This window comes from Salvia splendens, chromosome 3 (assembly GCF_004379255.2).
Source record: "Salvia splendens isolate huo1 chromosome 3, SspV2, whole genome shotgun sequence".
In the NCBI taxonomy this organism is placed as follows: Eukaryota; Viridiplantae; Streptophyta; class Magnoliopsida; order Lamiales; family Lamiaceae; genus Salvia; species Salvia splendens.
Window position 1 is genome coordinate 44,141,860 of NC_056034.1, and position 120,320 is coordinate 44,262,179.

The following is a 120,320-nucleotide window of genomic DNA, read 5'->3' on the forward strand; positions in this document are numbered from 1 at the left end:
AATTGTAGAGATAACCATATGCTCGGAATATAAATTTAGTGGTTCGGACACACTTATCGCGTGAAGTGTCTACTATCTAGTAGTATATCACAACCGTAGAAACTAGAAATCTCTCTTTCTCCTCTTTTTTTTCTCGTTCAATGCGTAATCAACCAACAAGAATTAGGTATTTATAAAAAATAATACTAACAATAAATTGGCCTAAAAATTATATAAAATGAGTATAGATTTAGTAATGGGTAACGACTACACTTTATGGGTTAGGAATCGCATGAATATTCGGGAAAAGGATGAGGAAGCATCTTCTTCATCACCCCAAAGAATTTCTTTTTCACTCTAAAATCAACTTTATAGGTTTTCAAGGTAACAACCAATCCCGAAAATTGATAATGGAATGCTACTTAATTGTATAAACAAATCCAAAATCAAATTTTGAGTTGCAAATCTTGTTCCAACAAAATCAATTCTAGGCCTCTACTTTCCTCTAGGGACTATATTGTTTAAGAGATAATTAGTATATTTCCTATCAATTAATCATGTTCTAGAAGCTTTATATATATTCGAGTTAATTATATACTACAATAAGAGTCACAATACGTTTATCACTACTCTTAGCAGATTACCACCTTTTATAACTTTTTCAATCTGTTAAAATGTGGTGTTATGATTTAAAAATAACATGCTACAATTTTCATACAATTAACCGAAAATATATTTATGTGCAATAAATTTACTTATAAATAAATGTGGCTGCCCATGAAAGGGTATTTTTGTACTTTGTAGTATTAATTCTACTTAGTGTAGAGAGATTATTTTACTCCAGCTTAGGGTATAAATGTAGTGCTAATATTTTTTCGGACACTAAATATTGATAGAAAAAATATTTATGGGGAAATTGAGTATATATCATAAAAAAGAAACGCATGCCATGGGAAAGAATCTAGTTATTTACAGATATGAAATCTTGCATATTGCTAGTGGCGCTGCAGCTAAGATTTTGCACTAAATCTTTGATATGCATATGCCTATATATTTAGCCAAAAATAAACAAGGCACTGATATATTCCCTTGTCCCAAGCAAAGATTTTGGCTGAAAATAGAAAAGAAGGGAAATATAGAAAAGAAGAAAGGTGCAATGGCATTCAATTCAAATCTTGGGGGATTTGACCCATAGATCACAAGACCATGGAAAAATATATATATGGTCTCACCTTTTTCATTGTACTCAATTCTTAAATGTATAGTATAGATATAAGTATATAGCCAATGTACATTTATTTTTGAGCTATTTTGAGTTGGTTCAATATTCAAGTGGGAGATGTGATGATTCAAACATGAAAGTAAAAGTTATCTCACTTTAAATGTTGAAATTAATATATGAATTACTTTCTTGGGCATCACCTTTCACATGCATCGTGATCACTAGTGGTATATAGATCCAGGATATAATTTTGAGGAGAAATGGTTTGAAGGTTGAAGTGAAAGAAAGATGAAGGGGAATAAGATTTGGTGGTTCTACCACAGTCATTAGTAATAATAGCAAGGTTCCAACCAAACATGAAGGTGAAATGTATGGCAATAAAGTTTGAATGGTCATTGATTCCATATCTCTAAATTTGTACCAAGAAAATCGTAGTCATTGCCATGTTAATTTACATCTACCCTAACGTTTTGTCATCTTTGATAGTGCCATGTAGAGTTCAAAATTACCAAGAATCTTCGACTCGAGTACTATCAAATCCTTGCAATGTGACAACACACTTGGTAAGAATTTTGAAGCCAATAAAAAAGACATTAATGGGCTGTCTATGTCGTGCATATCAAACACGAATAAAGTTAGACGACATTGTGATTTAGTAAATATGTTTGGTTGAATGGAGTTTTCAAGTTGTCATTTACTATTAAATTTTGTTTGGTATACGAATATTGTTGTTTAATGTTTATGTATGTAATATAATAAACTTTAATTGGTGAAGAGGTCACTATGCATACAGACAATTTAATTATGTGGTCAGATATTTTTAATTTTGTAGCATTGATTGTAATTGTGCATATGCATGGTTTTTGTAATTGCGACAAATTTCGAAATATCATCATGGCTACATTATATGAAAATATTCCTAGGTCATGGGTCTACGTGTTTGTGTGATCACTGTTAAATAATTTCAGGATAAATAGAAAAAAAAATTGGATGAAGACAATAATAGTACTGTATAAATAAATAAATGTGAAGACTATATAGAACATAATCACGTGACAACATATTTACTTACATGTAGAAAACGATGGCATTTTAATGGCCACCACACAAGATTAAATTAGTAAATTTGGGTATTTAGAGATTCTGTTGAAGGTGGCGGAAATCTCCACTAATTACACAATGTGATAAGATGGAATAAAAATGAAAAAAACTTATAAATGTAGTTAATGTATTGCAATTGTCAATCGTCCAAGGTGAGATAGAGAATTGTTGAAAAGGAAAAAAGGAATAGTGAAAAGATTATTGTATTGATTTAATTAAGTTAGGTATGCTCAAAATAGTAAATGCAGTTAACTTAACAAAAAAATTATAGTATGAATCTATGTATATATGTTTGTATTAAACCATTTTATGATGGGTCATACTGTGATTCCATAGATTTATTGTATTGAATTAATTAAGTTTGTACTAGTAGTATGTTTTCTAGAAAATGTATATATTATAGCCAACAACTGATTTTTTTTATTATCTAAACATTATTTGAGAACTATATATATACATTAAAAATATTTAAAACATATCAAATATTTCAATCAATCATTTTGAGCAAACGTAGCTTGTAGCAATGACCAAACCTAGGTAGTAGCAAAGTCGGAGGGTGGGCATCTTTTATGATATTCAAAAGTGGACATGAATGGAGATTATTTGTGTCAAGCTTTTGTACCTGGATAAGGTTTTGATTCTAAAACAAACGTACGAGGTAGAACTAGTAATTTCAAATTCACTATTATTACATGACTTCAACGAAACTTTATCGAGCATCGTCGGTGCTTGCTAATTACCAAGCACTCAAGAGCAGTAGTGCTAGGTAATTTTGCGAATTGGTCCTAGAGTTGTCAAGTGGGTCGGGACGGGCTGTGCCAACCTAACTCATACTAGGATAGAGTTAGTAGTTGTTGGTTTTATCCGGGCCGGACCTAGGCTATATTGGGCTTGGTTTCTAGTGGACACATGTTGACATGCCTAGTTTGTGTTTAGGTTTAAAAATGACACAATTGGAATATGCTTCAACCAATAAGCCCAATCCCGCTTGATTTTACTGATGGTCGGCCCACCCCAATTGTCGAGTCTATTCGGTACTTGGTAAGAGCTCGGTAATTAGCAATGACCGTAATACTGAGCATTTTTTTGTGCTCGATTGATAGGTCTATTTTACTGAGCACTTCTGGATGTTTAGCAACTACTTCAGTAATTGAATAAATCAAATCGAGGTCGGCCCACCCCAATTGTCAAGTCTATTCGGTACTTGGTAAGAGCTCGGTAATTAGCAATGACCGTAATACCGAGCATTTTTTGTGCTTGATCGATAGGTCTATTTTACTGAGTACTTCCGGATGTTTAGCAAATACTTTGGTAATTGAATAAATCAAATCGAAAAACTTGAGAAAAATCCCTTCAGTCATTTTTTATTACTAGTCCCTATCCTATCAAACGTCCATTAATTAATTTTGTATCTACTATTTTCATATGATTTTATTGATACTCAATCTAAAAGTAAGAATCATCGTAAAACTACGAAAGTTGGAGTTTTCAATTCACATCTCATTGCCGAATTTTTTTTGTCAATTCTACATTATTTTGATTTTATTTGAATATAATTACCATGCTAGTTAGATTAGGACCATGCGATGCGTTGTCCTCTTTCTTCTGTTTTTTTTTTGATCGAAACATCAATTTATAAGGTACATAAATATTTGTCACATTGCATAGATTTCTATGAGAACCATAAATATGTTGTTAAACTAAATCAAACCTGAGAGAAAAGTAAACAATGGTAATGAATGGTATATAATTAGTTGTATCTAATTAACTACTCTACCTCAAGGTAATTAAGGTAGTAATAGGCCTAATAATTCAAACTTCAAATTATTATTTAGATTTTAGGTTTACATTATGTAGATCACACAAAAAATACAATGAACCTTTAAATTATAATGTGAATAATTAGTTAAAAGCCGGTTTTTGTGTGTAGTGTGGTTGGCATGTTTCCACAACACATGCTTTACATGATCAATTTTTGCTTCATGCATTCTATTTACTTCATACTAAATATAGAAGTAAGCATAAATATTATTGTTATATTTGTCGACATCAAAACAAAACGAAGACAATAGACAGTGTATATCAATAATGCTTTATTAATTTCAATCTCTTCAATGACAACATATTAATGTGTATATCAATTTTGATCTCTTATGGAAATGGACGCGCCCATGAAAGATTCGAACCTGAGATCTTTTGGCCTAAGTATTAACCTCACTATCATTTGACCAACTAAAAAAAATCATTGTTCTTGTGGGACATATGGATATATAAAAGGTAACCTAATCAATATCACTATATGGCTAGCTAGTTAACATTATTACTACTAAATATAATGTTGAGTTTGAAATAATAGTGTTAAAACATCCCTTTTCTTCTTTGTCGCGCGTGCACAACATAAAAGTAGGATTTAATTATCTCAAGTTAACAATATTGGTCCCATTTCCACGAATATCTCAATCATGCAAATTAATTTGTTCCCTTTAGAATCAACCAAAACCAAATCAATCATGTTTTCAACATTAAATATTATAAACATGCATGCAAGTGTATAAACTGTGTTTCTATGTATAAGCTCAAAACTCATTTGATAATAGAACGTCCACAAAAAAGCCTACCAATTACTTAAAGTTAAATTGGATGCATTTGTACTATATATAACGAAAATTGAGATCTTTAAAATAGAGTAAATTGTCAAATAATTCATGAAAGATGGTCAAATTCTGCTACGTCCGGCACCAAATTTGCCGAAAAAGGGAAGGATAGAATAAATGTGAAATTTTTAAACTTTGTGGTTTCTTTTTAGGTTTTAAAAAGTGTGAGGCAAATCCAAATTTGACCATTTTTTATTATTTATCTTCAGCAAACCTAAGTAACGAACCAAGATGGAGTAAATACTAACATAGAAAATTGAAATCATTTTTTGAATTCAACAATATACTTTATTTTGCACTTATAAGTGTCATGAGACTTTAGGAGTACAAGAGGCTGTAATATGGGAATGGATCCCCTGCTGTGGAGAAAACAGAACAGGGATAGCTGTGCTAATAATACGACGGCATTTTGTGGGAAGTTTCACAAATTTTATTATTCAAACTAGATTCAGCACTAAGTAATCCATAAATAAGTGATTTATATTGAGTAGTCCAATATTCCACCGTCCACACCCGCCGCTTTCTCCTCATGAAATAAAACAATTCTTTGCTAAATATGTTTTTCTAACGTTTATTTTACTAATTAGAATTTCAATTTTTTTAATTCAGTTGCATCATGATCATTTAAATTTTACTATTTAACTATTAATATTATGACAAATTAATATAATATTATTTAAAATTATAGTTATAGCTAATCTGTTGCAGAGTTATCAATTTCTAGTTATAATTCATTTTAACTAAAAAATCATCAAATTTGGAAAGTTATTTTAAATTTAAATGTATTAACTTTCAATTATCATATAATCATATGATTGGCTATAACTATTATAGCTAAGTGTAGCTAATCGTATGATTAAATTTATTTAATTTTCAATTATAGCTAATCATGATACAACTAAATTAAAAAAATTGAAATTCTTATTATTAATTCCATATAGAAAAACAATATTTAGTAAATTATTAAAGAATTGTTTTATTTCATGAGGAGAAAGCGGCGGGTGTGGACGGTGGAATATTTGAATACTCAATATAAATCACATATTTATGGATTACTTAGTGCTGAATCTGGTTTGAATAATAAAATTTGTGAAACTTCCCACAAAACACCGTCGTATTAGTGTTTTCTCCACAGCAGGGGATCCACTCCCGCTGTAATATAGATTCCTTTTTCGATTATTGAAAATTGCATCATAGCTGCCAATTACGTACAACTAATCCTAAATAAAAATTTATTTACTTGGGCTTAAAAACATTCATTTCTAAACTATGATGTGACGAAGCCCAGTAACAGATCAATTTTGGTTCCCCTAAATAAAAAAAAAAGCAGACCAATTAGTATTTTCATGTGAAAGAACTGGGCTTTTAGTTATAACTATTAAGCTCACACACGTACATATAATTGGAGTCAACATTTTAAATGCATGTCCAACTTTATAAAACAAATTCACCATGAAACGCTTAACTTGTGGAAAACACATAATAATATCCTAAATGATAGTACATTTTTCAATTATTTCCACCATTTAATTGATGGTTATGGAAGATTTGAAGTCAAGTTCATTTATCTATTGAAAATTACAATTTATTTCATATCTACAATAAAAAATTATCCTGAAATTTAATTAAAACAAAATACATGAATTTTTTCAAAAATTGACAAAAATAGCCATATGGAGTAGTAAATGCCACACATATAACTACATACTACTCCCTCTGTTTCCTCATAGTTGAAGCGAAACTTTTCGGCACAGAGTTTAAGAAATGAATGTCGAGTGTGTTAAATAAATAGATAAAAAAGTAAGAAATAATAAAGTAAAAAGTGAATAAAGTAGAGAGAACAAAGTAAGAGAGAGTAAAGTAAAAAAAAAGAAAAAAAGTTACTACTATATATGGAAATGACTCTACTATGAGGGAACTTTCCGAAATGGAAAAATGACTCAACTATGAGGGAATGGGGGGAGTACGAAAAAAAAACCACTACTTGAATTGCGACAAACTATTTTAAGCTAACCAAAAACTCGATACACTATTTATTTGTTACTCCACATTCATGCCATTTGAAATTTTTTGCTATTTTGCGTGAATAATTATGCAGAAATGAGAAACCTCAACATACTACCATCTAAAAAACACTATGAAATTATTGTCTCAAAATGCGTAGCTTCTAGCTAGCTACTAAATCAATATTTTGCATCTGCACACTAGTAATATGTAGCTAGTATGAAATCAAACAACAAACAAATTAATTTGTTGATTTTTAGATCAATTGTGTATTATTTTACCATAATTATTAACATTACATGATATTTTGTAAATTTTCAAGTAATAATATATTTTCTTTAAAAAGTAATTGATGATATTTTCGTTGAATGAACGAAACAGTTTGAGAATATATCCATCGTGAATATCTAATTTGTGAATTAGATATCCTATATAGATATCATATGTTTGAGTTTCTGCAACAAATTAATGTTACTCTTGTTAGGGAGTTTTAACAAAAACGTGAACAATTTGGATATCCTAAAAGGTGTGAAACACTTTCAGATCAAATCAATTTGGCGGTTCTACCAATATTTGATCGGATACAATTCAGGTTTCGAAGATTTTCGTACGTTGATTCTGTATTTCTCTTTGAACCGAAAATTGATCAATAAGAAGAGGTTAAAACGAAACTTTGCGCCTCTTCGTTTTGGGTAACCGAATTTAACCGATTTTCAAAGGGTTTCTAAAATTGCAAATTAGTCCTTCGACTATCAGAAAATATTTTTTCAGGTGAATTTTCTGTATAACAACTTTAATGGAAATAAAAAATTTCCAAGCTGACCAGGTCAGCTCGACCCCAGCCAGGGGCTCTGCCCCTTGGACCCCGCTACTCGGGTGCGCTGCCCCCGAACCCCGTCTAGTTATAACGAATTCAAATAACTGTACACTCCACACTTCCAACTTATTTGATGTCTCATTATGATCACATTGATCAATCAAGTCAATCCAATTACGCTAAAATATCCGATGAAAAAAATAATAATCTATCAAGTTCTTCGTTTATAAGAGTATGCATTTCGAAGATGAGATATCAATTTGGCAGCGAAGTTTACTTATAATTGATAATAGGAGTATTAAATACCCCCTCCGTCCCGGGCTACTCGCTCATTTCCTTTTCGGCTCGGAGATTAAGGAATGAGTGTATAGGAAAGTCAAAAATGACGGCTGTAGGTGAAATTTTTTACTAAAAATGGAAAGAGTGCAAGTAACTTGGGACGCCCAAAAAGGAAATAAGTGCGAGTAGTGCGGGACGGAGGGAGTATGTAAATACTTTTATTCGTAATTATAGTTTCTCCAATTTTATTTTTATCAAATGGATATTATCCAACTAGCTTGTAAAAAAATGAAAGCTTTGGAATATTATAAAATTCAATGTGCACACTTATATTATTGTTGTCTGTGAATTAATCGTCTATATTATTTTTATATACTATCTATTTTAATTTCAATATTAAACATGATCCCTTATTTTTCAGTCAGATTAGTTAATGACCAATTAGAGAAGTCACAATTATATTCCTGAAATACACCAAAAAATAATGAAACTACTCCAACAGAATATTAAAAGCCTAAACAAGAAGAAATGTCGAAAATACCCTTTCACATTTCTCCAAATGCTTACAAATTGAAGGGCATACTTGTAAATTCCAGTAGTATATTGGAATCACACATAATATGTGTTCATAGGTTCACAAATTGTTACCAGTTTAATGGTAATTCAAATTCATGATAAATTAATAAACGTTTTATCAGCTAAGTTGCGTTTTATCGTCGAGATCGAAATTACCTTCCGCCCCCTGCCCTCAGAATGGAGTCCATCCTCTGCAGCTTGAGCTGTTGCCGGAAATTATTTATAAACTCATCGGCCTTCTCGTCCACCTCCTCGTCCCCTCCCCTCCTCTCCCTCACCGTCGCCGGCCTCCGCCGCTCCTCCTCCTCCTCCTCCCCCCTCAAAATCGAGATCCTCTCGCTCGCCGACTTCTGCAGCGGCCTCGCCGCCAGCGCCGCCCTCACCACCGCCTCGGACTTGGTCCTCACCACATGGCTCGGCGCGTCCGTCCCACGCGCCGCCGCATCAGGCGCATGGTGGATTTCACGCGCCGCCGCGTCGGGATGGGGAGGTTGTTCTACCTCACGCGCCGGCGGTTCGGGCTGCGGGGAGAGGTAGCTGGATCGGTTGAACGACTTGACTCGTTCGAGAAACGAGGGGACTCTGACGAGCGAGTGGCGGTCGTTTCTCGGCAGCGGCGGAGGATAGAGCTTATATCGGAGGAAAATGGCGCCGATAATTACGTTGAGGACGCAGAAGAGGACCGGAGGAGTCAGCCAGCTCGCCACCGTTTCGACTCCGTTCATTGCTGCCGAGGCGACGTCGTTTCTCGGAGATATGATGATGATGACGATGATGATGATGATGATGATGATGATGATGATTGGTGTGTTTGTGTGGACGATAGTTGTGTGTATGTATACTGAAGTCTCATATTCCTTATATAGTATGGATACGTAGGAAAATGATTTAATTATAAATATTTAGTAGTTGAACTATTATGAGATCATTAATTAAAGTTAGTTACTCCCTACATTTTTATTTTTGAAAGATTTTCTTTGTAAATTATAATTATTCTCTCTTCCTTATACTAAAATATTTTGTGTTTATTTTTATCTGTCTTATAAAAATAATTTATTTATATTTTTGATAAAAAAAAAAAAGTTTTGTCCAGTGTGATTGACTATATATTTCTACTACTAATACCCATATTAATTTTTTATTTTATATATCTCTTACTTTACTAATTATATACTTACTATAAAAATACTATTATGGGATTAAAGAAGTATATTATGCTTATAATAAAATAATATTTCATCTACTTTTTATTACTCGCTTATCCTTTATCAATTTTATACAAGATTCGTGATATCCCCTTCATCAGCATCATTAATATGACACAATATTCATCTCAATTTCGAATTACGGATGAGATAAATCATAATTTTTTTATAATTTTTATGATGAAAACAATTCCTTTTGGGTATGTTTCAAATTTAGACTTGTCCATCTAATATTAAAACATCGTCGTTTTGGTATACTGAGATAATCTTATGATCCATGCCGATTCAATTTGGGCAGAAAGAATCGAATCCATTGAAGTTGAAAATTTTGCACAAGCACCAAAATTAATTTAAAAGATCGTGAAAAAAATATTTAAATGCCTGTCTAAAATTTTGGCTATTTTGACCACCTTTCCCCCTTTTAAGTGTCTTAATTTAAGCTAGAAATCACACTCCTTAATTATGCCCTGTTATCGAATACACGTATCTCACACTATCATTTGATATATATTCAATATTAAGTCCTATCTTATTTTCATTTTTATTAAATTTTAGGAATAAGTTTCACATGATAGTTATTGATACTCTCTCTGTCCCATAAAAGTTGAGTCACTTCATTTTTTCCACTCGTTTTGAAAAAATTGTAATAAATAGTTAGAATTGATAAATAGTAAAGTAAAATCAAGAATAGCGTAGATAAGAGTCTTCTCTACATTATTTTCAAATTTAATTTACTATTTATCCACTTTAACTATTTATTACAATTTTTTCAAAACAAATACACAGAATGAAGTGACTCAACTTTTATGGGACAAAGCGAGTAGTATTATATATAGTTCTGGTATTGAGAAGAGTTATTTTATACTTACTCAACATCTCAATTTGTGCCATTGTATTCAGGTCAAAAAAGAAATGTCATCTCAAACTTTATGAATTTTTTTGTCTATCACATGTATAAGTCACACACAGTTGATTTCTCATTTCTCCACTCACAAACAAATAAAGTTTTACATAATTTTCCCATCCACATATCCTCGATTCAAAACAAATTATATTTGTCTGTCTGTCTTTGGAGAAATTAACTTGATACTTATCATATTACTTTGAACTTGATTATATAAGTATAAAATATACATATGAAAATGACAAGTTGATGGAAATAATTTATGTGCGGTTTATATCATTCATCTTGTCAACGATGCAAATTACCAACTAATGCCTATTAAATCAAACAAAGACTTCCCCACCACTGCTTGAAAATAATCTAATCTGACATTATTTGTTCATCGAGTTTATAATAATTAACTTATGAATAAAACTGTTAAAAGTATGGAGAATAAGCTTAGTTTTTTTTTCGACTAAATAAAAATTGTTCGAGCAAAAAAAATGAATGCCATAGTGAAAAACATAGTTGAGAACAGAAACAACATAAACAAACTACTAAATCAAAGTATAAAACTATCGAATACTCTATTCATAACCACTACATAAAAATGTAGTAGGTGAATAGAAATAAACTGAAGTAAATAGACATCACATATGACTTTTTTTCAATCGTCATCCATCACAAAGAAAAGGTCTCACAACAAATTCAAATTGAGAGGGAAAAAATCCAAATAATAATCACAAAATACAATAAATTAAATAACAAGGTTGGCAAAAGAATTAAACATGAAGTTAAAATTAAGGAAGCTTGTAATTAATAAAAAATTATGAAATAAAGAGAGAATGTTGTAATTGCAACATTTATAAAAATTACTCGCAAATTTGGATAAATATATACATACAATGATAGCCATAAATATAATGAGATATATGTATTTTCAATATTTTTTTCTTTTCACATGAATGCATTTGGGGCAGAAAGCTGCCATACAGCCAATAAAACAAACTATGAAAAGCAATGGCAAAGATAAAAAGTAGATTGGAGAATAAGACTACTCTTGCTTATTATGTTTAGTAATTAATATATGTAGATGATTGGAGAATAAAAGAAGATTATTGCAAAAATCAGAATCTCCCCTGATTCATTTATTTTATACATATAAAAATATAGTAATAAAATAATACTTAGTAAATTAATTAATGACTAGAAAATAAAATAAATTGTTGAATAAAGAATAAATTAATTAATTAGTAACAAAGATTAAAATGATTAATTTTTATTGAATGATGATATGACTTATATACCCCGAGATATTCTAAAAAAAGTACTATGACTCAGTTACCTTCGACAATGTTATAATCGTAAAATCATGTTTTTCTTTGAGAAGATTGAACTATCCTTTTTCTTTTATCAATTTGAACTATTAAAAACATGATTGTGCGATTACAATAATTTATAAAGGTTATCTAGAATTTGTAATTACGATAAAGAAACGTTGTTCTTTTTCGGGTGAGAAATTTTTTTTGGGTGTGCTTTTTTATTGGAAAATAGTGGGATATATACATATATTTTCTCTCATTTTCCATTATGTTTTGTGGGATATTTAATTTGTTTGGATGGGGAAAAGATAAGAACTACTACTAAATGTGGCATTTTCACTTACATCTTTCCTTTTCTTATGAAATATTTGCAATAAAGAAAGCACATCATTACAATGAAATGTGTTCCAAAAAGCAATGAACTTTAGCAATTTCAACTTTTTCAATTGAAACATCCATTTCTTTTTTCTTTTTTTTTTGCTTTATCATCTTGATAGTAGAAATCCATCGATCCATATAGTTAATTGGATAATGTTTCCCAACTGATAGGTTAAATGTGATTCAAAAAATTACCAAATTAAAAGTTTGGGACCTTTAATGTAAAGACAACAAAAAAACATGACGAAAATAATATTGAACTTTGAACCTACCAAAAAAAGTATATATGGGTTGGATTTTTTTCTACCAAAGTCGTTAAGCGTCGGAAACAATTACTAGGAAACGGAGAGAGTATATAACAAAATGTCATGGCATATTTTAATATCTATATACAATAAAATGGATAATATATTTCTTGACTCAGAGAAATTGACTAGAGAGACAAATTAAATGCATATTGTACCTAATTTTCAACAACCATTTGATATGAGTGCGACTGTCAATTTATCGTGTGAATACAGAATTCTGTCACGTTGCATTATTATAATATGGATTAATGTACCCTTGTATAATCGTTCAATTATATACTCCTTCCTTCCCAACTAAATTTAGTTAAAATTTTTAGGCACGGAGATTAAGAAATTGTATTAAAAAGTAGAAGAGAAGAATACAATAGAAAAGATAAGATGAGAGTAAAGTATAAGATAAATGAAAAAAGTAAGAGTAATTGATTTTTTCTTTAAAAAAAAAATACAACTCAATGTAGCTGAGACCTTCTAAAGAGAAATACGACTCAATTTAGTTGGAACGACTTAGAAATAGGGGGCTAGAGTAATTAAAACTCTAGGAAACAGAAGACTATATTTTCAGATCTAAAATTCAGTCAAGCTTCATGTGGACCCTTACGATAATTGATAGGAATATGTCTATTATAGTTGGACTCCATTAAGAAAATCAGTTTGATAAAGAAAATTTATAGACTACTAAGGCCTCATTAAATTGGAGCATTTTCTGTGGAGTGTTATCTATTGTGTAGGAATAAATTTTTTATATAAATTTATTTTAATTTTATCAGTCCAAGATTTGATATGTTTGTCTCGCGGATAAGAAGTTTTATACTTCGTACGGTATTTGTGTTTCAAAAATAAAAGTGTGTCATTTTAGTTGGGACAGATAAATTATCAGGATTATTAGAGGCATGGTGATTAGATCATCACTATGATGTGAAGCTAAGTCATATTGTTTCATTAAAGCCACATGTGCTCTGTTGTGACAAAAATAAAATTGGATGATAAAGACAAAGGTTGTTTAGTGTGAAACCTTGTTTATATAAGTAAATAAATTAATGTGATAGGTGTGTGTGTGTGTGTGTGTGTACATACACATATTTTAATGTTGATTGGACCACATTAAGTCCATGTTCACACTGGTGTGACAGTGTCAGTCTAGGTCAGCACTATGGTTAACACTTTTATTGGATACAAAGCACGTAGGCCCAAACTACTTTTGGGCCTTCTCCTCTAATATTATGGGCACAAAAATTTAATACTACGTGTAAATTTCACATTTACTCTTTGGAGATTCATTTATGTCTTTCAATTTTTAAATCTGAAAAAAAAATATTGTCTCATATATTTTAAAAAATACAAATAATTAAATAAATTCTTATATTTCAATTTTGCCTATATCCCGGTGAAAATGGAAACTATGGACACCATCTTCTCATTTAGATTTCAAAAGACAAAAAATCCCAAAAAAATTATTTCTTGTCGAACTCCCAATAAATTTGATATGTGCAAAATATTTAAATTACGAATATTGAAACGGAAAAGATTTACATGAAGAGAGAATCATTGTGTGTATATAAGTAATACTACTATGAACTAAGTGAAACAGATGATATTATATGAAACCAAAATGATAATTTAGAGCATCCCCATCCGTGCTCTTGCCAACGAGCACGGATGTGGGCTCGGACCCACTTTTACTTCGTCCTTAGGTAATAGCACAACACCCACATCCGTGCTCTTCCGCAAGAACAAGCTCAAAGGTCTCACCATTCTATTATTCAATTTAAATAAAAACATTTCAACAATATTAAAATTACCCGGAATACTATTACAAATTATAAAAAAATAAAAATTACATAATTAAAATTCTAAAAATTAAAAATTACATAATTAAAATCCTAAAAATAAAAAATTACATAATTAAACTCCTAAAAAATAAAAAATACATAATTAAACTCCTAAAAAATAAAAATTATATAATTAAAGGCTAAAAATACCCTCGTGGAAGACTATTCATGCGGCTCTACCCCCAATGTTCTTTGGAGACCCCGTATCATTGCCACATGCGATCGAAGTTGCTCGGGGGTCATAGTTGACCTATCGGCCAAATTGAGTTGGGCCAAAACTCCCCACAACGAGTTGGTGGGGGGTTGAGGTGGCACAAAGGTAGCGGGATCGGGATTCGGGATCGGGGGCGGATGAGTCGCTGTGCGACGACGGTTGGTCGTCGACTTCTTCCTTCCTTGCGGCCGGCGTTGGGAACTACTCAGGCCGGCATCAGGGTTACCCAAGTTAGCTCCGGCGAGCTGGGTGGACACCTCATCGGAGCCGGCGTCGGATAGGGATACCGACCTCGACCGTTTCCTGGAGGAGCTAGAGGAGGATGATACGCTACGCCTCCTCTATACTTCGGATGCACACGCACCTCCTGCCAAGCATTGATGTACTTGAACAGTTTGTAGTTTTGGGATTAATAGGTAGCCAACGCGGCACTAATGATGTCGACCTCGCTTCTGCCGCTCCCCGCCGACAGCTCTTCTTGGAGGTTATACCCCTGGAACTTTTAGATTTCTTCGTTGGCTCTGTATATGGCATTGCGCACCATACTCTTGTTGCGCTCGATTGTTCCAGCCGGCCGATTTTGATTGTACCGGCGACAGACGTGCCACCAAAAATGGTCTCCGGATTGGTTCGTGCCAATCTCCGGATCTTCGGAGATAGACAAAAACGCTTTGAATAATTGATACATCTCCTCCGCAGTGTACGAGGTGCGGACACAACGAGTAGGAAGATGAGGAGTTTGAGAGCTGCCGCTCTAGGTACGAGTGGTTCGGGTGCCCACCCGTATTGCCTATCGGGGGCATCTTGGTCGTCCACCGGGTAAGGCAGATAGCCACCCGGAGCTTGCGAACTTTGGGTTTGAGGAGGGGTCGAAAATTCCATTTCCGGACTAGGAAATGGTTGCGAGCCGAATCATTCGTGGTTCCAACCGCGGGAGTCGGAGGGGTGATCGCCAGAGCTGGACATTTTTTTGTTTTAAGAGTGAAAGAAAGATTGAGAATTGTAAGAATGAAAATGAGAGAATTTAGATGAGAAATGTGTAGTGTGGTGTGAAATTTTTTGTGTGGAAGTGGGGGTATTTATATATGAAAATGTGAATTTTTGGGGAAAAAATTGAAAAATAAATTAAAAGTGGGGAGAAAACGGATATAATTTTTTAGAAAGTGGGAAAATATTTTTTATTGTTAATCGGAATTTTAAATTAAAATCCATTTTTTTAAAAAAAGGAAATTCCAACGGCATTGCCGTTGGCCAATCAGGCGTTGACACGTGTGCTGCTCGCTGGCACGGACGTGCTTGATGCATCGAGCAGCGCCGCGCTGCTGGCACGGAAGGGACGGACGGCGTGGTGTCACCGCTGCGGATGCTCTTAGAATTCACTTAATGCAAAATGCCAAATCCATGAGAAAAATATCTAAGATTTTGCGAGAACTCATCCCATAAGATATTTTTTAGGAAAGAGAAGAAGAAACACGTTCGTTTTTTAAAATTCAGAAATATATTCATAAAACTAGTACAAGAGCAGCTCAAAACTCATACGGAAATTCATGTATATATATGCAGTAGCAGATTTAGGAAACGACCGATCCCAACTGTGTGAAATAGGAGTACCTAATTTTCTCTTAGGGTTACCAATTGATTGATTCAACTTAAACTGTATTATAGGTTACTGTATATCTTCTAAAAAGAATCGAATTCGAATTAATTAAGGAGTAACTTAGACTTCACACTAGGGGCTTCAATTTCCAAACTGAATTAATGTAGATCAATGAATTATATTTGAATTTTGTAAATAGTAATAAAAAGTAACAATGCATGAAGGATTTAATACTTGTGGATCATATTGCATTATTGAAGTACTTTGCGTAGGAATGAGGGTAAGATTAAGAAGGATGCTAAAAAATTACTACTACTAATTTATTACACATATTGGTATCATCGTATTAACGTGACAAGTTGACCTAAGTGTTGAGATTTGTGCTGAAATTAGTGTCACTACTCTGGCTTAGTTTGCAATCTTATTTCTCACCAATTCCAATAATAACATAAAATGGTATTTCAACGATGTGTTTTTTAAAAATTGTGTTTAATTCGTTCGATTTTGTTTTTTTTGGCTAGTGTGCATATTATCGCCGTTTCTATTTTTTTTTCCTTTCTAGGAAGAAAATGTCATAATAATTCCGACCAAGAAAATAATAAATAATTCCCGATCATTTTTGGTAATTTTTTTGAGAGGCAAGCAGTAGCTCGAAACTTTGGCCCAACATGTTGCTAGACCATGTTTTTTTTTCTTCTTCGAGCAATGTGTTGTACCAATTTTTTTTGTCTTAGATGGATTGAAGACCACATTATTCATGATGCCGTTTCTCGATCTTTTATTACATAGTACTCCCTCCATCCCAAATAATTTGGTTCAGTTTGACTCGACACGAGTTTTAAAAAATGTTATTTGACTTTATATTAAACGAATGTACGTAGTGTAAAGGGGTCCCACATTGTGTGGTGGGGTTGGTGGGGTGGGTGAATGTAGTGGTTCTTTTATGTCCATTTTTGATAATTTTGAAGTGGGACAAATTACTGGGATGGGCCGAAATGAAAAACTGGGACAAATTATCTGGGACGGAGGGAGTAACATTATATGAAAAAAAATTAAAAGACACATGTTTTACGTGACTCTCATACAATATCATACGCCTTTTCCTCCTAAAATGATGGCCTTTTAATTGTCTAGCCTCATTATTTCCATTCAACAAGGTCCAGGCTCGTGAAACTCCAATTTGTGAGCTTATAATTAATTCTATTTTTCCGATTTATAGTATAGTTATCCTTGTTATGTTTTTGAGTGTCCACAACCTATTGCCACATTTTACTTTTAGTAAATGTATTGTACATAACCCATTTAATCATAGCCTTCAATATTACTACCTTTTATATATCAATATTACATAATTGGACCAATCACAATAATTATTACTCAATGAAAGTAAGCTTAATTATATTTGGATATACAACATTCAATAATTATTTTGAGTTTCTAAAAACGCGATTACCCAAACTTCACGCACAAAGAGGAAAGAAAACTCCGTTTAATCCACGAAGTCAACCCCACAGCTTAACGTTAATGCATTTATATTTTGTTTTTCATTTTATTTTTTATTTTTTATTTTTTATTTTTTATTTTTTATTTTTTTAGCAAACGGTCTTCAAAAAGAAAATTTTCACGTATGGTAGTATGCTTTTCTTCTCATCACTACTTCCACTCTTCTCACATTATTTCTCCCATTTTCTCACCCTTTTCTTCCATCAATGGCAGAAATCTCGTGGAAGATGATCACCTCTTTCTGTGTGGCGCTGCTCCTCCTCACCACAGCGTCGCCGGCCACCGGATTTTATCTCCCCGGCGTCGCGCCACAGGATTTTCAAAAGGTGATCCCTTACACGTCGAGTTTAATCTATAAATATCTCTGTTTTTTTTTTGTGTTCTTGAAATTTGAGTGATTTGGCTTTGAATTATGTGATTTGAGTTATGACAAGATTGTGTATGTTATGGAAAGGAATGGGAGCTATTCATTTGTTGATTAGAAACGTAAAAAGGGTTTGATTTCTTAGCTAGAATGGAAGATCCAACGATATGTTACAGATCAAACACGAGAACTCAATCGAAAGACTAGTAAATCCCTTTAACAATGTTCTGAAACATTGGAGTCTGTAACAATCGACCCCAATGTTACAGAACAGACAAGAGAACAAACTAATCTTTTGGGATGAGTTATCGTGGAGTAATATATATTTATGTGTTGATTTTGTGTAGGGTGAAATTCTTGAGGTGAAAGTGAACAAACTAACGTCAACAAGGACTCAGCTACCATATGACTATTACTCCTTAAGTTATTGCAAGCCTCCTCAGATCAAGAACAGGGCAGAAAATTTGGGGGAAGTTCTTCGTGGCGACCGCATTGAGAATTCTGTCTATAGTGTGAGTTGAGGCCATCTTTTACAATAGCTTATGTTTGATTTGTTATCTAACTTGATCTGAATTTAATCAGTTTATGATGAGAGAGCCGCAATCGTGTAAAGTAGCTTGTCGTGTGGAACTCACGGAAGAGCATGCAAAGAGCTTCAAGAAGAGGATCAATGATGATTATCTCGTCAATATGTAAGTTCTTGACCGTGTTATCGATTTATTGAAGTTGTTGAGTGTTGAAGCGGTTTGGTGTTTTGTGTATAGGATATTGGACAATCTTCCTGTTGCAGTGCTTTGGCAAGTTAAGAGTGGGAATTACAAGAAGATTTATGAGAGAGGTGTTAGAGTTGGTTTCAAAGGGAAATTTGCTGGTGTAAGAATGAATAGTGTTTGTAAGCTTCGCTTGTGTGACGATCGTTGTACTTATGTTGTTTGAACGATCGGTTGTTGTAATGTTTTTTTTTTCAGAGCAATGAGCACAGGTATTTCATCTACAACCATCTCAGCTTCAAAGTTAAGTATCATCCTGATCCGGATGCTCAAACGTATCGCGTTGTTGGCTTTGAGGTCACTCCTCTAAGGTGCGTTTCGCTATCTTCCTCGTCTTATCTATTTTGTTCTAGCTCAGTTTGCAATAAAGATTTGTGCCTATTTGGTGATTTCTCAATAGTAGAAGTGTGTTTTAACTTGAGTTGTAAAAAACAGTATCAATCACCGTTACAAGGAATGGAAGGAGAACGACACGAAGCTAGAAACGTGCAAGCAAAGTGGCCAAGCATTACTCGAACAAGGCCTGCTTCCTCAAGAGATTGATGGAGGGAAGGAAGTTGTGTTCACTTATGATGTTTCTTTTGAGGTTGGTTTCTTTTTTTGTCTGAGTTTGTTAGTTAGTTTGTTTTCTACTTCTGTCTAGTTGTGTTACGACTTAAGGAGTTGTTCGGTTTTCGTTATTTGGCAGGCTAGTGACATCAGATGGGCATCGAGATGGGACACGTATCTCCTCTCGAACAACGATCAGATCCATTGGTTCTCCATCATCAACTCGTTGATGATCGTCCTGTTCCTCTCGGGGATGGTTGCCATGATCATGATCCGGACGCTCTACAGAGACATTGCGAAGTACAACCAGCTCGATCAAGAAGAGGTCCAGGAGGAGACGGGATGGAAGCTGGTCCACGGAGACGTATTTAGGCCACCTAGCAATCAAGCCTTGCTGTGTGTCTACGTTGGCACGGGGGTTCAGATATTTGGGATGACATTTGTGACCATGATATTCGCGTTGCTTGGCTTCCTCTCGCCTTCCAACCGTGGAGGGCTGATGACAGCCATGGTCTTCCTGTGGGTGTTCATGGGGCTATTCGCGGGCTACTCCTCTGCCTACTTGTACAAATCATTCAATGGCGCGGATTGGAAGAGGATGTCGTTGAAGACAGCTGTCATGTTCCCCTGTTTCGTGTTCATCGTATTCTTGGTGCTAAACGGCCTAATCTGGGGGGAGAGGTCGTCCGGTGCTGTGCCCTTTGGGACGATGTTTGCCCTTGTCGTGCTGTGGTTTGGCATATCAGTGCCTCTAGTGTTCTTGGGTAGTTTCCTCGGGTTCAGGACAAGTGCGCCTGAGGATCCTGTGAAGACGAACAAGATCCCAAGGCCGATCCCCCCACAGCCGTGGTACATCCAACCGCTCTTCGCCATGCTGTTTGGTGGGATCCTTCCCTATGGCGCGGTCTTCGTTGAGCTATTCTTCATCTTGACGTCCGTGTGGCTCAACCAGTTCTACTACATCTTCGGCTTCCTATTTCTCGTGTTTGTGATTCTGATGGTGACGTGTGCTCAGATCACCGTCGTGTTATGCTACTTTCAGCTGTGTAACGAGGACTACCGGTGGTGGTGGAGGTCCTACATGACCTCCGGATCCTCGGCTATTTATCTCTTCTCGTATGCCATCTTCTACTTCTGCACGAAGCTCGAGATCACGAAGGTGGTCTCGGCCATTCTCTACTTTGGGTACATGTTCGTGATTGCTTGCGCTTTCTTCATCCTCACCGGGACCATTGGCTTTTGCGCGTGCTTCTGGTTCGTTCGCAAGATTTACTCGTCTGTTAAGATCGACTAGGGCGGGTCGTTTGGCTTGCTTGCCAGTTACCTCAATGCTCTCACTTTGTGTTCTTAGGGATACTGATTCAAGGGCTTTGATTCATGATCTGTTTGTCTCCTTAATTAACATAATGACTTCAAACATTCATAATATTTTATTTTGTACTTGGACAACCAACCATCCTAAATTCTATTCTGCTAATAAGTGAACTGTCAAAAATATCAATTTGTGGTTCAAGAATCTGAATAATGCTAAAAGCCAACAAGTCAATAAATCAAACAAATAAATTTATATATTCCATAAAAGATGTTACACATTTTTTTTATTCTACAAATAATGACACCTTTCTATTTTTTAGAAAGACAAATCATCATTAATACGTTTAAGAATCTTTTCCGTCTCTATATTATTACTTTAATTATTTTGTTTTTATTATATTAATATTTTTATGTTTTCACTATTATGTCATCTGCCAATCTGCCATCTTCTCAGGATAAAGAAAGGAATGAACAAATTTATTGTATCGAAATATATCTTAAGCATATCAACAAAAATTGTAAGTTATAAACTCAAAGCCTAATATCCAATGATGGTCTTTTCACTCTCAAATCACCAAAGTTTACGTTGATATTATAAGATTCATTTTAAAAAGCTACTATCTAAATTTAAAAAAATGGTTTAATCACCAGCCAGCCACGATCGTAACAATTGATATTTCCGACATTGAACTATCCATGTAGCGAGTATGCGTACATGCCCAAACCGGATCGGAAAACAAGCCGCTTTGCAGCCGAACCATTAAAATAGTTCAGATACATTGTGATTGACTTATTTGATTCGAAATTTTGTAAATATATTACAATTTTTTTCGCAAAAAGTTTTTTAAACGAAAATTGAAACGATGAGCACCTCCTCTCCCGAGGTACTCTAAAAACGACGCAACAAAATCGAATACTCAACCACTTGATTTTCACTATCACGTCTAATAATTCCAAAAAAATGTCCTTTTTGCACAGCGTCCGGATTTATTAGCACTAGTGCGATACACTCTGCTCAAAACCTTTCTTAATTTGGTATTTCCAACCACCAAATTAAATCAGTTTATTCAAGTAATCAATAACAAACCCTCTTAATTAATCCACTAATCCTTCCCGCCACTTCTGCCGCGTGTACTTATTATCCACTCTCTCTCTCTACTGAAACGGAGTAGGATCCTCTGCAGTGGAGGAAATGCACAGCATGGTGCTGTGGCATAAAACGACGCCGCATTGGCTTTTGTTTACTTGGCTGATTACTAAAACTTACTTTAGTTAATAGATGCTGCTTCATTATCATACGGAGGAATTAATTATTAATTTTACAACTTTGGTTTCTTTGGCTAATTATTAACACTGGATTTTTTTATTTCCTTGTTTTATTTTCTCACTCTTAATAAATTATGAGAATCAAACAGTAACTATTTTTGTTAAACATTTAATTTATTTTTTCCATTATACTTTAGCCAACAATCAAGTTTGTCAAATAATAAATGTTTAATAGGTTCCTGACTCAACTTATTTTAACACAAGAAAATTCCCGCAAGTGTACGGGGCTAGTGTAGCATAAAGTAAGCAAGAGTATCGTATACCACAGAGACAAATTGTATAAACTCAAGTACCACGGACTGACGTTAACTACTATCTAGACAAATCAAAAGGTTTGGTTTTGGTACGTAACTATTAAACATAAACAAAGTAAAATAAGAGAGAAAAGATCAAGTTTCAATAAGAGAACGAGGTAGAGCTTTGGATCCGACTACAATACCCACAATGTAAACCAACTCAACAACTTTGATTACCCGTTGAAGTCTCTAGGATTAGTAGGAAATCGCTATTCTAGGCTAAGCCCCCTCTCGAGTGCACTCAACCCGTTGATTAACTATTAATATTGAAGTCTCCTTCTACTACTTCACAATTAACTCCTATACCCAAAAGATTCAAGTCCTCACTCTAGAATTCCTTCTCTCGAATGCAAATTATCTAGGTGTTGTTCATTCTTTTATCAATCCTAATTAGGTATCTCTCGATTACTCAAAACTAGGTCAATATATCCAATTGGTAGCTAGGCAATTGAATTGAAAGGCACAAGAATGAAACAAAATAATCACAAGAGCATAGGTAATCAAAAGCTATTGAATCAATCACAAGTATTCATTGTAGTCTTCACCAAAACTCTACAAAGGATTTAGCTACTCATATCCAACTCAAAAACATAAGAATAATCCATAGTCATTGAATTAAACATGAAAACCAATGAAAATACTCCCAAGGATGTATTGAATGGCAATTAGTCTTCGTCTTCAATCTTGTTGAAGATTGGGACTCCTTGTCTCACAAATCCGCTCTCAAAACCTTCAAGAACTGTTGTTGGGCGTGTATGATGTGTTGAGGTCGAAAACCTAGGTCTCTTTTTATACCCGGGGCGGAAATAATAGCAATTCAATCTTCGCAGAACACATCGCCCGACCGGGCGATTTTAAGTCGTCAAAACGCCCGGTCGGGCGAACTTTCTGGAGTCGCGACCAAAACGCCCGGTCGGGCGTTTTCCCCTTTAAAATCGCCCGGTCGGGCGTTTTCTCTGGAATCCTCCAAAAGCAATGTCTTCGTCTTCGAAAGGGCTTCGCGTGAGTATCTTGCACGCCCCCATCGGAGTCCGGATGAGAGAGTTATGGCTATTATACGAAAGTTGCGCATTGAAGCGCGCCCGATCAGGCGATTCTTCCTTCAAGCTCGTTTTCAAGTCATTTTCACCTGTTTTAGCTCCAAACACTCGACAAACTCGTCAAAACACTTATGTAGTGAATAATGGGTGTAAACTCAAGTAGTATGCTACAAAAACACTGAAATGTTCACGTTAAACATCCAAAATACTTGCTAAACAACGAGTTTATCAGTTCCTAAGAGTAAATTAAAAACATTCTAATATTGTTCTTTTAATTTATTAATTTTTTAATTCAATATCTACTTTGTGAAATCTTTTCAAATAAAAAACTCTTGTGAGATTTTATGACATATCCCTTTGTTCCAACTAAATTGAGTCAAAATTTTTGGGTACAAAGATAAAAAATTGTATTGAAAAATAAAGTAGGAAAGATAAAGAGAGAGTAAAGTAGGTGACGGAATAAAGTAAGAGTGACTGAATGTTTGTTTTTTGTCAAAAAATAAAATGACTCAACTTAGTTGAGACATTCTATAAAGGAATACGACCCAAATTAGTTGAGACGGATATATATATATATATATAATTATTAAATTTCATTTCAATTTTCGGTTTATTATTTTATTTTGCATACATTATTAAGCTTCCACTTCTCTATTACAAAAAAATATTGTAAAATGAATAATTGATTACCAAGTACTAGGACTACCTAAACTACTCCCTCCGTCCGCAAATAGGAGTCATGTTTTCCTATTTTAATCCGTCCACGAATAGGAGTCTCGGTTCATCTTTATCATAAATGGTAATAGTGTCTTACATTCCACTAACTCATTCAACTACATTTCAGTTAAAACTAATATATACAAGTGAGACTCATGTTTCACTAACTTTTCTTATCGTTTCTTAAAATCTGTGCCGTCAAGAAATGAGATTCCTAATGGCGGACGGAGGGAGTAAGTGTTAGTAATCACCAATCAGACAAGGAAACAAAACGCAATGTGGCGTCGTTTTTATGCCGTGTATTTGACAAACTTGATTGTTGGTTAAGGTATAATGGAAAAAATAAATTAAATGTTTAACAAAAATAGCTACTGTATGATTCTCATAATTTATTAAGAGTGGGAAAATAAAACAAGGAAATAAAAAAATCCAATGTTAATAATTAGCCAAAGAAACCAAAGTTGTAAAATTAATAATTAATTCCTCCGTATGATAATGAAGCAGTATCTATTAACTAAAGTAAGTTTTAGTAATCAACCAAGTAAACAAAAGGCAATGCGGCGTCGTTTTATGCCACAACACCATGCTGTGCATTTCCTCCACTCCCATAACACACGCCTCTCTCACTCTCTCTCTCCATGTTTCGCCATTTCACCACACACACCCCGCCATTAAATGCAGATTAATGCCCTCTCCTCTCTCTATAACAAATTGACTGCACCACAAGTCTGAGATGGAGGAATCGGCGGCGGCGGCGCAGGAAGAAGACGGATCTGAGGTGGCGGCGTCGTGGCTGGTGGTGGACGAGGAGACCGCGTCGGAGCTCTCGGAGCTTCTGGACATGCTCGAGGCGCCTCCGCCGGTGAGGTTCATCGACGACCCGTACTCTTCGCCGGTGGTGGTCCAGTCGTCGTCGGCGTACGTCACGATCAACTGCAACGAGGAGTCGTGCGGCTCCTCCTTCTCCTTCTCCGACTCCTCCGTCATGGCGAGCGTCGACGTCGGCCGCGCCGCCACCGCCGCTAGCGCGTGGACGCTCGCCGACGCCGAGGAGCGTGAGATCGGGGAGTGTGACGTGGATTTGGGAGGGTTTTTGAAGGACGACGGCGGCGGCATTGATGGCGGAGACGCAGCGTTGTTGGAGTTTCTCGGTGGAATATTTGAGTGAATATTTTTTTTAGAAAAATGACAAAAAAATTAAAGAGGTAGTTGACTAGGGTTTGACTTTTGACTAGGGGTTTTGTTTTTATTTGGTAGAGTATTACTCCATGGTTTATTGTTTACCCGTTGGCCACGACGAGCCGAGCTTTTAAGGGAAAGGTTTTATCGATTAAGTTGCGTTTGATGTCTTTATTAGGGTAATTGTTTTGATGTGGATGGCACATTTTGAAGGCAGGTGAATTGTAAAGAAAATTGTGCAGTTGAAAAGATTTCTTGCTTATTTTGTTTTGTTAGTATTTTTGGCATATTTGGGTGAAAAATGATGGGTTTTAACTTTTAAGGGTGGACTAAGAGTATCCACATCGGAGAGCAGGCTCCGTTCGTCCGCGCCGCTGGCAAGGATACGCTTGTCCGTCGCTGCGCTCTGCTCACTGGCACGGTCGTGCTCTTCTCCGTCCGTCCGTGCCGCTGGCAATGACACGTTTCTAGTGGCTGGTGGCATTTTCTTTTCTTTTTTTAAATAAATCAAAAATAATATAAAAATTTTAAAAATATATTTTCGGATTCTAAAAAATATACAGATTTTATTATCATTTTTTAAAAAAAATTTAAATTTTTTTTAAAAAAATTAATCCCAAAATCATATATAAACACACACATTCATCATCCATTTGGGCGAAATTCGGCCACGAGTAGTGGGTTTTTTTAATTTTATGAATTTAATTATGTAATTTTTAATTTTTAGGATTTAAATTATGTAATTTAAGACTTTAATTATGTAATTTTTAATTTCTAGGATTTTAATTATGTAATTTTTAATTTTTTTGTAATTTGCAATATTATTTCGGTTATTTTTAATGAATTTTAATTTTGTGGAAATGTTTTTATTTAAATTGAATAATGGAATGGTGGGGCACTTGTGCTCGTCCTTGCGGAAGAGCACGGGTGTGGGTGTTGTGCTCTTGCCTAAGAGCATGTAGTAAAAGTGGGGCCGGGCCCACATCCGTGCTCGTTGGCAAGAGCACGGATGTGGATGCTCTAATGAATTTGGGATATAGGAGTATGAAAATGTACAATTTTATAGTTCTATTTTGTTTATACATGATACAAAATGCCTAAGCTAAAATTAATATAAGAGTAGTATATACCTGAATATAAATTGCACTAGTTGTCCTCACAACTCTGAGACGATTATAAAATGAATTGTAAATTTGATATTATTATTTTGAGTAGCTTTTGCTATAGATTCTATTGTTAAAATATTTCATAGTTCCGCATCTCTAAACTAAGCCTAATTCTACTCATAGGATGATTGATTAGAGTTGAAAATTGAAATTGATTTTTTTAATAAATATTCAAAGAGTGAGATACGAGAGGATACGTCTACATAATGAGGCGAGTCACCTACTTACTCTACACAAGAAAACTAGAAATAAAAATGTACAATTGGCTTCCGAAAAGTGACTATGTATCTAAAAATCGAATCAATGATAAAAAAAGAAAATGGATAGACAATCCAAAATCGAACAACCCAAGAGGATGTAAATAGGATATCTCAAACTGGTTCATCCTCAGCTACTCACTAGCTTCGTGAGGAGAGGAGGCATAAACTGTAGATCATAGACCATGAACCCAGTATTTACCGAAAAGTCGGCTGCTCGATTGTCTTCGCTACGGATGTGTGTAATGTGGATGGAAATTCCTATCCCATTGTTTGACTATTCACAAGGAACCTTTAATTTTTGTCTCTCTTGTCAATTTATCCTTATCGCAAATAGGATTAACAGTCAGATTTGTATGGACAGTGAAAGGTCAATTTTGTAGTGATTTAATGCATAAACTTCCAAAATTTGGTCGTGCACCCATTATACAAATTCATGTATATTTGGCTCAGTTCAATTTTAATAGTTCTCCTCGATTATCATGGACCAGTTAAAAAAACAAATCGTTAATAAAAAAATACTATCTCACACTTGAAATTTTCATATTATTTCAATTTGGTTGAGTAGTTTAATCATGCCATAACCTATATACATAATTTGGAATCACGCACTGCAATTACTAAGTACTCCTTATATAATTTTGGGAAAATAAATGTTCACCCTATCACAAAAAGGATATTGTTTTGTCACTTTTTCCCTATGTAAAAATGATTTATTTATGTAGTCAAAAAATATAGAGTGAACTACAAAAATGGTCCATGGATTATGGATTTATCTCGTCCATAGTCCCTGGATTTTAAAAATATCGCCAGACATCCCTGGACTAGGGGTTTATTTCGAAATTGGTCAGTTGGCTATTTTTTTTATCTAAAAATGCCCTTTTGAGCATTTGGGCAATTTCGTCTTTTCATATTTTAACTGTTTCATTATGATATTATTTCAATGATGTACTAAATCTGATATTATTTCAAAAATATCTTCTTCTCTCTGTCATCCTTTACTTTATTTTTTAATTTCAATATTAGATTTATAATATTAAATTTAAAATTTGGATTTTTACATACAAATAAATTATTTTTAATTAATATTATTAATTTATGTATTTATTATAAAAGAGTTTTGTGTGATTTGGCTGCATAGTTTTATTTTTATATATATAGCTATGAGACGAGAAAGAATACATAAATTAATTATTTTAATTAAAATAATTTATTGATATTTACAAATCTAAATTTTAAATTTAATTTTATAAAATTAAATCTAATATTGAAATTAAAAAATAAAGTGAAGGATGATAAAAGGGAAGAAGAAGATAATTTTGAAATAATATCAGATTTTGTACATCATTGAAACAATATCAGATTGAAACAGTTAAAATGTGAAAAGAAGAAATTTCCCAAATGCTCAAAAGGGCATTTTCGGATAAAAAATAGCTAAAATAACCAATTTCGAAATAAAACCTTAGTCCAAGGATGTCTGGCGATATTTTTAAAATCCAGGGACTATGGACGAAATAAACCCATAGTCCAGAGTCCATTTTTGTGGTTCACTCAAAAATATAAAACATACAAAAATATTTTTTTAAATGCTCTCGTTGAGAGTCGAACTCAAGACCTCCCGCTTACTAAACGGGTGCTCTAACCAACTGAGCTACGAGAGCTTTTGATACTGGAGCTTTAAATATCAATACAAATAATTCTTTAAAGAGAAAATGTGAGGTAGGCGACAGGAATAGGGATAGGGTTCAGAAATCTTCTGTTTTTGGCGGCAAAACATTCTCACTCTGAAAATCCATTTCCAATGGCGAACTTTCCAGAGATCAGCTCCCTGTTTGCGGTGCTGGCGTCCAATATCCGATCACCAGATCCGATGACCGGTGATGAGATATCCCTCGCCATATCGAATCTGAACCGTTCGCTCAATCCGAGCGATGCCGCGGCGGTTCGCGTTCTGGACACCACACTCTCGCTTATGCACTTCACTGCCCCACAGGTCTGCTTCAGTAAATCTTGTTTTTCTTCATCCTCAATAGTTTTCTTATTGTTTATGGTTTCGGATATATATAGGTTCATAATTCGGTGATTGAGTTCACGTTGAAATCACTCGTTGCGGTTTTGTCGTCTTCGATCGAGTGTAAGGTGGTGAGAATTGATAAACAACTGGATTTGAGAGTTGGCGGATTGATTTCGAAAAGTGATTGCGCCAATGTTTTGGAAGAGTGTGCTCATATTCTGGAGAAATTGGATGGGCAAAAAGGTTAAATTTTACATATTGTTTGGTGTTTTGTTGTCTAATGTAATCAATTTCATGATATTAGCAACCGTAAGGAAGTAGTTAGATAGGAGTGTGGAAATGATGTTAAGAGTGAGGAGAAACACTAGCATTCATGTTCTACATTTGAATGTGTGGATGCTATTGTGTGATATGAGAAGGCTCTTTTTCTTCTGACTAACTAAATACTAATGGCTTTGAATTGATTGATGAACTCTTTATCTTTTGCACAGATGTTCTGGTTATGTTATGCCTGTTAGCAGAAAGTGAATTACAATCCTGTACTTGGTGAATTGGCATTTTAAGGCGGCAAAATAAGTGCATACATATTTGAAGTAGGCAGTGATATTGTAGATGTCCTGAAATGGAAATTTTGCAAACTTATAGGGGGCATTTACTTTGATTGATATATTAAATTGACGATACATATGATTGAGTCATTGAAGGATTAATGATCAAAGAAGCTGAAAGTTAATCAATCCATCAAAGTTTGTGATGATAGCGTTGGTCTATACAAATCATCACCCATTGTAGTTCTGTTTTTGGAATTAAGTCAAATCTTGTTCTGCAGGTGATCTTTGCTATTCACTTTTGTACAACGTTTTCAGAGTGGCAGCGCTTGCACCATGCTTTCCTCATGCATTGCTGTCAGATTCTACTCTTGATGCAAAGTGTCGTGATGTGAATGCTACTGCTCTTGCAAACCTCGTTCGCTATATACCAAAGCAATGCACTTTTAAGAATGGTGAAATACCTTTGAGGTGGGTTCCATGAGTGTTTTTTATGAATACTATCCAATACCCGGCCATTTCTCAACCTTCTTTCAAGAAAGACAAAAAATATCATTGCTAATCAAATTTACATGCGTTCGCTAATAGTGCTGTTGTCTTTAGTTCAATATGAAGCTTTATCAAGACATAGTAAATTTCATTTATTATTTTCTACCATGTTATGTTTTTAGTATTAAGATCTTTGAATAGTTTTCAGGTATTTGGATATAAGTTATACAACTATTAGAGATTGCCATTTGTTATTACTTCTAACTAACCCTTCTTTGTTGTTGAGTGAGGGTCTCAATCAAGGACATAAATATAACAAAAACTCGAAATATGTCCCCAGTAATACACAAATGCAGTATAATGTAGTTATACACATGAGTATATAGTTTTTGAGTTTAATGTCTTGATACTGCCATCCAACTAATCAGACTCTCGCTCAACCTTTTCAGTTTGGTTCCGATAGTAAAAACTGACAGACAGATGCATTACTTTAATTTAGGCTGATATGCAATTGGAACTTTTATGTACTTCAGAAGTATTGAATGTCCAATTTGTTTTTTTATTTGAAGAAAGCTTACCCGATTGCTTGCCACTAATGTCCTTATCATCTGAAAACTGCTTTACAGGTTACTGTCATGGCATTTAGATCCAATGATTCTGAAGCAAGATGTAGCACAAGTTTTGCAAGAATTCATTAAACGACCATTTCTTTCTTTAAAAACTGAAATTTATGACAGGAAAGATTGGAGATCCAAAATAATTTGCCTGGTGATTTCACCATCAATTTTCATCGAGACCAGGGCTCTCTTGCACAAGTGGTTCTTAATGACGTAAGCATATATGTTCATCTTTGTCAACAAATTCTTCTTTAATTTTAATTTTACTGGACAATGTTGCAAAATGTGAATATAGGATTATTCTCGAAGTTGTTTTCTCTTCCAAGCATATTCTTTCCGTATTTCGGATGTTAACTTGATATCATAATCTGGAAATAGTAGGTATAGCTGAGCAACTCTACTGTTTACCACATCTAAAAACTATTGAACTGTAGCAGATCTAATGTATTTTCACTTAATTGGTAGGCTTGGATTTAAATAACAGGGGTTTGGCTTCTCTAATGGAACTCCAGAGTGAGATTGTTGGACATGTGCTTGATATTATATCCAGACCTATGTGGTGGGGTATATCCATGGATGTCGGATCAAAGCTGCCATTTTCTTCTGCATACTTTCCCTACGAGCATCAGTTACTGAGAATTTTATCTGGGCCAATATGCCAGGAGTATTTCAAGCACTTGCTTCAAAAAGTAAGTAGCTCAGAATATGTTGCGGGCGGTCATTTGCTCAAAACTTCCAGGAAAGCTGCAACCAATATAAATTCAGTAGATCATAAATCCATGTGGTATGCCATCAATCCTACCTCAAAATAAGAATATCGCTTCACCTGATTATAATGTTGATTTTTATTTTTATCATGTTACAGGGCCATGGTAATGAACTTCCCATGTTGGTTCTCTTTTGCATCTATGATGATATTCTGCAACACCAATAACATTAGTTTGTGTTCAGAACCCATCTCTGGGTATCTTAAACCTTGCGTGACTCATGATCCGGAAGTAACTAGTCCAGCAGAGGCAGTGAAGTTCATCGCGTGGTTTCTGTACCCCATGAGTGAATCTACCCAGCGCCTTACGGTTGATTATCTACTCAAACTCTCGGATTTGTGGTTAAAGAAGTGTTCAAGCCTAAATAAATGCCACGAGGTGATGAATGTTGATAAGGAGGCTAAGAAGCCCAAATCATGTGTTAAGAATGAAATAGCTTTGTACGAGCTGGATGCTTGTGCAGTTTCTCGTTGGCTCAAGGAATATAGAGACACATACGTTAAGCTTCTCGGGGAGAAAGTTGGTGTTTCAACTTCCGATACCAAAGGATTCGGCATCCACCAAAACCTATTGTTAAGGAGGATTCCATTAGGCATCCTGCTTCTGCATCACTGTCATTTAAGCACAGAAGGATGCTCTTTGCTTTTGCATTATTCTGCTACTGGAACAGTCCAAGACTTTTCAGTTACTCAAAATCCAAGACAGGGCCGAAAAAGATGGAAACACGACACACTGAGGTCGTCCCTGAGCTGTATTCAGCAGTGCAACAAAGCTGAAGCTATTGCTGGGTGTAAAACTGTCTTTGACATAACAGATGTGGCTGACAGCATTTCTCATTCCATGTGTAATGATGAGGAAGGACTGAGTTTCGTTTGCCAAGTGAAGATGAAGACCTGCAACTACCTGTTGCAGTGTGTGAAAAGGTTACTTGAAATCAAACTCGATGAAGATGGCATCCGGATGAGAAGGGATCTTCGCACACGAATAATTAGGTGGAGAAATCAGAGAAAAGATGTGTTTCAAGACAACAAGGATCTTGATTGTGTATGTGATGCATTGAATATATAAACCACCATTGTTCTTCAATACATATATATATGAAACTTTGTTATGTATGTGTTGGACTTAAGTAAATTTCATTGAGAAAATATGATTTAGAATTCAGATATGTATACACATGAAATGGATATATCCATATATTTCTAACTCATTTATAAAAATGGCATGACCGCCTTTGTTTAAAGAAAATACTAATGAATCCGTCCCAAATATTTATGTTCTGAATATTCATTGCTTAGTTAATGTCTGAATATTCATTGCTAAAGTGGGATAAGATAAAACGATATCAATGTAGTACTCCTTCTATGTGTGGTTGAGTATGGGATATCTTTTTAAAAGATTAATCATTTTCTTAATTGTTAGTTAATTGATTCTTTACAGCCTTCTTAGATTTGATGCTTGATTATCACCCAAAATTAGTGGGACTGTCAATTTGTCATCTATAGTATTGGTGATTATAGATAAGTCAAATGAAACATAAATTTCAGTCATATTCATCATTTTCTATTGGTGATTATGGCTTTTTCAATGCCTTACCACCAATCAAACCTCATGGATTAAGATTAGGATTATATATGATTAGTATCTATTCTTTTATTCTAAAAAAATTGGTGTACTCAAAATTAAGTTCTATTTTGAAAGTAATGACTCATAAATTATATTCCAAGGATATCCATTGAGCTTTATAAATTCTGGAAAATAAAATAAATATAGGGTGGGTAGTGAAGCCACACGTTGAAGCAAGAAGGGCTTAAGCTTAGCGCCATATTAAGCTAAAAATATTTTTTTTATCATTAGTACTCCTATAATATAGTCGAAGTTTTGATAGTTTATAGTATGAATTATTGTTCAAAAGCCTTTGTCATCATAAAAAATAAAGTATTTTATTGACTCAAAATTTAGAATATATAGTTCGTACTGAAATAAATTTTTGTGTTCGCCCGTGAAGGCGTGCAATTACCATGCGAGGTACAATTGCTATTAATTATTGAAAAACTATGTGACATATGGCCAGAGTGTTATCTATTTTGTCATTTCATAATTTGGCAATTATTAGTAGTACTTTGTTGTTTAGTACTTTTGTAGGGTATGATTATTTTAGTACTTTCGTTGCATGCGAGTTTTAAATTAATTGGAAATTATATGATCGCAATCTTTGATTTGTATTTGAAAAAGGATTATGTAACCTTTTTATCTTTATTAAAATACAAAAGATTGAGTAGTCGGGTTTGTGACTATCTAGTTACGATTTCATTATTATAAAAGAATAAAAGTTATTGCATATGCACAATTCTCGTTTAGGTCACGCTAGCCTTATTTGTTTAGATTTGTACATATATTTTGATTCCAATATCTCAAAATGAGTTATTAAGCATACTTAATTTTACAAATTACATAATTGGTTTAATCATTTCTTCTATAACTTTAAATGAATTAAAAAAAAGAATAAAATCATCCCAAAAGCAAATGGTGAGCCTCTTGATGAGTAATTGAAGTACTCTATCAATATGTGAATAAGCTTGATTCATTACATGCATTTTTCTGAATGAGAAAAAGCTTGTCCAATTACAAAAAGGGATGAGCAGAGTATAACACGCAACAAAAGTCACTCCATACCTGATAAAATATAAATCAGTAACACACATGAAATAAAAGAAACCAAATGAGGCCAAGCGATCGAGAAGTTAATATCTTAAATTCATTTATCTACATACATGCTTAATTTCTTGAGTAGTATTACTTTCAATCTTTATATTATCCTAAAGTTGACATAATATCACACATATATGATATGTGGATGTGACCCAATAAAACAACCAAACTATACCTCACCTTTTACAGATTTGATTGGTATAGTTCTTATTGGACAATATATATATTGTTAGTGAAGTGGGGCCAGAAAAAGAGAACATTTTATTACAGATTAGAGAGTGAATGAGGAAATGTCACAATCTTGTGTGTTAGTCCCACAACATGCAAAAGAGTAACTATTAGACTGCATACGTTGTCTCCTCCATTATCACATAAATCAATTTTCATCCTCTTCTCTTTGTAATAGTACTACTTTTATTCTAATCACCATATATCTTATCTAATACTCCTAATTCCCTTATAATTACCATCACTATGTATAAATTTAAATGATTATAATTTATTGCTAATTATTTTGATTAACGGAATAAATACAAAATATTAATGGCTATTGTGCATTACAAAAATGTACTGATCAGTCCTTTATATATTATATTCACATAGCTAGTGTTTTAAGGATTGAGAATCATCGTATGTATACATAAGAAAAATAAAAATATACAGTCCCACAAATTGATACCATGAATTTCTTCATGCTTCACGATTCTTTTTCTAATAAATTTTGATTTATATTACTGTTCCACAAAGTTTTATGGTGGGTCCTCAATTAAATATCTCCTTGTGATAATGCAAATAAGCAAAGGCCAAAGCCAATGATTTAATAATGATGAAAAGTGGAGACTTCTTGGATAGGTAATTCACGTGCTTTTATAAAAGAGAATAGGGTAACAATTTCCAGTGTATAAAAGAAAAACAATTTACAATTTTCACTATCAAAACAGAAAATATACTCCCTCCGTCCGCCATTAGGAGTCCCGGTTTACCATTTTAGTCCGTCCGCCATTAAGAGTCCCGGTTCACTTTTACTATAAATGACAGGTACACCTCACTTTCCACTAACTTATCTCACTCACATTTTATTATAAAACTAATATATAAAAATGGGCCTCACATTCCACTATCTTTTTTCCACCCAATTTTTTTATATTTCTTAAAACTCGTGCCAAACTCAAATGAGACTCCTAATAGCAGACGGAGGGGAGTAGTTCCTATATATGTTTGGGATTTCTATAAATGTGTTATATATTTTTAAATTGGGGTTGAGATTTTCAAACTCATAATATAGTACAACACTGCATAGAATCTACGTACTAAGAATTCAGCGAGCTGAATTATTACGTAATCGTAATATATCAAGTGAGACGTAAATAATTTTTTTCACAAAGCTGAGAGTTTTTTTTAAAGTATAAAATGTGAAATTTTCTAGAAAACATTCAAAATAGGAGACAATCAACCCTTTATTTTGTTAAACTTTTTAGTTAGATATATCATATATACTCAATGAAATAGTTACTGCACTTAAAGTCACCTCTCGCATTCAAATATGTGGTGAGTGAAAAATATGTTACAACAAACGTCTAGACCACCAAAAGAAATTATTGTTGTTATAATTTGATCATAAAAATATCCATTATCCCCACTTGTAATCTACAAATGTACACAATTTGGCCAAGTATTACCTGGATAAAATAATAGAGAAAGCAAACAAGAATATTTTTGGACCATTTTTCCCATAATTACAAATTACAATAAAGATGATAAACAGTACCAACTTTAGATGTAAGTGTCCAAATTAAATTAAAATTAGATACCTAGCATGGGTGTGGGGTGTGCTCTTGTCTTTTGCCTGCACATATATTTAGTACTTTTTGGCTTCATTTCTTATTAATCACTACACATTTTCTTCACACTCATTCAATCATTATTATATGCAGACAACCGTTATAGGAGTACATATTTTGGATAATGATTTTAGATGGAACTTTTTTTTTATCTATTCATTAGATTTCGTTGCATTTTTTGTTGTTTATATTTTGAAGAGCTTTAATTTGTATTGCTATTTTGTTGCTCGCTATTTTTTTTACTTGAATGTTTTTGTAACACAATAAAAAAAAACGGTCATATATATCTTCTATGTCTTAATCGATGATGCGTAAATTGCAACTAAATAAAGTGTGTACACGATCACTAATTATGCACCACTAAAAACAAATAATCCTCTAACAAAATTTAAAACTTATCATCTGCAGGTTATAATAAGCATAGTTTTGCTTGGCATGTAGTACATAGCTACCACCTTATTTGCTTAAATATTTAAAGAATAGTAGATTTTAATTTATCCTTAATTTTGGGCTACTAGTTAGGAATTTTTTTGTGAATACAAATTTATTGAAGTTATTAAGCAAAAATCTCTGTCAACACTCTGAGTCTTATCGAAAGAAATTTAAGAAACATAATTCCCACTATTTATTTTTTTCTATGTCCACCCCTCCGGCCCCGCGTGTTTGTTTTGCAAAAACAACCTAAGAGTGATATCTTACATGTATATTTCTTGAACTAACATACCAATATGTTGTAAAAGACACGAGTTTATTAAATTTATCGAATGTGTTATGAGTGTAATGAAGGTCCAACTTTTCGTAAATTAATGAAGTAGACCTGGTGAGGTACACTTACTAAAAATCGAGCATGGCAATATATCGTTTTATGGGTCGTGAAGGAAGGAGTATTCTCTTGGCCGGTTGCCCTTCCAATCTAGTAACATATACAAACCAAACAGATAGAAATAACATATCTAAGAAACCAAACATGGTTAACTAAACCAATTAACAACTGTTCTATTTACTAAGAATGTGAACATGAATAAAAAGCATTGGTGTGTTAGAAATGGAAATTTAGGAGATATATAGGGTTCTGTCAAAATCAAATGGTCATGTGGTAGCATTCTTCTCCTTCCTTTTATACTACTTCTTCATTTTTGTTTTGTTTGGTTGTCATGATGACACGTGAATGTCACCCTCATCCCACCCCCTCTTTTAAAACACCTCTAACAAGTTAATTTTACACACTCATCATTTTTTGATCAAGAAAGTGTAATGAGCCTTAACCTTTCTCCTTGTCTTTCTCCAGTGGAGCAGACGGAGTACAACGTCGAAAAGCATGACGAGCAACATCAAATTGTCTCGTCTTCTGCCCCTTTTCGTGTTTTTTTCAATCCAAGTGAAGATCATCACATGGGGTTTTACCAATATCCCCATTTGTACCAGCCCCAGGTTTGTTTTGTTTTATTTTATTTTATTATTGTGTGATTAATGTGTAATAAATACATCAACTAATTATTGATCTTGGTGTTAATTAGGTTGAGTACTATGGATGCCATAGAGGATCATCATCGTGTTATACGATGGAAAACAACGTCGAAAATGGAGTGAAATGGATATCTTCGAAGAGCAAGAAGCTCGATGCTGCGAAGATTGAAGTAAAGAAGGTGATGATGGCTTCGTCGGATCTGAATTTATCTTACAACCCTATTAGGGTTTGCTCGGATTGCCACACAACCAAGACCCCTCTTTGGAGAAGCGGTCCTAAAGGCCCCAAGGTAATTATCTATATGTCCACAATAAAATGTCTCATTTGATTTTAGTACGTGTTTTAAAGTATTACAACAAATTAAAACTAGAAATGACCTATTTTTTGTGTTTAATTAATAGGCAATTAATTTATAGTTTTATAATAAAATATGAGAGAAGCGTCTGTTTCTGTCAAAACACATTTTATCTCTTAATAATCCTCATTTGTGCTTTATTTATAGATTCTATATGCTAACAAATTGTGTAGTCTCTTTGCAATGCGTGCGGGATTAGGCAAAGGAAGGCGAGGCGCGCCATGGCCGCGGCAGCAACCAACGTTGGAGTGGCACCACCGCTGCCGATGAAGGTGAAGGCCAAACGGTGCAAAGTGGGTGGTGGTGGATCATCTACTAGTAATAGCAATGGGAGGAAGATGGAATTTGAGGATTTCTTGATAAATTTGAGCAACAAATTGGCATTAATTCATCGAGTTTTCCCTCAAGATGAGAAGGAAGCTGCAATCTTGCTCATGGCCATATCTTCTGGCCATGTTCATGGCTGATTTTTATTTGATTTAGAGAAAGAGAGAGGTTTAGTTATTTTGTTTGTTTGTTTTTGTGATCCGCCAGTTTGTAGAAGGTCCACCACTTAGATTTTATGGTATTGATCATTTTGTGATTTTAAATAAGGAGAAAAAATAATTGATTCTCCTCTCATATGAAATGTGTACATATATTTCAGTTGAATAGTACAATTGTTACTCCAAAAATTATGTAACCTTGAAAAGCAAGAATATTGATTGCAAATCGTTATAAAAGAAAATAATAGGCAATTTACAAAATAAAATATACACAACAAATTATGAACAAGAATAAACAGTTTCTCAGATGAAAAATGCATAAAATTTTATGCATTTGAAGAAAATTGATTAGGAGATGTTTGGTTGAAAATTTTGGAATTCGGCTATAGATTATTGAGTTGTGGGAAGTTAGAATGTACTATTTGTAAATTTATAACTTTATTCTTTAGGTATTTGAAATTTTAATCAACCCATTCAAAAAATATATTCTTTGACTGTACACATTGACTGTCAATTATTTTGCCAATGTAATGTTTAGGTAATAAAACAAATAAAAAAATCTTGATCTTGGAAAAAAAGCAGCAAATTTAAATTTATCAATGTGGGGCCGCCAATAATTTTTATTTGGATAGCAACGATAAGCAAATCCCTCAAGTAATGTTTTTCACGATTGTTTTCCCATCTACAACATGGTCTTTACCAATATCGAGAAATTTGGTATGGTCCAGCCTTAATAGTTGGGTTAGCCTTTTCGTTCTCACCGTGAACAATTGGGGTTTAAAACAAACCGCACCAATCTCACCAACAAGCTCACCCTTTCGTGCCTCTCCCACAACCCGCATTAGTGTTATGTTGGCACATACATTGGCAATTATCTAATGGTTATAGACATTTGTATTAACAAATATAGGAAATAAACTTGCCACTTGAGCTTTATTCCTCATAACCAGTAGATCCTAAAAGATCAAAGTTAATACATTAGAACTTCCAACATAGCACATAATGATGAAAAAGGGAAGAGAAGGTTGAAGGATCTAATTTTTACCACTGCACCCGAGAGAATAATATAAAAGTCGGTCAGCGCATCGTTTTGCAAGATCACATCTTTGTTGGGACTGAAATACTCTACACTCATCTCACGGATCTGCAAAATAGTGTCATATAAGATTGACAAAAAAGTGGTGAAGCAAAAAAAAAAGTATTACTTGCTAGTATGTCTTTACCAGCGAGAAGAGAAACCCTTCCGACACTCCACGAAACAAGTAAACCTTGTCTATCACCAAGTGGAAGAGATGGTGTGAGATACTCGTCCGGATGGTATTAGGAAGTGAATTGAGTATCATTTTTTTGTTGCAGCCCCTCCAAGTTGGTCGTATAGTTTAAAGTCAGTTGTGATATCATTTGCTCTTCAAGATGAGAAGGCAGCTGATTCCTTTGTGAAAAACTCATGGCAGCTTGAACCAATTCTCTCTGTTGTTGAATCAAAAAGTTACTATTACTTATAATTAAAAATACTCAAAGAAAATAAATTTGACAAGTTACTTATATAGCTTTTTCTTTTCATAGTAAGACTGATCATTGTGTGATATTACCAATCACATAAGACAAGGCTTCGAAGTTCAACAACATATATATAGTACACGCCATTCACGGGATGCAAATCCCCATAGCCAGCAGTGGAGAATGTTGTGGTGGACCAATACATGCACAAAATATATCGAGGCCAAAGGTCAAGTTGGCGAGAATCGACTCCTACACGCATGACTTGACCGATCCAAGTGTTGGTTGGATCATCATTGTAGGCAGGAAGCACATAGAAGAGACATGCAACACGATTAATTGCATAAATACCAACCTATACACAACGAAAAATGATATACAACCCAACAATTAAATCATTTTTGAGTAATAGGTGAATCATGAGAATTATAATATACTTACCAATGCAAACTTGGCAGACCCCACCCAATTGTAATTCAAACTGGTATCATTCTCTCATCTGTATTTTGAAGAAAAGAAAGCAATTAGCAACCAATATAATAGAAAATTGAATTTGTATTATTGAGATGAGAATAGAGTTGTACTTGTCAAACACGTCCAAAATAGGCTTGAGACGACACAACCGAATCAAACTGAATAAGCCATATTCATTCAGAATCATCAGTGAAACATTCATTATAGGTCTCATAGGTATTGTGGACAGGACATCTAGAGCCAACCAAGAAAATTCATATTTGGTAGCAATCTTCCGGTGATCGTCCACAATACGATGCGTGTATTCGTCTCCGTAAGCGACGAAGAATGTGAGAATGATATCAATGCCAAATAGAATATTGCATATGTTGTCGGCAACGGATAAAAGACTCCTCCTTCTTTGTCAAGTACCATCTCAACGGGAGGCACAAAGGCAGAAAAGATAACTAGCAAAGCCAAAAGCAGTTGCCATCCACTGCATATCAATTGAAACACATTATTTTCAATAATGGAGTGAGATAACTAGAAAATGCAAGCAACACAATTAATTGAAAAAAAGACAACCTATATGCAATAATAAATGATATATAGTTCAATAACATATATTTAATCAATAACAAATTATGAGTTTATGAATTACAATATATTTACTGCTATAAGCTTGAACCACCTCGCCAAAACATACTTAACACGGATATTTTATTATGTTTTACCTAGCAAACACGTCAAATACTCGTTTGAAACGCCATAGACGAATCAAACATAATAAGCTGTATTGCTTGATAAGTGTCGCGAAATTGAACGAAACAACTCCAATAGGGATTGCAACAAGCACATCCGGAGCGAAGGAGAAAGCTGCATATCTCATTGCAATCTCCATATGCGAGTCAACCACAACATATGTGCTTTTGTCCACATATTCAACAAACAGTTTGATGACCATATCAAGCATCAATAACGAGTAGCTGACAACGTCTGCAGTGGAAATAAAACTCCACGGTCCATATAAAACCTCCATCTCGACCAGAGGTATAATAGCCATGAAGATAACCAGAAAAATAAAAAAATATTGGATTGACAATTTGACAATTTTAAAGGTATATGTGAAATGGATCAAACAACCTCATAGGGATTGTCGAGATCGCATCAAGAACGAACCAATAAGTTGCATATTTTGTTACAATCTCAAGTAATTATCCAATTTGACAATTTTAAATACATTAAACATAGGGATTGATTAAACCATATTCTTGTAAAAATATCGGTGAAATTGACCAAACAACTTCAATAGAGATTGTGGAGATCACATCCACGAACCAATAAGTTGAATATTTTGTTACAATCTCATAATGAGTCTATCAAAATTTACAATTAATCGTCAATTTCCAAAAAATATGTTACAGTCAAAATTGATTCCAATTGGGCCAAACCGGTGTTTTTGGTCAAAGTTGATTCCAATTGGGTCAAACCGATGTTTTTGGTCAAAGTTGATTCCAATTGGGCCAAACCGGTGTTTTTGCTTTGACCATCCATCTCTTAATGAAATTAGCTCTTATTAGAATATTTACTATTCTTACTTTATCATCTCTCCACTTTTACTATTTATTGTCATTTTTATAAAATGAGTGCAGAAAAATCCGTCTCTTAATGAAATTAGCTCTTAGAATATTTACTATTCTTACTTTACCATTTCTCCACTTTTACTATTTATTGTCATTGTTATAAAATGGGTGCAGAAAAATAATTGGGACTCCTAAAGTGGGACGGAGGGAATATTATACTAGTACATATTATCAAAGAAACTATTAATACTATTTAATAATTTATGTTTAATAATTTATTCTCATAAATAATTAATTTATTTATTATTTTGTATAAGTACATATATACTCATTATCTACTATTTTTTATTATAATATTTTATCAAAATAGGTAACCCTTTCACACCATTTCTAAATATTCAAAAAAGTTAATAATAGTTATTTTTGTTCAAATATTTTTGCATACTTACATCTCCCACCATTTGCGAATAGAAATTATGACTACTAGTTCCAAAAAGCATTTAGGCAAAATCTAAATTATGAACTCTAATTGGATATAAAGAGACCTTGTTACACAATTATAAAATTAAATTTCAATAAACTGAAATAGAAACATGTGACAGTATTTAAATTTTCAAAAAATTGGCAGACTATGTTCATGTGATATATTTACCCAACCAAATAGTGAGTCATTACTTATTCGATATAAAAATGGAATTTTATTAATTATAGATTAATACAATATTTATCAAAAGCGCATGCTATAGTTTACAAAAGATAATTCTAGTACATAATTTTCAACTTAATCTTGGTATATTTGGTTTATTAGTTTACAATCAATAAATATAAACCTATCATTAGACAATTTTTAACCAATTTATCATCAAATTTGCCACAAAAATGGGAGAATTGAGAATTATTTGAACTTTGTGATATCTCATGCAAATTTTGAAAGGTTCGGAACAAATCAAAATTAATTTGATCAAACGTTGTGACTTTATAGGCAATTAACCACAAATAAATTAAGTGGATTATTTATTTATTTGTTTGTTTTGAGAATTAAGCATGGGCAGAGCTACTGAAGACTAAAGTGAATATCAAAATATGTATGAATCAAATTTAAGTGAGTTATTACTTTATAGTTATGATTTCCTAGTTATTGAAAAGGAAAAATATTTTGGTTGCCTCTCAGAATTTGGCATTGATTTGATTAATGAGAGTGGGTTACTTGTTTATAACATAATGTTGCCCCCATTTCAAATAAAGTAAGAAGAGTGCTTAAAAATTCTATTTCCTAACCCACATTCACATATATGATCATGAGGCTTGGTCGGTCAAGGAAGTAGTGGAGAGACGAGAGAGAGATAAGGGTGGAGTGGAGAGAGTAAACATCAACTAGCATTGAAGTTTGTGAGGTTGGCTGCATCTGACCTTTGGTGAGTGAGAATTATGTTCTTTCGCATTTTCGATTAGTTACAAAGGTTGAGTTTATTCGAGTGATGCATGCTACTTTATATAGCCCTCTATCTCCCTTGCTGAAAAATGAGAGACCAAATGGGGGAAACGAAAAGTATTGCCTTGAAAAAAAATTGATTGTGAATGACAGAGTGATAGATAGGAGAGGAGAAAAGATTTAGGAATTGATTGTTGTTTAATTGGTTTAAAATCAAGGGAGTAAATGTAAATCTCCAGCAGGCACAGTAACGCTAGGGAGCTCTGGAGTAGATTTGAGGAGAATTTTCAAAATAGCATCACGCTGAGAACAAATTACCATAAAAAGGAATTCAAACATGAAAATAAGCATCACTCACTTATTTTATTTATTTGGAAACCCAAATGTAATTAAACATTCGACTTTACTATTTATTTGGGAAGCCCAATATATATTTTTGTATCTTGCATTTTCATTTATTAATTAAACTTCACAGAAAAACTTTAATTAATTCGTCGCCTCGCTCCCAACAAAAGTTTCAAACGTCCAACTCAAGCCAAGCCAAATAATATTTAGTGTTGTTTTAAATTTTAATTTTTCAAAAATGATCCTTGATTTAGAACACGCCACGTACTACATATAGTACTTTAGATAAATTCCACGAAGATCAAAAACAATACGCACTTCACAAGTATGAATATTAAATCAAAGTATGCACTTCCCTTCGCACAATCCAAAAATAATTAGTCCCTTGGTGTTATGCCAAGTACAACAACAACTCCTCGATATTCTTTTCTTTAATCAACCAAGATTCGTATTTCACCAAGTTCTTAAAGAACTAAAAGAATTCATTGCCCAAAGAAAATTATTTGTACCAACCCAAAATATTTAATTCCTCGCTCAATGAAATTAAATATTAATTTTCAGAAATTTCATTTTAATCACCATATCACATTCAATAAAGAAAAAATTTATTATCCGAAAATCGCGGGTGTTACACACCGCCCCCCTGCAAATGGGTGTACGCGTAGTGATGAATACTTGCTCCGAGCTTGGCTTAATACACGCAAGGACTCAGAACATCTCCAGCTCCAGGCCGATATGGTAGAAGAGATATGAGCACTTAAGGGAGCAAGCACATCATGTTTACTTTCGTTTGTAATTCTCGTTGACTAATTATTTTATGAATGAATTAAGTCTTTTTTTCCTAATTATTTTTGTCCAATTAATTTTATTCTATAAGTTTAAAATATATCAACAATTGATAAAATAATGTGATTTGTGGTGGTGGCGTGGCTGTCATTGTGGCCGGATAAGTTTTTGTGACTGTGCTGACTAGGCGGACAAATTTTTATGGCTGTGCTGACTAAACGGACAAATATTCTATGACTGTGGCGTGACTGTTCCGCCTTATTATGAACACTCTTATTGACCTACTTCTGGTTAGAGGCATACAATATATACTTTTAACTTCAATTTTAATTTTAAGTACTAATAAAATATAGTAATTGAATTGTACAAATTCTAAGAATTATCACCAGGGTTAGTTTTAGTTTTAGTTTTTGAGTTGGAAATAATTTTTGGCCCAATTGACGTGGGCAAAAAATCTATCAGAAGGAGTAGTTATTAGTTGCATTGCAAAAATGGGATAGAATCGAATCAGGCAATTTGACCGATTCAGCCGTAATATGTGCGGTCGGCCTTCCACCCAATTTAAACATATGTCCTATAATTAAAGTATTGATGTCCAATTACATTAGTGGTTGGTTCACTACTCTCATCTCCTTTCTCATCCCATCTACAAATGAAGTAAATATACCAACAACCGATGAACAAGTGTCAGATATCAATATTTGATATCCTTCCACGTCAGCAGCCAAGTCAGCATTTCTTGCCCTAGCTTCCAAACCCAACCCATTGCGTTCCATGTCTTGGCCCACGAGCCGTTCTTCATTCCCACCAAATTCTTCCCTTTCTTCACCCAAACTTTCATCAATCATCCCATCTTCGACTTGACCTCCTATTTCCTCTTCTCTACTCTCAATTATTAGAATCATCCCATCTTCGACTTGACCTCCTACTTCCTCTTCTCTACTCTCAATTATTAGAATCATCTCATGCTACTTGCAATTTTCATTTTAGACCGTAAATTAATGATTGAATAATTAGTGTAACTAAATTAATACTTCAAGTGTAATTAAGAGATATAATACTTAATAAAGAAATAAGTAATTAACTTTAATATTTGAATTAAATACTCTAATTCTTAGTAATGCAAGTAGTTTGGGGCGGACCAAAACAGAAAAGTGCGAATAGCATGATTTATGTTCTCTAATATAAGGAGTAGGAGTAGGAGTAGTAGTACATTAGTGGCGCTTGGCGGGAGAAATCGATGTGATGACCGTCTTTCACCCCCCGAATGTCATGAATCTCTACTCCTTCTATGCTCAACACTCTCGCGTAGGGAGCGCCATATCTTTCCACACCAATTTCTTTAAGATCCTTGAAGCTACGAGGGCACACCACGACCTTCCCGGCTGCATCTCCCTTCTCCAAGCAGGTGATCGTGAATTCGTGATCCGAACATGCGCCATCCAAGAGAGCAACAGATCGTCCCTAAAATTTGGGAAATTTTTTTATAATTAAAACAATTAGCCCATTAATTTAATTAGTGAGACAAATTACTTGAGTAAAACAAATTACTTAAGTAAAACAAATTGATTAATTTCAGTAAACAATCTCGTTTAATTACTACTAATTAATAAAGTAATCTACAACATAATGAGCAAAAGAGGATCCGAACAAATAGAAGCCTGCATAAGAAGAGAGAATGCCACTGCAGTCGTCTGCCATTGTCACTGTTATTATTCTGAGTTTTGGTTGCTCTTTTATAGTCACGTATTATACATAGGGATGGAGCCACTCATTTCGATTTGGGATTTGAGAAACTAAAATATACTACCAATTACGATTTTGAAAATATGTAACATAAAATTTAAAATTATACTAATATAAGTGTTGTTTAATAGTATTATAAAATTATACTCCTAATAATTTAATTAGAGAATTTACAATCCTAATAATTTAATTAGAGAATTTACAATCCTAATAATCAACACATTAAACATAACACTAACAAATAACTATTATTATTATTATAGTTTATATTTTAATAAAATAATAAAGATACTAGTATTAAAAACATAAATAAGCCATATATTAATAAAAATCATAAAACATTGTATTATACTGCTTAATTCTACTCTGTCCCAACTAAGTTGGGTCACTTCTTTAGGACACTGAGAATAAGAAATTATATTGAATGAGTTAAATGATAATATAACAAAAGAAGGGATAGGAATAAAGTAAGAGAGATAAGAGAGAGTAAAGTAGGTGATGAAATAAAGTAAGAGGTGATTAGATGTTTTAGTTTTTGTCAAGAAAGAAAATGACTCAACTTTGTTGAGACGTCCCAAAAAGGAACACGACTTAACTTAGTTGGGACGGAGAGAGTATTTTTTATTATTACTTCGTTGTTAGAAAAAAAACTAAACAAATAGTAAGAAATTTAATTATGAATCGGATCACTTTTAGAGAACAAAATCTAGTCAAACATTGTTAATGAATATTGCATAAGTTATATGCATAATATTGCATATGTGATATGTAATAATATTGTTTTTGTAATCATGTGTAATGTGCATAATAGTGCACACGGTTATGATTTGTGTAATACAGTATTATGTATCCAAAGTAGCAAATTTAGATTGCAATGAATATTAATTACTAAATGTAGAAAAAATAGGCAAAGAAAGTATTGTTATTATTGGTTGCAATTTCCAGGAAATCACATGTTTAGAGTAATGCAATATGCGGCCGCGAATGTCACGAAAAATACAGCGCTTCATTATTTTTATAGTTTTATTTCTTTTGAAATCTTATCCATCTAAAATTATGTAGGATAGATAGTATTAATGAAGATAATATGTTTTGATTGTTTGAGGACCGATCAAAATTTGATATATGTATTCAAAAGCTAATAAAATCGCCAGTTATAGGTTCAAGATCACAATGGCACAGACATAAGTCTGGATTTTTAATTCATAAATATTGATTTTGCATGCAATTTTATGTTTATTCATGTTCACGAATCACGATATCCACTTCTTAACAATTTGCACGCTAATCAAAGTTTTTATGAGCAACCTTATTACAAACTTTTAGTATAAAACCAAAAGGTTAAATTGAATAGTTTCATTTCTAGAGATATATAAAATAAAATTAATTATTGAATGAGTTATAACATGATAATATATTGGTTCTTTGATACGAACCTCTATTATTATTATTATTTAATTTAGATATTATAGGGATTTAGCATATCTTCTTCTATATCTTTGTTTTCTTATTTATTAAGTCAGCAGCATTATAAATAGGATAGACTGTTATCTTTTTTATTCATTCAATCAATATATGAAATTATCATTCTTTTAGCTCAATTGAGTAGCAAACAAGAAACATCTCCTAAGATTGCCGAAGAGGCTGATCTCGCGCTCAACCGCCCCTTTTTGCCGTCCAAGTCACGACCCAACGTTGGGCGCTCGACAACGACGACATCTCGTTTCTTGATTTTGTGTGGAAATCGACGTTAAGGATTTAGGTCCTTAACAACTGGTGCTCTCATTGAGAGTTGACCCTCCCACCATCTCGAACCGAAGCTACACCGCTGCCCGACGGAAAACATTCTGCGCACAACAACTGCTTTGGTTGTCGAGTCCCGCCTGTCCACCGAGCTCTAGCCGCAGGACAACACTACTTCTGCAACGCCCGACGGGAAGGATTCCCGCGTGCCGCGTCGAAGTCAGACGATCATCAACCACCACAGCCACGCCTCAGTCCGTCAACATGTCATACGACTACGCCGACTATCGTCGTCGTCAATACAACTTCCCTCAGGCAACACAGCCATTCCGTCCCTACCAGCCGCCCCAACCTCGCCGTGTAACCAGTTGGGACCCTCCGAGCAGCCGGGTGGAAGTACTCCGTCCGCCGTCGTGGCCTGATCCAGAATCACCTTACGTCTCACACCACTTGGATCCACCTGATCGTCGCCCACGGCCGAGATACCAGCCCATCGAGTACCGCGATCGTGCGCAAGACGCTTGGCCCCGACACCGCGGTGGCTACATAGAGAGGGGTGGCCACCTATCTGATCGCGGAGAGCATCAGACCCAATTAGGGTTTGATCGCTACCCGACAACCGCAACGCAGCGGCACCGCCCAACGTGCTGGGACCCACCGGCGCAACAGCAGGACCGCGGCTACCCGACCGTTGACCGGCTCCGATGCTCGGAGACGTGCTGGGACAGACCTCGCCCTCGGGAGGAGGTGAGAGCGCGAGTCCAGCCCTCCTCCCACCAGCCCTGCTACTCCACCGAAAAGCCAACGCGGGACCTGTACAATCAACCCGCACGTGTGACCAGTCAAACTCCGGAGCAGCCACGCCTGCCGCTAATACGGGTCTCCCAGGCGGAGAAGTCAGAACGGTCCAGGTTGGGTCTCTGCTGGCACTGTCCCGAGAAATGGGTGATGGGACATGTGTGTAAATAACGCATTCTCTGTTATGCGGATGATGGGGAGAAGTTTGAGGAGAACATTCAAGATGAGAATTTAGCCGAAGAGAAAATTGATAATACTCCCACGATAGTATTCGGTGATGATGTTCCCAATGACGTTACCGATGTTCACAAGATGGCGCTCCTCTTGATGTTCCTAACAACGAGTCCCCTGGAGAGTTCGTCAAGAACAAAGGGATTGTCAAGAACGACAATGAGTCACCGTAAGTGCTCGTTGGGGTATATGATGAGAAGATTGGTGAAAAGGAGGAGACATTGCTAGAAGATAAAGAGGAGGATGGTTCTATTAGTGAAGTGGAGAAGATAATCAGCTCACTCAATGTTGTTCAAGTGTCATCCAAAAATGTTGTTGGAAATTGTTGGGGCAAGAAAGGAGATGGTGCTTACACCGATTTGCCCGTAATTGCTTGTGTTTATGTGGATTTGAATGTCGGTGATGCTCCAAGTATGAATCATCGATCAACATCGCTCGACAAAGATGTAAGGTTGATCCCTCCGATTAATGACATGCCATGCTTGGGCATTCTGGGAGGCGTGGACAAGCTTTTCGATTTGGCAAGGAATATTTCCTACAAAGTTGGGTCTCCTTTGTTGATTTTTTATGGAAGTGAAGAAGGGAGACATTCATCTGTTCGGTGTGTGTTTGATCCAGGAGGAGTTGCCTCGCCTAAGCTTCTGCTTTCAACTCTCCTTTTTGCTTCGTGGTTCCCACCTTGAGGACAATGTGGATTTTAACCGTGGGGGAGTTGATAGAACCTCTATTATTATTATTTAGTTTAGATATTATAGGGATTTAGCATATCTTTTTCTATATCTTTGTTTTCTTATTCAATAAGTCAGTAGCATTATAAATAGGATAGACTGTTATCTTTTTTATTCATTCAATCAATATATGAAATTATCATTCTTTTGGCTCAATTGAGTAGCAAACAAGAAACATCTCCTAAGGTTGCCGACGAGGCTGATCTCGCGCTCAACCGCCCCTTTTTGCCGTCCAAGTCACGACCCAACGTTGGGCGCTCGACAACGACTACATCTCGTTTCTTGATTTTGTGTGGAAATCGACGTTAAGGATTTAGGTCCTTAACATTCTTCCATATTTAGTTTGTAAGTATATTTTAGTTGCTTGTTTATATATTTTTTCGAGTCTATTTTAGAAGACCTTGGAGTTGTTGAAATAAAAATAACGCGCCTAGCATATCAAAATTTGTTGTACATATATGTCTAGTGTGACTGTGTGAGAAAGAAAAAGAAAAGGCGAAATTGAGGTGACAGAACATATGATGTGTCATTTAATATATATGGACTAATTCTAAAGAAAATATACAAAAAGTAAAAATTAAATTTCAAGAAATAGTGCAAAAATTCTTTTATTTTAAAAACTGGACATATTATTTTTACAGTTTGGGACTACAAATATGCAAATGATAATATATAGAAATTCTATCTGGATCTTTATCTATCTAGCCTATCTCACAAAGTTTAAATACCAATAAGTATAGACGTATTTTAGAGAAAATATTTGCATAAAGAAACTGTTAATTGGAAGGACTAGACGAAATTGTAGGTTGATTTCGAAATTAAGTTTTGCCTTGAGGAACTTAATAGAAATGGCCAAATATTGAACGGAAATTGGCCTCTTCTTAATTTTTATGTTAAGCAGTTAAAGTGATCCATACATCGGGGAATTGATCCCCGGAGGCGGATCCTTTGCAGTGGAGGAAATACACAGCATAGTGATGTGCTAGGAAACGATGTCGTATTGCATTTTATTTCCTTGTTTGATTTGTGATTCTGATTACTCTAACCACTTACTTTAGGTATTCCGTTTGTCCATTGTTGAATGTATCATTTTACTTTGGATAAATTGTCAAATAAATCAAGAAAAGATGGTCAAATTATAGTTTGCCTTACACTTTCCAAAATATGAAATTGCAAAAATCTAAAATTTGTGTTTTTTTTTCAGATTTAAAAAAGAGTGGGACAGATCATAATCTTTCAGAATTGTTTGCAATTTTTCCAATTACTTCAACTATTTTTAATAAGCTAATCTCATATTTTATTAATATCAACTAACTTATTGCACTCACATTTTATTTTAAAATCGATATACAAATATATACTATTTCTTATCCAGTTCATTCCACATTTGATTTTAGTTTAAGTTTGCATCAAATCAAATCATGGAGGTGAGGTGGTGATCGATTGGATTGGAGCTCTGATAACAGAAGAAGGAGAAACAGAGTCATCAAATCAATCTCATTACTAGTTTTAAAATTCTTTCATAACAATTACTGATCGATGGTCTTCATTTCTTCACCTTCGGGTTGATCTTTAGTATACATACCACGATTCCGATGTAGTATGTTACAAACATAGTAACAATAGCCCCCAATTCAGTCACATTGTGTTTTGGATATGGATAGTTTTCAGCAAGATCGAACACGCAGGCTATGGCTATGTGATACACAAAATACCTATAAAATAAATACACACCAACAAAACAAAACAAAACAAAACCAAATTAGGAGTAGAATATAAAATCAAACAATCAGTCATTACTGAGTACTTACCGACACCTTTCTTCACCCATTTGTTGCTCATATCTATCTGCATTCTGTTTTTGCACAACACAAATTAGGAACAACACAAAAAACATTGATGATTTCTAGCTTACTCTTCAAGCAAGTTGGAAACTTTTATGTAACGCCACACCACACGCATACTAGACTGAAAATGGCGTAGATGCAATGGTGCATGGAGATGGAGGAGTTGCCGAGATCACGTCAAATAGTAAGAAAGACGTTGCATGCTTCCATGCAATCATCTTCCGCACTGCATACGACTGATATCCAGCTTCTTGGTTCACCACCCGCAATCTCAATCGGGGTTGAAAAGGTTTTGTAAACAGCCATAATTATCTTCCAACCTCTGCAACAGCCATCAACAAGTTTTGTAAACAACAACCACAGACAGCCATAGGATTAAAAAATGGAACAACACCAGCCACAAACCTATAGAAGGTGTTATCAGGTTGGATGATGAAAGGACTTTCGGACCTTTCGTCAGTTCTGGTTGGGAATAAGCCTGGACCTTTCCTCGTCGGTTCACCATTTCCATAGCTAGCTTGTGATCGAGTTGTGATAGTAGGTAGAGGAGACTAGTATTACTTTTGCTTGTGTGTATATATAGATAGCCTTACTGTTTCAATAATTCACTAAGTGTGTGTGTGCAAAAATAAAGAAACCAGCTTGCAAAATGAGCCAAATATACAATTATTGTTGCACCAATTTTGTTGCGTACTAACACTGAATTACCACTAATTCATTCGACACTGTAATGAGCCAAATATACAAGTATTGTTGGGGCACCAAATTTGTTGCTTACTAACTAACACTGAATTACCACTAATTCGATACTGTGTTGAATATTAGTGACTTCCATTGTCCAATAGAATAGTGTTCGCATTGGGGATTAACATAATTATGAAGTAACACAACTAATTAATGTGATTCATATCATAATCAAACGACGTGCACGTTTATTCTATTTCATAATCTTGTATTAAAGACTACCCTCCGAGTATGTACAAAAGGTTTAACATTCCTAAAATAAGTCACGATTTACATTTACTAATCAAAATCTTTTTCATTTCACTGCTAAACAAAATAGAAATTAGTATGATATGATATGATGCAAATACAATTCATTTCATCATAACAAGTTAATTGGTTATTCCAAACATCAATATTTGTGCTTATATTAAACATTAATCACTAATCACAAACCAATCAATTATGACAATTCGTTTTTATAACACATAAAACTTGTCGGGCAGGGCATGTTTGCTACATAAACTTTCAAAAAATTGTTAAGTATATACAATCAATTTCATAAATTTTAAAAACTGGACAATATTTACTATTCGTTTTTTACTATTTCATTTTAAATTTAGAATCTATTAGAAATCCTAAAAGTCCAATTAATTCATTTTCTTTATTAGAGGGTTAGAACTTTGTGTGGGTTCAAATCATAATAGAGATCCACTAGAGATAAGAAATTGTTGAAGAAATAACATCTTTGTTCTTGTAGTTGGATCCCCATGCAATGAAAATGTTGATTGAAATAATTTATCAAGGGATAAATAAAAGGACACAAAAATGTTTTTTCAGAAGAATATATACAAATTATAGTACTAATGTTTACCCTCTAAATCCAAACCTATTAGTATTTCTTTTCACTGTCTATGCCCAAATCAGCTTAATGGTCACAAGACTGACAATGTATGAATTGTTATTTCTGATTTCAACAATTTGACTTATTTTCTCTGACCTTTTTCTTCAAATCCCAAATATACATTTTTTTAAAACTTTGGAATTTCAGATCTTCTACTACAAAGTCAGAATGAGAAAACAAAGCTGCATAGTGTTATAGAATTAAAAATTCCTAAAATAAGTTAGAATGAAGATCAAAATCACCTAAAAAGAACAGAGAAATACACTCAGAGAGAATAACAGTGTTGTCAATACAAGAAGCTGTTTGCTAAGACAGTGTAGTTCATGTCTATGCATTGACTGGTTTGCCGTTTAGTTTCGGGAAGGGGTCCTGTTTGCTAAGAACCACGACTTTGCTTTTGTGCGCGAAGTACCCTTTCATCAGGTTCTTGTATATCAGAATCGCCATTATGCACTCCACCTGCAAAACACGCAACGTAAACACGTGAAATATTGAGAAAAATGGCATTTCTAACTAGGAAAAGAGCAGGAGATGATGAGATGAATAACTTAGTCATTCAAGTTTTACTAGAAAGGAACACAAATAGACTTTTTTGTGAATCAATTCCATCAATATAAAGGAAGAATTACCTCATCAACATCCATGTCAATATCAAGCCACCTAAGTGCTTTAACGATAACATCTAACTTGATTTGGTGAGCACGATTTAAATCTCTCTCCTTTTGTATGATATAGCTGCAACAGGTACGAAAAAGACAATTAATAATAACTCCGGGCTCAGTTGCCATAAACAGAGACACGTGAAAACCACCACTTACATCTTTTTAACCAGTCGTTGGTAAACTTGGAGTTCTAACTTCTCCAGAACGAGGTATACACCTGACCTTAAGAACCTGATCATGGTTTACTTGAATGAATAAGCTTCGAAATGCATTACCAAACAATACTGTATAAAAGAAAAAAACATTTCTAACCTGTCCTCGTGTTCTTCAAGGGCATGTCTTAGGAGTCGAAGATCGCCTCTTTTTAGAGCAAGCACAACATCTTTATACTGCAACAAACAGATATTGTGAGTTCAAAGAAGCACATACAAGCAGGAAGACAAGCAAACACACCTAGGAAACAAAATCGAGCCTATCAAAACATATTCACGTCTAAGATTTTAACGGGGGTTCTAGCTCCAGTTTTTTACAATATGAAGAAAACAATTATATGGAAGACTTAGGAAATAGGAAGTATTTCAAAAAGTTGCAACAGCTCATTCCATCATAAGAAGTTGAGATGCTGCTGCTAATACCATTATCCTAATTGTATGACAAGACTCAATATATAAGGCAACGTGTATAGATCCATACCTCATTTAAGTTAAACTTTTCAAGTAGCGACGCCTTAGGTAAGATACCTATTGAAAGCTTCACTGGAACCAGATATTTTAAGATCATCCTGATTGCAAAAGAAATGGTTGGTTATACTTATACAATGCCCTAATGAAAATACATTACGATGCAAATGGAAAGAAGAAGCTCTTCAATTGACTGTAAACTTAACACGAAGATGAAATTAAACCAATAACCTAAGCCTTTCCACTATACTATATTATAACGTATTAAGGTTATCATGTATTAAAACTTAAGAAAACCTTTCATAAATATATCACATTGGCCACGGTTTCCACTTAACTGATTTCTTTGGATTCAGGTTTATGATTAGCAATGGAATGAGTAAAAGAGGACGTATACCCTCACCTTATGTTAGCCTCTTTTTTTGTGCTGCAATGCATCAACGCATATGACAATTTGTGGTCAGCAGCTAGAAAGTTTTCGTTGTACACCTCCAGACGACCAGTGTAATACATGTACGTGACCTTATCCCTCACAGGAAATTCCTCAAAGTCAAATATCCTAGCAGTTTCAATACTCCTTATCACACTGCGACAGAGATGGACAGTCCCCAGCTTGAAATATATTTTGAAAAGCTGGCAGGTCACATACAAAGCCCCGACACGTTTTGGTCCTTTTCCAGCAAGAACCCCGAACACTTTCATGAGGAAAGAACCAGCACCTTTCAGTTTTTCAGGTGTTTTCCCTTTTGAAGCCAACTCCATATCAGCCTTCAAACACAACAGCAATGCATACACCAGTTGAGCTTTTTGTACTCCTTATAATATACGCAAATATAACTGTACAAAAAGAGCGGAATTCATGAATTTCTCACCCTCTCAGCAAGAATCCTAATTTCATATGCAATCACATATAATGCTTCCAATGCCCACGCTGTTTCCCAATTCCGAAATTCCTGAACTATAGCACTACAATTCTCCATCATTAGGAATAACTACAGGGCATGAAAATCTTAAACATGGAGCAACTTCATCTGAAAGTAACTTACTTGGATGCTTTTTCAAAGGCCATATACGATTCGACCAAATTCTTCAACCGATAACTCTGCAAGGCCCGGAATACATGAAGTAGAATGTCCCCATACTGAGAAAATCTCTCAGATTGCCTAATAATCCTGTTAGCATCCTGAAATTATATTCACCAAAATCAAAGACTGGTCGATACAAGTTAAGAATCTATATTTTCATCAATGGATAACTGGAAGTTAAACAAAAAAAAGTATGATTTCAACAAAGATTGTGGTGGAACTAGAAACCTAAAACATTGTATCATGGAGGAGTTCAAACAATGAGTAGCAAAGACATTAAATTCAACCTAATTTGCACATGATCAGGGACATATTTACACTTACAATTTCTAATTCTTTTCAATAACAATTTGCAAATTGGTACGAAAACAACTTGGGTGAGTTGAAAATACGATCTTTTAAGTTGGGAAATACAAAATTGAACAAGTAAGAGGGCGACCTGGAAAGTATTGAGGGCGTCGGCGAGGGAGAGGAGGGCGGCGGAGTCGGAGGAGACGGAAAGTAGGCGGCTGAGCGATTTGCCGTCTTGAGACGAGATCGCGTCGGAGAAACGTGTTAGGTATTCAGTTATCCTGCGGTGAGCTTCTCCCATGCTTATGTATGCCGCCATTGTCGAAGCCGCTGAAGAAGGATAGGAGAAAGAAGCAAATTCAGAAGGAATTGGCTTTGTCAGGACGACGACGTTTGGCACCTGATTTTAGGTTTTTGTTATACGATTTGGGGGGATTTTTCAAATTGATCTTACTTAAATAGAGTAATTTTTTAAGGACGAATTACCATAAATATGGTATGATGGTAAGTTTGGTTATGGTAAGTTTGGTCAATCGCCTAGTTAAATTATATCATAATATTGATATTTTTAAAGTTGTCTTATGAACTTATATTTAAGGGTTGGTAGGTATAATATACTTTACTAAAACTATCATACCGTATACCTTACCGTAAATTCGGTATGCGAACAAATAATTCCTTTACCTTACTAAAATTTTCGGTATACCTTATTTTCGGTATGACCAATTTCCATACCGATGCAGTACCTCATTTTTGGTATACCGTACCAAAGTTCGGTATACCGTACTTTTGCGGTATACCTTACTTTCAACATCAATGAAAATAGATAATTTGAGTTTTTATAATATTATTTATATTTTATTTAAATATATATATATATATATATTACATATATTTTATTCATAATTATATTTATATTTCACAATAAATTTTATAATTTTAAAAATATATAAAATATATTTTATACTATTAACTTTATATTTTACGGTATATACCTTAATTTACGGTACATACCGAACTTCGGTATGAAGCGGTATACCGCGGTATATGAAAATTCATACCGTTACCTTACCGATTCGGTAAGGTATTATACCGTACCGAAAATCACGGTATACCAAAAGTTCGGTATTTTCGATATTTTTTCGGTACGCTAAGGCCGGTATTTCGGTACTTTTCCCCAGCCCTACTTATATTTGAGAGAAACTAGGTGTACAATGTAACAAATCAAAATAACATGCGTATAAAGTGCTTGGCTGCTTAAACGGCGTCATTTAATACATTTGGTTGATCATATATTTTATTTTTAAAAATAAAAGAAGTGTCCATGTAATCTTATTTAAGTAATTGAAATACTATAGCCATCTAGAATACGTTTTAGTGTTCATATAATACTAAACGTGAAATGAATCGAAATGACCATAACAATTGAGCAAAGTGGTTCTATACAATATTAGTCCCCTTTTCGTCTCACTTCACGCATCACTTTATTTTTCACATATATCCTGTTTCACAAATGTTTAGTTGAATTTCATGCTTGCCTCGACTAATGAAAATTAATGTGACAAACACATCATTTGTGCTTTACAAAAAATAGAATGCCACATTCGTTCAACAATTTTGATTTATAATCATTAACAACTAATGACAGATCAATTGACTATAACAGTTCATTTTTATAAGACACAAAAGTCTTCGTAAAATACAACATCGTCGGTGCTTTACAAAAATAGATCGCCACATTCGTTTAACAATTTTATTTCTAAATATTAATCACAAATGATAAAAATAAAAAACTTGGATAGAGGTGCAATTAATATAAAATTGCTTGTTGATCAAATATTGGTAAATATTTATGATCAATTTATATAATAAGTAAATAGTTTTATTTTATTTTAGTCAGATTTAATTAAACTTTTCAAGACTAGCAGAGCCCCCATTGCTTCCAAAGAGGCGAGTTCTACTCAAAATCTGTAACCCAATCATCTTTCTAAACTGATCGGATAGCCTTTTTACTGAAATTCCGCTCCGATTTGATCGTCGTTGCTTTTTTGTTTGCACTGCACAATTAGTTTTAGAAATCGCTTTGGTGGCTCCTCATCACGCACCGCACCTCACCTCACCTGTTTGATTTAATGCCTGTTTGATTTTTTTTTATCACTATTTCGGCTGTTGGGAATTGAGATGGATTCATTCTGATTCAGCATTACACACAGTCAGCTTGAAGTTATATTGTCTGCAAATTGTATAAGTTTTTTCTGATTGCTTTAGTTCAAGTCGGAAAAAGTATATCGAGATAGTGGTAGTCGAAACGCTGCTATAAACTCTCGCTGCACTTTTGATTATAAGATGTTCCTGTAAATAGTACATTAATGGTATATTTGTCTTAGAAGTTAGAACCAACAATTGGCCAATTTTGGCACGCTGGTTAAATTGCTAAAGAAAACATGGCCTGTATTTATAGTTTACCAAAGAAAATTATGGAATGGTGAGCTTGAGAAGACAGATATGATCTTTGATCATTTAGCTGGTCCCTTGCAGTTTTCCTTTTGCAGTCACTTGTAGAATAAGGAATCTCCAAGAGATATAAAACATCGCCTATTTACGTCTTCACAGAAAAAGTTTGCACCTTTTTGATTTAGTTGTTTCATTGTAATCTATGGCTGCGCTTGTGCAGGAGAGATTCTGGGATGAGCACCCTGGGCATGATGTTCCGTTGATGAAACCGATGTTCTATAACGGGCCTTGGAGAGTTATGAGAGGCGATGTTCCCGCATTCATCAAGAAATAGCCAGCAACAGGTTAGTCGTTGCTACTCAGTTTCTTCACTCTACAGGCCTAACAAGGAACTGCAGCAATGTTTGCTCTTGTGATGCTTAGTCAAGGATAACTGCAAACAGATTATGGTCATTTACTAGATAATACGAATAATCTTGTATGACGATGAATTGATGATCCCCAACTTTGGTTGCTCCCTGTTACTCATTTAATGTATGATGCCGTGTGATTGAGCTTATATTTTTGCCACTAGGTGTTGTTCGTGTTTTTATGCTTTGGGGCTCATTTGATAAGGGCTAGCTCGAGACCCTTGTTCCGGTTATTCCTCTGATTGTAGAACTTGCTAAAGCGAAATTTTGTAGTAATTTATTGGGGCATCTCATTAGTTAGCGGAGTCGGGCTGATTTACCGGATTAAATATTATTAACCGATTTGCGCGTACATGTAGAAATATTTCTCATTATCTCAGCGTATCTTGCAGAAAGCTCCTATTTTGAGGTCTTGTTTTTGTTTGTTTCTTTTTCTTGCTTTCTTTTGCGTGTAGGATACTTGTAAATTGCTGCATTCTCTTGCTTTCTTTTTAACTGTAACATTCTCTTCTGAGGCACCATCACCAGATCATATAGATAGATAGATAGATACCAATGAATATATTCTCAAGAAATCTAACTGGATAGGGTTGAACCCATTATGTCAAGTCCCATACCTAGGAGTTTATGCTCTAAAGCCAAATACCATTACCTCCACTTACAAGATCAAATTGGCCTCCAATTTTGGTGAATGATGGTGTGTTCTACTCTTATATTCCACTTCACTTTTTGAGCAATAAGTTCCTGAGTCCTACCCAGACAGAGCTCTTCGCTACAGCTAAACGAACCGGCTTAAATTTGAATGCACATAATAGGACGTTTTGGTTCAACACAGATTCAAATTTAAGGATAGAGGAGCAACAACGTACAGTAAAACAAAACGTGGAAACCCAAGATCGTTAAATTCTACGACCCCATTCATGCTCCACCTGCTGTGTGATAACAAGTCGATGATGCTTATCAAGTGTACGTTTACGAGAAAGAGACGTGTTACAGAGGTGGAAGTGTGCGCCATCAATCATCAAATTGAGTGAAGCTAACAAGGCTATTCACATTAATGCAAGTACTTTACTATTGGTATAGATGAAAAGGTGGGGAACTTTGCTATTCCATCTAAGCACAAAAAAGGGACTTTGGAAAAGCACCTAAGATTGGAATTCCAACTCAGAAAAGCTTCCTTTGACATGTCTCTCTCCAATTCAAGACGAAAAGAAATGCATTAAAGTAGAATGGGAACCTATCAACAAAGCACATATCAGATATCCACTGTAAATGACTAAATATGGGGTAAATTCGTTAAAGTCGCATCGCAACTAGCTAACGCCATGCCTTCTACCTTAAGATTCGCAAAAGTAAGAACAGCACCATCTACATCACTCGGCACAAACTCAAGCCCGTTTATACGCTGCAAACACCAACCTAATGCATAAAATTGCCAAGTAAAGTAACTCTCCCTAAGGAGAAGTTAGTATTAAAGCAATCGAGAAGTAACTCTCCCTAAGGAGAAGTTAGTATTAAAGCAATCGAGAGCACCAGCACAACAAGAACAGAAATACATAAAGTAGAAGGGAACCTATCCACTTTAAGCATGGGGGAAATTTGTTAAAGTCGCAGCGCAACTAGCACCATAACTTCTACCTTAAGATTCGCAAAAGTGCAAACAACATCATCTACGTTACACAAACTCAAGCCCGTTTTATACACTAGAACCATGCCTTCTACCTTAAGATCCGTAAAAGTGCGAACAACACCATCTACATCACTCAACACAAACTCAAGCCCGTTTATACACTGCAAACGCCATCTTAATGCGTAGAATCAACAAGTAAACTAGTCTTCCTAAGCATAAACTAGATTGCAAGACTAGCTATGGATGAGATATTAGTGTTACAGCAATCTAAAGCAGAAACACAACAAGAGCAAAGAATCAACATTTGCAAGATATTAGAAATGCAGTTATTCATTGATAAATATATAAATTTGCAGGACCAATCTACAGTTGCAAGATATTATATTTCAGATCATAGAATTTGATAATGAACTAGACAGAAACCTTTTTACACACATTGCCAGCCAATTGGCAGTTGTAAACCCGAAGCTCGCACTTTGGCGAAATCACCTTCAGCAGCAGCCTCGCCGTGTCATCCTGCCTGATTTTGGCCGTTTTAGTCTCAACCAGCGCGGCCGCCACAATCCTTTCGTAATCGCCTCCGCCTCTGGCGATATACGCCACCAGTGCCGCCTGAACCGGCCCGAGGCTAGGGTTATAGGCGGCAGATTCGGCGTAGGAGCCTTTATACACCTTCCCTTCGCAATCCATCAATGCAACCCCCGAGGGGCAGCCGCTGTAGGGAGCGTGAGCGTCGTTTGCAGCTTCCAGAGCTACTTGTTTCAGAAGAGATTCATTGATTTCGTGATTTCCATTGCTTAATTTGGCGGAATTGTGGTTTCCGTTGCAGAGAAATGGGGAATTTTCGTCGTGATCGGATAGATCTAACCGATTGTGGTGCTGCTCGAGAAGGAGAGGGGTTTCCTCATCGAGCAAATCGCGGGGACCGAATGGATTGGGGAGGAATTCGAGGAGGGGAATGAAATCGGGGGTTTTGATGTCGAGCATTCCGATCCGGTCGTGGTTCTGGACGCAATTGAGGTCGTCGGTGACGAGGATTTTGAGGGAGGCGGAGTGGCGGAGCTCCTGGAAGAACTGGCGGCAGTGGCCGCAGGGGGCGGCGGAGACGGCGAGGGCGAGGAGGGAGGGGCAGCGGTGGGCGTGGAGGTTGGTGAGGAGGAACTGCTCGGCGTGGATGGAGTGGTGGAGGGGGACGCCGGGGAATTCGACGTTGACGCCGACGAAGACGCGGCCGTCGGAGCCGAGGCCGACGGCGCCGACGTGGAAGTTGGAGATTGGGGGGCGGGCGAGGGACTGGGCGGAGTGGACGAGGTGGGGGAGGAGGTGAAGGACGGAGGGGAGGTTGAGGGATCGGGCGATGGATTCCGCCACAGAGGCTTCCATCACGAATTGCGTCACAGTGTGATTCATTGTGTGTGTGATTGGGAGAGAGGGAGAAAGAGAGAGAGATTGGAGAGGAGGAGGAGGTGGCGACGGCGGTGATTATTGGTGGAGGAGTGGCCGTGGGAATGAGGTGGTGGTGGTGGAAGCGTATTTATAGGATCTGCTGCTTGTTTCCACTTCCATTTTGGACATGATACCTGTAAAGATTGTAAAGTTTACTTACTAAATATTTAGAAAAAACATTGCTATTAATTTCGATGAATGTATATTTATATTTTCCAAGAGTTTTACAGGGTGTGGCTTTGAGGTTGTATCCACATGTAATATTCTATTTTCGATTCAAAACATTATCTAGATACCATTATCTTCTACCTTATTAGCCAAAATAATAATTAATTTAATTTTCCCAATAATGTGGGATACTAATGCGAGTACGTTGTCACTCTTACTAAATATACTTTAATTTTCTGACTACAACAATAGTGAAATAATTTGTGATCCTTATCTCCCCATTAAGTGTGTTGTTAAGTTAGGCAGAGTTAAGTAATTGTTGTTACTCTAATTCGCTTTTTAGTGTATTTTTTTATTGTCTTCGTGTGACCACTTTATTTTCCTATCTCGTGTTTTTTACACGTTAAAATCACAATATCGTTTACAAAAACACCTATGTATGAATAAATTCATGCATATTAAACAGTCTTAAATTTGATTAATCCCTATAAACTAATTGAAAAGTTGACTATAAAATTAAAAGTGAGAATGCAATAACACGACACAACCTAGTTAATCAGTTGACGCATCCTCTCTGATAAATAAATCAATATTTTTTACTATATAATGTGTGTGTGTGAATACAATGCATGTGGACTATAATTATAAAAAAGAAGTAAAATACAAAGTATTCCTTTAATTATTTCATTATTACTTCCCCAATACCCACGCCACGACCAACCTAACAGATGGATCTGGATCACAAAAATCTTCCATTTTCATGCTAATAATTTTATTGATAGACAATTTTGTTGATAGACAATTTTGTTGATATCTTCATTATTAGTGGTCATCTTAATTTTCACAATACTTATTCATGCTTATCAATGAATTAAGACGATTTATGTGGGTCCCATCAACACTTTACACAATAACGTTTTTTTATTATACGTCTCTATGTTCTCATCTACTACAACACATACAAGTATTACTATTTCATTTATACTCCATAATTAATTACTATGTGGGAATGAAATTGTATTATAAATGAATGGATGAAATTTGGTGGTGCAGTAAATTAAACAAATACTATAAATATAGAATTTGTATCCTCAATTTCCTAATGAATGGCAATATTAATAAAATTCTATATACTTCCTCCTGAGTTATTATTTAATGAAAGTGATAGTTTCATGTTATTTCATTTACCAAAACTGACTATTAGTAACTAGATAAATTTATTTTACATAATCAAAAACAGTTTAAAATATTACTCCTCCTAAAAAATCCTCTATATGATCAAGAATTCAATTTCTATCATAAGTTTTCACGGCCAAAGAAGAAAAACGTTTTATTAAAATGCATTTTTTCGTCATATAAAATTATCGTTTTTTCCAACAAACATCTCTTTATAATGATTTATTTTACTAATAATATTTGGAACAGTGAAGATTGTACAGTAAGTACATAGAGTGGTAGTACCCCAAGACTAATGATTAAATGATTGAATAATTACAAAGTAGAAGAAAAAATAGGGGTCCCTATATATGCTTTCCCTTTTTTATTTGTTCCCAATAAATCCAAGGATGTATAGTAGTATTAATTATTTGGCTCAAAATAAAATTATGCAAATGTGAAGTCAAAATCCCCCTATCAAACTGGGATACAAACAAAACAAAACTATCACAATATTTATTAAGTTAAATGGTGGGTAGAAAACTCTAAAAGTCCATCATTGAATTGATAGAAACATTAGTATTTCTCTCAAGAAAGGAACTATAATTCTAAACATTGTATTTCTGCTGGAAGATTCTCATTGCTGAACCCTAGCTATTATTTTTTAAATTATAGTAAATTTTTTGTCGACTATTGGGTAATTTAGCTTCGAAATGGAACTATCAATGGAACTCGTAAATTGTTTGGCACCATCACTTCCATTTAATTTGATTATAATATCTTAAAAACTATTGTTGACATTATTAAGTTTATAAATTAAATAAAAAATCAAAAGTCCAATTTATTATTTTATTACTTTATTTAAAACTATATAGAAAAGGAACTAATCAAACTCTAACTTTCAAGTAACTTATAGAAGTAACCGCATCAATAATAAATTTTAGTACTATAACATAAGAATCAAAATAAATGTATAATATAAAAATATTTAAAAATGGCTCCATTTTGTCTCGTGTTTTAAATACAATTTTCTAAGATTACATCTTTTTTATGGATAGACAGACAATTTTTAAAAGTTGTATCAATGGATTAGTGTGAGATAATAATCACTCTACCAATAAATCAAAACAAACACAAAATAACATCTTTTAATCATTTTGATGATGTGGCACTAAGCAATGGAGCTGGTATTGTCTATTCCTACTTGTGGGATTGAAAATGAGTTATGATGAATCAATGATAAATAGAAAATGAATAAAAGCAAGTTTGTATCAATTCCATATATAGTTGGTGCAAGCTTGCAAGCATTACAATTTTGAATTGTATTTTTATATGCTATTAATGTTATTAAATGTGGTATTATAGCTTTCATCATTTGATTAACTATCATTACAGTCTTAAATATATCATAGCTTTTAAAACAATACTTATTGTGAAATGCGATTTTACTAAAATCTTATTATAAAACAGAAAATCTTAATATGAATAACTATCACTTAATCATAAAATTTGTTAATTTTATTTAGAACATAAAATCACTCTTATTTATAAAATATGCATTTTTTTACTAAGACGCGCGTATTCTTCTTGATTGGGCTTATAGAGTATTAGATTTGGGCCTTATTGTTCAGCCCAAAAGCCCATTATCCTAGTGTTGGATATGATAGCCACGTAACGTACACCTGCATCAGTCACCAAAAGATAGACTTTCCCTCTAAATTTGATCAAATTAATGCAATTGTGGTTATCAATAATTTAAAGCATCACTAATTCCCAATGCAAATTGATACTAAACGAAAAAGTACTAAAGATTTTACGAGGAGATTAATCAAATTCTATTCAAGTTACATTAGAATATTATGTAAATTAAATTATCTTCTTATTTCAAATTTTCACCAGGAAATAATTCACACAACAGAAAAAGCCCAACTCAATTGAATACTGAAATGAGGTAAAAAAGATTGCTAAAAATAGAGGGAAAATGGCAAATGGATTGGGCGTCATCAAATTTGCACTTCCTTTTGCTGCTCTGCCTCCACTTTCAAGGAGTTTTGCTGCATACAGAGCGCCTCGCAGGGCCGTTTTAGGCGCCGGATTCTCGTTTTTGTCGCAGTTTATCAGCATGGCTGCTCCCAATTTTGGCGCCAAATCTTTCATAGCTTCCGCCAGGGTAAATGGTGCCGTTGAAAAGGTATAGACTTTCTCTCTCTCTCTCTCTCTCTCTCTCTCTCTCTCTCTCTCTGTGTGTGTGTGTGTGTGTTTTGATTAGTTGCTTGAATTGTTGTATACAATTATTTTTTATTTATGGATGATTGGAATGCGTAGCAATTTTTTTTGGTAATTGACTAATTGTCATTTGCATACATTCCCCATATTCACTGATAATTGATCGATAGCTCTTCTGCCGGCCTGTTTTTGCTCGTCTCTTTTCCTAATTTTTTTAGTTTGACGCATACTACAAACTCGTGCATTTGATTTTTGACAAATTGCCCCTGCCTTAGCCGCCGGAGATTCGCCGGAAGTTCTATTCTGGAGGACCGGTGGCGATTCTGACCTTAAAAACAATTTATGATACTAAGCAATTATTCTAGATTTAATCGTTTCCTTTAAAGTAAGAGATTTTATAAATAATTGTTACTAACTTGTGTGTGTGTGCGCCTTTTGAAATTATTGATTAATGGCTTTGTTTCAATTTTAAAGGTATTGGAGAATATGGAATGGCCTGAGCAGTTTCCCTTTAAGGAAGAGGACTTCCAACGCTTTGATGAGTAAGTCTATTAAGAAGATAGAACTTTTATGCTTGATTCGATAATGGAGTCTTCTTAAAGATAGGAAAATTAGGAAAGCTAAGGTCAACTAATGAGTTTGAAGAGATGAACCCCAATTTTGCTCTCATCAGTCCATAAGCAGCTGTCTTTGGTAGGAGCTACAGTTTGATGTTTACAAAATGTTTCGTTCATCCTTTCATTTCCCCCTTTGGACGAGGCTGCTCATTCCAATTAGTATTCGTACGATCTTAAGAGCATATTTTTGTCTGATATGCCAGCTAAAATGAGAAATATGAAAAAGTAGAGATGATGAGGTAGGCTTACTCTACCTTACTGATTAGATAGGTTATTACATTCAAGAGAGCGAAATTTGTTGAGTTGCACCAAAAATTGCCATCGCCATTGTGATAACGTATTACTCAAGAGTTTTGACTTGAGATGGCTGAGTGCAGGCAATCGTGAATGGTATGGCAAACAGTAGCGAATGGAAAATGCTTCCGTTGTATTGTCAGATTCTCAATGGTTTTAATGAAGTAAAACTATAGGGAGTTTTTCTGTTATCATGCCGTGTGACCCTCAAGTGAGAAAGCGAGATAGTGGGAGAGGAGAGAATAGTAGTGGCTGTGGTATGAGGATTTCCCTCATAGAGCCGAACAATCTAGCTGATTTATATGTCAATTCTTGAAAATTGGGATTTTTTAAATCAATAGTTATTACACATTCAGCTTCATCCACTGACAAAGGTTGTCTGGACAACACTACAGGTCACCAGATACATTGTTCTATGAATCTCCGCGTTTCGTGACTCATATTGATGATCCAGCAATTGCTGCCCTGACCAAATATTACTCAGAGGTCTTGCCACCGAGTAATACTCCCGGAGTTGCTATACTTGACATGTGTAGCAGCTGGGTGAGTTACATGTTTACATTTATCTTGCTCTTGCCTAATTAATTCGTTACGTTGACAATAATAACATGATTCTTATGGTTTGTCTAGGTCAGTCATTATCCTAAGGGATATAAGCAGCCAAGGATAGTTGGAATGGGCTTAAATGAAGAAGAGCTAAAGCAAAATCCAGTAAGATCGTAATTACTTTTTTCTGTTGATCATTTTATAACAGTTCCGATGTCATATGTTGAGATATTAGTTTTGATAGCTTCTAATATTTGTCCATGGAAATGGTGCTGCATTTCATGAACCGACTGATCCATGTGTTCTAATTGATGTATTTGTAGGTTTTGACGGAGTATATCGTGCAAGACTTAAACGTTGATCCTAAACTCCCATTTGAAGATAACACCTTCGACGTTATTACAAATGTGGTATGCAAATCTATTTCAAGATCTGTCTTGTCCATACCCAAGTTCGAGACTTGTATTCTGTATGAATTCAGTGGGAAGAGATATAACTGTTTTCCTTCGTCTCTTGCATTGGAAAATTGCATCAATATAGACATTCATTGAAAATCTAGAAGAGGCTAAGCATTTGCTTTTGCATCAACCCCTCTCACTATTTGTTTAAGAATTGAGATTACATACAAAATTTGACCTCATTATGCCTGTTATAAATCCTGTTTGAACAGATTAACTATGTCTCAGGTTAGTGTGGACTACCTATCGAAGCCTATTGAAATTTTCAAGGAGATGGCACGGATCCTCAAACCAGGTGGACTTGCTATAATGAGGTGATAATTACTCAGTTTTATGCAACTAAAATTTGTTATTAGCAATGCACCCTCAGAAATCTTGTGTGGTTTTGATGTTTTGGTATCTGCAATGGTTTTAGAATCGATTTCTTTTTTTTTACTGAAAGTCCACTGATTTTGTGAGTTATGCGTGCAAGCTTCTCCAATCGCTGCTTCTTTACGAAGGCAGTCTCAATCTGGACATCGACAGGAGATACAGATCATGTAATAATAGTCGGAGCCTATTTCCATTATGCTGGAGGGTTTGAGCCTCCTAAGGTAATTGGAATCTAGACTCTGCCTTGACAATTTCATACAGTTGCAATAAAGATTCTTCTTGCAAGTCATCATTGAACTTCATACTGCTTGTTTATATATTTCTTAAACTAGATCATGGTATAAGAACCTTGACATTCATGTTGCTAGTGGTGATCAAGTTTTCTCTGTTTTCTTTTAGGCTGTAGATATATCTCCAAACCCGGGTCGCACCGACCCAATGTATGTTGTGTACTCGAAAAAGTTAGCAGGCTGAGTCCGGATCACAGTCCAGCCTCGCAGTTACTGGTGAGCTCTCGATTCAATAATTTGGTGCTGTGAGTTTCACTTTCGAAAATTCACGAGTTAATGCGTAGCAATTTGTTCTGAAATCTGAATGTTGTATGGGAGATTATCATGCATGAACGTCATTTTTTGGTAATTACCTAAATGATAGTATATGGGCTAAATGAACTTTTAATGTTGGGAGCAAGTTTAGTGATTCAACCATGAGCTTGTGAAGATAGTTCGAGCCACCACTAAGAGAAAAAATTGTGCCTTATTTCGTGAAAAATGCAGTGATAGCTATCGATTCATAGTTGTATAAATAATCAAACACATAAAGAGGCCTATTGGGAAGCAGAAATGAAAGAATTAGTTGGTGATGTTTGTGCTTTGTCTGCGAATATTTCTAAGTTATATGCGTCGATGCACCTTGGGACAAACATAACACAAATATATATGTTGATAAATCAATAACTATTACAAACTTGGTCTGTGTTTATCCTTATATCCAAATTGAAATTTGATGGCCTATCAACACATGACACTTTTCTTCATTTGGATGGGTAGACCACACAAGTTTGAATATTATGACAACTTTCATTAACTCAATTGGACATAGAACATCGGTTGGGTGTTTTTTGTAGTACTTTTTAATTTTTTTAATTCGGAATTGTTTGGTTAAAGAAATACCTATAATACATACACATATCAAAAGCGCACTTTAATATGTAAATCCAACAAGAGTCATAAACTAGTTTTTAGTTTTGAGAATTAGACGGGCGAGGTGCATCGGTCAAGGGCGATGCCGATGAAGACGAGGGGCCACCGGAGCCACCGGATGCACTCGCTGTCGGGCTTGGAGGCGAGCCATATGCCGGCGGAGATGATCGGGATGGAGCACATCAAGGCGATGAAGTTCACCAAAGCTGTTATGTTGTTGCTCATAGCCATTGTTGAGATTGATTATGAGAGAGAGGTAAGAGAGTGGAAAATAAAGGAAAGGTTTTGGAGGTTACTCAAACATTAAATAGTAAAGTGAACATTCCTAAAAATTAATACATAAATAGAAAATTAAAAGAGACGAAAAAAATAAGGATAGTTAAAATAGTGTCAGTGAAAAGTGAAGCCCATCATTTATTATTAGTGTTTGATTGTGTAGGATCATAAATTGTGATGTGGGGGTGGAGTTTTGAGATGGTGTAACTATCAATAAGATTTATATTCTTCACTTGTTTAAAGTGTGACAATCTTGAGTCTTGACATCAAAGTTAATTACTAGTACTATTAAGAATTCTTTGGTGGCCATTTTCCTAACTACTTTTCCTTCCCAATATTGATATATATGTGCGAAAGTCAAAAGGGAGGGAACAAGCTAAAACTAAAGGCAACAAAAAGAGTATTCTCTGGCTCTAGTTTTGTGCTTGATTAAATAATGATTATGTCATCATTAAGAGTATTTTACGGCTGAAGTTTAGGAGACATACCTGATTATTAATTAATTAATGGAGCCTTATTTTGATGGTTTATATATTCTATTCATAAATACTAATGTTTTAATTTCTCAACATAGGTCACTTTTAAATAAGGTAAAACTTAAGGAAGCATTTTTCACAGCTTCTCTCAAGCAAACACAAAAGAACAAACAATTGTAGTAATTTATAAATTCAAATCACATAACTGAATTCAAAAGATTTAATATTGCGAAGCCGATTGTCAATCTTGATTCTTGACCCATAAGGCTGATTTGGGCTTGATTGTAAAAAAGAAATGGAGAATGAAATATTTAAAATAGGTTTGAGTTTTGTGGGCTTTATTTATCACTTCAATAATTTATTTTAATCAACATTTGAAAATTTAAAGCCTTTTTAATGCGTTCCTGATTGATGTCATGGCTAAGGCCAGCCCATTTACCAAATATGTCATGGCTATGTATGTCCATATTGGGCCTTGGCCAGGATGGCCCGGAAAGGCCCATTTGACAACTCAATTAAGTGGTGGTAAAAAAATATTTTTTTATTTCAATATATTTGCAGCAAATTAAATAATTTTATACGGCAATGTATTAAGTTAGTAATAAGAAAATGATTTTTTACATGTTTAATTAGAAGAAAAGAAAAACTTGTATTTAATGTTTAGTGGTTTTCTTTTTAATAGTACATCATCTTTCACTTTCGAACATAAATGGTACATGATCTTTATTTTATATCATTTTTGGTACCTATAAATCACATTTTTTGTACCTGATACAATTTTCACCCAAAAATACCCTTTAAACAAATTCATTTTTCCATTTGTGTCATAAAGGATATTTTGGGCATTGACAAAACTAGTACCAAAAGTGATATTATAATATCTTCTCTCATTCTCCTCACTCTTTATACTATTATTATTAATCAATATTAATATTATTATTCTGATGTTATAAATTAATAATTAATTTATTTTTTAATATCATTTAAAGATACTTAATCATAATTATAGTTGTAATTATATTTAATTATTATAATAATATTATTTTTATAATAGTAAAAACTAGTAGTAATTAATAAATAATTATTATTTTATATTAAGTTAATAACTAATCAATATAGTCTTAATCAAATTTAAAATTGTGAATTGTATTCGTAATGATAAAGAGTGGAATATTTTTAGTTAGGTGTTGCAACCCTAACATGAGTATAAATAATTTAATTAAAATATTTAATTGATTTAATTACTTTAAATAATTAATTTAATTATGTGTTTTGTTATTGATTTATACTATGAATGCAATTAAATGTATGTATAAAACACTAAAAAGAAAGAAGAAAAAAAGAGAAAAGAAAAAAGAGGAAACATAAACTAAGGAGAAAAAAGAAAGAAGAAAGGAAGATAAAATACTAAAAAGAAAGAAGAAAATGAAGAAAAAAGAAATAAGAAAGGAAGAAAAAAAAATCACATATTTGGTTCTATTTCATTGAAATTTCAAAAAATATCCTCCATAAGAAAAAAATCACATGCTTGTTACCTAGGGTTATTTTTGTCATGGGGTACCAAAAACGATATAAAATAAAAATCAGCTACCATTTATGTGCGAAAGTGAAAGATCAGGTACTATTTATATAATTCACTATTTTTTAAGCACAAACATATCTTTAACACAACAAATGATCCAAATCTATATATATACATGGTTGAAAACCGGCCATAGAAAAACCAACACATATTTTATGTAGGAAAATTTGAGAAATGATTTATTGAGAGAGAAGCTTGATAGTGCCAAATCATGAGAGAGGGGGGCTTGGCTTGATAGTGGCTTTTCTATTAAATTTAATTTATATAAGTAGGATATTAAGTATTTGAAGGATAAAATGAAATAAAAGACGACAATTTGTATAGAACATGAGAGAAAAGAAATATTTGTTTCTTGTTCCAAATTAATTTGCCCTAGGACTATTTTGTCTTTCTCTTTGCCTTTTTTCTCTCCAAAAACAGTGTCGATTCACACACACCACATATATACCATATATGTCATCGACAAATTTGTCCAATCATTTCTTCACCAAATTCATTCATTTTATCTTATCTATATTTGCATTTCATTTTAGCCTTTAATTTGGCCGGAAATTAAAGATTTTTTTTTAAAAAAATGTAAATTAAGTATTTGTCCGATGGGGCACTTTATTTAGATTTTTTTAACAAAATAACTAACTAACTAACGGCTATCAAGAAGATATATTATCCATTAAATATTAGTACAAAACTAGTGTCTAGTTATTTATTTATATAATTAGCTTAGCATAGATTTATTAAAATCATTATTTTCTAATATGGGAGAATTCTCATTGTCATCGTACAATCAAACGAATTTCTCATTACAAGAAATATTTCGTGTGTATTGATTAAAAGACAAAAACTATATAAATGTATGTAATATAATATACAAGTGTCCCTATATTCAAAAAGCTGTCCTTTAAATATGGACAGTTTCGTTATAAATTAGATTGTCTTATTTTCTGAGAACTTTACATAACAATCAAGATTTTTGGAATCTCCAAGGAAAGGACCACTCCAAACTCAATTATATCTCTATCTACATATATATATATATATAGTGATTTTTAATAAATAATGTATTTTAATGTATATATGGTTATTTTTAATAAAAAAATAGAGTATATATTTTTATATATTTTTAAATTTTAATCTTATAAATAACAAAACGTAACTCAATTAGCAACATGTTTATCTCTCTTAGGAGGAGGTTGCACGACTTCACGTTATTTAAAGTAGTGTGTGTATTATTTTGAAAAGACAACAAAAAATCAAACAAAATAAAGAATATTGGTTGTAGGAAAAACAAATCAAATTTAAACATATATTCAAAATTACATGAATTTGTATTTATAGTATTTTATTTCTTTGTTCTACCCAAGCCACTCAAACCTAATTAATTTGGAACTAAAATTTAGTCGAATTCGTTAATTTGGAATCATATTCATAATTCCATTATTATTAATTCATGGACCCAATCCATTCAAAAATGAATGTGTAAATAATTATTAGGTCCAAGTAAAACAAACTCTCTTCTAGCAATTTCTGTGGTCCTATCTTAGAACTATTTGCCTATTCGAATGGTCCAAATCACATTTCAAGGCTGCCATAGCTCATATCCAATGCTCTTAAATTATACATTGGAATCCCTAACTTCACATCTTCGCTAATGTATCGAATTTGATAATAATTTTGTTTATGTTCGTGATTATATATATGTGATTCTTTTCTAACAGTGTAATATTATCACAAAATACGTAGTAAATTGTTAACTATGTTAGCCCTTTTTTCAATCGTGAAAATGACATTAGTTTATGTGCCAAATTTGAGTGATATTTTCAATTAATATGTGATGAATTTATACTCAATATTTCAAGATATTTTCCTATTTTGACCTAAGATCATATTCCCATCATCTAAATTTTCATGAAAACTTATCAATATTATACGTACTTTTGTTTTTCTAAAAATTTATTTGACAATTTTTTCACACGACCGTACACACGAACAATTATTAATACAAACAATATTACATAAACTCCAAATTACTTAACTAGTGTGAGTCCAACACGTAGAGATTTACATTCGAAACCTGCCAAAATAGTTAGATTTAGGACAAGATTTTGTTGGTGGTCCATTAATGTTTACGAGTTATGTCGTAGTAATTATTCAAAGTCATGTCTGTAACTAATTTAACATTATTAATAAGAACTTACATTCAATTTCAATATATATATATATATATATATAATTAAGATTAAATTGATTCATATAAAACTCCCAGTATTACAATTGAATAGAAACGATCATCAATTAAGTAACACTAATTAGGACCGAGGAAGAAGAAGACGGCGAAGAAGAAGAATCGTGGGCTTTCCGCAACCCACTTTTGGGAGCGGAAAGCGTGAGTTCCAACTCAGGCGAGTCGCACGGCCAACTCGCATCCGTCATTGGGAAATTATCCCGATCACGACCCTCCTCGGCGTCCTCGCCTAGTGAATTGAGGTCTAGGTCAAACTCGAAATCATGTTTGGAGCGTGCTGAATCCCCTTTTGAATCATCAACCTTTAAAAAAAACAATTGACTTTAATTTTTTTAAAGAAAAATGGTTAGATTTGAAATATCGAATAAAAGAAGTACCATGTCGAAGAGACTGGAGCGTCGTTTCTTCTTATTGAGGGAAGCTTGTCGGAGAAAATATTTCTGAGCGTGACTAGCAACTTGTGTTGGAGTTCGGGTCGTGACGAAGTTTCTAGAAATTCCCCTCCAATCGCCTTTGCCTAGGTTCTCAAGCCCCATTAGGAATGAGCGATGCTCCTCTTCACTCCAAGGCACTCCTAATTAATAAAAATATTTACCCACCATTAAATTATTAGTACTATTAATTACTACAACTATATGTTAAAATGTATGTGGTGGAGATTCTATATTTGGACCTAATTAATTCCATTGAGTATTTTATTTAACAATAAAAGTTATCTTTAATATATATTCATAAACAAATCATACTACTAAATTAATAAATTTAATTAATATTCAAATATTTTTACATACTTACCCTTTCTCACTAATTCTGAATATAGATTATGATTATTAATTCTTCTCTTGTTCTTCCCATCCAAAATACTATTTAGAAGCATATACCAAACTATTTTATCGTTCTATTTTAATAATTTATCAAATTTAAAATCTAAAGTCACAAAATTGAAATCTAAAAAAATAACCAATTACTTTTAAATTTTCATTTATATTTTGTTTTCAGAAGTGTATGAGCAGCCAATGTGTATGCTTAACGTCAATTTCCACTAAGTATTTAATTAATTTTATATTTGGAAGTGTATGGAAAACTAAAGAAGTATCACAACAATTAGGAGGGAGAGAGAAGGCATAGAAAAAAAAATCAAGCATAGGTTACCACAAAAAAACAAGACATGACAAACATTCATTCCAATATATATGAGGATTGCTATGTTCCCTAATTAATTATATCTACAAAACTGCAAAAAATAAGTTAACCTAACTATTCCAAGTAAATAGGAGTGCAAATATATATGTACCTTTCTTCCTCTCCGGTGGAGGGCCATCGGAGAGGTAGCCGAGGGAAGCCTTATTGACCGGGCCAAGCCTCGAGGAGGAGGAAGAGGTTGGAGACGAAGACGACAAGCACTCCAAGCTGAAACTCTTCTTGATGGCGGTCGGGATTGAGGATGATGAAGAAGATGATGAAGGCGAATTCGAAGAGATTTCGAGTTGAACCCCAAAAAGCCTCACCACACCACCAATATTATTGTGGCCTTTTGATGAGTTGCAAGTTCTTGAATTGTGCCCTATGTTCCCACAATGTGAGCATTTCCTCCCCATTTTTTTCTCACTACACTTAATTCTTTGCATGCATCCACACCCTAAAGAGAGAGGGAGAGGGAGAGAGAGATATGAGGCTATTGTTGATTGAGAAGCACACTTGCTTGTTTCATGATATAGTATGTGATATGATGTGAGAGGATAAGTTGGGGTTTGTCAAAATGGTATGCACATCAATTTTATAAGATTGGAGCAATATTTATTTATGCTTGATATTTATTCCAACTTGACTCTTGTTCAAGATAGAAATATATGTGCATATATATAAGTAGTTGTAGATGATTGGATCAAGATTTGTTTTACGGTTGATATTTTACCAACTTGACTCTCTTGCTCAAGATAGAAATATACTTATATATAGATATATAGGGGCGGACCCATGTACAATGGGGGTGGGGCTAAAGCCCTTAATAAAATTAATTTTTAACCTTTTTTCTTTTGTAAATTTTTAAAATTTATCTAAATTTAATGCTAATTATCATGTAAAAGCCCCTATAAATAATCTAAAACACCAAAAAATATACTTTACAACAAATTTTAAAAATCACAGCTCTTATCGTGATTTATTTCTGCGTCCGCCCTTGTTAAGATATACATATGTGGGTGTATTCGTATATACCTTTTCGTTTGTATTTGAACGGGTTGCTATTCCATTTTTATTATTATTTTATGTCATAAGAATCTGCTATTTTTATTTTTAGATAACAGAGTAAACTTATACATATATGCAATAATCGCAACTAATGTTGATTAACGCATGTTAAATCCATGTTTCTCTTTAAATACTTAGACTAGCATTCAGTGGCAGACGCAGAAAAAATATTGATACAAACTCTGCTAATTTTTATTATTAACTTTTAGACTTTTGCAGTCTTTCTTATATATATCCCAAAAAATGTGTCACTCTTAGTTTTTTTAGACTTTAATGAAGACACAAATTTTATTTTAAATACTATTACACCTTCTGACGCACATCAAATAAAGATAATCTGATTAATTTATAAAATAGTGTTTTCAACCCAAGATGCTGACAATTGACAAAGACTTAAGAAATAATGGTGTGCATTATCTGGGGAAGGTTGATCTATAATTTATTTGTTTGAAATAGAAGGCCAATAATCTTGATAAAAAAATTCTCTTTTCAGAATATTGAAGATCAAAACATTGAATTTCGGACCAAAATTACTACTACATTTCAAATTCTTAGTTCCATATATACAGCGTTGACGAAGTAAAAGAAAATAGAAATAGTAATATTCTTTTTCTTGAGAATATATACTTAATTTCTTGCTTGTTAATTCAACCCAAGACTTAGGAAGTCAAAAAATTGAATTAATTTTGGAAATTGAGAACAGGGAAACCCCACAACTTATCTATATCTCAATCAAAGTAAATTTTAAACCATATCTTGTCCCTTCTTTTCGCCTAATCTTAGATGGGCTTACTTTGTCATAATTCGTGAAGATATTAATAATAATCAAAATTATTTATTTAATACATTTTTTAGACTCATAAACATACACAATCCCTCTACGTAACTTGAACCCTAGTTTATTAATCGAAAAAAAAATTTGTATTACTAACTAAGTTGTACTCGTGATTTAAATTATTTAATAAATAGGAGTTTTGAATTTTAGGAGGGTTAAGATATAATTTTATTCATTAGAGCATACTTATTACATGAAGGGGGAAATCAACTAAACCCTAGTGAGATTTAATCTCAAAACTAACGACTTAGAAGAGGAGTGACTCAATATGTATTTAAGTTTATTTTTTTCTATTTTTACGTGAGACAACTCACATGTGAATATCTCAACACACTTTTTTACATGTTATGTGAGTCCTTTGTACTCCTTATTTGTCAATATTTGAACAAGATTCTCATATTATGTCACATTTGACGGCACATTAGGCTCGAACATGAGGTCTTTCTTTATTTGATCTACTAATTATGTAATTTATTCTTTCCTTTTTCTAACATAAGCCAACCTTACTTAACTTGCACCTAAGGAAATTATCACCTCTCTATAGACCACTAAATGATGTCTGATTATTGCTTCTTAAATTATCATATGGTTAGATTTTTGTTCTTTCCTCCCTCTCTTTTTGTTTTATGATTTATTGTTTTTGTTCAAATAATTAAAGTTAACATGGGGCTAGATAAGTGGGATTGCTATATCTTTATTGTCCCATCAATATGTGTCATTTCTCGTATACTATTTGCTACTTGGCAATATTATAAAATTAACATTTAGTACTCAAACGCCACTCATATAGTGCTAACCTATTAACTGATCAAAAAATCTAGAATAAGCATAACCTTTCACAGTTCACACAACTTGAATTAAGTGTAATAGAAGAAGAAATATAATTCTTTTCATCCACTACTAAAAATAGTCTTAGTATAATTAAGATTGACATATATTTTAATATTATATCAATAAAATAGAAGATATATATAAAAAATAATTAAAGTATTGTTAAAGAAGAATGACGTTCATCTTATTAAAAAAACGTTATCAAAATAGAAGAACCGATTTTTATAAACGGATGAAATAATTTACGAACATTAGAGATTTGTGCTATAATTAATCACCATATACCTAATTTAAGTATGGCTTTAATTTACTTTTTGAGTGGTGCTACCTTTGTAAATGATTAACTTCTTAAAGCAAACAGTTAATACTTCATTAATCACTTTTTAAATCTTTATAATTTATTGAAAATTATCTTTATCGTACCGAAAAGTACCTCCACTAGTTCTTGCTAATTGCCTATAAAGAAATATCCTTTCCCAACTTCCTAGTTCTTTTTCGAGTGCTAAACTTATTTTTTAAGGATTGGATCTAATCCCTGTGATTAGCCACAATATGATATAATTTGTGCAAAGTGTTCACAATCCATCGGTTTGCCGTAAATAATTCACCTAAACCTTTTTCTATTACCGTGTTAATACGTGGAGTACTATTTTTCAATTCGGATACCCTCATAAATTATTATCAAAAGCATCAAATTTATATCACATTAAAGTTTAATATAACTTGCTTTATTCTTTAATTGATCTTTTTTTTGAACGTTCAAGAAGGGAAAAAGGAATAAATCAAAATTTGTTTAATATCACATGTAAATTTGATTATCTAATATAACTAATAATTTGTGAGGTATCAGTATGAAAAGAAATAGAGCTAAAAGAATAAATATCTAAATATATGTATGCATTGATAATCTTAATGATCAACTCACAATGCATAGAGAGGTAGAGGTAGATAAATTCTTGGAAACTCACAGCTTTCCAACATGAATACTTAGTCATATTGAATAATGAGGTTGGCTTAATGGTTTCAAATTTCAATTAGAAGAAATTCATGGAAACTAGAATGAAATCTACTTACTACAATGCATGTATAGTCAATATTCAATTAATATGTTTAACAAAAAAGATTAGTCTTCCATATTAGTCAATAGTCATTATGGTATAACCTCATATTAGCACGGTAGTTGCACCTTCCAATTAAATAATCTTAAAAATTTCTTATGAGCATTCACAACGGTACCAAAAGAATAGAAGCAACCTGAGACCATTCACAACGATACCAAAAGAATGGAATAAACATGAGAACATGAGGCACAACTGAGGAACGTCGGAGGGAGCAAGGAGGACCACGTCTTGGGCAACCCATTCACAAATGATACCAAAAGAAAGGAATGAACCTGAGGACATGAGGCACAACCGAGGAACGTCCGAGGGAGCAAGGCGAACCGCAGCTTGGGCCACCTAGCCGCTAACAGTCTGGCCCAGGCTGCATGCCCTCGTCCACTCACATTGTACCACGTGGCAACGATCATTTTTCTTTAATTTATCATATAAATCTTCAATTTCTTCACAATTTTATTTATTTGTTTCAATTTCATTTAATTAATTTTCTTTATTTTATTAGTTTGTTTTGGTTTCATAAATATTGCAATTAAAATAAAATTTAAATTGTAAATTAATAAATAAATGATGAATTAAAAATTAAGTGGTGGAACGACGAATAACACAAGCCGGACCTAATTTGTGGCAAGTGAATTGTGGGTGTTTGAAGTCTGGCCTAAAAAACTGATGTGATGTGATGCGGCATGTGAATAGTATAGGTCTGATTCATTCCTTGCGTTGTAAATGGTCTAAAATATTGGTATATTTACAAAAAAAAACACTATTCTGTATCCTCTCTCCATACACAACAACCTTGCAATTTTCAGAAACAAGCAACTGAATTGCATAGCTCAACAATTTTCATAAATGTAACTTGCAAGAAAATAAACTAAACCAACCAACTTAATACTTTCTACAAGGAATGAATATTATAAATCATCTTGGTGTAGCACAGCTCAAGTGATAATGGAATTAAGCAACTTACCCTATTTGGCACACTCCCAATTGATGCTGATAATATACTATGTGACTTCTCAAAAGCTCAAGCGTGCATCGGCACAGCAAGCAGTATCCACCGAGAGAGTGAGGCATATATCTCGCTTCTAGTTGGACAAGAGAGGATCAGTCTTCCGAGGGGGAAAGAGAAAGACCAGCATTCGCAAAATATACTCGAGGAATCACCCTTTCCATCTCTGCATAACAAAGCTCGTCAGCTCCCAAAACTTAAACAAGCACTGGCAGCAGAGAAGCAAATGGAGATCAGAATTAATTATATTAGTATTTGACAATATTTCAATGATTGTAGCTCAAATTCAGCACCAAGTTCTGCCAATGAGTACCCTAAACTAGAGAGTACTGCTAAAACAGATCATTCTTTTCTAGCATCTCTAGTTATGTCAAACGAGTTGCCACTAGTGAGAAAGTAATCGAATATTTCTTATTACTCAGCAACAAACATGAAGTTCATCGTTCTGAATCACACCTTAGAGTTTAACAGTCGTGTCCATACAAGTAGGTGCAGAACTTCATTATGGACACGAATACAATGTTTTCAGTCAATTGACATCAAGGATTAAAGAAAGAATAATTAGGCAGTACACGTGTACTGTGGCTCATGTGTTTTTATTTATAAGAGTACGCAGTAGTGTAATTTATCTTCTCTGCATATTAATTTACCTCAATGAATTAGTTCATAAAATAGAAATTTACAAGCAAATGTTAAAGTGACAGATTTATAGCATCAATTCAATCACAATCACCTAATTTTGCTTAAGCCAAGGCAACCAAAAAACTACGGAAAATTGTTGCATAGCATGACACATTGATATGAAAATTTGATGTAGATAATACTATATAAACATGTTTGGAAGAGCGAATTCATCAAAAGCAGAACTACCCTTCTAACTGAATCAGCAGATCACCAAACCTCCAAGCATGTTAATCGTGCAAATGCTTTGGCATCGTGTGTTCCTGCAGTGGCCAGAGAGAACAAAAACTTAGCAGAAAAGCGTATAGAAAAGCATGCGGAAGTTTTCTCATACAAATATTACATTGTGCAAGCTATCCCGTAGTTGAGAACAACCTTCCAGGGACGGGGGCCTGAAGCTAAAGTGGCCCTGCAACTACAAATATAGTTTTCAAGAGTTGAAGCTGATGCATAAGAACTCATTATGTTTCTCAAACAACTTATGTCCGCTCAATCATATACCATAGCATGCAGACTCTGTTGGGCAGCATGAAGGCTGGAACGTGCTGAAAAATTCCCCTAGATTGGAAAAGAAAGTCAAGGTCAAATTAAAAGAAGATGTGCTTCACATAGAAATACATCTGAATGCAATGATTAACCAAACAACTTATATTTACAGATACTTAAGGTCACAATGATTCAATCATCATACCAGAACACCCTGCATAAGTGATTGGTCACTGTAGTAGCAATCTTGTAATGGCAATGGTGAACTCAAATGTCCCTGTAAATATAACGATCGTTTAGATACAAGTACAAGAATCTAGTATATGCATAAGCAAAAAAACAGATCTATACCGGTCCTTGACCGCCATGTTCTGCAATAGAGTAACTATTGACAATGGGGATTTTTAACCCAGGTTCCTGCAGATTTTAAGGTTCACTACGACTCCTTGAAGTTAGGAAAAGAAAAGGGAAAATAGGAGATTGATTGTGAAGAATGAGATATATATCTGACGTACCATCCCATGAAGGTCCTGCTGAGACATGTAAGAATCATGAAGCCTATGTGATCTTTGGTTCATCTGCTCCTATGAAAATGGTATAGAGTTGCATAAACATACACAGTTGTCAACGGACATGCATAAACTAGGATCACAAAAGGGAACAAACCACATCATGACCGCTTTCCTCCATCCCAGTAGGCCATGTTTCAGGCTCAGCTGCTAGTACCTATCAATGAGATGATCAACATTAGGACACAAATTCACAAGCCCAAAATTTGCTTCAAGTATGCCAGTGTCTGCAGAAAACTAAAACAAAATTTAACCTTCCGTTTTTTTGGAACTTTTATCTTTGATGCCATTGCACTTTTATCATTATTCTGTCCAATATCCAAAAGACCATGAGCAGCAGTCTTGGTGGTCTCCATGATGCTCTTTACAGAATAGTTCAAGCGCGCACAGTGCTCCATTGCTTCTTCTAGAGCATGATGAGAAACTTTGTAAGCATCCTCCGATATCGAACCCTCCTCACTTAATCTAGTAGAAAGTTTGCAAATATCATTAAAGCGATGGACCCTCAAGTTTGTATTGGCTGATGCTTGATGAGGAATATTTATAATCTTTGCAGCTCGTGTCCATCGCTTCAGTACAGAGTTTGACGGAATAGTGGAAATGCCTGATAGTTGGAGAACTGATAAGGTGTGTCTGCAGAGATATCCACTATATTCAAACAAGCGGCACAGACAATGGATGCCATATATTCCTCTATTCCAGGAGACGGTGAAGGTTTGTTTCCTTTCAAGATCATGAACTTTATATAGAATTGTTTCCCCATCTTCGCCTTCTTTTTCAGGAGTGCACGAAAGAATTCCTGAAACTTCAGCTTGAAACTTTCTAAATATTGCATTTGTGTAGATTTTAGACATTTGCTTCTCAAAAGGTGAATGACAAATCAATATTGGTCCACTGCTGCGAGTTTCAGCCTCTGCCTTAACTTCTTGTTCACACCACTCGTGCAAAAATAATTTGTATTGATCGATGAACTCGTGAAAAGTAGTTTCCTTTTGCAGGTACTTGTCAAAAAAAGACCCTACACTTTGTGATCTCTCAACTGTACAAAACCCACAAAGAAAAACCTCCCTCATATAAGTAGGAACCCATTTTCTACGGTCATCATACAATGATTGCACCCACTTATCATCTGCGAGATCAAATTGCTTGACCATTTTGTGCCACCTCTTATAAAATTCTTCGCTTGTCCCAGATCTATACATGCATTTCTTAAATTCCATCAAAATAAGTGCGGATTCATCAAATTCGCCACTTAGATTTTGACCAACTGTGGTGAAGACATGCCAAGGACAAAAGCAATGGAAAGCATTAGGAAAAACATCATGTGCGGCTTCAGCAAATGACCTATCATTATCAGTGATAACAACTTTCGGACCATGCGCAGCAACTGATCTAAGCCAAGTGCGCATCAACCAAGTAAAGCTAGACTTCGTTTCATCTCCAATCAAGGCACACCCAAGCAAAATGAACTGAAAATGATTGTTCACCCCAACAATAGGTACAAAAGGAATTCTATACTTGTTTCTGATGTAATGTGCATCAAAGAAGACCACATCACCGAAAAATGCATAGTCATTCCTACCTTTCTGATCAACCCAAAACACATTTCTCATACGTGCTTCAGCATCAAGATCTAACACATAGTAAAACCCCGGAGCCTCAGCTTGCATACGCATGAAATAATCCATCAACAACTCTACATCCCTCTCGTCTAAAACCAGCTGCAGCCCTTTCCTTTCGCAGGCAGCATCGGCCTCCTTATTCTTCCTCCCCCTTATAGCGTTATAGAAATCACTAGTCGAAATTTCGTGATTATGCCCCTCCACAAAATTGTACACAAACCACTTCCCCTCTGACCTTTTCTTCACATGCATGCTAGCTTTGCAGTCCGTCTTGGCACACGGCCTTTGACTCATACTCGTGCTGGACTGTGGCCTACTCCCGAACCTAGAACACGCGATCTTTATATCAATGAACTTGCCAGATTTTTTGGACCTTCGACTAGCTTTTATCGTGATGCCAAATCCAACCGACCGAGCATACTCCCTATAGAAGAAATAGGCCCCTTCCTTCGTCTCGAATTCCATACCATTTTGAGGCATGTAACTCTCTACCCTGCCTCTACTATCACTCGAGACATTCAACTTCACTCCATCTCCCATAATTTCATCATGAACCACAATTTCATCATCACCGCCATCATTATTTCTTATCTCCAACGATGGCAATTCTAAGTCAATCTCCATATGCAGACATCTAATCAGAAATATTTCCCTCCAAAATTGACCTGATAAAACTGGATTAATCAAAATTCACCGACTTCTGCCATATTTCCCCAAAATTCATGAAATTCATCCCGCTTCTGAATCAAATCAGGCTTCATTTCCATTGTGTAGACTAAGCAAAAAACAGGAACATTCTCATTTCTCGGAGGCAATTAAGCTATATAGAACCAAAATTAACTGCATTCACGTAGATAATTTCCGTCACCAATAAGGGAAAAAACAAAAGGAAAAGCACAATATTGTACCTACAGTTCTCAGTTGCTGTCTTGTCGCTTGCAGTTGAGGAGACACAGTTCTTCGCTCATAGCCATCGAGATGAAGGTTTTACGGTTTATTATGTTTTGACCTCTGTAGTTTTTTATAATTAATTCTAACCCCCTATTTACTTTGGGAGTATAATATGTAGCCCAATCGAAAATATGGAGTTTTTAACTAATTTATTTTAATTTAATCAATTATCGATTAGTGATTTTGGTGTCTACAACAATTTTCTAACCACTGTTTAATTTCCCTCAATAGTTTTAACTAATTAATTCAATCAGTTGATGTGAAATATAAACTTATATTAAAATCATTTTTTATTCTCTTATTTAACAAAAGTAGTGATTAAAAATTAATCAATTACTGATTTTGGTGTCTAGAACAAGAATTTTGTGTGTACGTGTGTTGCTCCATCGTATGCTATATTTCTTCATAGCAATATGAATTTCACACAACTCATTTTTTAAAACTATTTCACCCAAAGCTGTTCAAGCCACGATCAGCCCGAAGGAACAACATTGGATCACATACCGAAGGTATTATTCTGAGAAAAAGATGATCAATAATGGTTCTTCACTACACCCAATCTACTAGAACGAGAATGAGAAAGAAACATTTTACTAACTATGTTGCCTTTTTCATATATTACTATTATTTTATTATAATAACACAAAAGCAGCATTTTCACACACACGTAGTATAGTAAGGCAGAAGAAGTCCTATAAAAGCATCAAGTATGCTCTACTTGTCACACTACATAATGCTACACTTAAACTTATACAATTCCATATTCAACCACGCTTGTTATTATTGTCTCCATCGCCGTCGCTGCCTTCGTTCCCGTTGCCACTCCCGTGACCGCCTCCGTGAGCGCCACCGCTGCCTGAACCATAACCATATCCGGAGCCCGAGCCAGACCCCGACCCAAACCCGAAACCGGACCCCCTCGCAAACCCGTTAGGAGACTTGCCCGAGCCCGATCCGTAGCCCCACCCGGATGTCGGGGTGGAGCCCCATCCCCAGCTATAGTCCCAGCTCGGGGCGTGGGCTTCCCCGCTACCTCCGGTGGGAGTCTCCGAAGCGCCACTAGGCTCCGATGAGCCCATCAACCTTCGTCTTCCACCTTCACCACCAAAGCTATGTGCCCAACAATTGATCGAAGCTAAGAGAAGTAGGCATATTGCGACATGGAGAATTGTTGTACGCATTTTGAACTGATTGATTTTTATGATGATTCAGTTAGATGAGGAAGTTTATATAATTCATATGACTTATGGCGGTAGGCAATTGATTTAGGCAAGCACTATATATAGTGGGATATTAAAAGGGACATGCAATATTTGAGTAGATTTCCCCCCACTATACATATATGATCTGTATCGCCACAAAGGATTTGCACCACCGCCTATTCTAGAAATTAATGCCAAAACCACAACTTTGCAACTAAATGGTCCCTTCAAAAAAAATAATATCTTGGATATTGAGATTGTAAGTTTGTAACTAGAGTGTAATGAAAACAAGTAGATAGGATCAATCATGGATTCAAATTGGTGGATGTCAAATTTACATGCTCTCAAAACTAGTGCTAAAATCTTGAAATGTCTAGACTTGTGATACATACTGTTATACAAAGAAGAGTCTCAGGATTTTCCCATATCAAAATTTAAATGACATCTGCCAAAAACCAGATAATTTTTTATGGCAAGGTTGATATCTGTGATAAGCAGATAACAAGAAATTACCCAGCATTCAGTATTAAGATCCAACCCGTGACCTAAACTTGCAAATGCCACGGCGATCCTCAGCAAAAGAATCCCGAATGGATTCAACCATCAAGCAGACGGCTGCTACTTGACCCAATTCGTCATCCTTCTCCTGAGAGGGGGGGGGGGGCATTTAGGAGGATAATGTTATCCCAGCAGGTGAACGAATATGAAAAGAGAAGCGAAGTACCAGTTCGGTCAGCCGGTCTTCAATGCTATGACAACTTCCTTCGCTAGGCATAAATATTTTTCGATAAGCTGTTCTCAGGCTCTTTATCTGGGAGACATCAGGAAAAGTTAGTCATGGTCGGAATGAAAACAATACAAAGTACTGTTATATAACGAGTATACACGAACATCCTTCTGTTTTCTTTTTCTTCTTTTATCTCTAGTTTGGGGACTTGAATTGAGATTTCCAATAATGAGTTTGATGTCTAAAACATAGGAAATCTGTATGGAATGCACATAACTGAGTTGAATTTTATCGGATGAGATATTGAGAATGGGTTCCGGATCCAACAATTCCAGGGGAAAAGGTTGTTAAAAAGGAGGAAGATCTATTAAATTTAATTCACTAGATTGAAATCACATTACAATATATATAAACTGACTGAAAACCAACCTCCCCAACTGAAAACCCACGGCGCCTTAGGCCTTCGAGATTTAATCCGCGTAGCTCAGCTCGTTCACCAGAGACCATTGTGTATTTGGGTACATCTTGAGAAACCTTTGAGGTGCATCAAAGGGATTAAATAAAAATGAGGTGTGAGCAAATGATAAACTTGTCATTAAACACCATCAGTTCTGGTTCTAGCATGGCATGCTTCAATGCTCATTGAAGAGAAAATTATAACACAATCAAGAATATGTCAAGCACATGTCCTTACCACTGACCCGCCACCAATGAAAGAAAAAGAACCAATATGACAAAACTGATGTATAACCGTGGCCCCTGCGGTGTGAGTATAATTCTGCAATATCACAAATTTCACAACCTTGTCATTACATCAATTAAACAATAGAATCTAAGAATTCAAGTTAGAGGCAAAGACTTAGAGCTACACCTCCACATTTACATGGCCTGCCAACAGAGTATTATTTGCAAAAATGTTATAGTTGCCCATTTTGCAGTCATGTGCAATGTGACAAGATCCCATTATGAGATTATTAGCACCGATGATCTGTTGATGAAAATATTGTTAGGTATAGGATATTTGACTAATGATACACTTCATATCCCAAAGCAGCGTAAAATAATGAGCAAAAAGTCATGTTACTTACTGTTTTTTCATCGGGGTGTGAGGATCTATGAATAGATACATATTCTCTGATCTCATTGTTGTCCCCAATCTCGAGGAAACATTCGTTCCCTGGCTAAAATAAATGGTTTGAATTTGAGTATGCATACTTGATATAAAAAAGTGGAGAAAGTCGGTATCCTCACTATACTCTATAGTGCAAGGATATTATCTACTTTATTTTCACCAATCTCACCCCACTTCTGTCAGAGCATTTTTTTCTCAGTAAATTACCAAATAAATGAGTTCTTTAGGTATCAATAAATCCAGAGCATGCTGAATTGCTACTATCTCATAAACCATGCCATATTTCTTTGCTGTTCGAAAAATCAACATAAAAATTCTTTACACTAATCAAAGTGCGAGAATCAGAATTTTGACACTAATCAAGTACTAGCTTTTTTTCTTTTTTTTTGTATAGAGATTGCAATGAGAGATGTTGGTTTTGCAACCTACCTTATACTTCAAATCTTGACATTTAATGCCTACAACCGCATGATGCCCGATTAAATTGTTATTTCCAATAACAGTACTACCAGGAAGATCATCACCAACCACAGCACCCCTATAGACACAGTAGGCAGATTCAGCTTTGAATGGATGGAACACAGACAACTTTCTTTAAACCAGTATTATATGTAAGCTACAATTATCTTACATCATCAAAGTGCAGTCATCCCCTATCTTTGTATGTCCACAGACATGGCTCCCCGGGTATAACTGACAACCATTTCCTAAATTTGCAGAAGGTCCAACTGTGCAAAACGGACCAACAGAAACACCCTGGATTTAGATAAGACTTAATCAGTTACAATATCTTAAAAATCCAAACAAACTCAGTATCTCTGTACAATTACAATTTCATTCCCATTCCTCAAAATATCCCGAAAGGTAGTATCTCGGTGGCACAAGGAATATTAGCCTATCAATGGCTTTTGAGGAACTGTTTTCCAATTAAGTCCTTTTCCATAGAAAAGACTCGACGATTTATTTCCAGTTACCCAATTCCTCAGAGAATGTAGAACATAACCAATTCATCAAAACCTCAGCTTCTTACAAAGATTCTCAGCTTCATCTTGTTCACAAGTAACAGAGTTCATCTCATTTTCATTTATTGACTCAATTTGCATCTTACGGGTATCGCAGTCGATAATATACATACTATTCGCATTAATTTCACAACACAAGTTACAATAAAGAGCTTGGCTACAATCTTTCATCAATTACTGTAAATTTTCCATATTAATTTAAAGTGCTTGGCTACAATCTTCTAACATTACTGGAAATTGATGTCAATACCTGACCTAATATGGCATCCGGATGAACAACGGCAGATGGATGAATAAAACTAGAACTGCCCCCTGTTTCCATACAGCTCATTTTCTGCTCCTCCTTAAAATCTGCCAACGGAATAACGCTGATAAAAGATACTCCATAGATAGGCACAAGCGTAGTTTTATGTGAGCATACATATACATTCATATAATCATATCTATCATATGCATATGTAATGAGGCATAGATGCTAGAGCAAAAATAAGAAGTGTAAACATACTGGGGAGTGAGGTGGAGAAGCATCGCTGATGGAGTCGTTGAGCTGCAAAGGACAATGGCCTTCGAATTCCGAGAAGCAAAGCCATCGTCAAGAATTTGGGGGTTTTGCGGCATTCATAGGTTTACCAGTTGAAAAATTAGCAGAATATGAGCTTGAAGTCGACTTATTGAATTGTTTCTATTCATCATGCCAAATATTAAATATAAAAAATAATTTAAAATCGATGAATAATACTCCCTTCGTCTCCCGAGTCACATTTTTCCATTTCCGTTCATCCCCAATTAAGAGTCACACTTCATTTTTACCATAAATGATAGGTAGGTCTCACATTCCACTAACTCACTTCACTCACATTTTATTATAAAACCAATATAAAAAAGTGGGTCTCACATTACACTAACTTTATCAACTCACTTTTCTTTACATTTCTTAAAACTAGTGCCCGGTCAAAGTGTGACTCTTAATCGGGGACGGAGGGAGTATTTTGAAAGAATTGCCGAAAAAATCGTGTTTTGATCAAATTCTCATATTTCCCACAATTTTTAAAGTTAGATTTGTTCGTAGTTGCCTTGTGAGGAAAAAATGTAAATGTCTACATGGAATATACTCCTATTATTGATATTTTTAATCTAGTAGTACATCGTTTATGTATGAAGCGACGACATTATTTGACTCATCGATGGTGATGTCAGCATTTGACTTCCAATTGTTACAATAGATACAATTTTGCAAAAAAAAAATTGTCATAGCAATTTGCCCTCTTTTAAAAGATTGATTGAACATGTCTTGGACTGGAATTGTGTTATTTGGCAAACAAAAATGTAACTTTCATTTTTAAGTCAAATGGTCACTAAAAATCACAAACTTATGCAAAATTCGGCAGAGTTTGTCGAAAAAATTATACTCCTGCTAAACTTTAATCTAGTAGACAATTTCTTGCTATTGACGATTTTTCCCAAATCAAAGCTGTTATGGCCCAAATTAAAATTTACGTGTTGAATCAATTATGCACAAAAATAACAAATTTATATGCGCGCGCACACATCTATATAACAATAGAATCTCAATATAAATACCCTTAATCATAATCATTGTTTATAACTTCAAGATCACCATTAAACTGGATAAATATATGGGCTACAATGATCTGTAATTTTGTATGTACAATCAACAGCTTGTTGTGAGGCAAATGGAGAATGAGGTTTCATTTATTCCAACTTATACCATAATCAAGTAAAGTATAACGGTCACAGACAATGAGGATTTATTACTAAGATATGTAGTTACCTTGTAACAGTCCTCACAGCCACCTATCAAGCTAATAATCCTAAACATTACCGAACGATCGGAATCATATTATATAGTCCGACCACTCAGACATAAACGATGTGTGATCCATCGACTCCCCAGGGATCTCCTCGTGCTTCGTTGGCTGTCCCTTCCCACCCACTAATCGGGCTGGATTACCCACAGCTGTTGTTCTTGGCGGTACATCTATCAGCACCACCGACCCTGCGCCAATCTTGGCCCCCTCCCCGATCATCACGTTTCCAAGTATAGTCGCCCCAGCACCAATGAGAACTCCGTCACCAATCTTAGGGTGCCGGTCACCACTTGACTTGCCAGTTCCTCCCAATGTTACGTGGTGGAGGATGGAGACATTGTTTCCAATTACAGCAGTCTCGCCTACTACAACTCCTGTTGCGTGATCAAAGAGGATGCCTTTTCCAATTCTTGCACCTGGGTGGATGTCAACAGCAAAGACATCTGAAATTCGAGCTTGAAGTGCAAGTGCTAGAGGCTTTCGTGATTGAGTCCACAGCTTGTGAGCCACTCGGTGAGCCTGAATGCACATATATGACCACTTCAGATAGGTATTTGAGCAAAGCTTTAGAACAGTTCATGCAACACATGATTAAAAACGCAGAACTCTATTATCCAAAGAGCAGAATCGAGCATATTCCGACACTGTGTACGTGATACTTCAAAGCATTCATAAAAATGAACAATGAGTAATAATTGGATATCATGCTCATAGAGTGGCCACTGACAATCTTCCTACCAAAATCTTAAACACTGCAATGCCTGTCCCTATAAGGGGCCATACCAATTTGCTTCCAGCATAACCAAAAAATACAGATTATCAAAAGACTGAGTGCTTTCTTAATGTCCAAAAGGTGTTAAAAATGACCTATTGAAGGCCAGATCAATCACTAGAAAGCTGAAAGCCCAACCAAATAAACTTGAGAGATGAATAAGTGTCTATAAGAAAGCAGAAGATCAAACAATTCCTCCATATTGACCCAAGTGTGAAGCTACATAACACCCAAGTTCAGTTCTCTTCCAAACTGAATTGTCCAAGAGGGTTTCCAAAAGGAAAAATAATGCTCAGAATCAATTATTATAAGGAAAAAATTATGAAAGAAAGATGATCAAACCATTCAAATCTTACTCTAGCACGGAAACAAAGTGCAATCAAGCAGATTTCTTCATATTTCAGCTATCATCATGCAAAAAGTAAGAATTTAACCTCTTCTGCAGTAATAGTGTACGGAGTGAATCTTCACTCGACACTGAGGAATGAAATCCTAAAACTACTACTCTAAGAATACAAACATCATAAATAATGATAATCTCATTTTTTTTACCAAAGTAAGCGTTTACTATTGACTTCTGTATTTAATTTTATCAGGTAATAATCACAATTATAATCGCAAAGATCATCAATTCAATTCAGTGAAAACTCATCACACACAATCACTATCACAATCACAATCACAATCACAATCACAATCATTCGTTGAGATATCTCCACCCTCACAAATGCCTCATGAACTATTAACAACTTAGCTAACAGGATAAGCTTCAAACAAATCGAAAATTAAATTCAGCACCATAAATTATCCATTTCATATCACCGCTTAAAATATCTAAGCAAAGCAATCAAATAAGAAGATTTCGATCAATTCGAGCTCCAATTTAGGGCGAGGCGGCAATCAAACAGGTTAAAGTGCTTCTATACAAAGCAATCGATACCTGGCAAGCGAGGAATCCCTTGTAATTGAGAAGGCAGTGGGAGAAGGAGATACAGGCGGGGTCACGGAAGCGGGCGGCGCGGAGGTCGGCGACGGTGGCGGAGCGGAGGGAGGCGTCGGTGGAGAAGATGTTGAGGAAGAGGTCGTAGAGAAGCGTGGAGAGGAGAGTGGAGGAGCAGAGCTTGTTTCCCAAGTGGAAGGAGAGAGAGCGCTCTAAGGAGGAGTGAGAGAGGATTGTGGAGTAGAGATAGCTGGCCAGAGCCGGCTCGGCTTCAGCATCTAGACGAGCCTCGGTCTTGATATGGCCCCACAGCCATTCCTCCTCTTCCATCGAACCCGGCGGTACCTGCGGCGGCGAAGGGTGGCGGAATTCTCCGGCGGGCATTGCGGATGAGGGAACGGCGACGTTTTGGGTGTGGTTAGGGTTCGCCGTTGGAAATGACGGGAAATAATGTCGTATTGCGATTGGATTTGGCTATTAAAATCGATCGCTTTATAAGAAAAACGAAATGAAAGAGAAATAAAAATTAATGACCATTTCCAATTATATTCTTTTTAATATGCATAGAAAATTCTTCATGTTACTTCCGCCAAAATTTAAAAAAATTGTTTTTAGTAAATTGAGATAAAAGTTAAGCAAAAGAGAATATAATTGTAAAGTAAATGAAATTAAATATTTTGTTTTTTATTTAAAGAAAAATAGAAATGAAATACAGCTCAAATAATATAAAATGAGAAAATTATTTATCAAAATGAAAAAATATGTTGTAGCTGCAAAAATAAATAAATATGGGCGTATGAAGGAAAAAAAATATACTAGTGTGAATATTTGATGAGGATAGTTGCATATTGAATAGTAAGTACAATTATTGGACATGAAGTTTGGTTTGTACATCACGACAAGTAATAATTTTAGGATAAGTATGATTCCAAAATCCAAATTATTATATTTATACGCCACTATTGTCCTATTGCCCAAAAAATGAAGTCAAGGTATTATAATTTCATACTATTAGAAATAGATATTTCAGTTTTAAGGGTATTTAACTATAGAATTAATTATAATAAAACCAAATAAATGAGTTGAACAATAGCAAGCTTGCTTGACTCAAATAAATGCCTATATTCAATCTTGAAGTAATTCACTAGTGTACATGTGTGTGTATATATATACTTAACTAAATGATCCTATATGTTGGAGATGGCATTCAACCATATACCTTAGCAAAGAATGAGAGACTATCGTTGAGTTTGAGATAATGAAGGTGATGAAGGAATCGACGACGGCTGCCCGTGTCGTCGCCCCGACGAAACCCCGGTCACGCCCTCGTCTCTCGACGGAACTCTTAGTGACGCCTTCATAACATCGTAGACAGTGAATCCGATTGCGACCGAAGGCATGACCTGAAAATGACGGACGCGCTCACATTGAGTGCTTCCGGGGTTTTAAAACGAGTCGAGTATTTCGCGAAAGAGGTTGCTCTCACCTTGAGGTAGTTGATGCTGAGCCCAGAGAATAACTGCTTCCATCCTTGCATCCGGACAATCGCGACAAGAGATTCAACAGTCCCTTTCGTAGGACTGCTGTCGGATATTATAAGCCGTTGGACCTGCCACGCGACACAGATCTTAGCCGTTCGGGTTTCAAACACGGATATCATGGGGGGTGAGTTGGATGAATGTGTGTTACCTGCATTTGCCGCCTGACGACATCAAGAGGGTACGTGAATGTTTGTCCGAGTAAGCCTGCAACCGAGCCACACACTAGCTTAACCGCGATGTCCTTCTTGCGATCATCGGGGACGTGCCTTTTCATTTCCTCGTAGAAGTAGAATTTCAGTCCAGCGTAAGGAAAGATCCCGTACAGCGATGGAGCTGAGAATGAATGACAATACAAGAGTTGGAAGGAAGTTCGAGTTTTCATAACGTGAGACGAATGCAAACGCATATATTCGAGCCTTTGGACGTAGGAAACATACCAACGCCTCTATAGAGGCCTCTCATGCCAGCCTCTTTGTATATCCGGGAGAAGCAATCCCGGATCCCGTTGTAGATTATATCTTTCCGAGCATGCCTCTGTACAGCGGTCTTCGAGGATTCAACAACCTGCAATGTACTCATTATTGAACACGTTGACAAAAATAGGTTCTTGAAACACCCGATTCAACCATGCCACCCCTAACCACTATAGGACATCTATGTTTGGTGTAAGGCCCTTGTCCGGTTATACATGTGTCGTTAGCTTAATCTTCGTCGTTTTTGTCCATCCCTCGACTCTTTTGGTCCACTATTTTCGGGTTATTCATGTATACAAACTGAAGGGCAATGTTTTCTATCTTAGGATTGAGATGCATTAAGTAGACTTGAGAGACAGAGTTTCGCGGTACTTGCCTGATAAGCCAGTTTCGTCCGAACTAAATCGAGAGGATATGTAAATAGCACAGCTGTTCCTCCCGCAAACGATCCAGCTACGAGGTCAAGGACAGGGCCTCTCCCCACGTCAGGATAGCCCAAGATGATCCATCTTCGATATTCTTCATAAGCCATGTAATGCAGTGCCGCGTAAGGAACAATGCGAGCAACACTAGCTCCATTCCCTCTAATAACAGAACATGATCGAGAATGGTTAGCAAGACTGATGCGACGATTAGAGGAGAATACGAACCAAAGAAAACACTGTCGATGAAATGAAACAACAAAAGATAAAATGCTACCTATAAAAACCAAGCACCCCTTCTGTTTTTGCAATTTTTGAGAAGGATCCCAACAAACCAAGACTATGGAACTCAGATCTTCTGGTCTGGGTAAAATATGAAAAAAGACAAATGTTATTTGCCTTCCCCCCGTCACATATTTCCGTATTACTTTTCCGACAGAGAAGAAAACAGTCTGGTTCACTTGGAACCGATGCAGTTAACCCAGCCCACAAGAACCAAATTTTCATGGCGATAATACACAAGCTTGAAATAAATTCTAAAGTCCACTGAATAAACAACATGAAATGCTCCTCATAAGAATGTTGTATCAAAAGGACCGGGCACAAGTGGAGACAAGACTCACTGTACATTTTCCATTCGTCTGAGGTTGCAACGAGAATAGTGAATGAGGCCTAAAAGATGAATCATATGCTAACCTAGAAGTTCGGTTGATGCAGTAAATGAAGCTTTCATATAGTCATATTGACAGAACATAACCTACTTGCCATGCTTCGGATAGAATCAAGCTTTTCATTACGTATTCAAGGAGAAGGACATTAAAATGAGAGAGAGAGAGAGAGAGAGAGAGAGAGAGAGAGAGAGAGAGAGCACCGAAGGTAACTTAAAAACACATTTTTTTGTTGGAAGTTAACTTAAAAACACATTTTTTGTTTCTCATCAAGGACAAAATTTTACTCGAAGAATATGTAATGGCCGATATGGCCAAGGACAAGGCAGATGCTTCTGTGATCTGATAATTAGAGGAATATTTATGCTGTCAGTATCTTTTTGTTTCTTTGGAGACGGGGACGAATATAAGGAGCCACGTTGATCTCTCAGGTTACAGAAGACTGAACAAGGAGTGAACGATGGAACAAAAGACAAACACAAACACTAGACAAGAAACACACTCTGCCAAAATGCACTTTTAGAAAGCAAGCACTGTTAATTACGGCTCAAAGAGGAAACGTTCATGTAATCATAGGCCAACCAACCACCTATTACAGTGTAACAAATAGCAAATGCAGCATCCAAGAAAAGACCATAAAAGTTCAACAACCTGTGTATAATGCAAACCAACCCCTTCAAATCAAGTGCTACCCACTATATGGATGTACAGTGACAACATAAGATTGATCATCTTTATAATAATCTAATCCTAAAGTATAAGTTGATAGGTACTAAGTATAATAAAGATATGCTTCCAACACCCTAATTCCACACCAGAAATTGGTTAGCAAATATGCTAAGATTGAATTATGTCCAAAATTCTCTCTCTCTCTCTCTCTCAAACAAACAATTCTAAATGCTTGAACCCCCTTACCAATCTCCACATCAGCACAAAAAGGGGCAAAAAGTTGAAGACTTTGAAACAAGATTCAGTTCAAAAATCACAAGAACCAAGAAACCATCTTTGATGAAGAAAACCAAAGTAGAAGTTAGGGACTAATTTATCAGGCTCTGTACATGCTTTCAACTGCAACTTTTGGCAGCAAAAGACTCAGCAATGCCTCCAACACCCTAATTCCACAGCAGAAATTGAATATGTCCAAAATTCTCTCTCTCATAGACACACAATTCTAAATTCTTGAACCCCCCATTAACCCAATCTCCACATCATCAAAAAAGGGGGCATAAAGTTGAAGACTTTCCGACAAAATTCAGTTCAAGAATCACAAGAAAGCAGCTTTGATGATGAAGATGAGGAAAACAAGAGTATGAAGTATACCTGAAACAAGATCTTGACGCGTTCAAGAGGGGCTACGACGGTCTTGGCAAACCCACCAGCCACACCACCGGCAATCAGCTCCTTCACGAAAACAGGCATCCCTTCTATTAATCCATTCACCAAAGCCGCCGCCTTTTTATTCCCGCCATCCCTCTCTTCTCCCATTGTCGTATACAACACCCTTTCAATACAAACCTATATATGGAGAGAGAGAGAGAGAGATGGGCTCTGCTCCCTCTCTCTTTAAAATACCTTCCAAAAATGGATTCTGCTGAGTGCTGACTGAGTTGTGGTGTCGTTTGGGACAAGAATTTGGCTTCGAATCAGCGGTTAATACGCAAGCGGAACAAGTTTATAACGATCTTGGGTAGATTCCAGTTCCCGATTCTTTCAAAAAATATTCAGTAGTTAATGATAGTGGGAATTTTTAGATGGTCTAATTGGGTGTTCTCCATCATGAATGATGCGATGCTTGATTAATTTAGCAAAGAATGTGTGCTGAATTTTTTATGTTTTTACTTTTCTTATTTACTTGTCAATTGTGATATTGCTTGCCCCCTACAAGTCATAAATGTTCAAGCTCAAGAGTCAAGACAGCATGACAATTTTTACTCTCTCTCAATTAGTATATCAAGTCAACTTGATTTGTTTAATGTGTCTTAGTTCTGCCAGTTTTGAATTGATAAATATGATGACATTCGTTGTGAGGTCTTATGAATAAGTGTGTTTTGTGCAATCATGTTTTTAGACATGTTTTTAGCGTGTATATGAGGTTCTATTGGTTTGATTTTGTTAGATCAATGATTTGTTTGGAATCCCATGAGTTTTTGGTGCAATCATGTTATTTTTGTTGTGTATATAAGGGTGTCCACTATAAGCGGACTAGCCCAATAGTCTTGTCCCAGTTTTTGTCCATAGCCTTAATTTTGTTGTCCATAGCCCAAAATTCTATTTTCGCCACTATAGTGGACACCTCCAATAGCCCCAAATTTTATAATCAATTTTTATTTTTAAATATTTTTTAGTTTCAATCAAGTATAATTTAAACAATCGCAGTGTAAATAACTAGAATACGAGGTAATTATGGCTGAATATTCGTTGTATTGCAAACCGGTAAAATTATACAACGAATAATTAAAATAAAATACAACTACAAAACTCCGCCACCGTCTACTCGGTGTCGGAGTCGGCTTCCTCGTCTTCCTCTTCTTCTTCTTCTTCTTCTTCTCCTCTTCCTCTCTCGCTGCTGCCGGCCGCGGTATCCCCAGGCGCATTATCAACCAACCCCACTCGACTCTCAATCCGAGTGATGAGCCTCTTGTAGACGTTCCTGACGTACGGGTCAGTTTCCCCTGTGTATTTGCTGCATACGTCTTGCAGTTGTTGCATCAACTGCACATCTATGGTATTGAACAAAACCTCGTGGGGTTGCACCGTGGGCTGTGGGATTGGGCGGATTGGTGGATGCGCGATCCGGACGCGCCCGCCGATAGGCGGGAGCCACTTCTACCCCCTCTGGCGCTGCGGATAGAGGCCTGTTGTCCCATGGGCCGTCGTCGCCTAGTGTGAGTATCGGCTGGCTCTTCGACTTGCTCGTCGGACTGCTCGAACTCGTGCGAGCCGCTTCCACTGCTGTAGTTGCCGGCAAGGTTGTGCCTTGTGCGCTTTGGCCCAGGAGCTGTTCCCACCTCGTTTGCCACGATCGACCTGAATTTCGGACAATCCGCGAGGACAAGATACTCTTCCCACAAGGTGAACTTCGGCCAGCCCTCCGTGTGGTATTGGCCCTCAGACAGGTTCTTAACATCTGCTGCGCTGCGGCCACTCTCAGCGTGGCGAAGGTTGTTCTCGTATATGGACGCGAACCGCTTGGTCGCATGGAGAATCCTACCCCACTTTTTCCGGAGCTGTTCTGGGTCGCGCCTCTCGGCGCCGGCGGGTTTGAACTCCTCGTATGCAAACATGACGCGCCTCCAAAAGCTCCCCTCAGCCTGATCTGTGCCCACCACGGGATCTGAAGTGATAGCATCCCAAGCTTTCGCCATGGCAATGCTCTCGTCTTTGGTGTATGGCTTGCCCCGGTTGGACACAGAACCAGAGCCACCGCTACCGCCAGTGCCACTGCCCTCGCCACTCGGAATGCCTGCCCCGATTCCTGCCACTTTGATGGATTGCTGCCATATCCCGATTTCTGAGAGTCGGGTGATTCGTCGTCTCCTCGGTGCATTTTTTAGAGAGTGGTTGTGTAGATATTGAGTGGATGAATTTTGTGAAAATGGTGAAAAATAGGTGGTGGGGAGTGGTATTTATAGAGGAATTTTTTTTTTTTTTTAAATCACGCCGCAATAGCCGCGGCGGATAATCACACTATAGTCGCCGCGCCTATAGGCGCGGCTATGTCCCCCCCCCCCCCCCCCCCGCCGCGTCCTCGCCCCGCTGCCGGCGATCGCCCGTCCGCCCACCCCGCCCAAGTCCGCCGCGTCCGCCCCCGGGGCGGACAACTCCCCCACTATAATTCGCCTGCCTACCGCCCCAACCCGCGGCTATAGCCGCGGGCGTCCCATAGTGGACACCCTAACGGTCTCTTGGTTTGATTTTGTTAGACTAGTGATTTATTTGGAATACGAAGAGGCAATGTTTGGTCGAAATATGGTTTATAATTTTCTTTTTATTTCAGAACAAATTGCTATAAAAATCATTAAATTTATTTAATTTGTGATCCGACATTCTATGTGTTACTTTATGGACCAAGTATATTAAATGACGTCGTTTTAATTTATAAAATTATTGATGCAGCTTTGACTATGTATATTTTCCATCTACCACAGACTATTTTTTTCCAAATCTGAGAATGAGATAATTAAGAAAAATGTTAGTAAATTTTTGATATAATCACTATTTGATGAATTTTTTGAAAGATTATTCTTTATTTTAAGTTGAGAGGGAGATTAGTAGTGGGAATTGAACCTTAATTATTTATATTTTTATAGAGAAAGTGCATCTTTGTTAATTTCACTCATTTACAAAGCAAAAATTCATACCTAGTCTAGACAAATGAATTATACATCGTCGAAATGGACTCATTCGCTTAGGTTAATAAAGTCAAAAGCCCAACCTATCTACATAAATAAACTCCATTAGACACTTTCGTTTGACATTGTTAAAATATGCACAATCTCTGTGTAGATTGACATAATTTGATCCATAAACTAAAACTATACAAAACAAAAAATATACATATGGTTTCATTTCAATAATAGTGCTAGCGTGAAATAAACGAGAGCAAACTAAACATATATATGGTTTCATTTTAATAAGTTATGTAGCAAAAATGTTTTTCTATTTCTTTTTATAATTGGAATTCATTACTTTTTTTGTATATACTTTCAAATTTTCAATCGTCAAGAATATGAATATATTTATAAGAGTTGCGAATTTTAGAAAAGAAAAAGTATCAGTTATTTTCTCTTCTTTTTTACGTTTTGTCCCCTGACGAATATTTTTAAAAATAAAATATGTCGAACTTTATTGCTGGAAAGAAATGAAAGTGACTCGAGAAAATGCTCGAAAAAAATGGAAAAAAATGGAGTATCTGATCATGTGGATGCTATAATGCTGAAGGTCTTGGAAATCCTCGGATTCAGCAACAGTGCAAAGTATACGTTGACATATAAACTTAGATTATGAAGTGACATAAATTAATTTCTAAAGCTATAATCTTGAACTACCCAATTTGATTAATGTAAAAAATATCATGTTCACATGAGTAATAGAGAATGATGCAGTGATGGCTGGCAGTTTGAATGCATGTATGTTGCAGAGATGACTGACTATAGTTGAGTGGTCGAGGAACTTATCTTGTCTTCGTTGGACATGCACTCGATAAGTTTCCCGAGGATCTTAGCCAGATCTTCACTGCTGTTCCATTCGCAAACCTTAGCTTTGACAAGATTGCTGTTCTTCGAGATACGGCTCAACAAAGGGTAGTCCTTCCTTGGCAACACAAAGTCTCCGGCAGCAAGCTTCAGAGTCGGGCAGAAGTCATTTCCCCCATCACCAACATATATAAGCCTTTTGCTTTCACTTTCGGATAAAGAAACCTGGATCTGCTCGATGACACGACCCTGCAGTCGAGCACAAGAGAAATATCTTACAACTTATAAACAAGATGTTAACTCGTCTAAACTTGTCAACCAAACCATCCGTCTCCTCAACTGCCACTAAGCATATATATATACATGGGACACTTTGACAATTAGAAAGGGATGATCGAATAGCCCTTGCTCTTTCATTGTAACGAAAATCTGTAAGTTAGCTAGAGCTAATATTCTGCAGCCAAAATATGCAGCTCGAATATTATTAATCCTCACGATGGTTTGGGCCCAACTCAACAAATTTTCTAGGGAATTCCACGGAATTTCCATCATATTTGGAGACTAGTAAACACAACATAGAAAAGGTAGCTACGACTGTGTTAGCTTTAGGTTTTCTGTCATTCCATTCAAAAGAATCAAAACCCAAACAGTTTTGCTTCAGTCTTAATACGAGGAGAAAATGAGGCACCACAATCCACAACATCTAAATCTAAATCTGTTAAATAACATTCAACTTTGTCTATGATCTTAAATGAAGCAACATAACATTCAACTTGTCTATGACCTTAAACGAAGCAACAGTTAATAGTCGAGCAAGATACAAAGCCAAGGCACCAACACATGCACAATTTAAACATTTAACTCACATACCTTGCATAAGTTGGATGGGCAGAGATCACAACCATGTGGCGCAGCTGAACCATGGTAAGGAAAGATCCTCAGCCTTCCTTTATCCACAACAGCAGGGTTCGTGATGATCTCCGAGAAACAGCTATATATACCATAATGCTCCAAAATAGTTCTGATGTAAAACTGATTAGAGTCGCTCGCCACCTTCAAGTCACATCTGAAACCGCCAAAAATGCTCATATCACTAACTAATCGAGCAACAAAAATGTAAAAAAGGACAAAAAGTTGGACGAGGAAGTACCCGAGAGCATGAGCTTGCTTAACAACTGAGACAACACTAGGATGCAACGGCATTCCTCTCAAACAATCTGCAATATCATCTACTGATTTTCCTAGAACGTGCATCTCCTCCAATAGCCTATCCTATAGAAACAGTGGACTAATAACAACACAATACAAAACTCACGAAATTAACAACTATCAACAGGCTGCACCATTCCAAAGATAACTTAGAGTTTGAGTAATTTATTGAGGCGATTATCATCTACCAATTTTTAATAATGTGCATCTCCTCCAATAGCCTATCCTATAGAAAGCAGTGAACTAATCATAGCACAATTCGAAATCACGAAATTAAAACTAACAGGCTGCAAAATTTCATAGAAAAATTAGAGTTTGAGTATTTAACTGATGCAATTATCATCTACCGATATCCCTAGAATGTGCATATCCTCCAATAGCCTATCCTACCCTATATAAAACAGTGGACTAAACACAACACAATACGAAATTAACAATTAACATCAGGCTGCAAAATTTCATAGTAAAACTTGAGTTTCTAGTATTTCATTGCGGCAGTTATCATCTACCAATTTTCCTATAATGTACATCTCCTCCAATCGCCTATCCTACACGAAATTAACAACTAACAACAGGCTGCAAAATTAGAGTTCGAGTAATTCATTGAGCCGATTGTGACATATTTAACCATTTAAATCTTAAAACAATGAAACTATATATCGATTCACCCTAAACAAAACACTAACTTAAACTAAAAGCAAGTGATCGGAGATAAAAACAAATCAAATCATATCCAGCTTTGAACAAGATGGAAAACTAAACGAGAAGAGATTAAAGGAACGCAGAGACACGCACTACACTACATACGTATATATAGATGTATGTATAGTAAGATAGAGACCATGAGAGAGTTCCACGGGAGTGTGGGGCGGAGGTCGCGGAACAGCTGGGTGAGATCCATCCTGGTGAAGACCCATCGGTCGCTATCGTCTTCGATCAGCGTTCTATCGAAATCAAATATTATCACGATCTTCCCGGCCATTTCAGCCGGACCTTTCCCTCTCTCTCTCTCTCTCTCTCTCTCTCTCTCTCTCTAAGCTTGATTCAGCAGCAGACTGTTTTCTTCTGCATATTATCTGTGAGTGGGAACTGAGCCACGTGGAAAGCACATGGAAATGGGCCGTTTTAACGACTTGTTAATTGCAGCCCAGTTATATTTGGGCTTAAGCATAGTGTTATTGGGTTTAATTCGTGAAAATAATTCATGAGCAGTATTTAGTTTACATTTGACATAATTTATTTTACTTATAGTTTTATCTCAAAATTATTTAGATTATTATTTATAAATAACATAAATATCAAAGCACAATTTATTATATTATTAATTTATTTGAGATTATAGAAAAAATATACTTCTACATTAAATGACATCAATATTGTTTTTAAGGTATTAGAATCAAAATAAATGTACCATAAAATAAATATAATAACGCTTGTAATGACTAAAAGAGAGTGACGCTTACTATGATGCTAGTATGTTTATACATTTCTCTTGGAAAATAAACTAATGTACTATCATAATATATAAATTAATTTGGTGCAATTTTAACCCCACAAATCAATTATGTCACATATGTTTGATAAATTGGATTTTCGTAAATTATACTCCTACTTCAAAAGTTCATCATCAATAGACAATAGTCCATTGTGTTGGAAAAATGAATGGTAAATAGCCGCCCTTCATTCATTACAGTGGAGTTCCTAGAACAATTCTATTAGTGTAGAGTTCCTAGACGTGGTGTAGTTCCAATACTCATTTATTGGTGTATTCAACGAGACTCAAATCTCCCTATATATATATATATACTAGGGAGATGAGCATATTAAACTCACAACAAAACAACAAGAAATATATCTCTCTATTTTCTACAGCCAAATGCCTCACCAATCTTCCTTTACCTCTCTCGACTACCATCTTTAAGACATTGTCCAATTTTCATGCAGCATAACTCATTTATCCACATTCTCACGTCTCATTAATCAAATATTCGTTCGGCAAATCCAATTTATCTATAGTTCCAAAGCCCATCAATTATCCACACTTCCATAGCCTATTCAAAAAAAGGTAAGGAGAGATATACGTGAGTAATTCAACAGATAGTAAAAGAGAGAAAAAATAGTCATCACTTACACTGTTGTTGCCTACCGGAGACGAATAGATGGTGTATCAACTAAGTATGTTTCGAGATAATTTCCGAATGATTTATCTATAGGGTTGATTTTTCAAACTTTTTTTCTCATCACTAAATGAAATGTCACATAGAATAGTTATCATGATGCTACATTCGTATTTTCTTCTGCATTGTATATGTGGTTGAATATAAATTGATAGTGTAGTGGTTATACAAGTCATATACTAGTATTAGTATACTACTACCAACTATGTGAAGCATTGTCATATTTTAGGAAAAAACCAAGCCGTAGAACTAATATAAAAATGTTTTCTAACAAATAATAATAATAATAATAATAATAATATTTTAAAATACATATTATTTGTGTAGTAGGTCAAAAGTGCAATTTCCGTGGGCCACAACATAAGAAACAAAAACCAATGAACGATTTCCAGTTGGTACACAATAAAACAAAATTAACAACCACGGTTACCATTCTCATTCGTGCATCGCACATATAACTATTTTAATTTGATTAATCATGGGTCCTATATTAAATATTTACATTACTAAATACAAGTGGCTGACTCCATGTGCCTGCTATCCCATATCACTCTCCATTTTTGGCTTTTTGCCAATCAACCAAATTGACAGATCACACACATACACGACTAACAAGTAGTATGAATTAAGTTGTTATCAATTAACATGATAATCATTCAGACTAATTTCGAATACGACAAAGTTAAGAAAACCTTTAACACGAAGACGAACTCAATTTGCAACATTCGAACCCGCATATGATATAAATTCCTTAACGACACGATTTTATTCTTATCGACACGACATAATAAAGAAAAAGTAATAACACAAATACATAACAAATCACATATTGCAAGAAATATGACTAGATAGCATTGTGGTAGTTGTTATTGTGGCCAAGGCAAGGAATGAAAGTGTCATACGAAATGTAAGAAAATTAAAACTTAATCTTAATAAAGTTATGCAAAAATAAATTAATTATAATAATATTAATTAGTAATGAGTTATCTGATTCGAATCCAACTCAAAATTAAAAATAAACTAATTATAATAATATTAATTAGTAATGAGTTATCTGATTCGAATCCAACTCAAAATTATTGTGCTTATTAGATAAACCCAATAAGAATATAAATAGCTTGATGCTATAACCAACTAATTTCGTGTATATCCATGTCGTATTTTTATATCGTGTCAAAAATTGTCACCTATATGTAAAGAGACCAGAACTGCATTATTTATTGATAGCTCGCCGTCATCAAAAGGTGTCACCTTCAAGATTTACAACAGATGTTTACAAGATGATGAAAGACTACAAATGAATGAATCATCCAACAAACTCCTCCCAAATCCCACCCTATGTTCAACCAAAGAATTTTCAAGTCTTTTACAGTATACATGTACATATATATATCTACAGCCCTCTCTCTCTCTCTACCCCAACATTTTCCGACAACAGTAACAACCAAAGAATATGACAAATGGTAGAAACAAGAAAAAACTATAATGTGGCCCTCCCAAATGTACAGAGTGACAAATAGAAGACTAATGCAGTCTTTGTGACGTGACGCGGGTCTTGATCGGTTTTAGTTTCAATCCCATGCTCTCCGGGGAGAGGAGCTCTGGCGCGATACAAGTAGGGCTCAACGGGCTCCTTGGGCTGCCACTGTACTGACTCGGCATGTGCAGCCCGTAACCCATCAGGAAATACTCCATTGATGTCAACATTGCTTGCGGCTGCTCCTCCGTGACAATTGATCCACAATCGAGCACCTGCACGACATCGTTCCTCCATTGCATAAGCAGAGTTCGCGTGTGTGTAACTACTATCATATGCAGCATTAATTCAAGATATAGCCTAAACACCACTGTCGTTTCTAAAAACTACGCGTATAAAATGATGCTTGCTTCATCTTTCCTCTCTTGAGATATTAAAAAAAAATGATTTCATTCAACTTTTAAGAAGTACACGAACCTCAACTAAGGCACTGTATCTCTTGTCCAGTTTTGCAATCATGTCGAGAGACTCGGAATGAAAAGGAGAGCTATCCCCAACAAATATCAGAGTTCGGCACTTCAATTTCCTCAAACCATCACTTAGGTCAGCTCTCCTATAATTGGCAAAACAAACTGAATAAGATAAGTAATTATCATGAAAACTTGGACAGGAAATCGCTATAATATCTGAATTCGTTTACCTGTCTATGGCTTGAAGAAAACGAAGCACATTTGCGCTCTGCCTCTCATCCAGCAGCTGGATTAGATATATTCAAACAAAAATCACATTATCCTCCGGGGTATTGGTTTAAAGAAAATAACAAAAATAGATTCTTCACACTTACTCTTCTACATGCTTGAACTATGTCAGATTCTGGAACTTCTGCATTGCCACGAACTTCCTGCTATACAGCATACATAAAATTGGTAAACAATAAAGTCCAAGAAAACCACTCCAGAAATGTGAAATACCTTGCTATAATATCGGTAAAGTAAGCATTCCTTCAGAAGGCCACACATACCGTAATAGTACAGCAAATTTGACATCACCTGCATAGTTCCATTATAGTTTTTATTTCACAAATCAAATCATGTTGAAAGACAATAGTTATACGGAGTGTAGATGTTAAACCTTATTACAGAGCCATTCTGTCCATGATGGTGCTTTGCACAAAGGCGATACAAGTATCAAACCAACAACCCGCTCCCTATATTTCATCTGCCAACATCAACACTCATTAGTCCTAAAGACTCAATGACTATTGACATAATAATGATTAATGAAACACCATCAAAAACTTACAGCGAACAAGGTCAGGATGTAAGCGCCAGCCATTACTCCCATGCACATGACTGCACCAAGTCTGACCAAATCAATTTCCATCAGTTGAAAATATGTATCTGGAAAGTAGCAAATAGCGACAAGATGCAATACAAGGAATCTAAGTTAACAAATTAAAAAATAGATGGAGTATTTAGGTCACCTGAAGTAGTTGAGCACCTCAAGAATTTGATCTGCTAAATCATCAACAGAAGGCACGGGAAAACCTTCACTAATTGCAGCAGCTCCCAACTGGATATTATTTAAATTTCTGTGAGTGATAGTATTATTTTATAATCCATGGAGCATACTAACAATTAACACAATGAAAATAACGAACCTCATGCCCAGGAGGGCTGATATGGTAAACGCAGAAATTGTGAAGGAGCAATGCCGCGGCTTCCGGACAAAAAAACAAACCTTGAAAACATGATACATCTGATGAAAAAGAAACGCAAGCATAAATACTTGTTAGAGTAATGTCACAACAATTTAAGGAAAAATATTAGTATTACATAGAGAAACAGATTACTCACGGTTTAAAGCCAAATCCGGATAAGTGATGAGAGCAGGTTTCTCTGGATCACCGTATATAATAACAGATACCGAACCAGTTCCTGTTCGCACAATATGCTCCTGATTGAAGGTACGCATCATAGATAATAAGAAAAAGTTCACAATCAAATTTACTCTTCTTCAAAATATAGTAATGTAAGAGAGAGAAGTCAAGTATCACCAGTATTTTCTCACCAAACAGGAAACCATTAGTCAAACAAAAATAACCATTCATTTAGCTTGATCATCCTTCAAGGAAAGGAAAACCCCATAATTTATTATGGCACCTTTTTCATTCTTAAGAATAAAGTAAACCATGTGCATCCACCCAACTTTTAGTGTGAAATAATTCTTATAAAAAGTTAAAGCAGAATAAAACTTCAGCAGTTCCCAATCATTTGACACATCAAAAGACTTAACGTTTACAAAGAGCACCGGCACCCCCTAGAATTGAACTATGGTTATGCTGACAGATATGCTAATATTGTAATGATTGCCACTTCTAATCATTTGCACAAGAAATGGAATAGACGGAGCAACAACCAAGCTATATTACATACAACTACAAAAACAAAATCTACAGGTAACACAAGCCACTACAGATGACAAACCAGTTTTTACAAAAGGCTTTAATCTATCAGAAGCCAACAAGCTCAAGCATCAGAACCAATAGAATCTACTCCTGACTAAGATATCGCAGATGCTTCAAAATACATCATATCGCACAATTTGTACCACATAGTAATTTCTCGGAATCGACAAAGTAATATCTACGTTATCATCTCTCAACTCTTCAAACGAACTTGGCTGAACTAACATGTGCCAAAAGCTACTTACTATTTTAGCAAGACACGAGCTGGATAAAGCAGAAAACATGGTATTCTTCCTTCAATTGATTCAGGAAACAAAAAAACAAAGCTATTTTGCCAATTGCTAGATTATGAAATGTGAACTTACCAAACAATAAAAAAAACAAAATTTTACACCAAAGCAACACAACAATTAAAAAAATAAAGCTAGAGTGATTCAAAAGAAAAGTTATCCCAAAATGAAGCTGTCATATATCACGCCGGCAATCCCGAAATCACAAATAAACTAAAAACGAACCAAAATTAAATCAACAGCAGCTCTTAATTCTCAACATTACCCCCTAAATTGTCTGGGTAAAATCAAGGAGCAAACGAATAAGGACATAGCCAAAAAACGGAAACTAGCTCATAATTTCATAAATACAGCATTCAAATTCCAAATACCAAAATGAGCAAGTCTGATTTCAGAAACAATGATGCATACGCCTCAATTGAACAATAAACATGAGAAGAAAAGGAAAAATCGCAACCTTCCCGCCGAGATAGATTGTCTCCACATCGAGGCAAACGGAATCAACGCTTAAATCAGCCATGCCGTCGCCTCTTTCCTCACACACGCACACAGTATTGGATTGCTACTCTGAGATTCTCTCGCTAATCTAGATAAACGTAAATATCCGATTATACATACATATATCGAATGAGGGGTCTTCAGCTTTTGATGACTTGTATACGAAGCGATTCTTTCGCCCCCCTTTTATCTCACATATGAATTATACGAACTGTGTATGTATATATATATATTGTATGTCAACAATTCTTCACAGTTTGTTTTTTTTTTCCATTTTTTTTCTATTTCAGTAAACCGATTCCCCACCGACGCTTTATCTCTCTAACCTCTGTAGTTTATTTACAGATACTCAATAATGAAAATCGAAAATTGAAAATTGGTCAGGGGGCATTTATGTCATTTCGTCTTCTTGCGGTTAAGAGCATGCGCAGCGGTGGCGTCCGTCGCCACCGCCGTCCGCGCCGCTGGCACGGCGCTGCTCGATGTATCGAGCACGTCCGTGCCAACGGACGCACACGTGGCGGCACGGGATTGGGCAACGGCGTAGCCGTTGCATTCAAACTTTTTTTTTAAAAAAAAATCGGTATTTAATTATAAATAATGATAAAAAATAAAAAAAATATATTTTCCAAATCCCAAAAATATGGCCGTTTTTTTCCCGTTTTTTCTGAATTTTTTTAATTTTTTTTCCCAAAATCATCTATAAATACACACATTCATCACTCATTTATCACATCAATTCATCTCTCATTCATCTCTCATTCATAATTCTTATACAAACTATCAACACATTCAACCTTCACTCAAAACATCAAATGGATTTCACTCATCTCATGGCGGAAGCGGAGCGCGAAGAACAAGTATATTACGAACAACATCGTGCCGCTTACGAAGCATATGTCGCGGCGAATACCCCCGCTCATCCTCCTCAACGCACTAGATCAAATCGCCGCTACATCCATCGTGACCGGGAGGGAGCCCACGAAAGGCTCGTTGCCGACTACTTTGCCGACCATCCGCGGTTTCCGGCAGTTTACTTCAGGCGCCGTTTTCGCATGTCAAAGTGCTTGTTCATGCGAATTGTCAACACATTGTTCGCACGTGTTGAATACTTTCAAACAGGTATAGATGCAGCCGGCCGGCAAAGTATCACGGCGTTGCAGAAGTGTACGTGTGCCATCCGACAACTCGCTACTGGGCAAACGGCCGACATCTTCGACGAGTATTTGCATATCGGTGAGTCCACTGGAATCCTTTGTTTAAAGAATTTTTGCGAGGGCGTTCGTTCTGCTTTTGGGGATGAATTCCTTCGGGCACCCACCACCGATGATTGCCAACGGTTGCTTCGTCTTCACGAATCAGTCCATGGCTTTCCCAGAATGCTTGGCAGCATTGACTGCATGCATTGGAGGTGGAAGAATTGCCCGACTGCTTGGAGGGGGCAACACTTAAGCGGTCACAAAGGCGGCGGCCCAACACTTATCCTTGAGGCGGTCGCCGACTATCGCCTATGGATTTGGCATGCATATTTCGGCGTTACCGGATCCAACAACGACTTGAACGTGCTCTATTCTTCACCACTCTTCAATGATGTGATGAATGGTGTAGCACCGGCGATCGACTTCACCATCAACGGAAATACATACCGCATGGGTTACTATCTCGCCGATGGTATCTACCCAAGGTGGTCGACGTTCGTGAAGACGCTCCACAACCCGCACGACCCGAGACGGGTTCTTTTTGCGCAGCGTCAAGAGTCAGCGCGGAAGGACGTCGAAAGAGCCTTCGGGGTCCTTCAAGCTCGATTCAACATTGTGAAGGCCCCGACTCGGCTGTGGTACGTGAATAATATCGCCGACATCATGTTCACGTGTATTATATTACACAACATGATTATAGCCGACGAAGGGCCGAGGGCGGCTAGCTTCTACGACGAGGACGAAGCCGGAAGCTCAATAGCGAGGTCTCCCCCACGCCGAGGCGAGCATACGACGGTTGGCCAGAGGATCGAGACAAGACACACAATGCTCGATACTCGAATCCACAATCAACTACAAGAAGACCTAATCAACCACATGTGGACGAAATTCGGCAACGAGTAGTGGTTTTTTTAATTTTTAGGATTTTAATTATGTAATTTTTAATTTTTAGGATTTTAATTATGTAATTTTTCATTTTTAGGATTTTATTGTGGTTTTTAAATGAATTTTAATATTATGGAAATGTTATTGTTTAATTGAATTTTAAATTAATTGTGCTCGTCCTTGCGGAAGAGCACAGTTGTGGGTGTTGTGCTCATTGGCGGATCCAGGTGGGGTCGCGCGGGGTCGGCCGACCCCACCGGCGGTCCACCGAACACTGCCGGAAAACATCATCTTCGACCTTTGACCTGGTGCAGTTCCGTCTCCGACCCCACGGCCAGCTTCAACTCTACCCGAAGCCTTCCGCCTTTTCCAAAAACTAAGAGGAGAAAGGAACAATACTAATAAGAATAGAGTAGAGATAGATAAGGGGAGGGGTTGCAGAAGAAGCTGATGTATTCTCAACGAAGAAGATGAACAGAGAGGTTAATATTTATTTTTGGGCTGAGGAGTGGTTAATACTCCTATTGATTGTTGGGTTAGAAAATCTATAAGTAAAAAATCTAATTGATTGCCTCTGGTCACTCGCCGTTAATACTGCTTTTTCATTTAATTCGCTTGCCAATAATTTTCTAAGCCATGTAGTATTAACTTTTTTTCTCCTTAATTTTCCCACAAATTTACATAAATTCCTAATTTATTTAAGTTTATTAGTTTAAAAAAACAGTCAATACTGTCCTTTTTAAATAATTTTATCTTTATTACAAGAGTTACAACTTTCTTTATAAATAAAAATTCTATATTTCAACCCAATTATTATTTTGATTAAATAGAAAGTTATAGTAGGAGACTAAGATTAAGATTTTTGAGGGGCATAGGCTTTGCACAAAAAAAATTGGTGCGTTATTGATATTCTTTTAATCATGTTTTATTATTTTTTTACTTTTATTTTGTTTATTTGACCTAATTTTTATGAATATAATAATTATATACTTATGTTTTTTTATTATTGATTTTAATTACCATCCATATTAAATTAATGGATAAATTTATTTTAAAAATATCTTGAGTTTGTATCTGTTCTCATGAGTTTTATCTATTCTTCTGGTGCTAATGTTGAACACAATCAACGACTGGAAGATATGTTTGCAATTATTTCCAATGATAAAATTTCGGCCAGCTTCAAAATATGAATATTCGTAAAAGTTAAAAATATGAACTCGTAAAAATCAACTATCGTGATAAAACAAAGATAATTTTATTTGTAATGTATTTTTATTATATATAATATTATTATATTAATTATCTCGTCCGACCCCACGATTTTTAAATCCTGGATCCGCCCATGGTTGTGCTCTTGCCAGAGAGCAGGCATGAATAGTACCGCCCGGGCCCACAACCGTGCCGCTGGCAAGAGCACGGTTGTGGATGCTCTAACAGCCGATACCGTTGACCGTTTTAAAGACGGAAAACGCCGTTTCTGCAACTGAATTTTATTTACTCCGTTTTAGCTCAAACGTCTGATTAGTGTCTGATATAATGTGGGTTAGCTAATTTAATTTCAAATTAATATGGAATTCATTTATTTGTAATTTAGTTAAATATTTATTTTATTATGTATATATATTTTATTTTAATGCTATGTATATATATATTTTTTTATTTTAATGCTAGTTAGTAAAAGTAATTTTTGAAGGAAATTTGATTAGTTGCATAATAAGAATACATGTTAGTTCTTAAATATTTTAATAAGTATCTTATAACTACCAATAAAGAATCGTTTTTTTACATAATAAAACTTTTATAATTATACGAATTATTTGATCGATAGAAAAAAATAAAATGATATAAGAAGTTTATTCAATTTGTAAGATAAATACTGTGGCAAGTGGCCATGCTCGTCTCCCTCTGAATAGTAACTTCTTAAATTTAGTTTTCCAATATCAATAGGGTTTAATCATAAAATCACAAGTAGCCCAAATATTACTATACTATTTTTATTCACACATATAAAGTAACACTAGCTAGTCCCCTCCTATATCATTTAAATTGGACTGTTCATATATTAAAACTTAGTTATGCTGATTTGCACCACTTTGTGCATGAAATGTGAGAGTGTAAAGTTGACATTGCAAGTCACAGCAAAGTTCATGTGTTTATCTAGTTTGGAGCACATTATTAGTTTATTTTCACATTTTATCTAGTTTGGAGTACATTATTACCACATTTTATAAGTCAAAATGTCAATTAGATTTTGTGACCAGGGTATTTGAAATTAAATTATGTCGTTTGTCAGAATTTTTTTCACACATAGCAATCTCAATAATATTGACGAATATACTTAACTAGTAATAGAAAGGATTTACAGTCAAACTTTTGATGATTGAGTAGAATAAACAAGTAACTACAAGAAAGATTCATGTGTAGAAATGTGTAGAAACATGCTCTTTACATCTATAATAATATTGTTTTATAAATAAGATTTTTCAAGAGAGCATTAATATACTTTTAGAATAATGTTTTTTTTTATATATGCAATGTTTTTTGTTTCTTGTAAAGATGTTTCTTTTCATGACAAAAGTAGATTATTCGAAAGGCAATGGTCCTAAATGTTTTCTATTTTGTTTATGCATTTTAAATTTACAGTATGAGTTTTCAACCAATAAATTTTAACTTCTCATTAAGAAAAAAACATCGTCAATTAAAAATTGATTCCACCATATAGACTAGACAATGAAAGTTACGCATTGCTGGCAATATCAGTTTGATTATGAAATAGGAGAAAATTTAAATAATACTACTAAAAAAGTAGGGCAACGCATTGTCACTTAAAGATTATTGTTGTCTGGGAATCATAAACACTAAATAATCATGTCTTTATGCAGTTAATACTTATTTGCTATAGTGATAAGAGAAGACTATAAATAATTATTCATAACATACCTTTGTTAATATATTTGATGAATGACAACCTGGATGAACACTACTATTGTGTTGCTAAGGACATTCATCAGTCCCCCATCATATATGATATGACTTCTTAAAATAGTACTCACTCCGTTACTTAATAATAGAGTCATTTTTCCATTTTGAGAAGTTCCAAGTTAATTGAGTCATTTTTATTTTTAGCAAAAATAAATTATCTCTTTTACTTTATTTAATCTTCTGTTTCTTTTCTTTATTAAACATGTATACTATCCATTCAAAAGAAATATTTTAATATATGGCAAAGTCATGTCAAATATTATCTTCAATGTTTAGTATCCACAATTTGAATTTAATAGTTAACTAAATTAGATGTAGTATTTAGTGATTATGTGCAAAACCAAAAACAAGTACTGCCAAATGAGACTAGATTATTCTTGTGATTCCACATATTATTCTTTTCTTATTATCTACACATAATAAACTGATTTAGTTGGTGAAGTAGTTGAGTGGAGTGCTATACTTTCATTAAATCAATAAAGAATTAACGAAATGATCAATAAATTATGCACCAAAAAATATTGTTAACCAAAAGCAAGAAACAGTTAATTAAGATATCGACAAAACTATTTAATTCATTACTGTGATTATCACATCACTCTACACAAACTCAACAACCTCTATAGAGTATAATGGGTATCTCAATTTCACTCAAACTTACAACTCGAACCTTATATTTCCATATATATGTATTTTGGACCAATAATAATCACACCCTTACACTAACCATACACATTATATAAGTATGATGATAACCCAATTTATTCAAATGTTCGATTTGCATGATTCAACTCAACTCGACTGACCCAAACCTGGGCTAGTTTAGGTCGGACGGGGAAGCAAGCGAGTACACTACTCGACAACATAATTCATCACATACGCGAGTTTATCGGCGGTCAACCCAATAGGTAGCAGATTTTAGAACACCATATCAAAGATGAGAAAAGAGAGAAGCACTTTTTTCGTCTTTATTGGAAGATCAAACAATGATAACTAATGAAAACTATTTACCCCAAAATGCAACAATTCCAAGACTAGTTTAACATGTAAAAAACTGTCATAGTTTATCAAATCAACAAGTAGGAGTTGAGAGTTATAATATCAAATGCTAATAACAGCTTAGCTACTAATGATCTACTGCAAGCTAAGATCTAAACTCAAGATTAGAATCCTTGAGAGACTACCTATTCTTCAATACAGTGAGAGTGCACTTTCTGTGTCCCCGTATTACATATTTCCTAAATTGCAGAAATCTGACCTGGTATTCGGTTAACACACGCTGCGAGCCGCTCTTTGACTATGCTTTCAGCCAATTTTTTCCCTGCAAACAGATGAGTACCTTATAAGTTTCCCTTTAAAGTTATGATGGCTCAACAACAGGTAAACACATCACAAAGATATACTAGTAAGCTTTTTAGATGTCAATAACTTTATACATTAACTAAATACAAATATTTCCTCCAAGTTTAAGAAAAAAGATAGTTTTAAGCACTTTGCTCCTATACTACCACTGTCTCACTTTACAACCTCATATTATCCTAAGGGAAACAAATCCTTATCCTTTATCTGTAACATAGGGTGTATTTAACAAAACTCCACTTGAATATATATAGTATATTTTATGGATTATGATAAGTAGAACTCTCCAAAATGAACATTTAGTTTCTATCGCTTAAAATTATTCATTAGTTTCCCCGAGATGTATCACTCTATACTTGACCAACAGAAACAATGAAAAACACTAGAAAACTGTGAGAGAGCTATAAACTCAACATATATGCCCAAATTGAAGTTCTACAAAGGTACAAACTAAACATAATAGACTATGAAACAAAAACAAACCTGCTTCCTTGTTTGGAACAGTATGAAATTTCTTACTCTCAGACTGACTACCGAATTTCGTGCTGCTATTATTAACCACTAATCAGTCAGTTGCTTCCAAACAAGATTCAACAGCAATTGATCACACAAAACTCACCTCAATACTACAAACTAATTCAAGAAACTCCTAAAGTTAGCTAAATGTTCAAACTGAGAAGGTTCTAAATGAACCCTTCTCTCCACCATGATATTAACCAGGCTCCCAGCTTCTGCAAGATGATTCTCTTGACAAAGGCAAGCCAGAAGGCTCGAGTAAACATCAGGATCGATCGACAGCAAAGATCCCAGCTTTTCGATTTCTTGAAACAAGAAGTATCCATCAAGCACCCTCCCTTCCAAAACAATTCCTCTTATGATGCTACTTGCTGTCAAACCACTAGGCTTCAGCCCTCGAACCAACATCATCCTAAACATCTCCTCCGACTCCTTATGCCTCCCTGCTCGGAACAGAGACAACACAAGCACGTTATAAAGCTCGTCCGCCCGAACTCCGTCTCCTCCAAACGTATCAACTACCTTACGAGCCTCCTCTACTTTCCCTTCTTTGATAAGTCCATCAATCAGAGTAACAAATGTCACCCTATTCGGTTTCAGATCTGAATCATACATCCGATCCAAGATGCTCCGCGCCTCACTAGCCATTCCTTTTTCGACAAAGCCCTTTATCATGGTAGTATAAGTAACCACATTCGGCCTACCCTCGTCCTTCTCCTTCTCTTCCACTTTCTCCATTCCATCTAAGAACTCCAAGGCCAGCTTCAAACTCCCGTGCATACAAATTCCATCGAGTATGGTCGAATAGATCACAGAATTCGGCACACATCCATGCCCCTTCATAACCTTAACCAATCCAAGAGCACCCTCCAAATCTCCAGCATCACAAAGACCCTTAATCACAGAGCCATAGGTAACCATATCGGGAGTCAGATCACATAAAGGCATTTCTTTCAACAATCTCATCGACTCATCTAATCGACCTTCAGCAACAAGAAGCCTAATTACAACATTATACGACACCGTATCAGGCATACAACCAAGCTCCTTCATTTTCCCCAAAACCCACAATCCCATCTCCGCACACCGAGCCTCTTTACACAAATTCAAGAGCACCTTAAACATCCTAACACTGACTGCAAAACCCTCAGCCCTATACTCATCCACAACATCAGCAATGATTCGAGGGTTTTTCTCAAGATTCAGTAGCTTACAAGCTTTGCTATACATGTACGAAGTGTGTCTGTGTGTGGGGTGAAAAGCAGCCCAAACGAAGAATCTGACGCCCAATTTAGGCTTTTCAATAGCACACTGTTCCAACACTTGCGCTATGCATTGAGAATCCAGATTGGATTTCACCGCGTTTAGATTTTTCTCGACATGGGATTGATGTTTCTGCAAATGGGTCAGGAAATCTTGGGCTGGAATGGATGAATATTTGCTGAAAAAGAGGAATTTTTTGAGTGGGAAATCGGGGGCTCTGGGTGCAATTAGAGAGGACGAGCGTCGAATGAATGAAATTGATGATATATGCATAATCTTGGGCTGGAATGGATCAAATATTTCTTCTAAGTTTGTTGTCAGCGGGTAGATATGACAGTAACCAAAGTTGTGTTCTAACTCATATGTACCTATTCAGAAGAAATTTCAGTCAGATATTTACTCACATATTATAGAAAAAGGATTTAGAGGTTTATAAAATAATACCTTTGAATTAAAACATTTCAGCATGGTTTATAACAAAGAAATGAAGATCAGACAGATTTTACACTTTGTAGCACCTAGAAAGCATTACAATACTCATTCAATTTGGAAAACAACATTTCAGTCAGATAACTGCTCACATATTTTAGAAAAAGGACTTTGTGTATAGCATATTTTTCAATATGGTATAAACACTTCAGCTTGGTTTATAACAAGAAAATGCAAATCAAACTGATTTCGCATTGTGTAGCAGCTATAAAGCATTCAATTACTAAAATTTGTTTGGAAAACAACGTTTAGACCATCTATATTTTCATTTGAAAAGATTACTGTGATAGCATAGTTCTGTGTTGTTTTTAAACATTGAATTAATATATGCTGTTTTTGGATGAATATGTTATGCAATTTACTGAAAGGTAATAGGTATTACTATAATTTAAAACACTCATCTAACAAAAAGGATCAGTTTCTATGTGCAGAATTTCTTCCCTTATGAGCAGAAGCTACAGGTTTAAAGATAATAGTCTATTAACACCCGTGCACTATTGTTAAGTATTGATTCACTATCTATTTCACTTATCTCAGTTGATAAAAGGTTTTTTGCTTGTTCTTCTTGTGAGCAATCTGCAAAGTATTAATAGATTATTATATATGTAGTATTATATCACTGAGAATAATCATTTTCTCATATATACAATTGCAGTTCTTCAAGATCTTTGTACTTGCAACTATTGAGTCACATATTCATTTTTTTCCATCTATCAAATCATTCAGGGTTATTTTTAAACATGCAGTGAAAAAAAATATGCACATGTCTATAGTGTGAAGCATTTTCCTTTTCATGTAAAAAATTGAACAGCTGCTTGAATCCTTGCTATTTGTCCACTAATTTTGCAATTTTTGTTTGCAAATTTTAAAAAATCGTAATGAGGAAAGAACTTTGTATCAGATCTCAGAGCATTTTTAACCAATTCGTTAGAATCGTGTAGAAAATATATATCTCTAGGGTTGGGGAAAGCAATTTTTGTTACCTTTGAAGTGTTGAACGTCGTCGATTAGAGCTGAAGATTCTCTCTGGATTCGCGGTCCATCGTATTTTCTTCGGATCCTCCCTGTGGATGATATTCTGGCGATGATTCTTTGTATTCTAGGTTTCCGACTGCTCGATTTCGGTCTTACCAGTCGATTTGGTCGATCTTGGTGAAGGTGAGTGTGTGAAGCTCCGTGGGGTTGCCGATTTCAGTGTTGATGGTCCAATTTTGGTTCTTTGTTGGTGTCGAGATGTTCGACTGATCAAAGTCGAATGTAACAAAAAAATTAGGAGATTTGGCAAACGAAGTGGGGGATCTGGGAGAAGGCATCGACGTGCAGCTGTGTGAGGTCGGAGTTTGTCGCTCCGTTGGTGGAGGTGGTAGTAGGCGGCGGACAGGGTGTCGCGATGTGGTGTCGGTGTTGGTGGTGAGTGTGGAATTAGATATTAGGTTTTGTTTAGTTTGGATATGTAATGTCGTGTAGTGATAATTAGATTAAGCTGGATTAAATTTTAACTAAGCCTACTTTATGTATATTAGTTTAGGTGTATGGTGTATTATATTTATTAATTTTGTAAAATTATTCTGATTAAAATATGTGGGTCATGGTTTAAATTTTATTGGGTATACTTTCTGTTACAATTGGGTCTTAGGTTGAATTTATTTGGGCTTTCATTTTATGCCATTTATTTTGGACCAGATAAATTAGTAATGCAATGGGCCTGTGTTTATTTAATCCATACTTTTTTGTTTGCACTTATGCATATCTATATTTTGTTAATTGAATAAATCATTAACTCTTTAAACATTCAAAAACATTTCTTTATCTTTTGGATTGTGTATTATATTTTTCTTTATTTGTATATTTTGTTCTATTTCATTGACGCATCTCCTATTTTATTATTTCTTTTATTTAATATTATTATACTCATATTAGATATTAAAAGTGTATAAAATCGTATGTTGAATATGAAATGATTCATTTACCGTATCTTGAGAGAAGTACAAATTTCTTTTTATTGTTATTTATAAAGTTATAAATATTTTTTATAATTAGATTATATTCTTATCGGTACAAATATTTTTATTTAATTTACATTCGTTAACAAGGTGACTTGTTAACCCGAATTTAAAAATATTAGCTATATTATTTAGGGCACCCGCAACGCGGGCCGTGGCCGTCGCGGGTTCCGTTCCGGCGGAACGGTTCGCCGGCGCGACGCGTTGCGGCTCGCCAATCCGTTCCCAGGCCGTCCCCATTCCGTGCCGTGAGCCGTGCCGGCGAGACGCGGCACGGCTTGTTCCTCCACGCGCGCCGCCGCTGCCTGCGAGACGTGGCCGCCCCTGCGTCGTGCGTGACGCCCACTCGCCGACCCGCGAGTGGGCGTCGTTAATTATGACGCAATAAATCATTTTTTTTTTAAAAATTCGAATTTTGTAAAAAAAAAAAAATTAAAAAATGTGTAAACGGTCATATGACCGTTTTTTATATCCGTTTAACATTTTTTTTTTTATTTTTTTTTTATTTTCTTATTCTATAAATACACCTAATTTCATCTTCATTTCACACAACTACACATCTATTCTTCCTACATCAACATCAATTCCTCTCCAATTTTCATATTCAATCTCTTCACAAAATGTCCGGCGACGGCAATTACGGTGGTGGCGGCGCCGGTGGGTGGGATCTCAACGCGTTCGGCGATTGGGAGACCATGTACAACACACTTGGTGGTTCTGGGTCGTCGACGCCGGGCACCCAGGGGTCGGCGACGCCGGGTGGGTACCAACCACCCACTTTCGATGTGGATGCCTACGCTCGACCCTCCGGCTCGCGGCTTTCCCAGAGTTTGTCCCAGATTCGGGAGGATATCCCCGTTGAACCCACCCAGGGAGGAGGCCGAGGCGGTGGAAGCTCCAGGGCTGCGTCTGAGGCACCCGAGGAGGAGGAGGAGGAGGAACCGGAGGATCTGGGCCGGCATCCCTACACCAACGAAGAAACAAAGGCGGTGTACACCGCCTGGCTCACCGCCAGTCGGCCTCGGGATCGGGCTCGCGGGGACGCTCGGATACACTTATGGTGGCGTACATGACCGCCACAATGGCGGACACTTCCCGCTTCTCGTACGCCCAATTCACGGCCTGGTGGAACGGAATTGTTGCTATGGCAGCACAACTTGACCTTCCGACTCCCCCTAAACCTCGACCGCCTCCGGAGGATGATTCGCCGGCGGAGTAGTTTTTAATTTTCCCACGTTTAATTGTGTGTTTTTTATTGTGTGTTTTTTATTTTTTTAGGATTTTAATTGTGTGGTTTTTATTTTTTTAAGTTTTAGTTGTAATTTTTTTTAATGTTGTGTGTTTTTTAATAAAGTGTGTTTGTTATTTAATAAATCGTGTTTGTTTTAATTGAATTGAGTTGGAAATAAAAATAAAAAATGAAATTGAATGAATAGTAATTTAAGGAACGGTTAAGGAACGGTTAAGGAACGGAGGGTTGCAGGTTCCGTTCCTTAGTTAAGGAATGGAGTAAAATAGTACAGTGGGGCCCTCAAATAGTAATTTAAGGAACGGTTTAGGAACGGTATAGGAACAGCGTTGTGGATGGCCTTATGTTGTTCGCTTAATAGCTTGAGTTAAAATTTTCAGTTAACTGAAGACAGAGTGTTATGTCAGAACCTGATTTAGCATTACATAATTGGATGTGAATGTAGTTGGTGTATCTTTTCAAAACAATGGAAGTGTTGCCAAATCAACTTCCTGTAATACATGTCAGCTTCAGCTAGGGACGAAGCCAGGAATTTTATATTGGGGGGCCTAAGTTTTAGGTATCGGTACAGTCGAAACTTGTTGCAGCATCGGCAATGGAGAGTTGTAAGAGATATAAATGAATAATGAGAGGAAATAAATTAATGAATGCGTGCTAAGAAATTATATATAGATATGTTAGTCATGCTTAGAAAATAAGGTGCAAGTAAATAAGAAAATAAGACTAAAAATCATATATTATGTAAATAA

The 120,320-nt window shown here is 35.3% G+C and overlaps 16 protein-coding genes, 1 long non-coding RNA gene and 1 other non-coding gene across 35 annotated transcripts; 5 read left to right on the forward strand and 13 right to left on the reverse strand.

Moving 5' to 3' along the window:
• Positions 1-8,585: 8,585 nt before the first annotated feature.
• LOC121793718 (pathogen-associated molecular patterns-induced protein A70-like) lies at positions 8,586-9,572 on the reverse strand. Its single transcript, XM_042191761.1, has one exon. The coding sequence runs from the start codon at positions 9,355-9,357 to the stop codon at positions 8,785-8,787; it is 573 nt and encodes a 190-aa protein (XP_042047695.1). The 5' UTR covers positions 9,358-9,572; the 3' UTR covers positions 8,586-8,784.
• Positions 9,573-18,030: 8,458 nt separating this feature from the next.
• Positions 18,031-20,982, forward strand: LOC121793460 (transmembrane 9 superfamily member 7-like). The gene is made up of 7 exons (XM_042191464.1): positions 18,031-18,197; positions 18,583-18,747; positions 18,818-18,927; positions 19,000-19,108; positions 19,204-19,316; positions 19,441-19,591; positions 19,694-20,982. The coding sequence occupies exons 1-7, from the start codon at positions 18,078-18,080 to the stop codon at positions 20,846-20,848; spliced, it is 1,923 nt and encodes a 640-aa protein (XP_042047398.1). The 5' UTR covers positions 18,031-18,077; the 3' UTR covers positions 20,849-20,982.
• Positions 20,983-28,436: 7,454 nt separating this feature from the next.
• Positions 28,437-28,510, reverse strand: TRNAT-AGU. The gene has a single exon. It is a non-coding gene; the product is annotated as a tRNA-Thr (tRNA).
• An 80-nt stretch (positions 28,511-28,590) lies between these two features.
• LOC121793477 lies at positions 28,591-32,527 on the forward strand. The gene is made up of 6 exons (XM_042191489.1): positions 28,591-28,842; positions 28,917-29,106; positions 29,693-29,882; positions 30,527-30,730; positions 31,002-31,301; positions 31,383-32,527. Exons 1-6 carry the CDS (start codon positions 28,651-28,653, stop codon positions 32,350-32,352), a joined length of 2,046 nt encoding a protein of 681 aa, XP_042047423.1. The 5' UTR covers positions 28,591-28,650; the 3' UTR covers positions 32,353-32,527.
• A 4,464-nt stretch (positions 32,528-36,991) lies between these two features.
• LOC121793845 (putative GATA transcription factor 22) lies at positions 36,992-38,334 on the forward strand. Its single transcript, XM_042191879.1, has 3 exons — positions 36,992-37,268; positions 37,355-37,594; positions 37,834-38,334. Exons 1-3 carry the CDS (start codon positions 37,092-37,094, stop codon positions 38,125-38,127), a joined length of 711 nt encoding a protein of 236 aa, XP_042047813.1. The 5' UTR covers positions 36,992-37,091; the 3' UTR covers positions 38,128-38,334.
• Positions 38,335-53,133: 14,799 nt separating this feature from the next.
• Positions 53,134-56,115, reverse strand: LOC121793479 (enhanced ethylene response protein 5-like). The gene is made up of 9 exons (XM_042191490.1): positions 55,831-56,115; positions 55,353-55,489; positions 55,179-55,272; positions 54,710-55,074; positions 54,320-54,407; positions 53,939-54,015; positions 53,783-53,857; positions 53,594-53,699; positions 53,134-53,423 (listed from the first exon to the last, which is right to left on the reverse strand). The coding sequence occupies exons 1-9, from the start codon at positions 55,999-56,001 to the stop codon at positions 53,292-53,294; spliced, it is 1,245 nt and encodes a 414-aa protein (XP_042047424.1). The 5' UTR covers positions 56,002-56,115; the 3' UTR covers positions 53,134-53,291.
• Positions 56,116-57,496: 1,381 nt separating this feature from the next.
• Positions 57,497-58,695, forward strand: LOC121796282. Its single transcript, XR_006049730.1, has 2 exons — positions 57,497-57,924; positions 58,357-58,695. It is a non-coding gene; the product is annotated as an uncharacterized LOC121796282 (long non-coding RNA).
• A 1,793-nt stretch (positions 58,696-60,488) lies between these two features.
• LOC121796281 (cytidine deaminase 1-like) lies at positions 60,489-61,779 on the reverse strand. Its single transcript, XM_042195096.1, has one exon. It carries the CDS (start codon positions 61,584-61,586, stop codon positions 60,588-60,590), a length of 999 nt encoding a protein of 332 aa, XP_042051030.1. The 5' UTR covers positions 61,587-61,779; the 3' UTR covers positions 60,489-60,587.
• Positions 61,780-64,704: 2,925 nt separating this feature from the next.
• LOC121793396 lies at positions 64,705-69,187 on the forward strand. 2 transcript variants are annotated; one of them, XM_042191396.1, is made up of 9 exons: positions 64,705-65,136; positions 65,646-65,713; positions 66,478-66,625; positions 66,713-66,793; positions 66,952-67,038; positions 67,315-67,400; positions 67,559-67,679; positions 67,858-67,964; positions 68,703-69,187. In XM_042191396.1, exons 1-8 carry the CDS (start codon positions 64,927-64,929, stop codon positions 67,930-67,932), a joined length of 876 nt encoding a protein of 291 aa, XP_042047330.1. In that variant the 5' UTR covers positions 64,705-64,926; the 3' UTR covers positions 67,933-67,964; positions 68,703-69,187. The 2 variants fall into 2 exon arrangements, with proteins under 2 accessions (XP_042047330.1, XP_042047331.1); XM_042191397.1 differs by having other exon boundaries at positions 68,716-69,187.
• Positions 69,188-73,195: 4,008 nt separating this feature from the next.
• Positions 73,196-75,071, reverse strand: LOC121793759 (transcription factor KUA1-like). Its single transcript, XM_042191792.1, has 3 exons — positions 74,531-75,071; positions 73,614-73,810; positions 73,196-73,538 (listed from the first exon to the last, which is right to left on the reverse strand). Exons 1-3 carry the CDS (start codon positions 74,862-74,864, stop codon positions 73,287-73,289), a joined length of 783 nt encoding a protein of 260 aa, XP_042047726.1. The 5' UTR covers positions 74,865-75,071; the 3' UTR covers positions 73,196-73,286.
• A 3,883-nt stretch (positions 75,072-78,954) lies between these two features.
• Positions 78,955-83,640, reverse strand: LOC121796283 (protein FAR1-RELATED SEQUENCE 2-like). 9 transcript variants are annotated; one of them, XM_042195097.1, is made up of 9 exons: positions 83,547-83,640; positions 81,267-83,474; positions 81,110-81,169; positions 80,959-81,027; positions 80,795-80,860; positions 80,649-80,720; positions 80,459-80,515; positions 80,301-80,372; positions 78,955-80,220 (listed from the first exon to the last, which is right to left on the reverse strand). In XM_042195097.1, the coding sequence occupies exons 2-9, from the start codon at positions 83,256-83,258 to the stop codon at positions 80,188-80,190; spliced, it is 2,421 nt and encodes an 806-aa protein (XP_042051031.1). In that variant the 5' UTR covers positions 83,259-83,474; positions 83,547-83,640; the 3' UTR covers positions 78,955-80,187. The 9 variants fall into 9 exon arrangements, 7 of the variants coding, with proteins under 7 accessions (XP_042051031.1, XP_042051034.1, XP_042051032.1 ...); XM_042195100.1 differs by having other exon boundaries at positions 81,267-83,409; positions 83,543-83,625; XM_042195098.1 differs by having other exon boundaries at positions 83,543-83,624.
• A 533-nt stretch (positions 83,641-84,173) lies between these two features.
• Positions 84,174-84,836, reverse strand: LOC121794034 (keratin, type I cytoskeletal 9-like). Its single transcript, XM_042192044.1, has one exon. It carries the CDS (start codon positions 84,764-84,766, stop codon positions 84,350-84,352), a length of 417 nt encoding a protein of 138 aa, XP_042047978.1. The 5' UTR covers positions 84,767-84,836; the 3' UTR covers positions 84,174-84,349.
• Positions 84,837-85,083: 247 nt separating this feature from the next.
• LOC121793647 (probable acyl-[acyl-carrier-protein]--UDP-N-acetylglucosamine O-acyltransferase, mitochondrial) lies at positions 85,084-88,326 on the reverse strand. 2 transcript variants are annotated; one of them, XM_042191687.1, is made up of 10 exons: positions 88,174-88,326; positions 87,924-88,019; positions 87,278-87,374; positions 87,076-87,184; positions 86,603-86,695; positions 86,386-86,502; positions 86,209-86,292; positions 85,944-86,048; positions 85,512-85,598; positions 85,084-85,433 (listed from the first exon to the last, which is right to left on the reverse strand). In XM_042191687.1, the coding sequence occupies exons 1-10, from the start codon at positions 88,256-88,258 to the stop codon at positions 85,314-85,316; spliced, it is 993 nt and encodes a 330-aa protein (XP_042047621.1). In that variant the 5' UTR covers positions 88,259-88,326; the 3' UTR covers positions 85,084-85,313. The 2 variants fall into 2 exon arrangements, with proteins under 2 accessions (XP_042047621.1, XP_042047620.1); XM_042191686.1 differs by having other exon boundaries at positions 87,278-87,402; positions 87,919-88,019.
• Positions 88,327-89,351: 1,025 nt separating this feature from the next.
• LOC121796286 (serine acetyltransferase 5-like) lies at positions 89,352-91,593 on the reverse strand. The gene is made up of 2 exons (XM_042195107.1): positions 91,210-91,593; positions 89,352-90,016 (listed from the first exon to the last, which is right to left on the reverse strand). Exons 1-2 carry the CDS (start codon positions 91,591-91,593, stop codon positions 89,525-89,527), a joined length of 876 nt encoding a protein of 291 aa, XP_042051041.1. The 3' UTR covers positions 89,352-89,524.
• LOC121796285 (mitochondrial carrier protein CoAc2-like) lies at positions 91,564-96,574 on the reverse strand. Of its 2 annotated transcripts, XM_042195106.1 has the most exons (8): positions 95,634-96,574; positions 93,923-94,008; positions 93,600-93,807; positions 93,188-93,314; positions 92,899-93,083; positions 92,696-92,818; positions 92,429-92,612; positions 91,564-91,699 (listed from the first exon to the last, which is right to left on the reverse strand). In XM_042195106.1, the coding sequence occupies exons 1-7, from the start codon at positions 95,796-95,798 to the stop codon at positions 92,448-92,450; spliced, it is 1,059 nt and encodes a 352-aa protein (XP_042051040.1). In that variant the 5' UTR covers positions 95,799-96,574; the 3' UTR covers positions 91,564-91,699; positions 92,429-92,447. The 2 variants fall into 2 exon arrangements, with proteins under 2 accessions (XP_042051040.1, XP_042051038.1); XM_042195104.1 differs by lacking the exon at positions 91,564-91,699 and having other exon boundaries at positions 92,240-92,612; positions 95,634-96,573.
• Positions 96,575-99,272: 2,698 nt separating this feature from the next.
• On the reverse strand, positions 99,273-101,751 carry LOC121796287 (thiamine phosphate phosphatase-like protein). Its single transcript, XM_042195108.1, has 4 exons — positions 101,559-101,751; positions 100,659-100,780; positions 100,379-100,574; positions 99,273-99,757 (listed from the first exon to the last, which is right to left on the reverse strand). Exons 1-4 carry the CDS (start codon positions 101,697-101,699, stop codon positions 99,464-99,466), a joined length of 753 nt encoding a protein of 250 aa, XP_042051042.1. The 5' UTR covers positions 101,700-101,751; the 3' UTR covers positions 99,273-99,463.
• A 2,337-nt stretch (positions 101,752-104,088) lies between these two features.
• On the reverse strand, positions 104,089-107,931 carry LOC121793398 (protein NDL1-like). Of its 2 annotated transcripts, none has more exons than XM_042191398.1 (11): positions 107,586-107,931; positions 106,228-106,327; positions 106,032-106,129; positions 105,855-105,943; positions 105,674-105,734; positions 105,503-105,589; positions 105,343-105,420; positions 105,216-105,275; positions 105,072-105,127; positions 104,849-104,984; positions 104,089-104,646 (listed from the first exon to the last, which is right to left on the reverse strand). In XM_042191398.1, exons 1-11 carry the CDS (start codon positions 107,646-107,648, stop codon positions 104,419-104,421), a joined length of 1,056 nt encoding a protein of 351 aa, XP_042047332.1. In that variant the 5' UTR covers positions 107,649-107,931; the 3' UTR covers positions 104,089-104,418. The 2 variants fall into 2 exon arrangements, with proteins under 2 accessions (XP_042047332.1, XP_042047334.1); XM_042191400.1 differs by having other exon boundaries at positions 105,216-105,272; positions 107,586-107,929.
• Positions 107,932-113,710: 5,779 nt separating this feature from the next.
• Positions 113,711-117,796, reverse strand: LOC121796288 (pentatricopeptide repeat-containing protein At5g47360-like). 6 transcript variants are annotated; one of them, XR_006049735.1, is made up of 4 exons: positions 117,303-117,796; positions 114,671-116,198; positions 114,535-114,596; positions 113,711-114,013 (listed from the first exon to the last, which is right to left on the reverse strand). XR_006049735.1 is itself a non-coding variant. In XM_042195111.1 (3 exons), exon 2 carries the CDS (start codon positions 116,101-116,103, stop codon positions 114,685-114,687), a length of 1,419 nt encoding a protein of 472 aa, XP_042051045.1. In that variant the 5' UTR covers positions 116,104-116,198; positions 117,303-117,796; the 3' UTR covers positions 113,711-114,013; positions 114,671-114,684. The 6 variants fall into 6 exon arrangements, 3 of the variants coding, with proteins under 3 accessions (XP_042051045.1, XP_042051044.1, XP_042051043.1); XR_006049736.1 differs by having other exon boundaries at positions 114,535-114,599; XR_006049734.1 differs by having other exon boundaries at positions 114,535-116,198.
• Positions 117,797-120,320: the final 2,524 nt, after the last annotated feature.

What these genes read in the sequence shown, in the direction of transcription:
- LOC121793718 (XM_042191761.1), bottom strand. Translation starts at nt 9,357, where the DNA reads ATGAACGGAGTCGAAACGGTGGCGAGCTGGCTGACTCCTCCGGTCCTC.
- LOC121793460 (XM_042191464.1), top strand. Translation starts at nt 18,078, where the DNA reads ATGGCAGAAATCTCGTGGAAGATGATCACCTCTTTCTGTGTGGCGCTG. An exon ending in TTGAGAATTCTGTCTATAGT is followed by an intron (nt 18,748 to 18,817) that starts GTGAGTTGAGGC and finishes GAATTTAATCAG; the next exon opens with TTTATGATGAGAGAGCCGCA. An exon ending in GATGATTATCTCGTCAATAT is followed by an intron (nt 18,928 to 18,999) that starts GTAAGTTCTTGA and finishes TTTTGTGTATAG; the next exon opens with GATATTGGACAATCTTCCTG.
- LOC121793477 (XM_042191489.1), top strand. Translation starts at nt 28,651, where the DNA reads ATGGCGAACTTTCCAGAGATCAGCTCCCTGTTTGCGGTGCTGGCGTCC. An exon ending in GAAATTGGATGGGCAAAAAG is followed by an intron (nt 29,107 to 29,692) that starts GTTAAATTTTAC and finishes CTTGTTCTGCAG; the next exon opens with GTGATCTTTGCTATTCACTT. An exon ending in CACAAGTGGTTCTTAATGAC is followed by an intron (nt 30,731 to 31,001) that starts GTAAGCATATAT and finishes TTTAAATAACAG; the next exon opens with GGGTTTGGCTTCTCTAATGG.
- LOC121793845 (XM_042191879.1), top strand. Translation starts at nt 37,092, where the DNA reads ATGAGCCTTAACCTTTCTCCTTGTCTTTCTCCAGTGGAGCAGACGGAG. An exon ending in CCCATTTGTACCAGCCCCAG is followed by an intron (nt 37,269 to 37,354) that starts GTTTGTTTTGTT and finishes GGTGTTAATTAG; the next exon opens with GTTGAGTACTATGGATGCCA. An exon ending in GCGGTCCTAAAGGCCCCAAG is followed by an intron (nt 37,595 to 37,833) that starts GTAATTATCTAT and finishes CAAATTGTGTAG; the next exon opens with TCTCTTTGCAATGCGTGCGG.
- LOC121793479 (XM_042191490.1), bottom strand. Translation starts at nt 56,001, where the DNA reads ATGGCGGCATACATAAGCATGGGAGAAGCTCACCGCAGGATAACTGAA. An exon ending in ACGCCCTCAATACTTTCCAG is followed by an intron (nt 55,490 to 55,830) that starts GTCGCCCTCTTA and finishes ATATAATTTCAG; the next exon opens with GATGCTAACAGGATTATTAG. An exon ending in TTAGGATTCTTGCTGAGAGG is followed by an intron (nt 55,075 to 55,178) that starts GTGAGAAATTCA and finishes TTGTGTTTGAAG; the next exon opens with GCTGATATGGAGTTGGCTTC.
- LOC121796281 (XM_042195096.1), bottom strand. Translation starts at nt 61,586, where the DNA reads ATGAATCACACTGTGACGCAATTCGTGATGGAAGCCTCTGTGGCGGAA.
- LOC121793396 (XM_042191396.1), top strand. Translation starts at nt 64,927, where the DNA reads ATGGCAAATGGATTGGGCGTCATCAAATTTGCACTTCCTTTTGCTGCT. An exon ending in GACTTCCAACGCTTTGATGA is followed by an intron (nt 65,714 to 66,477) that starts GTAAGTCTATTA and finishes ACAACACTACAG; the next exon opens with GTCACCAGATACATTGTTCT. An exon ending in GAGGGTTTGAGCCTCCTAAG is followed by an intron (nt 67,680 to 67,857) that starts GTAATTGGAATC and finishes GTTTTCTTTTAG; the next exon opens with GCTGTAGATATATCTCCAAA.
- LOC121793759 (XM_042191792.1), bottom strand. Translation starts at nt 74,864, where the DNA reads ATGCAAAGAATTAAGTGTAGTGAGAAAAAAATGGGGAGGAAATGCTCA. An exon ending in TCCACCGGAGAGGAAGAAAG is followed by an intron (nt 73,811 to 74,530) that starts GTACATATATAT and finishes TTTATTAATTAG; the next exon opens with GAGTGCCTTGGAGTGAAGAG. An exon ending in GCTCCAGTCTCTTCGACATG is followed by an intron (nt 73,539 to 73,613) that starts GTACTTCTTTTA and finishes TTTTTTTTAAAG; the next exon opens with GTTGATGATTCAAAAGGGGA.
- LOC121796283 (XM_042195097.1), bottom strand. Translation starts at nt 83,258, where the DNA reads ATGGAGATTGACTTAGAATTGCCATCGTTGGAGATAAGAAATAATGAT. An exon ending in AACATGGCGGTCAAGGACCG is followed by an intron (nt 80,721 to 80,794) that starts GTATAGATCTGT and finishes TTATATTTACAG; the next exon opens with GGACATTTGAGTTCACCATT. An exon ending in TACGGGATAGCTTGCACAAT is followed by an intron (nt 80,221 to 80,300) that starts GTAATATTTGTA and finishes TGGCCACTGCAG; the next exon opens with GAACACACGATGCCAAAGCA.
- LOC121794034 (XM_042192044.1), bottom strand. Translation starts at nt 84,766, where the DNA reads ATGCGTACAACAATTCTCCATGTCGCAATATGCCTACTTCTCTTAGCT.
- LOC121793647 (XM_042191686.1), bottom strand. Translation starts at nt 88,258, where the DNA reads ATGGCTTTGCTTCTCGGAATTCGAAGGCCATTGTCCTTTGCAGCTCAA. An exon ending in GATGACTGCACTTTGATGAT is followed by an intron (nt 87,185 to 87,277) that starts GTAAGATAATTG and finishes CTGTGTCTATAG; the next exon opens with GGGTGCTGTGGTTGGTGATG. An exon ending in GTCAAGATTTGAAGTATAAG is followed by an intron (nt 86,696 to 87,075) that starts GTAGGTTGCAAA and finishes CATTTATTTTAG; the next exon opens with CCAGGGAACGAATGTTTCCT.
- LOC121796286 (XM_042195107.1), bottom strand. Translation starts at nt 91,593, where the DNA reads ATGCCCGCCGGAGAATTCCGCCACCCTTCGCCGCCGCAGGTACCGCCG. An exon ending in AGGGATTCCTCGCTTGCCAG is followed by an intron (nt 90,017 to 91,209) that starts GTATCGATTGCT and finishes ATGTGCATTCAG; the next exon opens with GCTCACCGAGTGGCTCACAA.
- LOC121796285 (XM_042195106.1), bottom strand. Translation starts at nt 95,798, where the DNA reads ATGGGAGAAGAGAGGGATGGCGGGAATAAAAAGGCGGCGGCTTTGGTG. An exon ending in GCGTCAAGATCTTGTTTCAG is followed by an intron (nt 94,009 to 95,633) that starts GTATACTTCATA and finishes TATTTTACCCAG; the next exon opens with ACCAGAAGATCTGAGTTCCA. An exon ending in GGGGTGCTTGGTTTTTATAG is followed by an intron (nt 93,808 to 93,922) that starts GTAGCATTTTAT and finishes TTCTGTTATTAG; the next exon opens with AGGGAATGGAGCTAGTGTTG.
- LOC121796287 (XM_042195108.1), bottom strand. Translation starts at nt 101,699, where the DNA reads ATGGCCGGGAAGATCGTGATAATATTTGATTTCGATAGAACGCTGATC. An exon ending in TCCCGTGGAACTCTCTCATG is followed by an intron (nt 100,781 to 101,558) that starts GTCTCTATCTTA and finishes CTGTTTCTATAG; the next exon opens with GATAGGCTATTGGAGGAGAT. An exon ending in AAGCAAGCTCATGCTCTCGG is followed by an intron (nt 100,575 to 100,658) that starts GTACTTCCTCGT and finishes TGGCGGTTTCAG; the next exon opens with ATGTGACTTGAAGGTGGCGA.
- LOC121793398 (XM_042191398.1), bottom strand. Translation starts at nt 107,648, where the DNA reads ATGGCTGATTTAAGCGTTGATTCCGTTTGCCTCGATGTGGAGACAATC. An exon ending in TCAGCCCTCCTGGGCATGAG is followed by an intron (nt 105,944 to 106,031) that starts GTTCGTTATTTT and finishes AATAATATCCAG; the next exon opens with TTGGGAGCTGCTGCAATTAG. An exon ending in TTTCTTCAAGCCATAGACAG is followed by an intron (nt 104,985 to 105,071) that starts GTAAACGAATTC and finishes TGCCAATTATAG; the next exon opens with GAGAGCTGACCTAAGTGATG.
- LOC121796288 (XM_042195111.1), bottom strand. Translation starts at nt 116,103, where the DNA reads ATGCATATATCATCAATTTCATTCATTCGACGCTCGTCCTCTCTAATT.